The sequence below is a fragment of the Oncorhynchus gorbuscha genome, linkage group LG07 (genome assembly GCF_021184085.1).
Source record: "Oncorhynchus gorbuscha isolate QuinsamMale2020 ecotype Even-year linkage group LG07, OgorEven_v1.0, whole genome shotgun sequence".
NCBI lineage: Eukaryota > Metazoa > Chordata > Actinopteri > Salmoniformes > Salmonidae > Oncorhynchus > Oncorhynchus gorbuscha.
Window position 1 is genome coordinate 65,766,960 of NC_060179.1, and position 144,179 is coordinate 65,911,138.

The 144,179-nt window shown below is 44.6% G+C and overlaps 1 protein-coding gene across 1 annotated transcript; it reads left to right on the forward strand.

Moving 5' to 3' along the window:
* Nucleotides 1–28,765: 28,765 nt before the first annotated feature.
* si:ch211-216b21.2 (heparan sulfate glucosamine 3-O-sulfotransferase 3A1) lies at nucleotides 28,766–90,192 on the forward strand. The gene is made up of 2 exons (XM_046355286.1): nucleotides 28,766–29,836; nucleotides 89,268–90,192. Exons 1-2 carry the CDS (start codon nucleotides 29,190–29,192, stop codon nucleotides 89,887–89,889), a joined length of 1,269 nt encoding a protein of 422 aa, XP_046211242.1. The 5' UTR covers nucleotides 28,766–29,189; the 3' UTR covers nucleotides 89,890–90,192.
* Nucleotides 90,193–144,179: the final 53,987 nt, after the last annotated feature.

Below are 144,179 nucleotides of genomic sequence, written 5' to 3' on the forward strand. Positions count from 1 at the left end.
CACACCCTAGCCCAGCACGGCCCAGCACAGCAGACCCTAGCCTAGCCCAGCACACCCTAGCCTAGCCCAGCACACCCTAGCCTAGCCCAGCCCAGCACACCTTATCCTAGCCCAGCCCATCACACCCTAGCCTAGCACAGGCCGGCACACCCTAGCCTAGCACAGGCCGGCACACCCTAGCCTAGCAGAGCCCAGCACACCCTAGCTTAGCACAGCCTGGCACACCCTAGTCTAGCAGGGCCTAGCACACCCTAGCCTAGCACAGCAAACCCTAGCCTGGCCCTGCTCCTCTCACTAGATGGTGATGGCATCAGCTGGCTCATAACGTAAAGCTGCCGGTAGGCTACGGTAGCAGTTACTACGTGGCTACAACGCTGCTGTAATGTCCCTCGCTGGGAGGGAGATGCCATGTGGCGCTTAGCCTAATAGAGACATCGTAGGGGGCTTTTAGCACAGATGGTTGTCATATGTATGCAAATAAGGACCAGAGTGAATCACACAGCCTTCATCAGCACCACCTGTCTGCCTCACACAGCTCCGGTCTAGACACACACTCACTGTACACGCATGCGTGCGCGCACACACACACACACACACACACACACACACACACACACACACACACACACACACACACACACACACACACACACACACACACACACACACACACACACACACACACACACACACACACACACATGAACGCACACACACACTCCTCTCCAAACCTCTGCTCAGGGACAAAATTGTACCACCCGTTTTCTAATCTAGTGGCTGTATATTAATTAAAGCAACATGAATCATAATTTGTTCTGTTTGAAAAGCAGAACAGAGAAAGAGAGATCGGAGGAGGAGACAGAAGTAGAGAAGGAGACAGGGAGATAGAAGTAGAGAAGGAGACAGGGAGATAGAAGTAGAGAAGGAGACAGGGAGATAGAAGTAGAGAAGGAGACAGGGAGATAGAAGTAGAGAAGGAGACAGGGAGATAGAAGTAGAGAAGGAGACAGGGAGATAGAAGTAGAGAAGGAGACAGGGAGATAGAAGTAGAGAAGGAGACAGGGAGATAGAAGTAGAGAAGGAGACAGGGAGATAGAAGTAGAGAAGGAGACAGGGAGATAGAAGTAGAGAAGGAGACAGGGAGATAGAAGTAGAGAAGGAGACAGGGAGATAGAAGTAGAGAAGGAGACAGGGAGATAGAAGTAGAGAAGGAGACAGGGAGATAGAAGTAGAGAAGGAGACAGGGAGATAGAAAGAGATAGGAGAGGGAGATAGAAGTAGAGAAGGAGACAGGGAGATAGAAGTAGAGAAGGAGACAGGGAGATAGAAGTAGAGAAGGAGACAGGGAGATAGAAGTAGAAGAAGGAGACAGGGAGATAGAAGTAGAGAAGGAGACAGGGAGATAGAAGTAGAGAAGGAGACAGGGAGATAGAAGTAGAGAAGGAGACAGGGAGATAGAAGTAGAGAAGGAGACAGGGAGATAGAAGTAGAGAAGGAGACAGGGAGATAGAAGTAGAGAAGGAGACAGGGAGATAGAAGTAGAGAAGGAGACAGGGAGATAGAAGGAGATAGAAGTAGAGAAGGAGACAGGGAGATAGAAGTAGAGAAGGAGACGGGGAGATAGAAGTAGAGAAGGAGACAGGGAGATAGAAGTAGAGAAGGAGACGGAAGTAGAGAAGGAGAGATAGATAGAAGTAGAGAAGGAGACAGGGAGATAGAAGTAGAGAAGGAGACAGGGAGATAGAAGTAGAGAAGGAGACAGGGAGATAGAAGTAGTTAGAGATGGAGGAGAGGTTGTCAGGTCTCCTTTTTTCTCTTTTGTTTGGGGATGTTTCTACTACTAGGGGGAGGTGTTAAGTGCGTCTGTCCTGGTCAAGGTGCACTATGCCTCTCTGGCACCCCAGGGGGTTGGCATGGTGCCCAGCCCTGGAGTGTGGCCGGGTAGGGGGTAGATAGAGGATCATTTGAATACCCCCCTGGGTACATGCTCGTCTGCTTAGCCATAATAATGTCTGGCAATTATGGAAGTGTTCAGAAAGTCAAACAGCAAACAAGAGAGTATATAAAATACACCTCTCCTACCATTTGATGGCAGCAATATTTATTGGCAACTAAAAATAACTGATGGTTATGATGTGGAATCAAGTATTACTGTCTCGTGTCAGTGTAAAGGATAATGTTGTGGATTAGTAGTGAACATAATCCCACATGAGACCATTGTTTTCATAACACCATATAGCGGCTATTTCGAAAGAATGTCACAGAGGAGTCGCTAGCAGATAGCATAATATTTACAATGCTGTCCCCATCTCTTTACTGTGGCAGGCAACGTGTTTTTCTGTTGTCATTGTAACACATTTTGTTTGTGGAAAGTACTCAGGTCAGCCTTTCTTTCTATTCCCATGCATTCTTCTCATTTCTGCAGCAGAAAATGACGTGTGTCTCTGTGTCGTGCGACAGCCAGTATTCTGCGGTGAGACCTTGAAACAGAAACAATGTCCTACAATACTTGACCAAAGAATAATTACAGACCGCAAACGCTTTTGATGGTGAGTTTAAGATCTCTTCCATTGTTGACCTAATTCCTCGTCGGGGTCTTCCATGACAGTCCAGGCATGAACTGGGATTCCTGGTATGAGATATGTCATCTGTTTGTTAAAACAATTGAAGAATGAATGAATGGAACTATTTCTGGAGTGAAAGACAGAATCCAAGACATTGCATGTTTTCATCTTGCCGTAAAAAGGACATGCATGGGCTGTGTCTTCCTTTTGACAGGTCAAAATAGTTCTACTACTTAAGATAAAGACTGCAAATATACAGTATATATTTAAAACATATTTCCATGATCAGATATCCACTGACTGCAGAGTCATCATGACGTATTGCTTAGTGAGGATTCAGTGCAAATTATACAACGTGGAGAGATATAGTGTTGTTGGCTTCTCTCGGACAACAGTATACTCTCTTTAATGTTATATACATTCTTGCATTCAGCCCCTCAGATTTTTTTTACACAAGTCAAACCCATTATCCCCTATTTAAATCACTGAGAATGCAATCAAGTAAAACTCTCAAATCCAGAGCCGCGCAACTTCACACCTACTTTAATCCCATGTTGAGCTAACCATTGGTCTCGTTCTTCTAAACTGGCGTCTCGTACACAAACTAAGCAAAGGATTAGAGAATAGAAAGAGAGAAGAGGGATTTGTGACGTGTTAATACAGGGCTTAAGGGCTTTAAAGTTGTTTTTTTCTAGTTTTAATTACTCAATTTAGGTGCTATAGAAGTAATATACTGTAGTTACCCTTCTGTTACATTGCTGTCCAATCCCATTCAAATTAGCTTCACTGACAAGTAAATAAACCAACACATGGCATGAGATGAGAGAGAAAATGTGGTCTGCCACTGACCTGGTCTCTGACGCAGATGCTAGCCATACTGTAAAACACAGTCCAGCAGAAGTCCTTTCACTGTCCTACCCACAACAACCCCCACAGGGCCACAGGGCCTTTACTTCCCCTCTTGCCCTAGAACATGTAACAAGTTAAACAAGGACCCACATTCAAATCAATAGAGAAACAGAGGGGTCGTTTGCAGAGAGAGTAGCCTCAAAAAGCTCTCCAACCATACTTCCACTATCTTTGAGTGTAAAAGAGATTGCGTGTGTGTGTGTGTGTGTGTGTGTGTGTGTGTGTGTGTGTGTGTGTGTGTGTGTGTGTGTGTGTGTGTGTGTGTGTGTGTGTGTGTGTGTGTGTGTGTGTGTGTGTGTGTGTGTGTGTGTGTGTGTGTGTGTGTGTGTGTGTGCGTGCGTGCGTGCGTGCATGCGTACTGTGGCCGATGAGGGTTTAGGTAGGCATACATTATGACGAAAATAGCCTGTCTGGTCCTTAACCCCGGAAAGACCACATCAAACCCATCCAGGCCCCAGAGTCTACCTCTGTGGGCTGTACCTCATCCATCCAGTACAGTATTTCTACCACACAGTTTGACTGAATTTGTCTCATACTACCACACAGTTTAACGCTGCTTTCCCCAGAGGAGGCCATTACGTTTCACCAGACAACCCCTCTTACAGACCTGGTTTCAAATACTATTCGAAAATCATTTGATTGATTGAGCTTGTCTGGCTTAATCGATCAATAATATAGCCTGAAAACAGGCAAGACCAAACCCTCAAAGCATTTGAAAGATTTGGAAGAGTATTTGAACCCAGCTCTGGTCTCTTACATGGGGATCTATAGTGCCACCGATGGAGGTATCCTTGTAACCACTACCGACTCATTACCCATAATACCCATAAATAATGACAACACGGGCCACGCCGCCCATCTGAGCAATGAGTTACCATTGCCATTACACCAATCATCTTGCCGCAGGGCCGGCAGCGAGTGTCCCATCACCCAGCAGGTACAGTAGAGAGGCAGAGCAGAGCCACACAGCCAGCTGGAGAAGGCATCAGGGAGACCTAAGGACAAATTCACAGTCACCATATGTATCCAATCAGGGCCCATGCTGCAACCCACTGTCTGGTATATTACTGTTCATTTTAGGGCATGTTTCTATTGGGATCCCTCTCCTCCTTTCTCCTCTCTCTCTCTCTCTCTCTCTCGCTCACACACTTTTTTCTTCTTTCTCCCACTCTCTCCTCTCCTCTGTCTTTTTGTCTCCCTCATCTCCCCCCCTCCCCAATCTGTTTTTACTGTTCCTCTCTAAACCACCGGGACTGTTGAGTGGGGATGATTATAACAGGACATCTGTGTGACAGGGGGCGAAGGGCAGTTATAGGAAGACTGATCTGTGTTAACAGCAGGATGTGTGTGTGTGTGTGTGTGTGTGTGTGTGTGTGTGTGTGTGTGTGTGTGTGTGTGTGTGTGTGTGTGTGTGTGTGTGTGTGTGTGTGTGTGTGTGTGTGTGTGTGTGTGTGTGTGTGTGTGTGTGTGTGTGTGTGTGTGTGTGTGTGTGTGTGTGTGTGTGTGTGTGTGTGTGCGCGCGCACGCAGAACTGATGTGACCAATACAAACCAATGGCTATACATACTGCCAGTGGCATTCTGAACGACCTTCTCACCTTAATTACTCACTAACTGAAAAGGTCATCAAGACTTGCCAAATAATGAAGACAACTCAGGCCAAGAGTGCTGACCTTGCTATGTATGAGAGAGTGTGTTAGAAACAATTGTGAAACTACTGTATGTATCTAACACTGTTCAGGGAGCTTTCCTTATATGCACAGATGAGGCTGCTTGTCTCAAACTCCGCTCTACGGAAACATTGTATTCTGGTGAGGACGTTGCTGAAACAACATGTCACAAACAGAACCAATCTGGTGTTTCACACCCCACTGAAGACAGTAGAATTGTAGAGTCAGCAGTACAGGGGCAGGTTATCAACAATGCCCCTCCATGTTAACTCAGAGGAGTAGGCCTAGGATTCTGAATCAGTCAACGGATGAGATGGAGGAAGGATAAAGCAGCACATTGTTGAGATGTCTGTCTCAGAGTGTGTACGTTGTGTGTTCTGATCTTCTCGTGCCCTCTGACCTGGATAGGTAGTTTTACCATGGAGACGGATGGGTGGAGAAGCTTTTCATAATGGCTGTTTGAAAAACTTTGTCCCTGGAATGGTCTAATTGACCTTAAAGCAAGGCATTCCAATCTAACACGCAACCCCTAGAAAATGAGGGAAAAAATACATCTATTCATATTTTAAGTGATTCGCTCATTTGCTATGTGGGGTGCGGAAATTCTGATGCATTACAGACCTCCTCATTCTATGTTTTGCTAATTGCCATTTCTAATTTCATCCATGTAACTCTCGCTCTTCAAACCAAAACAAAGCAATAACATGGATACAGCACAAATTCACCCATAGGTTTTTAAGGCTGTGTCCTTTATTTGTCAAAGTGCCCTGGCAGTTGTTTGGCATTCAGAGTTGAGTTGAAGGTTGATTAGTCTCATGCCTCAGTCGGTGACGCCTCCAACATTACGACAGAAATTCTTGAAATACAGTGTGTGTGGTGAGAGAGAGAGAGAGAAAGAGAGAGAGAGAGAGAGAGAGAGAGAGAGAGAGAGAGAGAGAGAGAGAGAGAGAGAGAGAGAGAGAGAGAGAGAGAGAGAGAGAGAGAGAGAGAGAGCTGGGAGCCTTCAGTTTAGCAGCCCGGAGGATGAACGACGTAGTCCTGCATAATGGAGCCTTTGTAAGGCCACTGCAACAATTTGGAACATAATTTCTCTGACACGTCTACCGGGGCCAAATTAACTTTGTCATCCAGTCTTTGTAAGGTGCCTGCCACATTAATCACTTAATAAAAGAATCCCAGATACTGTATGTATATAGAACTGTGTGTGTGGGTGTGTGTGCTATAACTTTAACTACCCACTGCAGTTTATTCAACAAAGGGAGAAACAGAAACAGAATTTCACTGTCAGTCTAGTAATAGTTGTTGCATCTCTGCTTAGTTTTCGAGTCAGAAGTCTGTTTCTACTGCCACTTCAAAAGCTATCCAACTTCCTTCAACTCATTTCCGACTTCTGCCTAAACATTACAATAAACATTTTATTTATTTATTTTATTTAACCTTTATTTAACTAGGCAAGTCAGTTAAGAACAAATTCTTATTTACAATGACGGCCTATTGAATGCCTTTGGAAAAGAAAATCTAATTTCCAGTCACTTCATTGTGTCAGCTTTCCTATAGAGATGAGTGGAGTCTTTGCTCTAATTTCAAAGAGGGAAAATTATAGGGAAAATAGGCCTGGAACTCTGCTTAGTGACAGTCCCTGTGTGCATCCCAAATGGCACCTTACTCCCTATATAGTGCACTATATTAGACCAGAGCTCTTTGAGCCCCGGACTAAAGTAGTGCACTATATATGGAATAGGGTGCCATTTGAGAGTCAAGCATTCAGTCATTCATTGTTACGTTACCGTGTGTCATAGATACAGCCTCCAGTTATTGATAAGTCATTAACATACATTTCTCTCTCATCTGACAGGCCCCAGTAACATGTTGTCCCGTTAATGAAAAATGAAAACCATTGCCATCCCTTTTGATTGATTAGCTTATGCAATTACTGTCTGGAACGTACGATGGGTATGAAAAACAATCCACCCGTTGCCGGGCGGTCGCCGCCTCTGCTACTCTGCGTGACATATTCATCTCCCCTCAGATTAATGTGAGGCTGGCCTGGCAGAGTATTCCTCTATTGATTTTACTTATGAATCAAAAGCCTACTTTTTGTTGGCAGGTAGATCTACTGAGGGGGGATCTGTGGTAGGCTATCACAACAGTGTGTGCATGTGCGTGTGCATGTGGCATACCAAGCTGGGAGGAGACGAGACACCCGGGGTGGCGTCTACCCTGGCCCGTAAACAGCCTCGTCAGGCACCTCCCATTCTCTGCCTTATTGGTTTTAAAGGGACCTGTTCAGATATTGGTTTGTGGCCCGGGGGAGTACTAAATTCTGCTCGAGGTGCCCGCTGAAAACAGGACGAAAGGAGAGGAGAGAGAGAGAGAAACTAAATGGAACGCTGCACCCATGATTTACAGCCATGCTTTAATTGGGTTGTAAAATCAAATCCAGAGTGGTTTCAGGAATGCCAAAATGTGATTCCTGGCTTGTTTACAGGAGGAGTCCATCCCACAGTCAAGGACACGGAAAAAGAGATAAAGACCGATAGAGAAGAAAAGAGGTAGAGAGCGAGAGGGACAAATCGAGGGAGGGAAAGCGAGAGAGAGAGAGCGAGACTCATAGGGAGAGAGAGAGAGACGGAGGTAGGGATAGAGGGAGAGAGAAAAAGAGGGCAAGGAGGGGAAGTTGACCTAAGTTTCGCCCATCGTTTATAGGCCTGCTCTGTTTCACTCTGATTAAAACAGCCTGTGATTTATTTCAGCGTGGCTCAGGATCGGGGATCTGCTCGCCTGCCTGGAGGGAGCTGCTGCATGGCTCTGATGTGATTTGGGAGAGGGAGAGCGAGGGAGTGGTGAAAGACAAAGGGTGAAGAGAGAGTGGGTGAGCGACAGGGAGATGGAGAGGATGGGGAGATTGAGAGGACAGATGGAGAGGGAGTGGATGAGGAAGGAGGCTCTGGCCCACACAGAAACCAATACTGTACTTTTGCCACACCATGTAGAACCTAGTGTACTGGAGATTAACCACGCTTGTATGATAAGTGACCTTGCCTGAGACCTGAAAACTAGCTAGGGCCTAAGTTAGAGCCCCCAGCCTAGGCTTAGGATCAGTGGGCTATACCACAGTATTGTGCCATGCAAGACACCGGGGTTCTATGCCCGGTCAGTCACACTAGATCACTAGCATTGTACTAAACTAGAGTAAGGACATACAACTCAAGGCAGAGAATGAATGTTGGGCCTGCTGGAAATAATGGACTAGAGAGAGTTAGGTTTTACAAGCCAAACAAAGAGGATCTTTAACATACACAAACACAAACAGTGCATAAAGGCAGCATATTTTCCTCTCTGGCAATGAAAATAAACGACACACGGTGAGGCAGTGGTTTCCAAGAGTTTTTGAACAATCCTCATTCTTACTGTCTGGACAGACGGAGGGAAGGCGAAGGGATTTGTGGATTTTATCGGCGACGAGGGGCTAATTTCCACATGATTATGAAAACACACAGTGCAAAGTCTCTCAGCACCACAGATATTCTGAGGAGGCGAGAGAGAGAGAGCGAGAGAGAGGGTACTGGAGTTGGCTATAGAAGACACAGACAGACAGACAGACAGACAGACAGACAGACAGACAGACAGACAGACAGACAGACAGACAGACAGACAGACAGACAGACAGACAGACAGACAGACAGACAGACAGACAGACAGACAGACAGACAGACAGACAGACAGACAGACAGACAGACAGACAGACAGACAGACAGACAGACAGACAGACAGACAGACAGCGAGAGAAAGACCCCACAGAGCCCCAGGACAGCAACACAATTAAACCCAACCAAATCATGAGAATACAAAAAGATAATTACTTGACACATTGGAAAGAATTGACAAAAAAACCGAGCAAACAAGAATGCTTTTTGTCCCTAAACAGTGAGTACACAGTGGCAGATAACCTGATCACTGTGACTGACACAAAATTAAGAACATCTTTGACTATGTACAGACTGAGCATAGCCTTGCTATTGAGAAACGCCGCCCGAAGACAGACCTGGCTCTCAAGACAAGACAGGCTATGTGCACACTGCCCACAAAATGAGGTGGAAACTGAGCTACACTTCCTTACCTCCTGACAAATGTATGACCATATTAGAGACACATATTTCCCTCAGATTACATAGATCCACAAAGAATTAGAAAACAATCCCAATTGTGATAAACTCCCATATCTACTGGGTGAAATTCCACAGTGTGCCATCACTGCAGCACGATTTGTGACCTGTTGCCACAAGAAAAGGGCAACCAGTGAAGAACAAACACCATTGTAAATACAAACCATATTTATGTTTATTGATCATTACAACACGGTATAAAGACATAATATGACATTTGAAATGTTTTTATTCTTTTGGAACTTTTGTGAGTGTAACGTTTACTGTTAATTCTTTACTGTTTATTTCACTTTTGTTTATTATCTATTTCACTTGCCTTGACAATTTAAACACATGTTTCCCATGTCAATAAAGCCCCTTAAAATGAAATGGAATTGAATTGACAGAACAGACGACAAACTAAGCCTAAAGAGCTATAACAGTTCTTAGATGCAGCCATTGGTTTCATTCCGGGTCGTTTAAGGGACTTAATAGGCTACAGAGAAAGTTTACAGGCACAGGAAGTTCTGTGCAATCCAAGGAGTAATGTCCATGAAATTACTTCTCGTTCTTTAACACAATTAACATGGTGAAATAGATCAGTATAATTATATTTATCTTAATCCAATCATAAGAATCGTTACTAAATCATTATATAAGTGTGCAGTATATCATTTCCATAACAAATATATTGTTCATAGGCATTGATATTAGAAGCCGTATGAACCATTTTCTATTTGTAATGCTTAGGCTGAACTTCTGAACCCACATTATCCCATTCTCCAGAATCACATTTTATCCAAATGTCATTTTTCTTGTTTATCATTTACTGTACATATGCATTCAAACTATTTTTGTTTCTATTACTATTATTATTATTATTGTGAGACCCTGACCTCACATCATTCTCTATGGCTGTTAAGTCTAATTGGAGGTGAAGGTCTGCAGAAAACTCCATATATAGTGGGATATACATTTGATTTCTCACTCTTGCAATTGGTGGATGTGGCTGGCTGTCTGTCTGTCTGACAGATACAGAGAGAGAGAGAGAGAGAGAGACAGAGACAGAGAGAGACAGAGTGTGAGAGAGAGACACAGAGATAGAGGGACAGAGAGAGAGAGACAGAGACAGAGAGAGACAGAGTGTGAGAGAGAGACACAGAGACAGAGGGACAGAGAGATAGAGACAGAGAGACAGAGGGAGAGAGACAGAGAGAGACAGAGAGACAGAGAGAGATACAGAGGGACAGAGAGAGAGAGAGAGAGACAGAGACAGAGAGAGACAGAGAGAGAGTGTGTGAGTGTGTGAGTGAGTGAGTGAGTGAGTGAGTGAGTGAGTGAGTGAGTGAGTGAGTGAGTGAGTGAGTGAGTGAGTAGGAGATAGAGGAACAGTTAAAGACTTTCATACAGTATTTCTTCATAAGGCTCATCTCAGAAGACAGCTAATCAGGCAGTATGTATAGTTGGCCAGAAGACAGAAGGACCTTAGTCATGTCCCAAATGACACCCCATTCCCTGTATAGTGCACTACTTTTTGGCCCAGGTTACAATTAATGCACTTAATAGGCAATAAGGGTGCCATTTGGCAGTCCTCATCATTGTCAAATCCCACTGCTCCAACCCACACAATGTGACATTTAAAACGTCTCTACGACACAACACAAACAAGCAATCCATGACAATAGAAAACGAACATGCACTGCTACAAATGTAGGCCAGTACAAATGTATTTGCATATCCAATAACATAACACCAGGAACATATAAGCTGACATTGACAGAGGAAGACCGGTTACAGTAATACTTTACATTGGAAACATGGTCTTTTATTTAGCCAGATAAAAACAAGTTCAGAAGGTCTTTGTGCAAGTCTCAACCTATCTTTGCTGTCACAACAAAGCCGAGCTCCATCAGAAAAGGAAGAGACGGAGGAGGACGATGAGAGGAGGAGAGAGACGGAGTGGCACTGTCTCTAATTAGCTATGCAAATCCCTCTGCTGGTGGATTGAGTTTTAGAAACGAAATTGGTGCTTTGGGTCTTCTGTGCCTTTTTTAATCTCCCCGCAAATGTGGCTGGTTATAAATGGGGGTTTGACATTTTTTAACAGTGGGTTGGAGAGGTTTCCTATTACAGCCTTGTCCTTCCAACTGACTGACTGAGCCCCTAGTGAACATTTATCCCCATGCCAACCACCCTCTACCCCTCCCCCACATCCACTACCCCAACACTGGGGCTGGCTGGCTGTCTGTCAGGGAGGGGAGAGTTCATCACTTCTCTGCCCATTACAGCTCAATGTACCCCTGGGTGTCCTAGTACCATAGCAGCCTAGCTGTCAGGGTGGAAACTTAGCCACTCCTCGGGAAGAAGCGCAAGACAAAGCCAAATCATAGTGCAGAGCAGACCACTAACAGCCATCTGTTACATAAATCTGAATGTACTCCAATCAAAAGCGCTGTTATGTACTCAAAGTACTATCCTAGGGCATCTAATTGCAGGGGCCATACGGTTGCCTATTGCCAGAAACCAAAACCACAAACATTGTATCTAAAATCTCAATAGTACTGGTGGTAGTATTGGTGGTGGTGATGGTAGTGGTGATGGTAGTGGTGATGGTAGTGGTGATGGTGGTGGTGATGGTAGTGGTGATGGTAGTGGTGGTGATGGTAGTGGTGGTTGTGATGGTAGTGGTGATGGTGGTAGTGGTGATGGTAGTGGTGATGGTAGTGGTGATGGTAGTGGTGATGGTAGTGGTGGTTGTGATGGTAGTGGTGATGGTAGTGATGGTGGTGATGGTAGTGGTGATGGTAGTGGTGATGGTGGTGATGGTGATGGTAGTGGTGATGGTAGTGGTGGTGGTGGTGGTGTTGGTGGTGGTGGTGATGGTAGTGGTGATGGTGGTGGTGATGGTGGTGGTGATGGTGATGGTAGTGGTGGTGGTGGTGATGGTAGTGGTGATGGTAGTGGTGGTGTGTTTTTAAGGCCCTTCAACCCTATACATGCTTTTATACATGAATTAACACAACCCCATTTGTCCTAAAACGTTCTAATCCCTCAACCCCGTATGTTTCGGCTGTGCTGACAGTCTCCCGAAACAACCCTTGCATTGTAATAAATAAGCCCAAATCCCTCTGTGTCTCAATGAGCACGTTGTTGCCCTCTCATAAACCCAGGGGTGTAATTGAGCCGGTGCGTGTCCTAACGCCGCAGATCAAAGGTTAACAAAGCAGGTACTCATTTAGGATGTCAGGGATTAGCTGGCTCTGAACCCACAAAGCTGGCATGTAATATGCTGCGTATTGATCAAAGATTTTGTTTGCGTCCCAAATTGCACCTTATCCCCTTCATGGTGCACTACTACTGACCAGGGCTTTGGTCAAAAGTAGTGCAATATATAGGGAACAGGAGGCCATTTGTGATGTTCCCTTGACTAATATTGGAGTCCTTACTTTTAACAGATGGGAGGAGTGGACCAGCTTACCTTGGTTCCAGTATGGCATTGAAAGGAGAGGAGAAGAGGGGAAGAGGAGAAGAGGAGAAGAGGAGAAGGAGAGGAGAAGAGGAGAAGAGGAGAGGAGAAGGAGAGAGGAGGAGAATAGGAGAGGAGAAGGAGATAGGAGGAGAAGAGGAGAGGAGAAGGAGAGAGGAGGAGGAGAGGAGAAGAGGAGGAGAAGAGGAGAAGGAGAGGAGAAGAGGAGAAGAGGAGAAGAGGAGAGGAGAAGAGGAGAAGAGGAGAAGGAGAGGAGAAGAGGAGAAGAGGAGAAGAGGAGAGGAGAAGGAGAGAGGAGGAGAAGAGGAGAATGAGAGAGGAGGAGAAGAGGAGAGAGGAGAGGAGAAGGAGAGGAGAAGAGGAGAAGAGGAGAAGAGGAGAGGAGAAGGAGAGAGGAGGAGAAGAGGAGAGGAGAAGGAGAGGAGAAGAGGAGAGGAGAAGGGGAGAGGAGGAGAAGAGGAGAGGAGAAGGAGAGAGGAGGAGAAGAGGAGAGGAGAAGAGGAGAAGAGGAGAAGAGAAGAAGAGGAGAGGAGAAGGAGAGAGGAGGAGAAGAGGAGAGGAGAAGAGGAGAAGAGGAGAAGAGAAGAAGAGGAGAGGAGAAGGAGAGAGGAGGAGAAGAGGAGAGGAGAAGGAGAGAGGAGGAGAAGAGGAGAGGAGAAGGAGAGGAGGAGAGGAGAGGAGAAGGAGAGAGGAGGAGAAGGAGAAGAGGAGAGAGGAGGAGAAGAGGAGAAGGAGAAGAGGAGAGTAGAGAACCCAACAGAAGACCGTAGGCCGATAGGCAGTGATGAGTGGGAGCTGTACGTGACACGAAGCAGCAGTCTTCATGGAAAGCTTTCACGTTTGTTTATGGAGAGCTGACATGTGTAGAGGGCAGCCATATCACTACACTTTGAGCTGGACCGGCTGTGTGCTGTTGTACTATATCCCTGTTTTCAATAGGGCTCGATAAGTGTTGAAAGTGGTTCAGAAAAGCAATAAAAGATTTGGACAGAGATCACAATGGAAACTTCTCCTGAATCACTGTGGTGCCTTTACAGCACACACATAAATACAGTGTATACATTGTCATTAGCTCACATACACATGCATTTACGGAACACAGCCACACTTAAAAGCCTTTTAATGGACATTGAGGGCTTCAGAATGACAGAGTTTACTCCACAATGCACTGGGGTCATTCAGGGTTGCACATCTGACACCACACCCTCCTCCATTAGTCCCTGTTATCCCAGTCCCCTTTAATGAGCTGGGTTTGGTTTGCGTATAACAGCAGTCGGACAGTCACGTGCGTTTAATGTGAAGCTGCCTGGGTCATGTAGCCTGGTTGAACCACACTGAATGTTGTGTTCACCACAGAGTACAGCATTCAGTCTGGTTTAACCAGGTTATGGGTCACAACCAACCAGCAACAGTGATGGAGCAGTGTGTATCCGTGCAACCGTTGCTGTCTACCAATATTGTTGGTAAAATTACCTCTCATTAGACATTTCATATCATGTCTCGTCTTCTGCGGAAATTTCGTCACAGATTTGTTTTGATTTACCTTACATTGCAATACTTATTAAAGACTTACATGTTGAGATTATGTGTACGATATGTTGCCAAGTATGACAGGAAGTGTGTTTTTGTTTTCCTTTTTGGTCTAATGCTACTAGGCCGGTAGTCACAGCTATTCACAGTAACACACAACATCCCTGTAAAAAGATGGTGCTAATTGTCTAAACGGAATCTTCTAAAGATAGGATTGTACTCTCTTCGTGGATCAAAGGCCTCTATGCCATGAGGGTCACCTCCTGAATGTGTTATATTATAGCTGCTGACACACCCAGAGACAGAACAGTACATTCATTACAGGAAAGGTGACAGCTGTGTATGAGGATGTGTGGACTGGGTGCCTGGTTTGGGTGTGGTGTCTGTCTGAAGCGTTAGGCAGGGATTCATCCTGTCTAGTCAAGGCTTATCAGGGGACTGACTGTCACCTACCAATGAGATAAGGCCAACTACACATTTACAAATCAGGAAGAATTTCTGTTACTGTTACAGGCACGAAGGAGGAGCAGCATCATGGGCAATTTCAAGTATACGTCTAACCAATGATTTTCTATTTTTGTATAGACAGGTGAGCTTACAGTACTTTAGTTATGACACTACAGCTGTGTAATGTTTGTATTAGCCAAAGCTGTCTGACACCATGGCGCTGTGAAATGCCATGCTGAAGAACTTTGTTACAAAAACAATGGCTCACGTAACATCTCTCCAGTCGACATTCAGTCAAGTCTGAGTCCAAGCTTATCTCCGTCACTATGAAGTCAGGACATAATACTATACAGCCAATTGAACATGTCTGTGACCCAAATAGCACCCATATTCCCCATACAGTGCACTCCTTTTGATCAGAGACCTATGGGGAATAGGGTGCCATTTGAGACACTACCTATGACACCAACAGGCCAACGGGCTAATCTCTCTAATGTAGAGAATGCAGCAGAGCAGAGAGACAGCAGAGAGACAGTGAGCCACAGGTTCAAGTCAGGGGGATCTTTACTTCTCTTTATTTCTGAATACGCCAGGCTCATGAGCTGATTGTGCTAAGGCTGTCCTAAATCTTATACGTTGTCCCAAATGGCACCCTATTCCCTATATAGTGCACTGCTAATAACCAGAGCCCAATAGGATGCCATTTGGGAATCATACCATGAGTAAAACGGAGACTAGTCTATCAGAAATTATTTCTATTTCCTCTGATACTCAGTCTGTGACGTGGGGACTACATTCTTTCCGAAGGTACAGGGGACCCAGACAAACATACTACTAATAATCATTCAAATCCTGGTTGATTCAATGGCTCTGGAGAGCTCAAATAGAGATGCTGTAACTGACTGTCAGTGTTGTTGGTGAGGTATTGCTGTTCTGTCTGGCTTTGCAAGTTGAATGGTCTGGGTTGGGTTTGTGTGTGTATGGATCGGATGTTTTTCCAGCACCACCAGAGCCATAGGGGTGGCAGGTAGCAGGTAGCCTAGTGGTTAGAGCGTTGAACTTGTGACCGGAAGGTTGCAATATCAAATCCCCGAGCTGACAAGGTAAAGATCTATTGTTCTGCTCCTGAACAAGGAGTTCCTAGGCTGTCATTGAAAATAAGAATTTGTTCTTAACTGGCTTGCCTAGTTAAATAAAAAAAATAAGACTTAATCCTTGTCTGGCTGCCTCCAACCCAGTGACAGTAGCCATTACATTTGATTGACATCATGGAATGGAAACACAGACATGGGTGGATGATTTACAGGGGTCCACAGTGGAATCTAATGATCACTTGAATTGTATTGTAGAGTTATAATAACTGGTGTGTTACTGATTGAGTTAACCAACACGGAATACAGATGATGAACGTCTACAACACCATAAAGTGGCAGCTACTGTAGTGACATAGGGCTCCATTAACTCAACCATTGGGTGGATAACTTCAGTACTTTTAAACATTGCTGGCTCTGGCTCTCTAACCTAAATTTACATCCCAAATGGCACCCTATGTAGTGCACTACTTTTGACCAAAGCCCTATGAGCTTTGGTCAAAAGTAGTGCACTATGTAGGGAATAGGGTGACATTTGGGATGTATTCTAACACTAGTACCCATACAGTAGGCTATGCCCAGCTGGTGCCACCATTAATCACAGCTAACAAACAGGTCCTCTACCAGTCTGTCTGACGCAGGCTCCCCGCCAAGCAGCCTATGTGTGTCCCAAATGGCACCCTATTCCCTGTATAGTACATATGGTCCATTGGGCTCTGGTCAAAAATAGTGCAGTATATAGGGAATATACCTCTGGTTAAAAGTAGTGCAGTATATAGGGAATGGAGTGCCATTTGGGAGACAGTCTATGAAAAGCCTTGTCCAAACAGACTCTGACATCATAAGCTCAAGGATTTCCCAGGTGTTCCGGAGCCAATGACATCACCCTGCCATTCAAGAGCACAATGAGGACTTTGAGAGGTGGCTGGTGGCTGGTGAGAACAGTCAGCAGAACAAGAAAAGAAACATGCAACAAGAAGGCCTCTCTAAATAATATGGAAAGTGGAGATGAGAGCCAGAACAGCTTCGCAGCTGAACCCAGTTAACGCCTGTTTGGAAAATATTTAGGAGGGGGTAGGGGGGGGGGTGAGGGGTAAACAGTCTATGGCTGACAGTTTGGAGGGTATGTGTATGTTTGAGTGTGTGAACACTGGAGGGGGCATAGATATTCAAAGAGAAACACTATCATTGTTCTTAAATCCACCATTCTACACACATGTATTATTCCTAGCCTATTTTTCGAAGCCAAGGTCTTTCTGAAACCTGGGTGTTTGTGAGAGCCCTGGTCTGAGCTAGCTGTCAGCTTTACCTTATTAAAATGTCATTGACTCTTAAACAGCATATTTATACACTGCTAACTGGGGCTGCAATGGCAGGCAGGCAGCAGAGCCTCCACAGCACACAGAGCCACTGTCCCAAATGGCACCCTACTCTCTATTTAGTGTACTACTTTTGACCAGGACCCATAGGGCTCCTAGGGCTCTGGTCAAAAGTAGTGCACTACATAGGGAATAGGGTGCCCTTTGGAATTCAGACGAACTCCTTCTCTTTCTCCCTTTCCATGGCAGGTTGAGGCAGTCACAGACTGCCTGTGTCAGGCAGAGATAAGGTTTATTACACAATGTATGCACAGGCCCTCTTTGATTGATGCTTCTCCATTATTATTATGTCCTGGCTGGGTAATATATTCCTGGGTGTCATTAAAGACCTGGTCTACATTAGTTGTGTCATATTGCGGCGGCCGAGGTGCAAGGACCTATCTGAACATCAAAACGAGGTGGCATTGACAGGGTGCTGGGTTGATGGTGGGTGGCTGTCTGTGACTAACACAGTCACAGACAGAACCAATAGGGTTCAGCTCAGGGAAAGTGACATTTTTTTTCTCATTAAATGATAGCTTTTCGGTCTCTATGTAAAATAGAGATGTGCATCCCAAATGGCACCCTATTCCCTTTATAGTGCACTACTTTTGACTAGAGCCCTATGGGGTCTTGGTCAAAGGTAGTGCACTATATATGTGATACGGTGCCGTTTGGGATGCAATCTCTCTTCCTCCTGGGTTCCTGGGTAGCAATTAACAACTGCAGAAAAAAAGATTTGTGGGCCACATCTGTAGACTGTAAGGAGTATGGTTACTCCTGCACATGAACTGATGTAGCAAGGTGGTTATCTCCAAAGAGAGAAGCCAATTAAGAGAAGGAACTGTCTTGGTACAAAATTAGTACACTACAGTATATACGGAATAGGGTGCCATATGGGACTCAAAAGAAATAATTCCAGTAATTAGCACTCTCCAAGAGAGAGGAACCCTGTATCACGTCAGAGGAGATCTGCATTCCTCATTCTCATTACATGTAGAAGGGAGTTAGAGTTATACCACCTTGGCCAGACTCACATTGTATCACCCTCTTGTCTCGTGGGAGGTAGCACTGATGTGAGGTGGTGGGTTATGATTCCATGTTGTATTCCCATTTGCCTCTACTCCTGGCAGCTCATCAGACAGAGAAGGGATATCTGTTTCAGTGAGGAGCTTTATGGTGAGGTGTGTGTGTGGACTGTATAATGTTTGCCACGTCGGGCAGAGAATGGAAAAAGCAGGGCAGGCACACATGAGTGTGGTGTTGTGTGTGTGTGTGTGTGTGTGTGTGTGTGTGTGTGTGTGTGTGTGTGTGTGTGTGTGTGTGTGTGTGTGTGTGTGTGTGTGTGTGTGTGTGTGTGTGTGTGTGTGTGTGTGTGTGTGTGTGTGCGCGTGCGTGCGTGCGTGCGGAGGTGGAGGGGACGATAGGGTTGGGGCATAGAGGGGTCCTGGGAAACCTCTACACACCTAACTGCTAGTCCAGATGTGGAGGCTGTTTCTACAGTCAGGGGAGAAACATATGTCTAGTGGACTAGGGCCTGAGTAATGCAGTGTGTGTGTCTGTGTGTGTGTGTGTGTGTGTGTGTGTGTGTGTGTGTGTGTGTGTGTGTGTGTGTGTGTGTGTGTGTGTGTGTGTGTGTGTGTGTGTGTGTGTGTGTGTGTGTGTGTGTGTGTGTGTGTGTGTGTGTGTGTGTGTGTGTGTGTGTGTGTGTGTGTGTGTCCATGTCCTGGTGTCCTCACTTCATGCTCTGCAGACACAGGGAATACCATCCGTTAATAGGTTTAGCAGTCACAACCCGACCATCTACGAGGTCCACCTGACTCTCTGCAAGGTCTCCTGAACAGAAGGAAGGTGGGCAGAATTACATGGAGTTTAGAAGGTGGGCAGAATTCCAAGGTTTAGAAGGTGGTTAGAATTCCATGGAGTTTAGAAGGTGGGCAGAATTCCATGGAGTTTAGAAGGTGGGCAGAATTCCATGGAGTTTAGAAGGTGGGCAGAATTCCATGGAGTTTAGAAGGTGGGCAGAATTCCATGGAGTTTAGAAGGTGGTTAGAATTCCATGGAGTTTAGAAGGTGGGCAGAATTCCATGGAGTTTAGAAGGTGGGCAGAATTCCATGGAGTTTAGAAGGTGGGCAGAATTCCATGGAGTTTAGAAGGTGGTTAGAATTCCATGAAGTTTAGAAGGTGGGCAGAATTCCATGGAGTTTAGAAGGTGGGCAGAATTCCATGGAGTTTAGAAGGTGGGCAGAATTCCATGGAGTTTAGAAGGTGGTTAGAATTCCATGAAGTTTAGAAGGTGGGCAGAATTCCATGGAGTTTAGAAGGTGGGCAGAATTCCATGGAGTTTAGAAGGTGGTTAGAATTCCATGGAGTTTAGAAGGTGGGCAGAATTCCATGGAGTTTAGAAGGTGGGCAGAATTCCATGGAGTTTAGAAGGTGGGCAGAAAATTACAATGTTGAGTTTTTAAGTGTCAAGTAAGACTGTCATTATTTACTTTGTATTGTGATTACTTCTCTACGGAAAAAATGATTACAGACACAAAGAGAAGCAGTAGTCTTACCACTCAAATGAAACCATTCAAATGGCCTCGCAGTTGGATTGAAAGCTTGGTTTTATTGGATGAATTTATTAGTGGTTTGGATGACGGCCATTAATACTTTTTTTGCTTTCTTGAACTTCAAGAAACTGTTTCTTTATGATCAATTCAAAGCAAATAAGGTATTAACATTCAATTAAAACAATCAAATACACATCCACAGCATTTATCTTACATTCAGCAAACAAACATAAAGTACCAAAACGAATGAAGTATGATCAGAATGTGAAATTACCTAAAAAAACAATAAGAACACATTATTTGAAATCAATCTGCCAACCACCACATTTCAATGGAGACAGCCCTGTCTAAATGTTTATGCATTTACCAAACAGTTTCCCCTTGTGGCCTATGAGTCCCTAGGAGACCCATCAGCACTGTACTGGGGAATGTACTGTAAATGACAATGCAGTGTCAAGTGGCTTTCATCTCCTGTAATGACACGCAAGTTGAGGCTGGCAGGGTAAATTATGCCTCTTTCTTATCCCAGCCTACTGGAGGTACAGTATCTAGTCTACAGTATAACTCAAACCACTTGTTATATAATCAGGATTACTGGTTGAGACAGTTGCACTTGTCGAAATTACCCCTATTAGTGTCTGAGCAGCAATTACAGAGGAGATGTATATACCTGTAAGATGTACACGTACAGTAGAGTGGATGCTATAAAAATGAATTTACACACTTCCTTCTAGCATACAATGTAAGTATTTGCTTAGGGATTTGTCATTGACAGGTGATAATGTGTTCATTGTTCAAAGCCTGGTTGGAGTGGGACATCTTGGACAGTATCTTGGACAGTATCTTGGACAGTATCTTGGACAGTATCTTGGACAGTATCTTGGACAGTATCTTGGCCACAGAGACAATCAACAAGACTACAGATAGTCTGCCCTTTGCAGCCCCATTCAGCCTCACAGACATATAGCTGGAATAATCTGTCACTGCCCTTTGATTATGCACTGTGGCTAACAAGGTATCTTTCACACTCCGTATGATATTAACAAGTCATTCATTGAAGGCAGAGATTGCATTAGACTTCTGGTGTCTCTAGCAGTACGTAAATAAATGAAGGCTAAGCTTATGTCCAGACCACAGATGATGACGTTAACAAATAGTCTTCATTACATAGTTTCCGAATGACCAGGCCGGATCCTCCGGAGTGTAAATATTGTGAGTGGGATTCAAGAGGCAAGGGGTTTGCGGGCTTCACACTTAACCATGAAAGATGGTGAGGGGAACCTTATCAGCCAGTAAGAGATAGTGAGTTTATTGCCCAATTGACGATGATGAAAAATGACCTCCGGGAACATAATTTCTTTCACATCAGCTTCTAACATATCAACGGCCACATCATTCACTAATGTAATTAAGTAATGGAGTTCTATGTTTTTTTTCAGTTATACAACCATGCCTTTTGAAAATATTTAGAAACACCTCACGTTATTTCATTAGATATGTGTCTATCCGTTTAAGGTCCTTTAAACCAAAACTATTTGACAAATTTGAATTAGACAGGACTTGGAGGCAAATTCCCATGCGATATATGGAATGGATGCAACAAGGGAACTCGACAGCAGTCAGCAGTTGACTTATGCCTGACGACACCAGTTGTAACGCTATCCCACCAGACGTCACCCCAGATACACACACACACACTGCCAATCAACCCTGTTCTCATGACCTCAGTGTGTCCACAGAGACAGAGAGAGCTCAGGTGTTTTCGCAGAGTGGGGTTTCTGTTCCAGCGTTCCAGGTTCTCCCTCAAACTGGAGACCTGCCCTCCTTGAATGAATGACTGACTGAGGAGCTACTACATTTCACAGGCAACTCCAGAGTGTGAGACAGAGATAGGAAAAGGAAAAAGGTCTGGTAGAAAAAATTAGTGAGTATAATGTATTTTCATAGACTTTCTACACAGTTCTGACTAACAGAAGTTGGGGAGACATACAAGAAAGCAACAGTATAGGGAAGTAAACTCTTCCCATACACCTCTGACTGACTTCTGATCCTATACTCTCACTTATGGAGCAATAACTGTTTCTTTCCTTTTTCTTATATTGGAAATGGAGATTTTGATTGATTTGATTCAGAATGGACCACTCACCAGAGGTAAGGCAATATCCTCCATGTCCAGCAACAGATCTCTATCACAGGCAACATGCTGCTCACATAGTTCATTAAGGAGGAGAGAGGGGGAGGATGGGGATGGTGGGTGAGCCTGCAAAAAAAACCAGCACCAGATCCCGGTCTCTCCTCTACCCATATATCATATCTGACACGTTCAAGTCCTTCAGCTTGACAGCGGCCGGCCCTTCTCCCTCAGTCTCCCGTCTTTGCTTTCACAGGGAATTATTCTTACTGTGGCCCAATAATCACACAGACTGAGAAGTGTGTTTGTCTTGGCGCCTGTCTGGACTCTCAGGTGTCCGTCATCAACAGAGAGGTTGGGATTGACTGGTCTATCGCCTCGGTTTAGGCCTACCAGTGAAAGCTACACTTCACCTGAACACCTCAGGCCACCGTTGCAGGTCATAAGAAAACAGTTAAGAGAGAAAAGACCATGTCCAACTAAGGAAAGATCATGTTTATCAAAATGTAATGTTATTGTAATGGGGCTTAATCACAAGATGTCGTCCACGGTGGGTTAGACTTTTGTTCTGGTTGGGAAAGACAGCTGTCTTAACACTAATACAATTTCCATACATATGGTATGATATTTCATAAATGACCTTACATACATCACGATCTTCACCCAGCATGAATAGTGTAGCTGTATGTTATCCACCCGGAACCAGCGATATTCAACACTACTCCTGAGCCACAGTGACGCTATGCAGTCATTTCATTTAGGAAGACAAAACACCTGATTCAACAAATTACTGCCTAAATTGATCCTTTTTGGGCTTCATTCATTACCTGTGAGACAAAACAGCGTGAAAATATGCTAGTTTTCAGTCAGTCCCTAGCCCTTGAAATACCACAGAAATCCTGTCTCCGTTAAAAACATTCTTAATTCACATTCAGTTTGGCAGCAACTAGATTATTACCCCAACATTGCAGCTGAAGAGAATGCATGACCCAGTCTAGCCCGGCTGTCTTCTTTAAATGTATGAGGAGATACTTATCTGCAGGAAATGGCCAATCACACCTCCACATATTGCTTTTTAACGAACCACGAGCGCTGTCCAGCTTCACTATAATGAAGTACTGTAGCATGTGACGCATCATCAGAGAGCGCCATCAAATGTGCGCCATTTAGGCGTCAGGATCCATCTGATAGCACTCACCACCACCACACCTCATCACCTCCAGGGTCGCCATGTTCTGTTCTGGCTCTCTCTACCAGATAAAGTAGTGGGGTCAAAATCAAATCAAATGTTATTTGTAAACAACAGGCGTGGACTAACAGTGAAAAGCTTACTTACGGGTCCTTTTTCAACAATGAGAGAGCTCATGATTAAAACCATATATATAAAGAAATAGTGACAGGAGGAATAAATATGCAGTGAACGTATAACAATGACGAATAAAGAATAACATGGCAATATAAAGGGAGTACCATTACCGGGTTGTTGTGCAGGGGTACGAGGTAACTGAGGTAGCTATGTACATATACTGTAGGGTTAAAGTGACGAGGCAACGGGACAGATGAAACACAGTAGCAGCAGGGGATAGGCATTTGATTAGCTATTTAGCAGTCTTAGAGTGGACATTTTATATTGATGTATGTGTTTAAGTAGGAGTGCAATCTATCTAATGATACAAGAGTCATCTCTGCATCTCTATCTTTAGCCCTGCTGAGTTGGGCCAAGCAGGGCAGCGACCTATTATGCATCCCAAATGGCACCCTATTCCCTATATAGTACACCATTTTGACAAGGGGCCAAACGTAGGTGGGTCACCCTGGTTTGTGCATATACCATTTTGATCACAAATGTTTTGGGGGCAATGCTATTAGGCTAAGTAATAGGTTGTCATTCTAAGTATTGGCTAGTTGTTTAGAATATTGTAATTCAGCTTCAGTGGTATTCTAGGAACTCCCACGTAGAACGTTTGAAGTTCATGTGTTTATGTTTCGCACTTTGCAGAGAGAGACAGTAAAAAGTCAAAGTCACAGTGACGTTTGGACGTGCATTTGGAGATTGGTTTTGACGATTGTTGTCCTGTGTTGATATATAATATACCATATGTGTTGTTAACCTTCTGAGACTCAAACCAAGCCTGACTTTCAACCGTGTCCTGCTTCCTGGAAATATGGAGGCCCTCCGTGCTGCAAAGACTACCTAAGCCGCACCCTCCTCTCTCTCTCTCTCTCTCTCTCTCTCTCTCTCTCTCTCTCTCTCTCTCTCTCTCTCTCTCTCTCTCTCTCTCTCTCTCTCTCTCTCTCTCTCTCTCTCTCTCTCTCTCTCTCTCTCTCTCTCTCTCTCTCTCTCTCTCTCTCTCTCTCTCTCTCTCTCTCTCTCTCTCTCTCTCTCTCTCTCTCTCTCTCTCTCTCTCTCTCTCTCTCTCTGTCTCTGCATCCTGCTGCCTCTTAGAGGAAGGAATGTGACACACAGGCACACACTCCAGACACACTGAGATTTGAATGTTAGATTTGAAAAAGCGTGTTTTTGTAAAAGCAAGAGTGAGTTAGATATTATCCAGATATTGTCCAATCAGAACACTGGGAATAATTAATGAACCTTATTCATCTGACAAAGTTTGCTGGGTACTTTGCTTCATAAAATATTTATTTTCATTCCTCATGGCATTCGTGACACTGTGATACAGGTCATGCAAACACATGGAAATTGCACATTCTAGATCTTTATCAATGTCTCCTTAATATTGATGAACTATGGACCTTTAGTATCCATGGGAAGTAGGTTGTGTTTACACAGACAGCCCAATTCTGATGTGTTTTACCACTATTGGTCTTTTTATCAATCACATCAGATCATACCACATCAGATCTTTCTACATCAGATCTTTCTTAGATTCTTAGAGCTAAACTGATTGGTCAAAAAACCAATTAGTGAAATATCAGAAATTGGCCGCTTGTTTAAAACCTCTTAAGGTTCTCTACAGATCGGTGTCCCACCCACGGGACGGTTGAACTAACGTAGGCTAATGCGATTAGCATGAGGTTGTAAGTAACAAGAAAACTTCTCAGGACATAGACATATCTAATATTGGCAGAAAGCTTAAATTCTTGTTAATCTAACTGTACTGTCCAATTTACAGTAGCTATTACAGTGAAATAATACCATGCTATTGTTTGAGGAGAGTGTATCATTTTGAACTTGAAAAGTTATTAATAAACCAATTAGGCACATTTGGGTAGCCTTGACACAACATTTTGAACAGAAATACAATGGTTCATTGGATCAGTCTAACACTTTGCACACACACTGCTGCCATCTAGTGGCCAAAATCTAAATTGCACCTGGGCTGGAATAATACATTATGGACTTTCTCTTGCATTTCAAAGATGATGGTACAAAAAATACACAAAACAATGGTTGTTTTTTTCTTTGTATTATCTTTTACCAGATCTAATGTGTTATATTCTCATACATTCCTTTCACATTTCCACAAACGACAAAGAGTCTCCTTTCAAATGGTATCAAGAATATGCATACCCTTTCTTTGGGGCCTGAGCTACAGGCAGTTAGATTTAGGTATGTAATTTTAGGTGATTTAAAAAAAAGGGGTGGATCCCATTATATAAACAAACAGCCATAGTGACACGGAACTCCATCATATCCTTGCAATCTAAAGATGAATGTTCCTGATCAAGTAGCCTCTCTATACTCCCTTGCCTAGTGCTGACCGCCCACACACACACACACACACACACACAGCAAACATTAACAAACTTTCAAGATAACTCACTTACAGATTAATAATATTGTTTTTGATGCATTGTTCAAATGTTCACGGATACAAATGTTTGTTTAGACATTAGAGAAATCCACGGCAGAACAACCAACTTCACTTGAGCATTAATCTGATTAAGAGTTGGATTTATTTGTGTTTCTGTGGTTACTTAAACGGAACCCTTCCTCCTCTACAGGCCAGGATGATGATATTAAAAACACCACCTCAATGACTGGCCCACAGCTGTGTATATACAACCAAATACGTTTTCTCCCTGTCTCTACAGAAAAAGCATTGAATTAATCCTACAATATTCAGCTATGCAACGCTTCAAGACCTGCCCACGAGGACACACAGGTAGTATATCACATCATAAATATGTTGTGTATCAGGAATGATGGATTTCATTATTCCCTGAAGCACATTATTTGAATTCAGACCTGGGTTCCAGTACTATTTGAAATCATTTTGAATACTTTAGCTGGGCTTGACAGTGCTTGCGACGCCCCGTGTGGCTTAGTTGGTAGAACAAGGCGCTTGCAATGCCAGAGTTGTGTATTCGATTCCCATGGGGGACCAGTACAAAACAAGTTGTATGCACTCACTACTGTAAATCGCTCTGGATTTCAACTCGTATTTTAACCCACGTCTGCTTCAACCACCACTCAGAGAATCTAAAGTAGTTCCTTACTGGGTGCTGAGGAGGGTATGACATCATTGCACACTGGGTGGCATTTAACTCTGTCTTTTATTTCGCTCTTACTTACTCTCTTAATTGAGCTCTTAAGTGGCTGATGCCATTTCAATTCACATAAAAATGTGACGTTTTTAGGGCTTGCTCTGTTTTTTAAAGAGTTGCTCTGTTTCAGCCAGAGAGAGAAAAAAAGGAGCTGGCGAGGAAAGTTTTTTTATGTTAATCATAACTCACCCCAGGGAACATATTATAAATCAGAATTCAACTTTGTCCATTTGTAAAAGTTTTGAATGGTAGTATATTCATATAACAATGTGTGTACTGTGTTGGCCTCAGACTAAATGATGCTGTGTGTCAATAATATTGTATCACAAGTTCACAACATAACCTCTAATAGTGGGAAACTTCTTCTGACCACGTCCGAATCTCACCCGGGAGTCCCAACATTTTGATGAAATTAGTATTTCTGTTTTACAGCCTTGAATTTCCAAGTCCAGAAAACTGCAGCAATAACAGTTCCTAAACCTCAGAGCATAAAGCTGTCTGACAATGAAGTGCAGTACTGAGACGCACAGGTTGCATCCGAAATGGCACCCTATTCACTATATAGTGCACTACTGTTGACCAAGGCCCATTAAGTGCACCACCTTTGACCATGAGCCCTATGGTCCCTTGTCCAAAAGTAGTGCACTATAGGGTGCCATTTTGGACACACACCTAGTCTCCTTATGTACCCAGACTACTTGACCAATTCAATCATTCGAACAAGGAAATGTTGGAGCAACCAAGGTTTCATTGTTAATACGTAGTACATTTGAGTGGAACATTGTCCAAATCTACAGCGCTAGAAAAAATATTTCAATATAACTTTATAACAACAATCAAGGACAGATTATTCTATGATTTTGGTATTTGTCTTCTCTGTGGACAGTGTTAACTATGCCTCACCGTGCCCTTAGAATTGATTCAGTATGCAATGTAAAGTGTAATTCTGTTCTGAGGGTAATAAACGTCTTTGTGTTTTGCATTACCTTTAAACTGTGCATCCAAGATTCCAACAAGGCTGCGTCGATGTAACCATAGTACAGTCATTTGGATAAATGGCGAAGATGAAAGTGGGATTCCGTTTTTACATGCCTTCTAGACTGTTTGCACATTTTTGCTAAAGCACCAAAGTCTGGGTGTATAATTAAACTCTAAATGCTGTTTTTTGTGTTTGAAGAAAATGTGTATCCCTGCACTCCTTGCACAAACATTTAACATTCTCCAAATGGCTGTTACACAGACACACCCCGGATCACATAGACTAAGACGCTAATACTTCAGAAAAGCTACTAGATTGCTTGTTCTGATGAATCACTACAAAATATGTGTGTCTAACTCTTGACTCCACTCCTGACTAAGGAAGGAACAACTGTATTGGGTAAGACATGCAGCTAAGAGACCCATATCTTTCTACTCTCTTTCTAGTTGCATTCCTCCATCGATGTGAAATATTTGACCCTTGGGAGTCTGCTGGGCAGCACAGAGGGCTGGAGAGAACCCTCCTATCGCCTCTAGTCTTTTAGGGAGGTAGAAAGGCATTGGGTGTGATTTGTTAAATGTGGGATGCCCCCTGTATTGTGTCCCGAACACGGGGACATCTGGCAGTAGCAATACGGCCATGTGATAAAAGCCTCTGTGTTTTCTCTGTCCTCTTTCTCAACCAGTGAGCTGTGCAGCATTGAAGCACTGCCCTGACATTCTCATGCTAATACACAGAAAGGATGACAGCAGATGTGAAACATTTGGTTCTGTTCTTGTCCACTTGTAAAGAAATAATGTGCCCGTTATCATTATTTTACTTTCTGCTGTTCCGCTCTGTGTTATAAAACAGAGAGAAAGAATGTTTACAATGGAGGCCATCTCCTTAGGTGGCCTGAGGCAGAGAGAGGGTTGACTTTACGTGTGACTGTTGGGAAACGGAATATCTAAGGAGAGTGATGGTTCTGAGGTTGACTCAGTGAAAAAGCATTTTAGCTTCAGAATAAGGGTAAACTACACTAATATAATCCTACGAAGAAACATTTGAACAATGAGTTAATCAAACAGGTGAGTGTGTATTTGTGTGTGTGTGTGTGTGTGTGTGTGTGTGTGTGTGTGTGTGTGTGTGTGTGTGTGTGTGTGTGTGTGTGTGTGTGTGTGTGTGTGTGTGTGTGTGTGTGTGTGTGTGTGTGTGTGTGTGTGTGTGTGTGTGTGTGTGTGTGTGTGTGTGACAGCCATCAACGGGCAAGGCAGGTTTGGGACTAAGTTCCCTCCCTACTGCCATTTCATTGGATCCTGACATGCCTCTCACATACCTTTGCAAAACGTCTACACACTCTAATTTGATGAAGACATGCCCATCTTCCCCTCTGAAGTCATACAGAAGTTTGATACAACTACCACGTGTTTAAAATGAAATAAAGGTGCTGAATTTATGCAACATCATTTTAAACAACAAACAGTCTACATGTTGTATTCTCATCGTGGCTAGAGTACTGACAATGCTGTTTTGGCAATACATTATTGGTTTAATGCGGGAGAGCCATCCATTGACATTTAGAACTGCACTGCGTATTCAACTGTTTTCTGACGTTGAAGTAGACTTACAATATTATTTATTATAAGGACTCGAGCGCTGGGACACATGTGAGCGTTATTTTTGAGTGAGCCGCGTGCAAGGTCTAATCCACTGGTGGATGCGGAGCAAGCTCCGGTAGCCTACGAGCTGTCCCCTCTATTTCTTAATGGCAAGACCCGACAATGTCTGCCTAGCATGGCTGTGGCTTCTGAACCGGAGACCCAAGGACCGTTATGGCTTTTAGCCGAGTCTATTCGGACCCCCTGTCCCGAGGCATTTTCAAGAAATTCGTGGTCATGCTGTGTTCTCTCCTCACCTCCCTGTACTTCCTCCACTGCCTCACGGACCGCTGCAGCAGCATGCCCACGCCGGTGAAAGCATCCAGCCAAGTCGTGGGCTTCTTCGCCTCGGAACTACACGACTTGAGGTCGCTGAGGAGGAAAAGACTGTTACAGAAATGGACCACAGGATCCAAGCCGGGCTTGAGCTACGAGAGCGCCGACGACGCTAGACGCGCCTCCGAGTATTCCCGGTTCAACGATGCTGATACCGGACAGGTTTTGTACGAACCGGGACATCAGGTGGACAGTGATAACGAAAATAACCGAGAACTGTCGCATTATACGCAGCCTTCTTTGGGTGATATAGTTTATTCGAAGAGATTAGCACCTCGGTTTATGGTGAAGACGGGGAGTACAGGTAAACTCAGTCCGCTTGGAGACGGGACCAAGAAGCTTCCCCAGGCGATGATCATCGGTGTAAAGAAAGGAGGGACGCGCGCGCTGCTCGAGTTCCTCCGCGTGCATCCAGACATCCGAGCTGTGGGAGCCGAACCGCACTTCTTCGACCGCAACTACGAGAATGGACTGGAGTGGTACAGGTGAATGTTTAAATAAATACATTAAATATAAGTGAAATTATTATTATTGTTATTTTTTATTAGTAGTGGGCTTATTGTTAGTAGTAGTATTATTAGATTATGATAAACCTATGCCTCTACTTTCCCAAATTCATCAGTGCAGAGTGAAATATTGTTTAGTGACAAGTTTTAAAAGTTGTGCTGTTGTGTTGATTTCAAAGTTGTGCACCGCCAGTGCCTCTCACTGGCAACACTTGTTCAACGGACCAAGTTTTATAGCACACTTCTTTTCTATTACTTTGTTGCATTTTTTGTCTTGGAAGGGGCTTTAATTACAGAATATTGTCCTTTTTTCATTACAATATACAGGATACGAACAAAGATATTTACATGTAAATCATGGACAACTTGGTGCCCTATAGGCTACTTTATTCAACTGTTTAACCAGTGTCAAAGTTGTGGGAGAGCTCGCATAACACCTAAATATATCCTATAATTCACTACAGATTAATTGTATATTTAGAGTATTTTTGATATTAAGAAAATACGCATTTAAGATTATTTTTAAAGGTATTTCTTTAGCCTACAATTAACACTGCGTAATTATGACCTATTAATTAGACTAACGAAATGTTTTTCCTACCCAATTATATAGGCTATTGTCTTTTTCAAAGACCAAAGATGGGGATTCATTTGTAACGATAGTTTACGTGATTAAGTAGCCAACCTTGTCAATAACCTTATCAATAAGTTCATATTTTATTTACTCATAATGTATCTTGGCAAATCGGCTTCTCTCTAGGTTTCATGGCAGACCACAATATCACCTTATAAAATGTATCTCCCCCAAATCCTAAAGAAATATATTCGTGTATTAACGTCATTTATGACACTTCCCATTGCATTTAAAATAAAGTGAGTACTTTTTACGTAAAAAATAAACTTAATTGCTATCTTGTAATTATTAATGATCAAATATAAAACATATATACAAAATCGAATTTGTTCTTCATAGGCCTATTCAACATCACCAATAGTTGAGTGGGGAGATACAAATAAGTATTATAGGGAAAAGGCCCAGATTTAGATAACAAGCAAAGTCCCGCCAAGCAAAGCACTTTAAATGCGCCGGGAGTCGGGTCAATGTCTGACCTAAAATAAATATTCTCAACAAACTCTAAATACACATAAATACAGACGTACACTCTCTCCCCCTCAATCCCCTCTCTTCTTTGGGAGTTACCATATTTTAGCCCACTTTTCTCTCTCTTTATGTTCAAGCATATGAATTTGTGATCAGTAGGTTCACGTTGTTGTGTTTGCATATGTTTGTGTGTGTGTGTGGTTGTGCACACGCCCATGTGCGTGTGTGTGGTTGTGCGTGTGTCCTTATCTGTGTGTGGTTGTATGCGTGCCCATGTGTTTGTGTGTGTGTGGTTGTGCGTACGCCATGCGTGTGTGTGTTCTCTCTTCGGGGGTTCATGTCTCTCCCTCTCAGTGGGTCTGTGTGTAATGGGGCATTGCCGACACTGCAGCTCTGTTTTTAAGAAGGATTAGGGTTATAACAAAGGGTTACCTGAGTGTCTCAGGAGGTTTGATTCACCTTTTGATTGAGTTAACACGATGCAGTTCACTCTAAAAGCTTGGAGAAACTTCTCCTCTCACCCGGGCCCCCTCCTTCTAACTCCCTCAAAGCCCCCATCCAGCCTCGGCTCCCTCTCATACCCTAGCTCTCATACCCTAGCTCTCATACCCTAGCTCTCATACCCTCTCCCCACACACAGACACCTCCTTCTTTGTGCCTCTGTGAGCGTTAACACTCTCTCTTTCACACCCTTCTGTTTACCTATTCATCCATTGTGGGAGTGTATATCCATGAGGGTTCCATCTATCCTGAGGAGTTGCCAAGATTCTTCTACGTGGAATTTGGTCCATGAGCTCCAAGGACTAGCCGAACAAACTCAACCTCAGGGCCTGTTACACTTAATGCCTTCCATTAAAATGGGGAATGGACCCTTGAATTAAAATGGCCGGAGCAGAAGAAATCAAGAAGGGTTACAACAACGTGACTGACTAGTCAGTCTGAAGGAGTGCATCTGCTGTGTAGAGGTCCACTCCTGTCAACTCTGTTCCAGGAAGTCTGAGAGAGACTCCCTTTATTAATAGTCTTTGTGTGTGGACACTTTAACGCAGTCATTTAGACCTGAACGTGATTGAAGTGTGTGAAACTGTGTTGTTTTACTCAAGAAGTGTCGAACACACAAACGGAAGTGGAATGCTGTTGCTGAACCGTTAATAACCTCTGTGTGTGTGTATGCTTTTGATAGGAAGTAGCCCTCTCATTTAGACATAGGGCTTGATTCAATCAGCCGACATCCGCCTAGCGGTTGTTATGGAGGTGTCTTATTTGGTTGTTTTGGTGGTGGTAGAGGTGGAACTGTTAACTGAGGTTAGCGGCTCCTGGTATTATACCTAAAGCGGACATTACCATTGGTTACACGGAGTTGCATTAAGAGAAATCCCATGCAGCCTTGTTTACAAGCTAAAACAGTTGAATGTGAGATGTAATCTACACCTCCATTATGATGATAGAAACCCTCATTATTTAGTTGAATGATTTTTCAAGTTGACCGCCATTTCTTTATAGCCTACGCTTTCTCCTTCTGAGCTTCTAATGCGAGTAGGGTGGGTGTGGCTTCATGACAATGATCGCAAGAGCAGCTGCTCACCAATTTGACGGCTCCAACGCAGTTCAACCTCCAGAACTGCTATGCGGCTGTTTGCTGTCGTCAGTAAATGCTTGATCTGATTGAATCTAGGCTTTAGTTTGATTGAAGTATGTGAAGTTTCTTTTTCCCTCTATTCAAGAAGTGTCAAACGCTAATGGAAGCGAAATGGTGTTTCTGAACTGCAGTGCACTTGGAGTTCATTCACTTGATGTCAAAACCCTCTAAATCTGGGCTTCAGCTGTCAAGCTCTGGACATTTTTTTTCATTCTCTTTTTTGGTCTTTTGTACTGCTGCATGGAATGGCAAAAAAATCTGCAGATTATACAACACACATGACAATGTGATGGATTTGTGCAAATGGCTAAGCATTAAGAAAACAAACAAGAGAACGGTCCGGCGCTATTCATTCATGCTACTTGTCATTTTTGTGTATTGTTTCACAATTCTAGAAAACGGTTTTGGTTCTAGAAAGGCGGTCTCGGTGGTAGAGGGAAACAAGGCCATGGTTTCTATAGCTAATCACTGCATCCAATTTCCTGGAATTACGTGATTCTTTTCATTAGTGTGTGTGTGTGTGTGTGTGTGTGTGTGTGTGTGTGTGTGTGTGTGTGTGTGTGTGTGTGTGTGTGTGTGTGTGTGTGTGTGTGTGTGTGTGTGTGTGTGTGTGTGTGTGTGTGTGTGTGTGTGTGTGTGTGTGTGTGTGTGTGTGTGTGTCTGTGAATAGTTAAAGGCAGAGAGAGCAGAGGCATCCGTCTCATGGGACTTAGAGTCTTTGTTTAGAGTAATGGCCGATATGTGGACTGAACATGAATCACTATGGCCTGTCTGTCTGTCCCTGTGGGAGTGTGTGTGTGTGTGTGTGTGTGTGTGTGTGTGTGTGTGTGTGTGTGTGTGTGTGTGTGTGTGTGTGTGTGTGTGTGTGTGTGTGTGTGTGTGTGTGTGTGTGTGTGTGTGTGTGTGTGTGTGTGTGTGTGTGTGTGTGTGTGTGTGTGTACGTATGTACATACGTGTGTGTGTTTCCGGGGTGTTTGTGTGTGTCTATGGGAATGTGTGTGTGGGGGACATAGTGGGGGACATAGTTAAACAGTCCTAATGTGACGTGGCAACAACAACATCCGTCTGTGTTTTCCTGCTTTCCCAGTGGAAACATAGACAGACATATTGTTGCCCCAAAGTCCCTACGGAAAGTTATCACTGTTTTTGTAGAAGTTACCAAGATATATCATCATCATTTGCATAATATTTTTCATATTATTTTCTATGTAATATATCCAACAGTTGCAGTGGCGATTTTAGTATGTAAAAATCTTGGTGGGGCAATCTTAAAAAGACACTGCACAACACTAAACAATATATTAATTGCAGTATAACGGCGATAAGCAGTGCCCACAAATTGTTAGGGCCTACATAAAGCTGTCCCAACAGCAGAGCTTTCTTTCCATCACAATGGAGTGAATCCTTACCACCACTACACCTGGCTATCAGCGGAGCCTTGTCTGGCAGTGAAACAATTAATTCAGCCTCGTTTTGTCATGCAGGTGAAAGAGGACCCAAGAAAACGACAAATCCTGAATCCTTAACAGGAAATGTCCAAACAGGGAATAACAGAAATCCTCTAGTCTGTAGAGGGAATAACAGGAGAAGCGGCCACAGACTGCAGGTCGCTTCGGGTAGGCGCAGGCCGTAGCTGACAGAGACACCTGCTCACACGCAGCATCTGATGAAGGCAAAAACACGACAGGACAGGGCGATACACAATCACAGCACGGTGAATTCTAAACAAGGAACCGACAGGACAGGAACGGAACACAAAGGAAGAAATAGGGACTCTAATCAGGGGAAAGGATCGGGAACAGGTGTGGGAAGACTAAATGATGATTAGGGGAATAGGAACAGCTGGGAGCAGGAACGGAACGATAGAGAGAAGAGAGAGCGAGAGAGTGAGAGAGGGAGGGGGAGAGAGAGGGATAGAAAGAGGGAAAGAACCTAATAAGACCAGCAGAGGGAAACGAATAGAATGGGGAGCACAGGGACAAGACATGATAATAAATGACAAACATGACAGTACCCCCCACTCACCGAGCGCCTCCTGGCGCACTCGAGGAGGAATCCTGGCGGCAACGGAGGAAATCATCGATGAGTGAACGGTCCAGCACGCCCCGAGACGGAACCCAACTCCTCTCCTCAGGACCGTAACCTCCCAATCCACTAAGTATTGGTGACCCCGTCCCCGAGAACGCATGTCCATGATCTTATGTACCTTGTAAATAGGTGCGCTCTCGACAAGGACGGGAGGGGGGAGGGAAGACGAACGGGGTGCGAAGAAAGGGCTTAACACAGGAGACATGGAAGACAGGATGGACGCGACGAAGATGTCGCGGAAGAAGCAGTCGCACAGCGACAGGATTGACGACCTGGGAGACACGGAACGGACCAATGAACCGCGGAGTCAACTTACGAGAAGCTGTCGTAAGAGGAAGGTTGCGAGTGGAAAGCCACACTCTCTGGCCGCAACAATACCTTGGACTCTTAATCCTGCGTTTATTGGCGGCTCTCACCGTCTGTGCCCTGTAACGGCAAAGTGCAGACCTCACCCTCCTCCAGGTGCGCCACAACGTTGGACAAACGCTGAGCGGAGGGAACGCTGGACTCGGCAAGCTGGGATGAGAACAGAGGAGGCTGGTAACCCAGACTACTCTGAAACGGAGATAACCCGGTAGCAGACGAAGGAAGCGAATTGTGAGCGTATTCTGCCCAGGGGAGCTGTTCTGCCCAAGACGCAGGGTTTCTGAAAGAAAGGCTGCGTAGTATGCGACCAATCGTCTGATTGGCCCTCTCTGCTTGACCGTTAGACTGGGGATGAAACCCGGAAGAGAGACTGACGGACGCACCAATCAAACGACAGAACTCCCTCCAAAACTGTGACGTGAATTGCGGGCCTCTGTCTGAAACGGCGTCTAACGGGAGGCCATGAATTCTGAATACATTCTCAATAATGATTTGTGCCGTCTCCTTAGCGGAAGGAAGTTTAGCGAGGGGAATGAAATGTGCCGCCTTAGAGAACCTATCGACAACCGTAAGAATCACAGTCTTCCCGCAGACAAAGGCAGACCGGTAATGAAGTCTAAGGCGATGTGAGACCATGGTCGAGAAGGAATGGGGAGCGGTCTGAGACGACCGGCAGGAGGAGAGTTACCCGACTTAGTCTGCGCGCAGTCCGAACAAGCAGCCACGAAACGGCGCGTGTCACGCTCCTGAGTCGGCCACCAAAAGCGCTGGCGAATAGACGCAAGAGTGCCTCGAACACCGGGATGACCAGCTAACTTGGCAGAGTGAGCCCACTGAAGAACAGCCAGACGAGTGGAAACAGGAACGAAAAGGAGGTTACTAGGACAAGCGCGCGGCGACGCAGTGTGCGTGAGTGCTTGCTTAACCTGTCTTTCAATTCCCCAGACTGTTAACCCGACAACACGCCCATAAGGAAGAATCCCCTCGGGATCAGTAGAAGCCACAGAAGAACTAAACAGACGGGATAAGGCATCAGGCTTGGTGTTCTTGCTACCCGGACGGTAAGAAATCACAAACTCGAAACGAGCGAAAAACAACGCCCAACGAGCTTGACGGGCATTAAGTCGTTTGGCAGAACGGATGTACTCAAGGTTCTTATGGTCTGTCCAAACGACAAAAGGAACGGTCGCCCTCCAACCACTGTCGCCATTCGCCTAGGGCTAAGCGGATGGCGAGCAGTTCACGGTTACCCACATCATAGTTGCGCTCAGATGGCGACAGGCGATGAGAAAAATAAGCGCAAGGATGAACCTTATCGTCAGACTGGAAGCGCTGGGATAGAATGGCTCCCACGCCTACCTCTGAAGGCCAACCTCGACAATGAATTGTCTAGTGACGTCAGGAGTAAGTAACGAGGATAGGAGCGGACGTAAAACGTTCTTTTAGAAGATCAAAAGCTCCCTGGGCGGAACCGGACCACTTAAAACACGTCTTGACAGAAGTAAGAGCTGTGAGAGGGGCAGCAACTTGACCGAAATTACGAATGAAACGCCGATAGAAATTAGCGAAACCTAAAAGCGCTGCAACTCGACACGTGACCTTGGAACGGGCCAATCACTGACAGCTTGGACCTTAGCGGAATCCATCTGAATGCCTTCAGCGGAAATAACGGAACCGAGAAAAGTAACGGAGGAGACATGAAAAAAGAGCTTCTCAGCCTTTACGTAGAGACAATTCTCTAAAAGGCGCTGTAGAACACGTCGAACGTGCTGAACATGAATCTCGAGTGACGGAGAAAAATCAGGATATCGTCAAGATAGACAAAAACAAAGATGTTCAGCATGTCTCTCAGAACATCATTAACTAATGCCTGAAAAACAGCTGGCGCATTGGCGAGACCGAACGGCAGAACCCGGTACTCAAAATGCCCTAACGGAGTGTTAAACGCCGTTTTCCACTCGTCCCCCCTCTCTGATGCGCACGAGATGGTAAGCGTTACGAAGGTCCAACTTAGTAAAGCACCTGGCTCCCTGCAGAATCTCGAAGGCTGATGACATAAGGGGAAGCGGATAACGATTCTTAACCGTTATGTCATTCAGCCTCGATAATCCACGCAGGGGCGCAGAGTACCGTCCTTCTTCTTAACAAAAAGAACCCCGCCCCGGCCGGAGAGGAAGAAGGCACTATGGTACCGGCGTCAAGAGACACAGACAAATAATCCTCGAGAGCCTTACGTTCGGGAGCCGACAGAGAGTATAGTCTACCTCGAGGAGGAGTGGTCCCCGGAAGGAGATCAATACTACAATCATACGACCGGTGAGGAGGAAGGGAGTTGGCTCGGGACCGACTGAAGACCGTGCGCAGATCATGATATTCCTCCGGCACTCCTGTCAAATCGCCAGGTTCCTCCTGAGAAGTAGGGACAGAAGAAACGGGAGGGATGGCAGACATTAAACACTTCACATGACAAGAAACGTTCCAGGATAGGATAGAATTACTAGACCAATTAATAGAAGGATTATGACATACTAGCCAGGGATGACCCAAAACAACAGGTGTAAACGGTGAACGGAAAATCAAAAAAGAAATAGTCTCACTGTGGTTACCAGATACTGTGAGGGTTAAAGGTAGTGTCTCAAATCTGATACTGGGAAGATGACTACCATCTAAGGCAAACATGGGCGTAGGCTTGTCTAACTCTCTGAAAGGAATGTCATGTTTCCGAACCCATGCTTCGTCCATGAAACAACCCTCAGCCCCAGAGTCTATCAAGGCACTACATGTAGCACCCGAACCGGTCCAGCGTAGATGGACCGACAAAGTAGTACAGGATTTTGATGGAGAGACTTGAGTAGTTGCGCTCACCTGTAGCCCTCCGCTTACAGATGAGCTCTGGCTTTTACTGGACATGAATTAACAAAATGTCCAGCAACTCCGCAATAGAGGCACAGGCGGTTGGTGATCCTCCGTTCCCTCTCCTTAGTCGAGATGCGAATCCCTCCCAGCTGCATGGGCTCAGTCTCAAAGCCAGAGGAGGGAGATGGTTGCGATGCGGAGCAGGGAAACACCGTTGATGCGAGCTCTCTTCCACGAGCCCGGTGACGAAGATCTACCCGTCGTTCTATGCGGATGGCGAGAGCAATCAAAGAGTCCACATCTGAAGGAACCTCCCGGGAGAGAATCTCATCCTTAACCACTGCGTGGAGTCCCTCCAGAAAACGAGCGAGCAGCGCCGGCTCGTTCCACTCACTAGAGGCAGCAAGAGTGCGAAACTCAATAGAATAATCCGTTATGGACCGTTCACCTTGGCATAAGGAAGCCAGGGCCCTAGAAGCCTCCCTACCAAAAACTGAACGGTCAAAAACCCGAATCATCTCCTCTTTAAAGTTCTGGAACTTGTTAGAGCAATCAGCCCTTGCCTCCCAGATAGCTGTGCCCCATTCTCGAGCCCGGCCAGTAAGGAGTGAAATGACGTAAGCAACCCGAGCTCTCTCTAGAGTATGTGTTGGGTTGGAGAGAGAACACAATCTCACACTGCGTGAGAAAGGAGCGGCACTCAGTGGGCTGCCCGGAGTAGCAAGGTGGGTTATTAACCCTAGGTTCTGGAGGCTCGGCAGGCCAGGAAGTAACAGGTGGCACGAGACGAGACTCTGGAACTGTCCAGAGAGGTCGGAAACCTGAGCGGCCAGGTTCTCCACGGCATGGCGAGCAGCAGACAATTCCTGCTCGTGTCTGCCGAGCATGGCTCCTTGGATCTCGACGGCAGTGTAACGAGCGTCTGAAGTCGCTGGGTCCATTCCTTGGTCGGTTCCTTCTGTCATGCAGGTGAAAGAGGACCCAAAAGCGACTTAACAGAAACAGAGTTTACAAAAAACCAAGTCTTAACAGGAAATGTCCAAACAGGGAATAACAGAAATCCTCTAGTCTGTAGAGGGGAATAACAGGAGAAGCGGCCACAGACTGCAGGTCACTCGGGTAGGCGCAGGCCGTACTGACAGAGACACCTGCTCACACGCAGCATCTGATGAGGCAAAAACACGACAGGACAGGGCGAGGACACACAATCACAGCACGGTGAATACTAAACAAGGAACCGACAGGACAGGAACGGAACACAAAGGAAGAAATAGGGACTCTAATCAGGGAAAGGATCGGGAACAGGTGTGGAAGACTAAATGATGATTAGGGGAATAGGAACAGCTGGGAGCAGGAACGGAACGATAGAGAGAAGAGAGATTGACATGATCAGTCCAATCAAAGGTACTGTACATATAACATGATTTGACGTCATTTTATCTGTGGTCAATGACCTTGAGCCTTGTAATATAACTCTATGGCAGGACCCAAAGGGCTGAAATTTTGGAAGTATACCCTTACAAAGGAAATAAACTTTGGGATGATGTAGTGTCCCCATGAGTGACAGAACACTGAGCCAATCATGACGCAATGCTCCTATGTTTGGCTGGCTCACCCCACCACCAGAAGAAAGCACTGAGCTAGGCTGAAACACCTGCATTTTGAAGCTGCCTTACTCAAGAAAACAATAAAGAGACCATGTTTGTATGCAACTTTATTGTTTAACTCAATGATATGTAAACTACCGTTCAAAAGTTTGGGGTCACTTAAAAATGTCATCGTTTTTGAAAGAAAAGCAATTTTTTTGTCCATTAAAATAACATCAAATTGATCAGAAATACAGTGTAGACATTGTTAATTTTGTAAATGACTATTGTAGCTGGAAACGGTACATTTTTTATGGAATATCTACATATACGTACAGAGGCCCATTATCAGCAACCATCACTCCTGTGTTTCAATGGCACGTTGTGTTAGCTAATCCAAGTTGATCATTTTAAAAGGCTAATTGATCATTAGGAAACCATTTTGCAATTATGTTAGCACAGCTGAAAACTGTTGTCTCTGCCCCACCTGCCCTGATTAACGGGTCGCCACTGGACAGTTGTAAATAACTTTCACCAAGTTTTTGGAGTGTCGAATTCAGCATACCCAGTGTATCTCTCTTCCCCTAACAAAGTGAAATCTGATCCACACCAAAGTTGTACTAATGCAATGTGTACAACAAACCATTATCTTTTAGTCTTGTAGTATGTTGGGTAAAATGTAGGTTTTATGCATTTACATGTGTGTGTATCTGCCTCTCTGTGTACAATGTAAGTAGTTGTACAGTAGGTTTACATTGTTAGCCATTAAACAGGAAGTAGTTCTAGGTCTACATTGTTAGCCATTAAACAGGAAGTAGTTCTAGGTCTACATTGTTAGCCATTAAACAGGAAACCAGCGGCTCAGTGTTACATTTCACTACCCATCTCTCTACCTTGTACTGAGACAATCATGCTTGACCCGACAAGCTATTGTTGTGGAAATGTGATGTACTCCAAGTGAACAAGGTCACCGACAACACTCTGATGTAATGAAAGGTCCATGTTGATGGTAGTTTAGCGTTATGTCTGGGACCTACTAGGGTTACCCTCTAGCTCAGCCTTCTACCCTCTAACCCAGCCTCCACCTGTCAAGGCCAGGGGATTTTGAGGGGTGAGTGGGGGTTGAGCGGGGTCTGCAGGGGTCCGAGGGGGTGCGCTGTCTGACATCACCAGACTGGCTGGATTAGGCCAGACCAAACCATCTAATGAGTTAATTGCCCTTCATAAAAACACATGTGACCTGTACCAGACTAGCAGTCTGAGGTCCCTGCCTGCCAACACATCATCCATCCTATACATAGTATATTTCCAGAAACCCATGTTATTGTCTTGTTAAGCCAAGTCTTACAAGAAAAATAGATGTTATTATTTTGGATTCAGTTGTTTGCATGAAAAGTATGTTGTACCAAAAACAAGACACAAGGGAGTGAATTATGAATGAAAAAGCTCAGCTCCAAAAAATAGAATTTTGTGTAAAATTAGGACATTTACCTGTTTATTGAACTGGCTGTATTTTACAGGAAATGAAGTAATGGTACTAAAAGTTTTCTGATAATAAAAGCATTCACCCAGTCGGGACCCATAGAGAACGGTTCTTTGGGTATTTTCTGTAGTGCTGCTCTCTGTTCCTCTGGCTAGCCCTGTCTCTGTAGTGGCCTGTGGTGAGAGGCCGTCAGATGTGGATGTAGGGAAAGACACTATCAAAGTATGTTTTTACTGGACTCCAAATGCCAGGCATACATTACAAGATCCAGATGTAAACATTTGGAATTATATTTTGAATCTTGTCCCATATATGAATACCATAAACATTCATTTTTCAAACTCTTTTGTGATTATCATTATTTCCTACATGAGTCTAGTCCTCCAGCCAAATAGCTTCGCTGATGCTGCTCCATGTATGAAAAGTTGCACAAAGAAAATAAATTTACTCAGTCGTCAGAACTGTTGGTGAAAAGTGGTTTAAATTCCCAGCATTTTCCGTGAGCTTCAATTCCAAGTTGTTCATATTTTGGCAGGGTTAGGTGTCAATTAAGTGGGTGGCAGAGTTGAGAGTGCTGCCTTGTTTGTTGCTCTCAGACATGTCACTCGTCATTGGCCCTGTGAAGAGGTCTGGAGGACACGTGGAAAGGAAAGGCTGGCAGCTTATTGGTAGGGAGGAGAAACATCCCAGCAGTTAGCTATATTACTGTGGACGCCTTGAGTAGTGTGAGGAATTTCTGTAGTTTTCCATTATAGCAAAGTCTATACAGGCACACAGAAGCAATGCATTTACAGTAGATGACTTTGCAACTATTCATATGTCATACGTTCATTAGTTAGCCTTTATTGTGGTGTGTGCTGCTGGTTGTCATGTGAAAGCAGAACCCTACCAAACAAAGAGGCGTGTGTGTGTGTGTGTGTGTATGTGTGTGTATGTGTGTATGTGTGTGTGTGTGTGTGTGTGTGTGTGTGTGTGTGTGTGTGTGTGTGTGTGTGTGTGTGTATGTGTGTATGTGTGTATGTGTGTGTGTGTGTGTGTGTGTGTGTGTGTGTGTGTGTGTGTGTGTGTGTGTGTGTGTGTGTGTGTGTGTGTGTGTGTGTGTGTGTGTGTGTGTGTGTGTGTGTGTGTGTGCGTGTGTGTGTGCATCCACGCTGTATGCATCCCCCCAGTGTACCACTGGCAGTCAACATTACTTTGATCAGGTATGACATGTTCTTCCTCTCAGAGTTTTCAACGGAGCGAATGAGTTAAAATGGGCAAAAAAATCCACTGCACACACTGGTTGAATCAACGTTATTTCCACATCTTTTCAATGAAATTACATTGAACCAACGTGGAATAGACGTTGATTGAAATGGCGTCTGTGCCCAGTGGGTCTGTCTCTTTATTTCTCTCGCATACGTACAGTACACTAACTCTCCGGTACCAAGGTGTTTGATGTACATTTAATACACTCGCTTCTCTGAGCCCAATTGATTTATCAGATTTTCCTTGAAGGTGCACTACTGAAAACACGAAGCTGCATTGAAGCACCCAGAACAGTGCTGGACAGGGTGGTAAACCGATCCCCTGAGAGAGCAAGAGAGAGCAAGAGAGAGAGTGAGAGAGAGAGAGAGAGAGAGAGAGAGAGAGAGAGAGAGAGAGAGAGAGAGCTCCTGAGCATGAGACCCTGACTGCCTCAGGGTTGTGAAAGTGATTATCATGGAGTATAATTGTACTTGTAACACAAGGGGCCCCTCACCTTCCACTGGAGGAATGTAACCCACCATCACCACACACATACACAAACACACACGCACACGCACACACACACACACACACACACACACACACACACACACACACACACACACACACACACACACACACACACACACACACACACACACAAGGTTATTATACTTTTGTGTTTTTATTTCTATTAGACCAAGATTTTCTTTTGAAACTATTTTTAGTTTCAGTTAGTTTTCACATCTACTTTACTAGTTTTATTCAGTTTCAGTTTTATAAAAACATTTCTATTTCGTTTTGATATTATTTAGTTTCAGTTTTAGTGTTAGGGACAGAAAGTAGCCTAATGTGTGGGAGGCTAGGAGCCATTTATTAGTTGTATAGTTGTTGTGTTTTTCGAATGTCACTTCTTGTCACTGTGGGTCAGTAATGCATAAGGTGATGGGTCAGGTTATAGGTTAGTCTCGGTTTAAATACGTAGATAGTGGGTCAATTTCTGGGTCAACCTGGAGCGCTGAAGCGCGAGGCTTAACATTTCCACTGTTTCAGTCCCGTAGTTACCACGTTGTAGCAGCGTGAAGCGCACCTGTGCAGATAATCTGTGTGACTGTGTGAGAGCAAAGTCTTGCATCATGCTCATCTCAACGGGTGCGTTCCAGCGGATCAATTTAGTCAAGTCTGTGACCATCGTTGGTCACGGCCTTTCTAAGTGTGTTGCATTCAGGGGATACAAATGGTCAGACTGGCACCTACAGTGCCTTCAGAAAGTATTCACGCCCCTTCTTACAGCCTGCATTTAAAATGCATTCAACTGAGATATTTGGTTACTGGCCTACACACAATACTCAATAATGTCAAAGTAGAATTATGTTTCTGACTTTTTTAATAATTCATGATAAATTAAAAGCTTTAATGTCTTGAGTTAATAAGTATTCAAAACCTTTGTTATGGCAAGCCTAAATAAGTTCAGGAATATACACTTGCTTAATTAACAAGTTACATAATAAGTTACAGTGTTTTAACATGATTTTTGAATGACCACCTCATCTCTGTACCACACACATACAATTATCTGTAAGCTGAGCAGGGAATTTCAAACACAGACTCAACCACAAAGACCAGGGAGGTTTTCCAATGCATCACAAAGAAGGTCACATATTGGTAGATAAAACAGACATCCTCAATACAGACATCGAATATCCCTTTGAGCATCGTCACAATATTTATTACATTTTGGATGGTGTATCAATGCACTTTCACTACAAAAATACTGGTGTCCTTCCTAACTCGTTTGCTGGAGAGGAAGAAAACCATTCAGGGATTTCACCATGAGGCCAATAAAAAATATTCCAAAACATGCATCCTGTTTGCAAAAATGCACTAAAGTAATATTGCAAATAAATGTGGAAAAGCAATTAACATTTTGTCTTGAATACAAAGTGTTATGTTTGGGGCAAATCAATACAACACATTACTGAGTACCACTCTGTATTTCAAGCGTAGTGGTGGCTGCATAGTTAGGTGTATGCTTGTAATCGGACTGCTGTTTTTCAGTATATTTTTTTTATAGAATTGAGCCAAGGTAAAATCCTTGAAGAAAACTTGGTTCAGTCTGCTTTCCAACAGACACTGGGAGATTAATTCTCCTTTCAGTCGGACAATAACCTAAAACACAAGGCCAAATCTACACTGGAATTGCTTACCAAGAAGATAGTGGATGTTCCTGAGTGGCCTAGTTACAGTTTGGACTTACATCTACTTGAAAATATATGGCAAGACCTGAAAATGGTTGTCTAGCAATTGTCAAAAACCAATTTGACAAAAAAAATGAAAATAATAATGGGCAAATGTTCCAAGTGTGGAATACTCTTAGAGGCTTACCCAGAAAGACTCACAGCTGTAATCGCAGCCGCAAATGATCCTGCAAAGTATTGACTCATGGGTTGTGAATACTTATGTAAATTATATAGTTGAGTCTCTCTCTCACTAAATGGTTGTACATTGTGTACACACATAATATTATAATTAGGAATTCAGTTTGTGTGTGTGTTATGAGGTTAGGTACATGAGAGTTAGCCTGAAGTCTTTACCATTCAAACGCACCCAATATCTGCGGTGCTGCTCGGGGCAATGTCATCTCGTTGAGTCTACCTGTAGCCCTTTCCTGCAGTCAAATTACCTCGTGGCTTCATGGGTGGAATGTTATTAATATTGAGGAATGCTTTTCCAACAGTCTTGAAGGAGTTCCCACATATGCTGAGCACTGCTTTTCCTTCACTCTGTGGTCCAACTCATCCCAAGCCATCTCAATTAGGTTGGGGTCGGGTGATTGTGGAGGCCAGGTCATCTGATGCAGCACTCCATCATCCTTCTTGGTCAAATAGCCCTTACACAGCCTGGAGGTGTGTTTTGGGTCCTTGTCCTGTTGAAAAACAAATTATAGTCCCACTAAGCACAAACCAGATGGGATGGTGTATCGCTGCAGAATGCTGTGGTAACCATGCTGGTTAAATGTGCCTTGAATTCTAAATAAATCACTGACAGTGTCACCAGCAAAGCACCCCCACACCATCACACCTCCTCTTCCATGCTTCACGGTGGGAACCACACATGTGAAGATCATCCGTTTACCTACTCTACGTCTCACAAAGAGAGACTTCAAAGTTCTTAAAATTTTCTGGATTGACTGACCTTCATGTCTTAAAATAATGTTGGATTGTCATTTGTCTTTGCTTATTTGAGCTATTCTTGCCATAATATGGACTTGGTCTTTTACCAAGTAGGGATATCTTTTGTATAACACCCCTACCTTGTCACAAAACAACTGATTGGCTCAAACACATTAAGAAGGAAATAAATTCCACAAATTAACTTTTAACAAGGCACACCTGTTAATTGAAATGCATTCCAGGTGACTACCTCATGAAGCTGGTTGAGAGAATGCCAAGAGTGTGAAAATCTGTCTTCAAGGCAAAGGGTGGCTACCTTGAAGAATCTCAAATATAAAATATATTTGGATTTGTTTAACACTTTTTTGGTTACTACATGATTCCATGTGTTATTTCATAGTTTTGTCATTTATGTAATACATTTCCTCTGTCTTCTTTTTTTGAAGTCCATAAGCATGTGTGTGAGGTGTATACTTGTGTTTCAAAGTAGATTTATTTAAGAATCACTCTGTGTGACCCTGATTTAGCCCAGTGCAGTGAAAGGTTACATTTGAAAGTACATCTCAATGTGACCCGCCAGATTCAGAAGCTTGAAGCTCCATCAGAAATAAAACCTTGAAACCTCATTAGATTTCTGCCCCTCAAAAAACTCAAACTTAAACATAATTCATAATTGTTTGTATTCTATTATTTAATTTAGTTTTGGAGTCAAAGATAGTAGTTTTAATATAGTTGTTGTTTAAGAAAGTCGCTCTGGATAAGAGCGTCTGCTAAATGACTTAAATGTAAATGTAAATGTAAGAAAAATGTGTTTATTAATGATTATATTTCAGTTTATTAAATCGTTTTCTGATGAATAGATTTCATTTCACCCTTGACACACACACACACACACACACACACACACACACACACACACACACACACACACACACACACACACACACACACACACACACACACACACACACACACACACACACACACACACACACACACACACACACACACACACACACACACTCGATCCCCACCATCACCCTTACACACGCCAGCAGCTGACCCTAGGAGGTCCCCATACAGGGTAGCGGGGTAGGTTGGGGAGGGGGAGGTGGGGAAGGTTGGGGAGGGCAGTGTAGTTTGGGGAGAGAGGAGGTGCAGTCGGTTGGGCTACGGTACTGGCTGTCAGCAGCTGCCCCCTGGCATGCAGGGAATCTTCCCCCCGATGGGAGGATGGGGTCAGGCAGCAGGTGCAGGGTGATCCTCAGACACTTCCTGAATTCCCCAGACGCTCACACCTGATGTTTTCACCTGACTGACCAAGGCACCCAAAATAACAACCTGTTTGTTGTCTGTTGGCCTGCGTCTGTCCGTCGGTCTGTCATTCATTCCTTTGGAGGTCTAGTTGGTAACTTTGGTACAAGTGGCCGAAGCCTCACCGAACAAAGACCATGGTGAGCTGCAGACCTGATATTTGATATTTTGCTTGAGCCTGCCTGAAGTGCCAGATGGGTAGTTTTGCTGTTTTGGGACTATTCAATTGGTTAATTAAGCTAGGCAAGCTCAATCAAGCACAGATAAAGTATTTAAAATAATATCAAATAGTATTTGAACCCAGGTCTGGTGAGCTGAGCTTTACTGAGAGCCTGTAGAAAGAAAGGTAATTGATCATGGTTAGGGTTAGGTCATCGAGGGCCACCTAGAGGGCTTCACACAGAATGTACCACCCAAAAGAGTTCAGAGTTCACTACAGCAGACAGCAGATGGTATTGTTGGGGATGGAGTTACACTTGAAGCATTCTGCTTGTTGTTTATTTGCTCTGGAGGTTTGCGTCCACACTAGTCAGGCCGCAACCTTTTTGTCCCTTTATTATCTTAAGAACACTTCCGTTAAACAGCTGTTGTTCTTGTTTTATGGGGTATTAGTAACAGTACTAAGCAGTATCCGCTCAAGGATTCAGATTACAAAACCATTTGGTTTAGGCCTACAAATGCACAAGGCCTGCAATTCTCCCCTATGGTTTGAAATATTATAGAGCTGAAGCAATTTACTGAAGCAATTTACTGAAGCAATGTTGATCATGTCTTAAGGCCAAATATGCAAAATATCCCAACATTAGACCTCTCTAGCCTTTGCCTATACGTCTGCTCCATTGTAAGGCAATAGGTGTAACTCCGAAAAAGAACGACAGTGACTTACCGGTTCTCAGCGAATGTTTGTGAAACTCAATGTTGTTTATTCCCCTTGAGCTCCCTCTGTGGAAACTTGTCATGTAATGTTTTCTAACATTCTAGAGCTTTCCTACTGCTCCTTAAGGCACTTCTCTTAGAAGTTAGTGTATCCACTTTATATGAGTCTGAATGAAAAGGACCCATGTCAGTAATTTCACTGACTGACATTTATGCCCCCCCCCCCCAACCCCCTTCTACTTGGTGTTTCAGTTTTTTCTGGCAGCCCAAGGGGGATGGGAGTAAAGTGTTATTCTTCCACAAACAAAGTGAAATCTTAAACCTATCATTTGGTACTGAGAACCGTTGCGTTGCATTCAGGTTTTAGGCTACTGGCACGGTCTCTACGGTCTCTCCACTAAACAAATCACGAAAGTACTGAAAAAATGTATGCAGATGGATCATTTCTTTAGAGCTTTAGCACGAAAGCCACAATATTGTTGCAGATTGAGGTGAGCCAAAACCGTGTTATTTGGGCAGAGAGAAGGCCGGTTAAATGACGCGTGATGCAGAGTACATGCATGTTACAGCCCTCAATGGTGCGGAATGATGGAATAAAGCCTCTGCCTTAGCATGATGGATCTCTCTCTCCCATCACACAGGCAACAGCTTTATCACAGGACAGGGAGCCGTCCGCCGTGTTTTCCACAAAAGAGAAAAAAAGAGGATGGGGAGAGTGGGGGGGGGGGGGGACCCAGATCTTTGGAAAGCCTGGGAACTAATAAAAAGAAGGAAGCCCTCAACTCTTGAGTGTTCTGTTTTCCGTTTTGACCGTAATACATTTCTCTGAAATGACTTTGCCACATATCCAATATGTCCAGCTTTTTGGCACAGTTTTTGGAGTGCCTGTCAAAATTAACAGCAGTTTAGTCGGTTAAATAATGACTCCTCAAAAGGTTACAAGTCCACAGTTCCTTAAACCACCTCTGCAGTGAAGTCTTGTTTCTCTCTTCCTCTCCACTTTACTTATTCATCTGTTTAAACATGAAAACAACACACTCTCTTCTTGGTGCCTCCCTGCTCCACGCCTCTCTCCCCTCAGCCTCCCTGCTCTCTACCTCTCTGCTCTCAGCCTCCCTGCTCTCTACCTCTCTCCCCTCAGCCTCCCTGCTCTCTACCTCTCTCCCCTCAGCCTCCCTGCTCTCTACTTCTCTCCCCTCAGCCTCCCTGCTCTCTACCTATCTCCCCTCAGCCTCCCTGGTCTCTACCTCTCTCCCCTCAGCCTCCCTGCTCTCTACCTCTCTCCCTTCAGCCTCCCTGCTCTCTATCTCTCTCCCCTCAGCCTCCCTGCTCTCTACCTCTCTCCCCTCAGCCTCCCTGCTCTCGACCTCTCTCCCCTCAGGCTCCCTGCTCTCTACCTCTCTGCTCTCAGCCTCCCTGCTCTCTACCTCTCTCCCCTCAGCCTCCCTGCTCTCTACCTCTCTCCCCTCAGCCTCCCTGCTCTCTACCTCTCTCCCCTCAGCCTCCCTGCTCCACACCTCTCTGCTCTCAGCCTCCCTGCTCTCTACCTCTCTCCCCTCAGCCTCCCTGCTCTCTACCTCTCTCCCCTCAGCCTCCCTGGTCTCTACCTCTCTCCCCTCAGCCTCCCTGCTCTCTACCTCTCTCCCCTCAGCCTCCCTGCTCTCTACCTCTCTCCCCTCAGCCTCCCTGCTCTCTACCTCTCTCCCCTCAGCCTCCCTGCTCTCTACCTCTCTCCCCTCAGCCTCCCTGCTCTCTACCTCTCTGCTCTCAGCCTCCCTGCTCTCTACCTCTCTTCCCTCAGCCTCCATGCTCCACACCTCCCTCCCCTCAGCCTTCCTGCTCGATCAGCAGCCTGAATGCTGACATACTTGCCATGTGTGTGTTATCTGCAGCCGTCCATGTTGCGATAGAATGTTTCCAAACCAACCTTCCCTTTTCCCTCCTGCTCCAGAGGGGCACGTGAAGAGCCAAACAGGCTCTCTGGCAGAGTCTAGATCTCCCCTGCTCCTGTCTGCAGACCAGACTCTGCCAGAGCATGGAGAGAAGATGAACACACTCTATACCTCAGACCTCAGACAGACAGACACCCACTACCTAATGTGTGAGCACAATAGAGTTAAACTTTAAAGGAAGACTCTTGTAGAGTAAGTCTTGTCACAGAACCTGTACTGTAGGTATATACACTGAGTGTACAAAACATTAAGAACACCTTCCTAATATTGAGTATATTGATATCCTCCCTTTTGCCCTCAGAACAGCCTCAATTTGTCAGGGCATTCCACAGGGATGCTGGCCCATGTTGATTCCAATGCTTCCCACAGTTGTGTCAAGTTTCCTCTATGTCCTTTGGGTGGTGGACCTTTCTTGATACACACAGGAAATGGTTGAGCGTGAAAAATCAGTTCTTGACACACTCAAACCGGTTCGCCTTGCTGTACTTAGCTGTATCAGTCATCTTGGGGAGACAATAAACCTGTTTTCATTGTGACTGAAATTCAACTCACCCTGGACTACCATCAAATCAGTTGCCAACCTTCTGATCCTGCCTGTTTTACTGATTGATGTCTCATTTGCAACCGTCTAATGTGCAGAAGCCAAGTAAAGAACGGTAGAGAGGACTTTTGTGAAAGAAACAGAACATGCAGGAGATTAGGGTTTGGCAGTGCTGTAGTTGCTTGGCCAGAAACCCTGCAGATTGTCTAATACGGCCTGCATCCCAGGGGTGCCATTTGGGATGCAGTCATGGGCTAATAATGTAGCAAGAGAACGAGGAGAGAAAGACGAAGTGCAGTTTAATCTGTCCTGAAAGACATTTCATAGAACAGAAGCATCATAGAATCATTACATTTGTGGTTTCTAAAAGAGGTACCTGAGTTTCTCTCAAGCAGGAACCCAGCTGTTCAAACATGTGTTTTACACAAGACGTATTGTATTACTGTACGGGACTGAAAGAAAATAGGTCTGCTTGGTATAAGAGACAGTCAGTCGTATTAAGTACCCGATGGTAGGGCTCATCAACTAGATTCAGCCGCGGGCTGATTGTTTCTTGAGCGGATGGTCGGGGGCCGGAACATAGTTTGTAGACTGCAAATGGACAGCAAGAAGCCCACACAGATATAACATTTCAAACCTTGCTTACATTTGTCTACGATCACACGTCTCTCTATTATGCGTGGGAATACTCGGGAATAGATTTCCAGAATTAAAATCATTTGGAGCTGATTTCCTGGTGTTTTTACTGTCTTTTGAGTCCAACAATGACATTTGCTCAGAAATAAAACCAAATGCAGCCTGCGGGCCGCCAGTTGGGGACCCTGCCCTATTGAGTGCTTTGTAATAATGCCCCTGAGAAAGGCAGTTAACTTACTGTTTCCCAGGCGCCGATGACGTGGATGTCGATTAAGTTAGCCCCCCCGCAGCTCTCTAATACTATACTGTAGGGTAAAATGAGATACGCTGCCTTCAGGAAGTAGTCACACCCCTTGACTTTTTCCACATCTTGTTGTGTCACAGCCTGAATTTAAAATGGATTAAATTGAGATTTTTGGTCACTGGCCTACACACAATAACCTATAATATCAAAGTGGAATTATGTTTTTCTATATTTTTACAAAATATTTTTTTTTTTAATGAAAAGCTGAAAAGTCTTGAGTCAATAAGTACTGTATTCAGCCACCTTCTTATGGCAAGCTTAAATAAGTTCAGGAGTAAACATTTACTTAACAACATTTACTTAACAATGATGAACAACCAATTTGACAGAGCTTGAAGAATTTTGAAAAGAATCATGGGAAAATATTGTACAATCCAGGTGTGCAAAGCTCTGAGAACCAGAAAGACACAGCTGTAATCACTGCCAAAGGTGATTCTATCATGCATTTATTCAGGGGTGTGTATGTAAATGAGATACTCTGTATTTCATTTTCAATACATTTGCAAACATTTCTATAAACATGTTTTCACTGTCAATATGGGGTATTATGTGTGTAGCCTCTTATGAACCATTCTGATCTTGTGGGCATACATTCATACATTCTGTTTTCACCACTATAATGCGTGTAGATGGGTGATAGAAAAATACCTATTTCATTCATGTTGAATTCAGGCAGTAACACAACAAAATGTGGACTAAGTCAAGGGGTATCAATACTTTCTGAAGGCTCTGTATGTCAGTGAGAGGTTTGTATATAGGGCTACGTTTACTATTAATATTACTATTAATATCTCATACATTCGTTCACTCACACAACCACAATCACAACAGCTCTGTTTCTGCTTAAGTCTTTGTATTATTTATTTCTCTGCAAGATACAGTACATAAATATGGCCGCTCTTTACTCTTTACTGACTACCACCAGTGTCATACTGCTGCTTGATGAAAGAGATGGAAAGTGTTCGAAAATGAGTGTACCACCCCCGTACCAGTTTATTGATAGATGGAGTGCAGCAGCTCGGCCCGGCCATTTTGCATAAATAAGTAGGGAGGATCGGAGGATAGAGTGTGTGTGTGTGTGTGTGTGTGTGTGTGTGTGTGTGTGTGTGTGTGTGTGTGTGTGTGTGTGTGTGTGTGTGTGTGTGTGTGTGTGTGTGTGTGTGTGTGTGTGTGTGTGTGTGTGTGTGTGTGTGTGTGGTGATTCAGGGTCTATCTGGCTCCGAGGAAGTGATTGATACGCCCACAGTGAAGCATGGGGGAAGCCACCCAGTAATTCAATTAATCTTAACCTGAACACTGTAATTGCTAATGTAACTAGCCCTGACTGTACATTAGGCTGAGGCATGGGGAGATTGCTGCTGTCACAAGAGCATGTAGCTGTACCTGGACGGTGATAGAGAGGAGGAACATCTTCAATGTTCCAAAGTTTCAGAACAAAAGAGGTTCTTTCTCCAGTGGGATTGGGCTATAGCTTCTCTCCATCTCTGCTTTCTCCTAAAGATGAGGATTTGCATGCTAATGAATGAAGCTGAGATCAGACCGCAAGACTTGGATTGGCTGTGATACTGCAGAGAAATGAAGAGAAAAAAACTTTAGGGAAAAAATAATGAATATGGGGATTGTTATCTCTGTACAGATTGTCATTCTATAGTTCAAGTGAGCATGATCATTATGTGAAATTATGTGTAGGCTAGTTTCCAATTGAAACTAGCTGCCAGTTAATAAAGCACTAGTGCTAACATGGCTTAATGGTGTGGTCCATAATATGTTGGTTGTCATGGAGAATACATGCCAACACATGGAGAACACATGCAAACTCATGAAATACATTTTATTTTGTTATTCTTTTGTGTTCGACCTCCATCGTATCCTGACCCCTTGTGTCTCGACATCAAATGCTTCAAACCACCTGAAAATCCTTTGAATATCACTGCTGATATTGATTCTATTATTTTGATTGTAAAACAATGATTCTAAGGTGCTGACCCCTAGAGACAGGAAGAGAGGGCGTTTTTATGAGCTGGTTTTTATGCATCCTCTTGACACTGGACACCTTGAGAATGACATAAATCACGTTTGTAGTAAAATCTCCAAATGTGCCCTCTTGTGTCCCATTCATTCTCTCATCTCACACATTTCCGCCTATCAACTCTAATTCTGATCTGTAGTGGCTCCCTGTCACGGTCGTCGTAAGGAATGGACCAAGGTGCAGCGTGGTAGGCGTACATTTTCCTTTTAATAATATGAACACCGAACAAAACAACAAAAGCACAAACGAAACATGCCGCTATCTGTTGTGCACACAGGCAACTATCTGTAGACAAGATCCCACAAAGCACAATGGGAGAATGGCTACCTAAATATGATCCCCAATCAGAGACAACAACATACAGCTGCCTCTGATTAGGAACCATATCAGGCCACCATAAAAATACAATTCCCCTAGATGACCCACCCTAGTCACTATCACGCCCCAACCAACACAAAGAATAAACAGCTTTCTATGGACAGGGTGTCACACTCTCACCACAATTCCACCCACCACCACCTCCCCAAACACACCACCAACCATTATTACTTCAGCCACTTAGGTGAGCTGCATTATTGTCCATGTTCCAGAGCTTAGACATTGCTGATGCCTGACAGATCTTACAGCGCCTGGATAGTTGTTTAAGTATCAGCTAGCCACATCATATCTTATAGCAATCTGTCAATCGATGACACAGTCGATAACGTGGCAGGCAACCTTTGGTTGTTGCGTCGCCTCGCCTCAGCTGTGGAACGTGACCAATTCACTAGATGCTGTGATCATGTCCACCACTCCCTCCTACACATCTCAGAATTCCCCACCCAGGAAACAAATACAGTGTAGGGTGAAGTTGTCCTAGACACTGATCTTGGGTCAGTTTAAAATTGTCCCTTCTATTGGTTAAGGTTAGGACTGGGGGAGGGAAAACTGATCATTGATCTATACCTTGGGGAAACTTCACATACTACATGCCACCATCACAAAATGGCGTCCTCTCGGTCTCTACTTGGACAAACCTTAAGAAAACAGTGGGGACAGGACATCAATCTGTATACTCACACATTTACATCCATGTAACGGCGTTCATCTGTTGAAAGAAGAGAGTCGGACCGAAATGCAGTGTGTAGGTTATTCATGACTTTAATGAAGGAATCGCGGTACATGAAATAACTGAATCTAAATACAAAACAACAGAACGGAACGTGAAACTAATTACAGCCTATCTGGTGACTACAACACAGAGACAGGTACAAACACCCACGAAATACAAAGCGAACTCAGGCTACCTAAATACGGTTCCCAATCAGAGACAACGAAAAGCACCTGACTCTAATTGAGAATCGCCTCAGGCAGCCAAGCCTAACTAGACACCCCCCTAATCATACACAATCCCAATGCTAATAAAACCCCAACACGAACCCAACACATAAACCCATGTCACACCCTGGCCTGACCAAAATATATAACGAAAACACAAAACATATTGACCAAGGCATGACAATCCATCCATATACCTTTACCTCATAATTATGTTGTGTACTGTAAACTCATTAATTGTGTCATGCCCTCATGGGTCACGGCCTAGTCAAGTCCTCGTAAGTTTTAGGGATACGTGCGAGATCAACACAGTACAGCCCCCCTGTTCATCTCAGATGAGGAAGTAGTGATAGCAGTCCTCCCTTTGTCCCGAGGCCTGAAGAGAGGACAGACTATAGACAAACTATAGTATTTATTGCTGCTGGTTGGGTCATGACGATTTATGACCCCTCTAATCGCTCAGCAAAATGGCTTCCTGCTTCCTGTTTCCTCCCTGTTGTTTACTGGACGGCAACCGGCCGGCGGGTCACCATCAGAAGTGATTTATTTTAATTTGCTTATCTGTTTAATTGATGTCCCCCCCCCCCGGCCTTGATGATGTTAATTTCATTACACAAACAATTTCGAGAAGTTTTATTAACGCAAATGAGAGTTCAGGGCTCCCCACTGCTGTTCCCATGTTGTTAACACACGTTGAGGGCCTTGGTCATTCCTCACGTCGACACACACACCATTCTGCACTGTTCCTTGCATCCCTTTTCAGAAAAAACACATGATTTCACATGTGGAAAATCGCATGATTTCACATGAAATTTCACATTTTTGTTTTTTCACTTCGCATGTGATCACTTTTTCACATGTGTAGTTTCATGATATCACATGTTGCTTTACATTAACTTCACATGAGATCATATGAGCTGAGGCTATTAAACAAGCTAAGCGTCAGTACAGAGACAAAGTGGAATCTCAATTCAATGGCTCAGACACAAGAGGCATGTGGCAGGGTCTACAGTCAATCACAGACTACAAGATGAAATCCAGCCCAGTCACGGACCAGGATGTCTTGCTCCCAGGCAGACTAAATAACTTTTTTGCCCGCTTTGAGGACAATACAGTGCCACTGACACGGCCTGCAACGGAAACATCCGGTCTCTCCTTCACTGCAGCCGAGGTGAGTAAGACATTTAAACGTGTTAACCCTCGCAAGGCTGCAGGCCCAGACGGCATCCCCAGCCGCGCCCTCAGAGCATGCGCAGACCAGCTGGCCGGTGTGTTTACGGACATATTCAATCAATCCCTATACCAGTCTGCTGTTCCCACATGCTTCAAGAGGGCCACCATTGTTCCTGTTCCCAAGAAAGCTAAGGTAACTGAGCTAAACGACTACCGCCCCGTAGCACTCACTTCCGTCATCATGAAGTGCTTTGAGAGACTAGTCAAGGACCATATCACCTCCACCCTACCTGACACCCTAGACCCACTCCAATTTGCTTACCGCCCAAATAGGTCCACAGACGATGCAATCTCAACCACACTGCACACTGCCCTAACCCACCTGGACAAGAGGAATACCTATGTGAGAATGCTGTTCATCGACTACAGCTCGGCATTCAACACCATAGTACCCTCCAAGCTCGTCATCAAGCTCGAGACCCTGGGTCTCGACCCCGCCCTGTGCAACTGGGTACTGGACTTCCTGACGGGCCGCCCCAGGTGGTGCGGGTAGGCAACAACATCTCCTCCCCGCTGATCCTCAACACGGGGCCCCACAAGGGTGCGTTCTGAGCCCTCTCCTGTACTCCCTGTTCACCCACGACTGCGTGGCCACGCACGCCTCCAACTCAATCATCAAGTTTGCGGACGACACAACAGTGGTAGGCTTGATTATCAACAACGACGAGACGGCCTACAGGGAGGAGGTGAGGGCCCTCGGAGTGTGGTGTCAGGAAAATAACCTCACACTCAACGTCAACAAAACTAAGGAGATGATTGTGGACTTCAGGAAACAGCAGAGGGAACACCCCCTATCCACATCGATGGAACAGTAGTGGAGAGGGTAGCTAGTTTTAAGTTCCTCGGCATACACATCACAGACAAACTGAATTGGTCCACTCACACTGACAGCGTCGTGAAGAAGGCGCAGCAGCGCCTATTCAACCTCAGGAGGCTGAAGAAATTCGGCTTGTCACCAAAAGCACTCACAAACTTCTACAGATGCACAATCGAGAGCATCCTGGCGGGCTGTATCACCGCCTGGTACGGCAACTGCTCCGCCCTCAACCGTAAGGCTCTCCAGAGGGTAGTGAGGACTGCACAACACATCACCGGGGGCAAACTACCTGCCCTCCAGGACACCTACACCACCCGTTGTTACAGGAAGGCCATAAAGATCATCAAGGACATCAACCACCCGAACCACTGCCTGTTCACCCCGCTATCATCCAGAAGGCGAGGTCAGTACAGGTGCATCAAAGCTGGGACCGAGAGACTGAAAAACAGCTTCTATCTCAAGGCCATCAGACTGTTAAACAGCCACCACTAACACTGAGTGGCTGCTGCCAACACACTGTCATTGACACTGACCCAACTCCAGCCATTTTAATAATGGGAATTGATGGGAAATGATGTAAATATATCACTAGCCACTTTAAACAATGCTACCTTATATAATGTTACTTACCCTACATTATTCATCTCATATGCATATGTATATACTGTACTCTACATCATCGCCTGCATCCTTATGTAACACATGTATCACTAGCCACTTTAACTATGCCACTTTGTTTACTTTGTCTACACACTCATCTCATATGTATATACTGTACTCGATACCATCTACTGTATGCTGCTCTGTACCATCACTCATTCATATATCCTTATGTACATGTTCCTTATCCCCTTACACTGTGTATAAGACAGTAGTTTTGGAATTGTTAGTTAGATTACTTGTTGGTTATCACTGCATTGTCGGAACTAGAAGCACAAGCATTTCGCTACACTCGCATTAACATCTGCTAACCATGTGTATGTGACAAATAAAATTTGATTTGATTTGATTTGATTTGTTGAAGACATGTTTTTGGAACACTTCACGTGTTGATGTGAAATTCATGTGGTTTTTCAGCAAGGCCTTGTCCTAGGGTCATTAATAACCAACTCCCTATCACAGAGGGAAGAACGTAAGGAGGGAAGGAATCTCATTATTTTTTCTGTCTATTTATCTCTTAGATAAGTATTTCTCTCTGACAGTAAATGGAATGTACCCCTTTCTGTGGAATTATAATGAAGGAGGAGAGACATGGAAAAAGAGTCTTACAAACACTTCCTGTGTCAAACAGCATATATAGTTACTCTGTATGAAAGTCCAATGTGTTGTTTCATATTGGAAACTAAGGGAAATTAGAAGTAAGTAATGAGTTACTGAATAAAAGCCAGGAAATCACTTGGCCGAGGTCAAGTATATTATTCTCACTTCCTTGGTAACTGTAGAATTGCTTACAGTAAAAAAAAAAGTCTAAATCCAATTATTTTGCAATAATAAATTGAATATTTTTAATCAAATTGTTGAGTTTGCATTGTTATCTTTAGTCATGAAGCAGATTTTTTTCATAGCTGGTTATTACATTTATATTACAGTGGTTGGAGAGAGAGATTATTTTTGTATTGCTTATCAGCAGTGAGGGTTTTGGGAAATGTAATTGTGCATTTTTAACCAGTTAGTTTAACTGTCATACCCCATCAGAACCTAAAATATAAGCTTGTTTTACTCCAATGTTTGTAAACTATGTAAATGTAAACAAATACAGTATAGCCTCAAAATATGGTTAAACTATAATTGTGATATCATGGTTGGTCAGTCCTTGATATTGTGTTTGTATCGATTCACACCTTATTGAGTTGTAATTGAGCTTTGATTAACCAATCAATGGTTTATTTAGATTTAGAACATTCACCATTATTCACATTATCTCATTACGTCTTGAGAAGCTCCACCCCAACCATTGATTTGTTTGCCTGTTATTATCACAATATAAGAATTCAACATTTCACTCACAACCAGAACTTTTTGGGGGAGGAACAAATTGGTGTAAAATCCTTAATATGTGGAGCGCAGAGAGAGAGAGAGAGAGAGAGAGAGAGAGAGAGAGAGAGAGAGAGAGAGAGAGAGAGAGAGAGAGAGAGAGAGAGGACTCATCTTAGCCAAATGGTCAGACTAGTGTTTCAGGTGCAGTAGTAGTCCCCAAAGCATGATACCTGCCACTCCTTCACCCCCTACTCACACACACTGCTTCACCCCCTACTCACACACACTCCTTCACCCCCTACTCACACACACTCCTTCACCCCCTACTCACACACACTGCTTCACCCCCTACTCACACACACTCCTTCACCCCCTACTCACACACACTGCTTCACCCCTACTCACACACAATGCTTCACCCCCTACTCACACACACTCCTTCACCCCCTACTCACACACACTCCTTCACCCCCTACTCACACACACTGCTTCACCCCCTACTCACACACACTGCTTCACTCACACACCTTACTCACACACACTGCTTCCCCCCTACTCACACACACTGCTTCACCCCCTACTCACACACACTGCTTCACCCCCTACTCACACACACTGCTTCACCCCCTACTCACACACACTGCTTCACCCCCTACTCACACACACTGCTTCACCCCTACTCACACACACTGCTTCACCCCCCACACACACTGCTTCACCCCTACTCACACACTGCTTCACCCCCTACTCACACACACTGCTTCACCCCCACTCACACACACTGCTTCACCCCCTACTCACACACTGCTTCACCCCCTACTCACACACACTGCTTCACCCCTACTCACACACACTGCTTCACCCCCTACTCACACACACTGCTTCACCCCCTACTCACACACACTGCTTCACCCCCTACTCACACACACTGCTTCACCCCTACTCACACACACTGCTTCACCCCTACTCACACACACTGCTTCACCCCCTACTCACACACACTGCTTCACCCCCTACTCACACACACTGCTTCACCCCCTACTCACACACACTGCTTCACCCCTACTCACACACACTGCTTCACCCCCTACTCACACACACTGCTTCACCCCTTCACTGCTTCACCCCTACTCACACACACTGCTTCACCCCTACTCACACACACTGCTTCACCCCCTACTCACACACACTGCTTCACCCCCTACTCACACACACTGCTTCACCCCTACTCACACACACTGCTTCACCCCCTACTCACACACTGCTTCACCCCTACTCACACACACTGCTTCACCCCTACTCACACACACTGCTTCACCCCCTACTCACACACACTGCTTCACCCCCCTCACACACACTGCTTCACACACACTGCTTCATGCTTCACCCCTACTCACACACACTGCTTCACCCCTACTCACACACACTGCTTCACCCCCTACTCACACACACTGCTTCACCCCCTACTCACACACACTGCTTCACCCCCTACTCACACACACACACTGCTTCACCCCCTACTCACACACACTGCTTCACCCCCTACTCACACACACTGCTTCACCCCCTACTCACACACACTGCTTCACCCCTACTCACACACACTGCTTCACCCCTACTCACACACACTGCTTCACCCCCTACTCACACACACTGCTTCACCCCTACTCACACACACTCACACACACTGCTTCACCCCTACTCACACACACTGCTTCACCCCCTACTCACACTGCTTCCCCTACTCACACACACTGCTTCACCCCTACTCACACACACTGCTTCACCCCCTACTCACACACACTGCTTCACCCCTACTCACACACACTGCTTCACTGCTTCCCCCTACTCACACACACTGCTTCACCCCCTACACACACACACTGCTTCACCCCTACTCACACACACTGCTTCACCCCCTACTCACACACACTGCTTCACCCCTACTCACACACACTGCTTCACCCCTACTCACACACACTGCTTCACCCCCCCCTCACCCCTCACACACACTGCTTCACCCCCTACTCACACACACTGCTTCACTGCTTCACCCCCTACTCACACACACTGCTTCACCCCTACTCACACACACTGCTTCACCCCCTACTCACACACACTGCTTCACCCCCTACTCACACACACTGCTTCACCCCACTGCTTCACCCCCTACTCACACACACTGCTTCACCCCCCTACTCACACACTGCTTCACCCCTACTACTGCTTCACCCCCTACTCACACACACACTCACACACACTGCTTCACCCCCTACTCACACACACTGCTTCACCCCCTACTCACACACACTGCTTCACCCCTACTCACACACACTGCTTCACCCCCTACTCACACACACTGCTTCACCCCCTACTCACACACACTGCTTCACCCCTACTCACACACACTGCTTCACCCCCTACTCACACACACTGCTTCACCCCCTACTCACACACACTGCTTCACCCCCTACTCACACACACTGCTTCACCCCCTACTCACACACACTGCTTCACCCCCTACTCACACACACTGCTTCACCCCTACTCACACACACTGCTTCACCCCCTACTCACACACACTGCTTCACCCCTACTCACACACACTGCTTCACCCCTACTCACACACACTGCTTCACCCCCTCACACACACTCACACACACTGCTTCACCCCCTACTCACACACACTGCTTCACCCCCCACTGCTTCACCCCCCTACTCACACACTGCTTCACCCCTACTCACACACACACCCCTCACACACACTGCTTCACCCCCTACTCACACACACTGCTTCACCCCCTACTCACACACACTGCTTCACTGGCCAGTGGATGTTTCTGACATAACGTTCATTACATCATATTATTTTCCACTTAGCCAGCACCAGTTCCTCACCCTGTTTATGGTGTTCAATTTCTTTTCTCTTTCTGCTATCCAACTGGCTTCTACTTTAACAGAGGTCTGCTGGGCTTAAACCCACCAGGCTTTCCCTAGCCCACAAACCTAGCAGGTCACAAACCTAGCAGGTCACAAACCTAGCAGGTCACAAACCTAGCAGGCCACAAACCTAGCAGGTCACAAACCTAGCAGGTCACAAACCTAGCAGGCCACAAACCTAGTAGGTCACAAACCTAGCAGGCCACAAACCTAGCAGGTCACAAACCTAGCAGGTCACAAACCTAGCAGGTCACAAACCTAGCAGGTCACAAACCTTTTGTGGTACTCCTGCTCATGTTGTAGGGTCCTTGTTCATTTATATCTCTCCCCGGTGATTACCTCAATAGACATTATAGCAGAAGTGACCTTTAAAAGATGCATTGAGTCACTTGCACAAAGGCAGACATACAGTACACACGTGGGCGTGCATACACACAGTAGGGCACATACTGTACAAACACATGCACAGCTAGTTATCAGCACAAACGTAAACACTCATGTACACATGCACACAATCCCAAAGGCTTACCACCGGCCTGGACGTTATTTGTCCAGTTAGAGCCCGTCAGTTGTACAACTGAATGCCTTCGACTGAAATATGTCTTCCGCAGTTAACCCAACCACTCTGAATCAGAGAGGTGCACACCACAGATAAAGCCTACCATGCAAGGTACTACCCAGAAGCACTTGTTCCAATAGTGTATGCATTCTGCATGTTTAGTGTTTACTATTTAAAGGATGGAACACTAATGTGTATCTAAGTGGGACTGAAAGCGGCTTGTCAAACGTTCAATTCATTTGTCATGAATATGAACATTGTTAATAGGAATATGCATCCTGTTTTCCCGAGCTCTACTTGGTGGCCTAATTTTCCTCCAATGATCTTGTACCACCCAGCTCATCCACATACATTTTTTTTCTAATAGCAGTTTTGATGCTGCATATTTATTCATGGCATGGGAGGATACTTTTTGGTATGGAAGACGCATCAGTCATTCAAGGCTGGCAGAGTTTGACTCAATAACACTGAAAATATTCACACATTATGACTCTCCTCAATGTTAATGTATTTTAGGATGATTACATCGATGTGAAAAATGGAAAACTAACACCCTGATTGATAATATGAATCATCAAGACGCTGTCCCCTCCTTCTTGAACGCCTCATTAAGCATCCCCCTGGCAACATATAGGGAGCAGTGTGTGTGTGCGTGTGTGTATGTGTGTGTGTGTGCATGCGCAAGTGTTTTGTTTGTGTGTGTGTGTACGTGCATGTACAATCACCTGCTCACCAGAGATCAGGGTGTGTGTGGGCTGGGTTGGTAATCAGACAGCCTGGGGAGAATTAGGACATTAGTTACTGGACAGATAACACAGGCAGACAGCTGCAGGGGTTAGCTGCTTCTATAACGGCGTACTGAAATAGAGAGCAGGACTGCTGGTATAGGAATGAAGGGAAACATCCCTCATGCAGATAACTGTTCATCTATTGCCTAGTAGGTCATGTTTAGAACCCTGTCAATATGTATTTCATTTGTGATGCGAGGGTTAACCCTTTAGATTCTGGTGCAGGGCATGAGAGCTGTGTACGTTTTTTGGTTAGTTTTTTTGTGGCTATTTTACAGGGGGTTCTTCTTTATGTGGCAGGTCTGCAGAGAAACTCACAATCCTGTCTATCTGTTGTTTGCAGAGAGAAAAACCTCAGCTCTACACGATGCCCATTATGTCCCTAAACCCTGAACACAACAATGAAGCTTTACCCTATAATTCACTTCTATTTCCATATCCATCTCACAGCGGGTTGACAGGCTGAAACATCAGCACATATTGTCAACAGCTTCTCAGACGATTTACACATGCTGTTACTTACACTCCATATTATTTTACACTCTTAGTTTCAAACCCTACTCTCAGTTGAGGTTACCTACAGTCTAGGTTTGGTCTGGGGAGGTGCTGGTGTTGTTCCTGTTACATTGGCTACGCCCCAAGTGGCACCCTATTTCCTATATAGTGCACTAACTTTGACCAGGGCCCATTGTGCATACTTTTGACGAGAGCCCCATGGCCCTACATAGGGAATAGGGTGCCATTTGGGATGCATACATGGTCAGTTTAGCATGCCGACAGGGCGCTGGGGCTTCCAGGTTCTTACCAGGGTCTATTGAGTCTGTCTGTTGGGCTGGAGCCCAGTCAACCACTGCCCGGCCCTGCTTTAGCCATTTGAGTCATTTTACCCACATTCTAGAGTAGACTTGTTCTGCACCTCATCTCACTCCGCTCCTTTCAACACCATCTCCCTCATCTCCTCCCTGTCTTCTGCCTCTATTGACATGACTTACTGTTAGCATTAGATTGTGTGCAACTTGTGCTGATAGCAAGCAAGGTCCCCGCTCTCTTACTCCATAATCACCTGTTCGTTATGCACAGCGCCGGCGCCGTTAGCTCCCACTGCCTCGACAGAAAGAAACGAGGTGCTTTAAGTTCCATTTTCCCCGGGCTATTTACTTAATGGATAATGCAGGGGGCTCAGAATGGAAATCGTGCATCCGACCATGTCGTTAACCCTTCTCGTCTCCCCCACCACTGGCAACCCACCATACAATGCTAGCTACATTTACATCTCAGAATAAATCATTTTAGTAAGTCGTTCTTATTACCCCATCTCTCTCTCTCTCTCTGTCTCTCTCTCCATGTCTCTCTCTCTCTCTCTCTCTCTCTCTCTCTCTCTCTCTCTCTCTCTCTCTCTCTCTCTCTCTCTCTCTCTCTCTCTCTGTATCAGTGGCTTGGTGAAAACCTAGAGAGAGGATACAAGCCTGTCGTGTGTGTAATGAGTTTATGTCGAGAGAAGCGATAAGAAGCCGGTTTTAGACATGCTAATCTGAACCCCTCTCCAGAGCATCTTTTAGAAGGAGTGATGGCAGGATGGAGGGGAGGGTGGAGGGATAGAGGGGGATGGAATATGAGGGAGTGGAGGGTGAGGAGTGGGGGGATGGAGGGTGAGGAGTGGGGGGATAGAGGGTGTGGAGTGGGAGGATAGAGGGAAAGAGATAGATAGAGAGAGAGGGGTGAGGAATGGTAAGGGCTCGCGGTGCCTGCTGTGTTTTGGCACACAGATGAGGAGTGTGATGTGATGCTGCCAGTTCCTCTTTGTATTCTCAGGGCTCAGAGAGTGGGAAGGGGAGCAGGAGTGAGAGGGGGAAGGGGGGCAGAGAGAGGATGAGGGAAACAGCAGGAGGGAGGGGGAAGAAGAGAGAGAGATGGAGAGATGGAGGGGGAAAGGGAAGTAGAAAGGGAGAGCAAGAGAGAGAAAGAACAGACAGAGAACAGAGAGATCATGAAGACAGTGTAATCAGTTTAACACCTCTCACTCCTGTGCAGTGCCTGATGCTTGACTCTCATCCCTAAGCCCCCCCCCCCCATCTCTCAATAAACAATAACTCGAACAGATGGGCCATGGGCTGATGTGCAATATGTTATCTCAACAGTTTTTCCGTTGAGCTAGATACATATTAGCATCTACATCTACAAAGCTCACTTATCAATATCATATTATCTTCAAATCTAGAATCTATTGTTGCATTGTGATTGCTGTGGGATTGAAACATGCATGCTCTGTGACATATGATACACAGAGTAGATTTACACTATTGTGTTATCATTCAGAAAACCTGAAAGAAAAGATAAAGTTTTCTGAGCAAAAAAAAATCTACATTTATTCCTACATGTGACAATATGTGATGACTTGATGACAATCCAATGAGGTGCAGAAGTTCTTTCAGGAAGTGGAGAGACTTGAACTCATAGTGTGAGATACAGTGCCTTGCGAAAATATTCGGCCCCCTTCAACTTTGCGACCATTTGCCACATTTCAGGCTTCAAACATAAAGATATAAAACGGTATGTTTTTGTGAAGAATCAACAACAAGTGGGACACAATCATGAAGTGGAATGACATTTATTGGATATTTCAAACTTTTTTAACAAATCAAAAACTGAAAAATTGGGCGTGCAAAATTATTCAGCCCCTTTACTTTCAGTGCCGCAAACTCTCTCCAGAAGTTCAGTGAGGATCTCTGAATGATCCAATGTTGACCTAAATGACTAATGATGATAAATAAAATCCACCTGTGTGTAATCAAGTCTCCGTATAAATGCACCTGCACTGTGATAGTCTCAGAAAACTTGACAGAAAAATTGATTTACTTGTAGGAACCTTTAAAGAAGCATACTTGATAGGTTTTGAGCATATTTTGTTTTTATTTATATTCAAAAATGTAGTTCTTTTTGATGCCTCAGGCAACGTTGTGCAGTTAGGCTACTTTTCAGGGCAATATTGTGCTCAATGAAAGACATACATGTATGTAAAATGATGGCCTTAGTCAATGTTTTTGCCAACATATCCACTGACATTCACAGGCGATGGACATATGGACATTCTATCAGAGAAAGTAGCCTAACGGAGCAGTTAGGATCATACACTCTGATAGTGAGGACAGTGAGCTTGAGGACAGTGACAGTGAGGAAGAACGGACCCCAGAATCAGGTTTGAGAGACAGTGAAATATCTTCTTATGAAAAGAGTGCTTGTTTCTACTATATTTCACTGAATAATTGTACTGAAAAGATCAGATTTTCCTTGGTGTTTCAATACCCTAATGGAACAGTGTTGCCCTGAGGCCACAAAAAAAAAGATGGTTGTGGGGAGTAAAAAATACATCTTTATATTATTAATACATGATCAGAAAGCATAAATCTTCCCAAAAATAGGATGGAAAAACATTTTTTATGAATAAAAGCTAAATGTGTGCGGGGTAGAGGGTTATTGTTGGACATAAAAGACTGTAAAAACACCAGCACATCAGCTCCAAGTGATTTCAGTTTTGAAAATCTGTTCCAAAGTAGACCTTTATACAAGGTTTGAAATTGTCGGTTTGAAATTATTCTGCTTTTGTCAAATATTATATCTGTTTGGGCTTCTTGAGGTCAATTTGCAGTCAACAAATCATTTGTAATTATGTTCTGGCCCCCTGACCATCCATTCAAAAGAAAATCGGGACTCGGCTGAATCTAGTTTATGATCCCTGACCTGGTATATATTATCTGGTGCACTTATTTTAAAGAAGTGCACTATATAGAGAATAGGGTGCCATTTGGGACGCATTGACCGTTAACTGTAACCTACTACTTTACCAGTAGAGTCTTGGCAGCTCCTTTACTCAACCTCTCCAGGCTGGGATGCTACTTGACTAATTCTGGACTCCTCTCCTAACTTTTGAAGAGAACAATGGTTCCTTTTACAAGACCCAAGCTATTTTAGTGAATCCCAGGCTTTCGCAATCAGATCTCTGGGTGCCAGGACCCCTGGGGCTTTCCTCTTGTCAAGTAGCTAACTACGGGCCTCCCAGGTGGTGCAGTGGTCGAAGGCACTGCATCGCAGATGCTAGCAGTGCCACTAGAGATCCTGGACCAGGCTCTGTTGCAGCCAGCTGCGACCGGGAGACCTACGGTGCGGTGCAAAATTGGCCCAGCATGGTCTGACTTAGGGGAGGGTTTGGCCGGCTGCGGTGTCCTTGTCCCATCGCGCTCTAGCGACTCCTGGGCACATGCACGTTAACATGGTTGCCAGGTGCACAGTGTTTCCTCCAACACATTGGTGCGGCTGGCTTCCGGGTTAAGGCATTGTGTCAAGAAGCAGTGTGGCTTGGTTGGGTCGTGTTTCGGAGGATGCATGGCTCTTGACCTTTATCTCTCCTGAGTCCGTACGGGAGTTACAGCGATGAGACAAAACTGTAACTACCAATTGGATACTACAAAAATTGTGGAGTGTGTTTTTATATAACATAAATAGCTAACTACAGTAGTGGTGTGTGGGTTTGTGTGTGTGTTTACTATTTATAGCTAACACTTATTGTTCAACTACTTGATTATTATGAGCAGATTTGCCTGTAGCCCAAACCACGCTTGTGGCAGAGAAAAGGAGGATTCAAATGATGGATGGAGTCAATGTATTGAGCTTTCTACCATATGTGACTAACAGATAAAGTGCAGTCTGAAGCCCTGTCTAATTTATAACCTGGAGCTACACACACACACACACACACGCACGCACGTACATGCGCACACGCACACACACACACGCACACACACACACACACACACACATAGACACACTTTCACACACAGACTGGTGCTACTCTGTTTAGTATATATCCTGATAGCTTAGTCACTTTTACCCTTACCTGCATGTAAATATTACCTCAATTACCTCAACTACCTCATACCCCTGCACATTGACTAGATACCGGTACTCTTTGTATATCGCCTCGTTATTGTTATTTTATTGTGTTCATTTTTCATTATTTCTTTTCTGCAATGTCTTACTTTTTAACTCTGCATTGTTGGTTATGGGCTCGTAAGTAAGCATTTCACGGTAAAGTCTACACCTGTTGTATTCGGTGCATGTGACAAATACAATTTGATTTGACGCACACACACTGTCTCTCTCTCTCTCACACACACACACACACACACACACACACACACACACACACACACACACACACACACACACACACACACACACACACACACACACACACACACACACACACACACACACACACACACACACACACACACACACACACACACACACACACACACACACACACACACACACACACACACCTGATGTGCATCCCAAAGTTCCCTATATATAGTGCACTACTTTTGAGCAGATCCCTATGGGGAACAGGGTGCCATTTGGGACGCAGGCAAGCTATTCCAGGTTCTACTGTTATGTCCTTGTTAGAATGTCAAACAGATACAAGTGAAAACCGAATACAATAAAGGTTAGAAAGTAGTTTAGTACTGTTGATTGTAGGTAAGCCAGGGTTGGAACGATACGCAGTTTATCATTATGTGTTTACTGTTTATAAGGGGATGGGGAGAGTGCACAGGGTTTGATAGCGACCACAGTAGGCTAACATAATGTTTGGTTAATAGTGTTTTGAATAAATAATTTAATGTAGTGCAGATGTGAATGCCATACACATATAGTATGAATTTACTATCATATAAACTCTTGTAAGGATACTCTTCATACATTTGCAACTACAGTTTCAGTCGGAAGTTTACATACACTTAGGTTGGAGTCATTAAAACTAGTTTTTTCAACCACTCCACAAATTTCATGTTCACAAACTATAGTTTTGGCAAGTCGGTTAGGACATCAACTTTGTGCATGACACAAGTCATTTTTCAAACAATTGTTTACAGATTGTTCACTTATAATTCACTGTATCACAATTCCAGTGTGTCAGAATTTTACATACCATACACTAAGTTGACTGTGCCTTTAAACAGCTTGGAAAATATTCAAAAATTATGTCATGGCGTTAGAAGCTTCTAATTGGCTAATTGACATCATTTCGGTCAATTGGAGGTGTACTTGTGCATGTATATCAAGGCCTGCCTTCAAACTCAGTGTCTCTTTGCTTGACATCATGGGAAAATCAAAAGAAATCAGCAAAGACCCCAGAAAAAAATGTGTAGACCTCCACAAGTCTGGTTCATCCTTGGGAGCAATTTCCAAACGGCTGAAGGTACCACGTTCAGCTGTACAAACAAAAGTACGCAAGTATAAACACCATGGGAGCACGCAGCCGCCATACCGCTCAGGGAGGAGACGCGTTCTGTCTCCTTGAGATGAACGTACTTTGGTGCGAAAAGTGCAAATCAATCCCAGAACAACAGCAAAGGACCTTGTGAAGATGCTTGAGGAAACAGGTACAAAATGATCTATATCCACAGTAAAACGAGCCCCATATCATTATAACCTGGAAGGCCGCTCAGCAAGGAAGACGCCACTGCTCCAAAACCGCCATTAAAAAGCCAGACTACGGTTTGCAACTGCACATGGGGACAAAGATCGTACTTTTTGGAGAAATGTCCCCTGGTCTGATGAAACAAAAATGGAACTGTTTGGTCATAAATACCATTGTTATGTTTGGAGGAAAAAGGGGGAGGCTTGCAAGCCGAAGAACACCTTCCCAACCATGGAGCACGGGGGTGGCAGCATCATGTTTTGTGGTTGCTTTGCTGCAGGACGGACTGGTGCACTTCGCAAAATAGATGGCATCATGAGCGAGGAAAATTCTGTGGACATATTGAAGCAATATCTCAAGACATCAGGAAGTTAAAGCTTGGTCGGAATGGGTCTTCCAAATGGACAATGACCCCAAGCATACTTCCAAAGTTGTGGCAAAATGGCTTAATGCAAATCTGTGTCAGATTTTTTTTTAAAGTTACGGAAAAAGTCAACCATGCAATAATCTGAGTACAGCATTCAGACAACAAAGCAGCCAAAAAGATATCTGCCATATTGTGTAGTCAACATTATTCAGAAATAGCATTATAAATATTCACTTACCTTTGATGATCTTCATCAGAATGCACTCCCAGGAATCCCAGTTCCACAATAAATGTTTGATTTGTTCGATAAAGTTTATCATTTATGTCCAAATAGCTTCTTTTGTTAGGGTGTTTGGTAAACAAATCCAAACACGCGTTCAGGTCCAGCCTAACGCCGGACGAAAAGTTCAAAAAGTTATATTACAGGTCGTAGAAAATTGTCAAACTAAGTATAGAATCAATCTTTAGCATGTTTTTATCATAAATCTTCAATAATGCTCCAACTGGAGAATTCCATTGTCTGTAGAAAAGCAATGGAACGAGAGCTAACTTTCTCGTGACCGCGCCTCACGAGCCTTTGGGACAGACACCTGGCTCAATCCCCTCTCATTCGCCCCCACTTCACAGTTGAAGCCTCAAACAAAGTTCCTAAGACTGTTGACATCTAGTGGAAGCCTTAGAAAGTGCAATATGATCCCATTTACACTGTATTCTGGAATGGCAAAGAGTTGAAAAATTACAAACCTCAGATTTCCCACTCCCTGTTTGGATTTTCTCAGGTTTTTGCCTGCCATATGAGTTCTGTTATACTCACAGATATCATTCAAACAGTTTTAGAAACTTCAGCGTGTTTTCTATCCAATACTACTAATAATATGCATATATTAGCATCTGGGACAGAGTAGCATGCAGTTTACTCTGGGCATCTTATTCATCCAAGCTACTCAATACTGCCCCCCTGTCACCAAGAAGTTAAGGACAACAAAGTCAAGGTATTGGAGTGGACACTACAAAGCCCTGACCTCAATCCTATAGAAACTTTGTGGGCAGAACTGAAAAGCACGTACGAGCAAGGAGGCCTACAAACCTTACTCAGTTACAGCAGTTCTGTCAGGAGGAATGGGCCAAAATTCACCAAACTTATTGTGGGAATCTTGTGGAAGGCTAGCCGAAACGTTTGACCCAAGTTAGCAATTTAAAGGCAACGCTACCAAATACTAATTGAGTGTATGTAAATTTCTGACCCACTTGGAATGTGATGAAAGAAATTAAAACTGAAATAAATAATTCTCTCTACTATTAATCTGACATTTCACATTCTTAAAATTAAGTGGTGATCTTAACTGAAAGGGAATTTTCACTAGAATTAAATGTCAGGAATTGTGAAAAACTAAGTTTAAATGTAATTGCCTAAGGTGTATGTAAACTTCCGACTTCAACTGTATATGAACATGGACAAATCAATGAAGAGTGTTCCCTTTTTGTACCATTGATTGAGGCATTTTATACAGAATTATACTTGTCTGGTAATAATGTCCTAGCCTGGGTACCAGACATGTTTGTTCTGACATTCCACCCTAAGGAGTGGCAAGGAGTGGAATGTCAGCACAAACAGGTCTGGTACCCAGGCTAATAAAATCCTGCTTGAGTTGGTTTACCTGGTCAACACAGCCGTAGCGCTTGAGATGAAGAACATCCCAGAGACTTAACTAGCGTCTAATGCTCTTTGTGTGTGACATCTTCTAGAGTCCACTCACGTTTCCTGGCGCTGCTAACTGCAGTGAAACGATCATCTCGGATTTTACAAGGCCTTATTTAATAGGGCCTCTATACGCTGGAATACCTATTAGATCATAGAGGAAGGGGTTGGGAGAGAGGAACCACAGAGCAGTGGCCAGGGTAGAAACCCCTCTACTGAACCATTCAAAGGAGCAGAATTGGCTGAGATTCAACTTCCAAACAAGCCTTTATATTCTCTTACGCCCCAGTCATGTATTCAGTGAACCCCCTAAAACATAGATGATCAAAGAGGCTGAAAGGCTGAAAACACACTGAAACACACGAAACACATAACACTGAACCACACTGAAACACATCATACTGAACCGCACTGATGCATGTCATTCTGAAAACATAACACTGAACCCCGCCACAGTCAGACATGAAGCTATGAGAGATGATTGGACAGTCTTACCCCCAACAACATTCAACACAGCGTCCAGCAGCAGCAAAGTAAACAGCAGCATACATACAGTGGACACGACTTGTATTTCCTCAATATAAAGATCTACTGTGGATGTAAAAGTGCCAGAGTGCATCACATTGTAAACGAACGAGGAGGAGGATTGGATTGTCTTTTTGCCAGCCCATCATTTTACGGCCGTATTTACAGCTGTATTCTAGAAATGCACTTAGGGAGGTTTTAGAGAAAACAGAGCTTGACTCACAGAGGCGTAATCTCCTATCAGACTTTCAGTTAGCTCTAATATTTATAAATCACCAGCTTTTTGTGGGGCTTCGCTGCTTCTTTTTCTTCCTCTCTCTCTCACAAGTGTCAACATCAGCAACATACGGATGGAGGTTGGGATGGACGATCTGTGCGAGCAAAAAATTGGCTTAAAAAGGATATATTTCACTGATAGCTTATAGTGGCGGTTAGATACATTCACCAAAGACTGGAATGGAATGTTTAGATTGAATATTTGAGTGGGGTGGAAATCACCATGGTAATGGTCCAAAAGACAGAAGCAGTGTCCTTTTGTCATGGGTAATTATAGAGGAGCAGCCTTCTACTAAGCCTTCATTTTGGCTCTGAACAAATTCCCACTTAATTATGCTTCCATGTGTTTGACACAACTTTATTTGAAAATCACGTAAAATTTAAACTCTCCCTCTGTGAAACAGGCTCAATTTGAGGGACTCAATCTCTGTGAGGTTTCCACATAAAATGTCAGCTACTATTCCAGAGGCTCAAGAAAGAATCAGGATCCAAGTGGAGATGCTATCAGGTCCAAAATGAATTGCATCCTTGATAAAGATGACTAAAAAAGACTCAAATAAATCACACAAATACTGAACTATAATGAATGCATGCCACATAATTTTTTAAAGAAAATTATTTAATATTACTACAATTGCTTAGGAAAATGTATTTTGCGCAACAATAAATACATTAAAATAAATAAAAAGATGGGGTCAAAATGATTGGCACCCCTGTTATCAATACTCCAGCACCCTCCCCCTGCGAGGATAACAACACTGAGACGTTTTCTAAAATGTCATTGGGGGAGATATTAGACCATTGCTCCATACAGAATCTTTCCAGATACTGTTCTGAGTATTTGTAATTCCTTGTTAAATATATATATATTCTCTGAGCATATTTATTAGGGTCACAGATTTCCTCCTGGGAAGGAGAGGTGGACCAAAACACAGCGTGGTTATAGTTCATGGTTCTTTAATAAGAAAACTCAAACATGAACGAACTACAAAACGGTAACAGTCCTAACTGGTGCATAAAACACAAAGACCGGAAACAATCACCCACAAAATACCCAAAGAATATGGCTGCCTAAATATGGTTCCCAATCAGCGACAACAATAAACACCTGCCTGATTGAGAACCAATCCAGGCAACCATAGACTTACCTAGACACCTAAACTGAACACAACCCCATAAATCTACAAAAAACCCTAGAGAAGACAAAACACAAAAATCACCCATGTCACACCCTGGCCTAACCAAAATAATAAAGAAAACAAAGATAACTAAGGCCAGGGTGTGACAATTAGTATAAAATATATGATTATTTTTTACCATAACATTTTGCTCATCTTTATCAAGGGTGCCAGTAATTTTAGACCTGACTATGCATAGAGTGACGTCTTATATTTTAATTGAGCGCATGCACAAGAAGCACCTAGAAGCTGACGCTGGGGAAATACAATACCTTGAAAATGAGCTTGGCCATTAAGCCTCCATTTTAGGTGTCTTATCTTTCTCAAGCCGCTGAGACCCTAAAAACTGACTTGGCGGAAAGAAACAGACAGAAGAGTAGTGCTGTTACTGAAGTTGATCCCCATAGCTCTGTACCGCTGCCTCCCTCCACTCAACCATCTTAAACTCCCCACAACTCTGAACAAGTGGGTCAGAGCACTATTAAAAAGTTGTGTGTGTGGGGGTGCGTGCGTGCGTGCGTGTGTGCATGCGTGCGTGTGTCCATCCCATGTCTTAGAACCTGCTAAAAACATACACTACAGACCCAGATATTATACACATCCATTAAATCAATCCCTGTTTGTTCTGCTTGTTTTTCAGGTTGTTGTGGGGTCACAGTTGAAAGGAATGAAACCTGAATTGAACTTGTCAGTCCTCAGTCACACTGAACTCAGTTGAATGCTCTTTCAGTTCATGTACTGTAGCCTAGTTCAGCTTCCCCATGAGAGAGAGGAGAGAGAGAGAGAGGAGAGAATGATCAGTGTGAGACCTCGGTTGACTTGGACAGTGCATTAGGCAAGTTTACTCTCTCTCTACAGTGGATGCTGAACTCCAGTCAAATGGAAACAAATCAAATCAAACTTTATTTGTCACATGCGCCAAATACAAGAAGTGTAGACTTTACCATGAAATGCATACTTACAAGTCCTTAACCAACAGTGCAGTTCAAGAAGAGTTAAGAAAATATTTACCAAATAAAATAAAGTAAAAAAAGAACAAGTAACACAATAAGAATAACAATAACGAGGCTATATACAGGGGGCACTGGTACCGAGTCAGTGTGGGGGGGTACAGGTTAGTTGAGGTAATTTGTACATGTAGGTACGGGTGAAGTGACTATGCATAGATAATAAACAGCGAGTAGCAGCAGTGTACAAAACAAATGTGTCAATGTAAATAGTCCAGTGGCAATTTGAATAGTTTTTCAGCAGTCTTATGGCTCGGGGGTAGAAGCTGTTAGGGAGCCCTTTGGTCCTAGACTTGGCGATTCGGTACTGGTTGCCATGCGGTAGCAGAGAAAACAGTCTATGACTTGGGTGACTGGAGTCTTTGACAATGTTTTGGGCTTTCCTCTGGCACCGCCTATTATATACAGTTGAAGTCAGAAGTTTACATACACCTTAGCCAAATACATTTAAACTCAGTTTTTCACAAATCCTGACAGTTAATCCTAGTAAAAATTCACTGTCTTAGGTCAGTTAGGATCACCACTTTATTTTAATAATGTGAAATGTCAGAATAATTGTAGAGAATGATTTATATCAGATTTTATTTCTTTCATCACATTCCCAGTGGGTCAGAGGTTTACATACACTCAATTAGCATTTGGTAGCATAGCCTTTAAAATTGTTTAACTTTGGTCAAACGTTTCGGGTAGTCTTCCACAAGCTTAGCCAAATAGATTGGGTAAATTTTGGCCCATTCCTCCTTACAAAGCTGCTATAACTGAGTCAGGTTTGTAGGCCTCCTTGATCGCACACACTTTGTTAGTTGTGCCTACACATTTTCTATAGGATTAAGGGCAGGGCTTTGTGATGGCCACTCCAGTAACTTGACTTTGTTGTCCTCAAGCCATTTTGCCACAACTTTGGAAGTATGCTGGGGTCATTGTCATTGTCCATTTGGAAGACCCATTTGCGACCAAGCTTTAACTGATGTCTTGAGATGTTGCTTCAATATATACACATACTTTTCCTCCCTCATGAAGCCATCTATTATGTGAAGTGCACCAGTCCGTCCTGCAGCAAAGCACCCCCAAAACATGATGCTGCCACCCCTGTGCTTCATGGTTGTGAATGTGTTTTTCGGCTTGCAAACCTCCCCCTTTTTCCTCCAAACATAACGATGGTCATTATGGCGAAACAGTTCTATTTTTGTTTCATCAGATCAGAGGACATTTCTCCAAAAAGTACAATCTTTGTCCCCATGTGCAGTTGCAAACCGTAGTCTGGATTTTTTATGGCGGTTTTGGAGCAGTGGCTTCTTCCTTGCTGAGCGGCGTTTCAGGTTATGTCGTGATAGGACTCGTTTTACTGTGGATATAGATACGTTTGAACCTGTTTCCTCCAGCATCTTCAAAAGGTCCTTTGCTGTTGTTCTGGGATTGATTTGCACTTTTTCGCACCAAAGTACGTTCATCTCTAGGAGACAAAACGCTGGTCCCATGGTGTTTATACTTGCGACCTATTGTTTGTACAGATGCACGTTTACCTTCAGGCATTTGGAAATTGCTCCCAAGGACGAACCAGACTTGTGGAGGTCTACCATTTTTTTCTGAGGTCTTGGCTGATTTCTTTTGCTTTTCCCATGATGTCAAGCAAAGAGGCACTGAGTTTGAAGGTAGGCCTTGACATATATAAACAGGTACACCTCCAATTGACTCAAATGATATCAATTTGCCTATCAGAAGCTTCTAAAGCCATGACATCGTTTTCTGGAATTTTCCAAGCTGTTTAAAGACACAGGCAACTTAGTGTATGTAAACTTCTGACCCACTGGAATTGTGATACAGTGAATTATAAGTGAAATAATCTGTCTATAAACAATTGTTGGAAAAATTACGTGTCATGTACGAAGTAGACGTCCTAACCGACTTGCCAAAACTATAGTTTGTTAACAAGAAATTTGTGGAGTGGTTGAAAAATGAGTTTTAATGTCTCCAACCTAAGTGTATGTACCACAGTGATGTACTGGGCCGTACACACTACCCTCTTTTGCGACTTATGGTCAGATGCCGAGCAGTTGCCAAACCAGGCGGTGAAGCAACCGGTCAGGATGCTCTCGATGGTGCAGCTTTAGAACTTTTTGAGGATCTGGGGATCCATGCTAAATATTTTCAGTTTTTCTGATGTGTTGTCGTGCCCTCTTCACAACTGTCTTGGTGTGTTTGGACCATGATAGTTCGTTGGTGATGTGGACACCAAGGAACTTGAAACTCTCGACCCGCTCTACAGGAACTAAACTTGGGGGGACTCTTCTATCCTCTATTCTGTCTGCGTCCTTAATGGCACCCTATTCGCTATGTAGTGCACAACTTTTGACCAGAGACCTATCAAAAGCCCTACCAAGAGCCCTGGTCCAAAAAAAGTGCACTAGAAAGAGAATAAGGTGCAATTTGGGATGTGGACTCTCCTCTCTTCCATTGTTCAATGTCTAACAGTTTTTTAATGGGATGGCTCTAGTGTATAATGTAGGTTCTATTTCTCCCCACCTCAGTCTCTCTCTCATCCTATAACAGTTATAGTGAGGAACAATTCACTAGCAGGTTTCTGAAAAAGATAAGCCTTATTTGCACCCTTACGCAATGAACTGGGGACTTACACTCAGCACCAGGAAAAGTGGTCTGCTTAAAACACTGTTGATGAATTTAGAAGAACATACTGCAAAGCTAACTATAAAATATTTACTGAACCGCATGGTGGTAGTTGATATGGAAGAAGGAAAAGGGGACAAAAAAGCACTCAACTCTCACCAGCACCAAGAGCACCTAGTGGGGAAATGTATTTGCACACGAATTGAGAAAAAAATGACTAAGTGTTGGCTGTTTTTGTTTCAATGCATGGTATTATTCTAACACTCCGCTCAAGGACAGATAGGGCTCTATTTTCTTCTATATCCCTCCACAGTTTATGACTTTTCTAATATTTTGAGTTAGGGTGGGACATTTTGTTTTATTTTTCCTTGCTTCTATTTCAGGTGGTAGCCAGACAAAACCCAACCCATGAAGGTTTAGCTAAACTGGTGCAGAAAATCAGAAATCCATTTGACAATGGTGATTTTCCAATGGTGCTTTTCTCTGCTCTGGTGTGGTCGTAATAGGGGCGGCAGGTAGCCTAGTGGTAAGGGTGTTGGGCCATTAACCAAAAGGTTGCTGGATCGAATCCCAGAGCTGACAATGTAAGATTGTTGTTTTTCCACCGAACAAGGCAGTTAACCCACTTTAGGCCGTCATTGTAAATAAGAATTTGTTCTTAACTGACTAGCCTCGTTAAATATATAAAAATATATTACGTCAGTTTTGCAACCTATGCTTCACTTGGCTTTTTATTAGATTACTGCAGAAGTTTACATCATTGAGGGAATAGACACCAGAAGGTACTTTGAGCCTTGGAGTGTGTGTGTTTATGTTATGCCTCTAAATTTGGTGACAAACTGAGCAAACGGAGCTGTTTCTTTTTTGCTCATTTGGTAGTCAGACAGCCAGCCCAAAGGGATTAACAACAGTTTTTAAAGAAATGATGTTCTTACAACAGAGCTTGTTCAGCTGTAGCTTTGAAGTGAAGGACGTTGCCTTGACTGTGCTCAGACTGTTTCTTCCTACATCTTACAGGTAATTTGACCTATATCATCACAGCAAAATAGGATTTGAACATTTAGTCCATAACGTCACTTGATCGCTGGTTAGTGCAATAGTTTTAATATAACCGTGTGTTAGTGTGGGTTTTCAGTGGATTTATCTAAATCATGAAGCTCATCTGCATTTCCCGTGGTGCAGGAAAAGTCTCAGCAACAAAAGAGTGATCAAATTGAGATCCTACATCTGTACCAATTTGTTTCCCTTTACCAGTTATCTCAGCAGTTATTGCTGTCCAATATGTTGATATTTTATCCCACTAGTCTTGCTGGTATCCCTTCATGACCCCACATAGTTTTTATCAAAACCTTGTTGTCGTTTTCTCAGAGGAAAGACTAACGGAGGTCCTGTCCTCCCTTTTTTCCCAGGAAGAGATGAGTCTCTTATCTAGTAATTGTGTCACTCTCCATAAATGACTTCCGACCTCTTAAAATTCCCATGCATCACCCCAACCCCCCACAATTCCCATGTGAGTGATTCCATAAGAAACCAGGACAACAAAATATTTTTACTAAACTGAATCCATAGAATGGTCCTTTGGAGGAAGGATTTTTGACATATAGTTGACATTTATATCTAAAAGCATAATTGAGAAATAATCAAAGTTGGCATATTTATGACATTTTGATCTTACCCGGGCCTCCTTTAAGACTCCATAATGTATCATCTGTAGGTGCTACAAAGCAAAACATTGGGTCATGTTAAGCTTTAAAGCTTGCTCTGTAATATTAGTAGTTTTTGATTTCAATACCATTGTTTTAAACAATTTATGAATATTGCAAAATATAAACATGTATATGAAAAAAGAAATGGGGGGGGATTTGTCAATTTTTTAAAAGGGATACTACGGTATTTTGGCAGCGCACCTACTGATAAAACATTATGGAGTTTTAAAGGAGTTCTGGGTAAGGCCAAAATGTCATAAATATGCCAACTTGATGAATGGGCAAGACAAAATATTTAAATGCCTCTGAATGGGGTATGGTAGCAGCTGGCAGGCGCACCATTTTGTGTCAAGAACCGCAATGCTGCTGGGTTTTTCACGCTCAATAGTTTCCCTCGTGTATCAAGAATGGTCCACCACCCAAAGGACATCCAGCCAACTTGACACAAATGTGGGAAGCACTGGCCAGCATCGGCCAGCATCCCTGTGGAACGCTTTCAACACATTATTTGGTTTTCCTCAGTCAGTCACTTGAAAAAATACATTTGGTTTCAAATGAGCATCTGGTAGAACTGAGCCACCCACAATCAAGGTGTCACAACTTGAAGCAGATCTGCCTGCAGAATATATCTCTCTAATGCAATCTAATGAGATAATGAATTAGTCTTTAATGACCTACGATTTCCTCAAGTTGTTTACCAAAGGGCAGAGGGGACATCAGTAATAGCTATGTGGCTTGGACAGCTACACTGCATGGCAATGTGCACCCCGGGAGGGAGGGGAAGCTAAGGTTTGTGTCCTATTCCCTATATAGTGCACTACTTTTGACCAGAATCCTGTGGGGCCATATAGTGAATAGGGTGGACTTTGTAACACAGTCAGGGGGATTTTGAGATATAGATCACAGGAGGGTTAGTAGTAGAGGAGGGGAATGGACAGGGGAGATTATAAATACGCTAGGGGAATAAAGAGCAGGTGAACAGACAGATCCCAGGGGCATGGAGCTCTGGAGCTGACAGGGGCAGGAGGAGGGACACTAAGCCCAAACGGAGAGCAGGATTTGCGGTTAGTCTCACACCTGTAATCCCCCGACCCCAACCACCATGATAAATGGCTGGATCTCTCACCACCGGAGCTGTTGGTGACAACCGTTACCCAGTACCATAGTTTACTTTCTACACCAACCACTGCCACGAATTGCAGCTACAGTATATAAAAATAACCATGGGATGGAATGAAACAGGGAGTAATTCTATTATATAGCTCGCTCACCTGTCCTTTTATTTTGTCAGTCGTTAGAGATTACAGTTGGAATCCCCGATGTTTCAGTGGAGTACATAGAGTTAAACAGTTGTTTCTCCATCTCAAACCATAGCCTACTACTTTAACTCCCCTCTCACATCTCCTATGCCAGCCCAGCCCAGTCCCAGTGCCTGGGGCGTTTGCTGGCCCCAGGGCCGGTTGAGGTGCTACATTGTTACCAGAGGGTTTGACAGAGCTGTAAAGTAGCAGGCCCAGCGAACAGGAGCAGGCAGACATACCAGCACACACAGCAGTCAATTCTCTAAATCACTGCCCCCAACCCCTCCCCATGCTCCATCCCCCTCCTGACCTCAGCTTGAGACCAGTGACCTGGAAAATGGCTGCTGAGCAGAGCTGCGGACACAGAGCCAAGCGCTTCCCCTCCTCTTCCCTCCCTGCAGACAGCAGAAATATTCAGCCAATTACCAGATGATTATCTGGTCACAACACCAGCCACAGCGGCCGGGTGGGAAACACTCTGGGAGTGGATGAGTGGATGTACAGCATGCTTGGCTGGCTGTCAGCCTCCCTCCACACTGGAAGGGAATCATTAATCAAAGGCTTCTACATGGGGAGAAGTGGACCTGGATGCCCACACCACTAGCCTTTTGGCCATTATACCTCCATTGACATACATGTACAGATATAGGATCTTAATTTGACCTGTATTGTCGCAGCAAAATAATCCTACAGGTTTTGAGCATTTATGGCTTCCTAGTGGCGCAGCAGTCTAAGGCACTGCATCTCAGTGCAAGAGGTGTCACTACAGTCCCTGGTTTGAATCCAGGCTGAATCTCATCTGGCTGTTGTTGGGAGTCCCATAGGGCTGTGCACAACTGGCCCAGCGTCATCCGGGGTATGCCGTCATTGTAAAAAATAATTTGTTCTTAACTGACTTGCCTAGTTAAATAGAGGTTAAATAAAGTCCATAATATTGGTGGTTAGGCTATTAGCTGGTCAAAATGAGGCTACGTGAAACTGTAATACTGTTAATATAACTGTGTGTTAAAGAAGGTTTTCAATGAATTTATGTAAATCTCAGCAACAAAAGAATAATCAAAGTAAGATCCTACATCTGTAGAAGTAAATGAGGGATCCCCTTCTTCACAGGTCCCCAGACACACATTCATTTGGGCCAAATATTAGTCCCAGTCCAACCCCAGACCCTTTCATTCCCCAGCACCTTTCTGATTCATATGGGATAAAGCAGAGGGATTTGCTCACTTGCTAGTTTTGTTGTTTTGTTACATTGGATTGGGGAAACGAAAGCCGTGATGCATCAGACTCCTTGTGCCAAAGTACTCTTTTTTATAGACAACCTTACAAAGGACTCATTGACTGATATAACAGGGAATGGTCCCCCCAATGAGTGTTGGCAGGCTACATTGCCTAGTTAGTAGAACCATATGAGTGTATTCTCTCAGAGTACAGTTTATACCATGTTCTGTTGCACATACTGTACCTCCTCCATGAAAACAATGTTGGTTATTTGTTTGCACTCTCATAAATTTACCCCTCAACCTTTGTCATTTAACTTTTCGGATTTTGGGGCGACACCATAAATCGTCAAATTTGCTTTCCACTTTCCTCTATATCTATGTTAGTTTTAGCATCAAAATTGAAATAGAAAAAAAGGTTAGGCTTACATAATGTATATCTTTATTCAGTTCTGCTCTGTAGTCACGTTGTTTCACGAGCGGAAACCTGCTGCCTGTATGTCATGCATCAGTGTGTATGAGTAGTCCTATTCTAGCAGCGCGAAGAAGATATCAAAGCAGCGCTGTGGAAGCACAGTAAATCTCAGGCACTTGGAAGGTGCCTCGTTCGTTACATCACCTAAGCTGACAATAAAGTTTCATTAGAAAGAACTGCATGCGGTTCCTGTTGGAATGGAAATAAATACTCTTGTATAGGCCACATAAATCAGAGCCGCTCTCTGCTCTCTTCCCTGGTCTCTCCTTTACCGTGGCCAACATGAGTAAAACATTTAAACGTGTTAACCCTCGCAAGGCTGCCGGCCCAGATGGCATCCCTAGCCGCGTCCTCAGACCCTGGGTCTCGACCGCACCCTGTGCAACTGGTGCCTAGACTTTCTGACAGGCTGCCCCCAAGTGGTGAGGGTAGGAAACAACATCTCCACCCCGCTGATCCTCAACACTGGGGCCCCACAAGGGTGCGTTCTCAGCCCTCTCTTCAAAAGTATTCACCCATCAATCAAAAGTATTTAAAAAGCCCTTCTTACATCTGCTGATGACACAAAGTGCTGTACAGAAACCCAGCCTAAAACCCCAAATAGCAAGCAATGCATGTGTAGAAGCACGGTGGCTACGAAAAACTCCTTGCTTGCTGTTTGGGGTTTTAGGCTGGGTTTCTGTACAGCACTTTGTGATATCAGCTAATGTACGGAGGGCTATATAAATACATTTGATTTGATTTGGTTGTAGAGGGTGCAACATGTCAGCACCTCAGGAGTAAATGTCAGTTGGCTTTTCATAGCCGATCATTCAGAGTATCTCTACCGCTCTTGCTGTCTCTAGAGAGTTGAAAACAGCAGGTCTGGGACAAGGTAGCACGTCCGGTGAACAGGTCAGGCTTCCATAGCCGCAGGCAGAACAGTTGAAACTGGAGCAGCAGCACGACCAGGTGGACTGGGGACAGCAAGGAGTCATCAGGCCAGGTAGTCCTGAGGCATGGTGCTCGGTTTCAGGTCCTCCAAGAGAGAGAGAAAGCGAGAAAGAAAGAGAAAAGAGAGAGAAAAGAGAGCGAGAGAGAGATAATTAGAGTGAGTATACTTAAATTCACACAGGACACCAGATAAGACAGGAGAAATACTCAGAGAAATATAACAGACTGACCCTAGCCCCCCAACACAAACTATTGCATTTTAAATACCGGAGGCTGAGACAGGAGGGGTCGGGAGACACTGTGGCCCCGTCCGACAATACCTCCGGACAGGGCCAAACAGTCAGGATATAACCCCACCCACTTTGCCAAAGTACAGCCCCCACACCACTAGAGGGATATCTTCAACCACCAACTTACCATCCTGAGACAAGGCCGAGTATTACCCATGACGATCTCCCCATCGGCACAAACCCAAGGGGGGGCGCCAATGCAGACAGGAAAATCACATCAGTGATTCAACCCACTCAAGTGACACACCCCTCCTAGGGACGGCATGGAAGAGCACCAGTAAGCCAGTGACTCAGATCCTGTAATAAGGTTTGAGGCAGAGAATCCCAGTGGACAGAGGGGAACTGGCCAGGCAGAGACAGCAAGGGCGGTTTGTTGCTCCAGTGCCTTTCCGTTCACTTTCACACTCCTGGGCCATGACTGCGTGGCTTGATTACCAACCACGACGAGACGGCCTACAGGAAGGAGGTGAGGGCCCTTGGAGTGTGGTATTTGTAAACTAACCTCTCACTCATTGTCAACAAAACAAAAGAGATGATCGTGGACTTCAGGAAACAGCAGAGGGAGCATCCCCCCCCATCCACATCGACAGGACAGTAGTGGAGAAGGTGGAAAGTTTTAAGTTCCTCGGCGTACACATCACGGACAAACTGAAATGGTCCACCCACACAGACAGAGCCTCTTCAACCTCAGGAGGCTGAAGAAATTTGGCTTGTCTCCTAACTTTTACAGATGCACAATCGAGAGCATCCTGTTCGGCTGTTTCACCACCTGGTATGGCAACTGCTCCGCCCACAACCGCAAGGCTCTCCAGTAGGTAGTGCGGTCTGCACAACGCATCACCGGGGGCAAACTACCTGCCCTCCAAGACACCTACAGCACCCAATGTCACAGGAAGGCCAAAAAGATCATCAAGGGCAACAACCACCCGAACCACTGCCTGTTCACCCTGCTATCATCCAGAAGGCGAGGTCAGTTCAGGTGCATCAAAGCTGGGACCGAGAGACTGAAAAAGAGCTTCTATCTCAAGGCCATCAGACTGTTAGACAGCCATCACTAACACAGAGTGGCTGCTGCCAACATACAGACTCAAATCTCTGGCCACTTTAATAAATGTAATAAATTGATTTAATAAAGGTATGTCATTTAAAAAAACGCCATTTTTATAAAGTCTACATATCCTACATTACTCACCTCATATGTATATACTGTATTCTATACCATCTACTGCATCTTGCCTTTGCCGCACGGCCATCGCCCATCCATATATGTATGTACATATTCTTATTCACCCCTTTACAATTGTGTGTATAAGGTAGTCGTTGTGAATTTCGGAACTAGAAGCACAAGCATTTCACGACACTCGCATTAACACTTGCTAACCATGTGTATGTGACCAATACAATTTGATTTGATTTATTGTCCTCCCAGACCTGTGAATTGATCTATCTGGGTTCAACTTCAAACTCTCTCCCCACTCCATCCTCAGTCTGCACTCCTTGGGAATACATTTAGAGATGTCTTTATTTCTTTAGAATTGCAGAGTCTATTTAAAATATAAATCCTCCTTACTCGGAAATATTCATCGAAGCCGAACATCTGGAAAGTTCTGCTTTGTAGAAGAAGAGGAACATGGTTATGGCTAATAGGTGTCTGTTCACATGACTACATTTGTTAGGGGACCTATACTATTCTAACTGTAATCACCACAAAGGTTGCATTCCAAATTCCCATTTATTCCCTTTATATTACACTGTGCACTACTGTTGACCAGGGCTATTTGGGCTCAGGGTGCCATTATGGACAAACGCCTATATCTGATGCTTCAGTTGAGGAGCTGGTGGATAACCTCAATGAACCACAGTCTCATTCCTGTACTCTGCACCTCCGAGGGGAGCAGACCATAAACCAGGGTGATAGCCCTGCCTGTAAAGGAGATGGACTAGAGATAATGTGAATGGAAAGAAAGCTTGTTCCCTGCAGTTTAGCCCCTCCTCCTTTCCCCCTTATCCCCCCCATAGGTGTGCTGCCTCACATTGACACTGAGAGGACTGGGGTCAGGTGTCAGTCAATGTTGGGGGTGCAGTGCGAATGTCAGAACACAGGAGAGCCTTGTAGCCCCCTACCCCCATCAACCACTTCCTTCTCGTGTTGGCTTACTTCTTGCCTTATCAACCCACTTCCTGTCTCTCTGTCTGTCACCATGGTAGCCCTGACCTTGTGACATGAGGCTGCCAGGTTAGAGTCACTCAGGATGCTCAGGCTCTTTTCCCTGGATGCATCTGCACCCCTGTACTTCTGTGCTGGGCCTAGAAAGGCAGAAGAGGCATCATAAACCATTGATTTCCACTTTAAAGATGCACTATGCAGAAATCTCTACACCAGTTCCTGGTTGCTAAAATTCGAATAGTCTTCCTAATTTCAGTTTATGTGACAAGACAAGCAAGTATCATGTGAAGAATCATTGCACCATCTAAACCACTGTGAAATATATTTTCCATAAAAAATATTGTATTTTCAGCTGTTTGAAGCTGGTGTACAAAAACAAAAGTTAAAAACACAAAAACAAAACTTAAGAATGTGAAGCAAAGAAATAGTGCACATAGAACTGATCTACCACTTCTTAGACTTGTTTTCAATGAGAATGACAGATCTATAATACACATTTCTCTGTGAATTTGGTCAGGTCATCCAAAAAGTGACATATTGTAGCTTTAAAATGTCAGAATAGATTTTGAATTTGAACTACAAAAATGTCCATTAATTATAATCCACATAATAATTCACATTTCCTTTTGCTGTAGGATTATTTTCCTGCTTTAGCAAACTGGCTCAAATTAAGTTCCTACATCTGTATAGATCTTGGCAGAAAATGTTAAACACATTTAGGTGGAACCCAGAAGACATTGCCCAAATTGAAGGTGGTAATGTTTTGTGTGAAACCAAATCCTCTGTTTTCAGACTGGATATTTACATATACAGTACCAGTCAAAAGTTTGAACACAACTACTCATTCCAGAGTTTTTCTTTATTTTTACTATTTTCTACACTGTAGAATAATAGTAAAGACATAACAACTATGAAATAACACATATGAAATCATAGAGTTATTAGAGTTCATTAGCGTTACCAGCCTCAGAAATGGGCAATTAACTGCACCACTGTGCCTGTTATCAAAGGTGGCTACTTTGAAGAATCTCAACATATTTTGATTTGTTTAACACTTTTTTGGTTACTACATGATTTCATATGTGTTATTTTATAGTTTATATGTCTTTACTATTATTCTACAATGTAGAAAATAGTAAAAATAAAGAAAAACTCTTGAATGAGTAGGTGTGTCCAAATATTTGACTAGTACTGTATATCTACTTTTCCAGTACAAGTGCAAGAAGAAAATATTGGAGAGAAGCATAATTGCGTAGTAAATTCATCCAGTACACAGTCTGACAGTTGGCGTCTCTCAGAAGCCCTCTCCCTCAGATGCCTCTTGTCTCATTTAGCTGCATGGAGGTTAAACGGGGCATGATTGTTTACCTGTGTATTCGGGAGGCAGAAAGACGGTGGTGCCCATCCCATTAGGAAAAGGACAAGTTTGTTGGCGGTGGACAGCTGTGTATTTTTATTTTGTTCAATATGGTGGTAGCTGAGGCCTATTTGCTGCTATTTGTCGCTTTATAAAGAGCCTGAGATTGAAAAGATGAGTAGCCTAACCCTCATTCTGTCCTCCTCTCCTCTCATTCTCCCTCTCCTCCTCTCCTCCTCTCCTACTCCCCTCCTCCCCATTCTGACCAGCCAGGGGACCTGAGAGAGGCTGAGCCCTCCTCCCTCCCCTCATACAGCTCAGTAGTTCTGTCATGGCCAGTAAACTGCGTCTGCCATGGGAGCAGCGCGGGTAGGCGACTTTGTCAGCACACACACACATACACTGGGCTTTAAGCAGAATTGCACCAGCAGAGAGATAGAGAGAGCTAGGATAAATAATTGAAGTGTGCATTCTGTACTTTGGTGAATTTTAAAGCTGTATTCTGCAGAGGCTGTAAATGTCGGGGAGAAGGAGACGTTAATGATTCATGGGCTGCTTTTATCTGCTTTGGTTCAGGTCACTGTCCTGAAGGAACTCAGGGCATCGGGGAGAGGGGGAGAGGCAGGAAAGGTGGGGTGTCATGACCGAAAAGATTAGCCTGTTTCTCGCCTCAGTGTGTTTGTGTGTGTGTCAGTTCTCAGTGAAAACCGCGCCCGCACAGATGACATTTTTGCCAAAGAAAACGTTAAACCAAATATTATGGCTGAGCTGCCTGCCCAGTTGAACTTTTTTGCTATAAATATTTGAGGTGAAATTTATGGATATTTTTTTATCACAGGGATTTAATTTCCAAAAATGTGTTCCAAATTATGGAATAGGGTGCCATTTGGACACACCCCTATAGTCCAACACATTTAGGAAAATGTGCCTTTCTGACAGCTATACCTTTATTTAAGTAGGCAAGTCAATTAAGAACAAATTCTTATTTTCAATGACAGCCTAGGAACAGTGGGTTAACTGCCTGTTCAGGGGTAGAACAACAGATTTGTACCTTGTCAGCTCAGGGATTTGAACTTGCAATCTTTCAGTTACTAGTCCAACACTCAAACCACTAGGCCACCCTGCCGCACATAAGATTTCTCTTTTCCAAATGAAGTGTCCAATAAATGTGATTTTGAAACAAAAACATAACAATTATCACAATGTTATGCGTTAAAATTCTACCACTTGTAATTTCTCAATATCTAATGAATAACAACATGTGGATATATCCAGACAGCAATGAATCAAATCGTGGTTCTAAAATACTCTATTAGATCGCGTTCCATTCTCTGATTCAGGTTAGCTTTATAAACATATTGTTCCACTGCTGCTTATCACAAAAGAAGCATCGTTTTTTCCTGCTGAGGAAATGTTGTTAACATAAGTTTAATATGTTTTTTTAATTTTTTTACTAGCGATACAGTTACGCTATTGGGATTAACATGGGTAACCGGATCCCGGGACTGTCAAATGAAATGACAGAAACTGGGAAATTAGGCCCTTCAAATGTTTTCCTCCAATGTAACACTAATGCAATTCCACAAAATACATAACATGCACGGCAACAGATTAGCCAAAATGTGATAACGTTATCCTAACAGGTTGTTTGCATAGAAGCATTTAGCCTAGCATATTTACTTCACACAAAGTCACCATTAATTCAAAGCACACGTGTAATTGACACTGAAGGACTGCACACACGACCCAAATGCAAGTAATAAACCCTGCAAGGAAACCTAGAGTATAGACTATAAACGCGTGTGCCTCTTTGAGCAGTCATTGTGACTCTTCAGACAGTCACACATTTGATAGGCCTACGCACAATTCACTACATAGGCATCTCTGTCACAGACATTCAATCTGTTAAGTGTTAACAACTCAGAGAGGCATGAGGGAAAATTCAACTTTCCTTTCCTAGAGCTATTTCTATATCCAGTCCCATTCCCACTGAAATCCAAAATCCTGACTCCTGTCTCGCTTGAAAATTCCTAACTTTATTCTGTAATCCATAGTTTGCAATGCATTATCAAAGCACGTCTCTCGCCTTTGCATGTCAAAATACCAGTATAACGTGTCCGCCGATTCTCTGCGATGTCTCTTAGGCCAATTTGCTGCCCATATGAGAGCTTCGGTACAGAATGTATGGTCAACAAACGGGATGATAGTACAATAGACATGGATATATTTTTTTAAACAGTTGGTATAGTTTAAGATACCTTAAACTATTTCCTCTCTTCATATCCTCGTTTTTCATGAGCTGATCTGCTATCTGTATAGATCATCAACTCGATTTTGCCAAATATAGGAGATATTCTGTCATTCGTTGAAGGAGGTTATCTAGCAAGCTTGGCAACTTTGGTCATTTGACTTTAGTTTGACTGACGTTACAATGTTTGTATGATTTGACAACGCTATACTCGGGGTGCGCTCTGTGTCGAGATAGCCTACTGCTGAATTATTTTTTTGATTTTTTTGATTTAACCTCTATTTAACTAGGCATGCGCTGAATTATTTAAGGAAGATGATAAAGCTTGGATTTTACGAACGGCCTGTTTAGCAATTCACAACAATGACATTTGCGATCAAAGATAGTTACTCTATCATTACAAAATATGTTTTATTTTCTCTGAAGATCTCTGGGATTCCGTAGCCCTTTGGCTGCATTAGGAAACACTTGGAGAGACATCCGTTCCCTCGCTCTACACAACTGTCAATACTCTCAGAGAAGTGGTTGAGTGTAGGTGCTGATGTGATACTGTACATTCCACCCTTGCTTCTCTGGCTAGTAGTAAAGCTTGCCAACATACTATAGCCGCCTGCTAAGGAATAAAGTGTTACATGTGTTTTGTATTTTCTCAGTCTCACATTTGGTGTGTTTTGAGCTGTGTTATCATTGTCAAAGTTTATATGTAGTCATTAATTTGCTTCTTATCCTATCCATTTCTTCTCCACTCCTCTCCTCAGGGAGCTGATGCCCAAGACCCTGGAAGGCCAGATCACCATGGAGAAGACCCCCAGCTACTTTGTGACCAGAGAGGCCCCGGCCCGGATCTCCGCCATGTCCCGGGACACCAAGCTTATTGTGGTGGTGCGGGACCCCGTCACCAGGGCCATCTCTGACTACACGCAGACGCTGTCCAAGAAGCCCGACATTCCCACCTTTGAGAGCCTGACCTTCAAAAACAGGACTACGGGGCTCATCGACACATCCTGGAGCGCCATCCAGATCGGCATCTATGCCAAGCACCTGGACAACTGGCTGCAGTACTTCCCCATGGGTCAGATCCTGTTTGTGAGTGGAGAGCGTCTGATAAGTGACCCGGCCGGAGAGCTGGGCCGGGTGCAGGACTTCCTGGGACTCAAGAGGATCATCACAGACAAACACTTCTACTTCAACCAGACCAAGGGCTTCCCCTGCCTCAAGAAGGCTGAGGGCAGCAGCAAGCCCCACTGCCTGGGCAAAACCAAAGGGCGGACCCACCCCAACATCCACCCAGAGGTGGTGCAGAGGCTACGGGACTTCTACAGACCTTTCAACATGAAGTTCTACCAGATGACTGGACAGATATTTGGTTGGGACGATTGACTGGGCCTCAAGTACTGGATGCTCAGTGGAGAACACTGAGGACTATTGACAATACCAAATTACTGTGCGACATCCACAATACTAAGCCTAGAAGCAATATTTGTCAATGAGAGAGAAGAAAGTAGCCTAATCTGCTCTTACTGGGAAGCCAGATATGCAATATGTTTCACTGTGTTACGTATTCCTGTCATGCAGGTGAAAGAGGACCCAAAAGCGACTTGGCGAAAACAGAGTCTTTAATCCAGTAAAGTGAATACAATCAAAAAAACACAACTTTCACTCGAAATGACGAGGACAAACTGGAGACTCGATCTTGAACAGCAGGTGAACAGCAGGTTGCCTCGGGAAGGCACTTGAACCAGATGGACTCAGACACCTGCTCACCACGCAGCATCTGAGGAAAACACGACACGACAGGGCGATACACAAACACAGCACGGTGAAATCTAGACAAGGAACCGACAGGGCAGAAACGAATAACAAGGAGAGAAATAGGGACTCTAATCAGGGAAAAGGATTGGGAACAGGTGTGGGAAGGCTAAATGATGATTAGGGGAATAGGAACAGCTGGGAGCAGGAACGGAACGATAGAGAGAAGAGAGAGCGAGAGAGAGAGAGAGGGAGGGGGAGAGAGAGGGATAGAAAGAGGGAAAGAACCTAATAAGACCAGCAGAGGGAAACGAATAGAATGGGGAGCACAGGGACAAGACATGATAATAAATGACAAAACATGACAATTCCTCTATCTGAACTGCCTCAAAACCAGTATCAGCAGCCTACAAGATGCTGGTTGAATAAAATGCATAGAGCTGGATTGTCCCTCATAGAACATGTGGTGGTTCCAATACAGAAAGATACTGTAGGTACTGTCTCTACATCTCTACAAGGTTTTACCAGCACTATCAGAGTGAAGTGTTTTCTGTTTGGAACCTTCCAGTGCTGCAAAAGACAAATATGCAGTCGTGTTACTGAAATGTTATTTGAAATGGCACAGAGAGACGTTGGATATACAGTCTTGTCTGAGTGGTTCTATGCCATACTTTAAAGCAAACCTAGCCACTTTGCATTTTTTCTAGAAAATATTGAAAAAAAAACATGTTATTTATTTAAGATGATGTACACATGCAGTGTATAATATACATATTTTGAATAACTTTCATCACTGATAATATTATTTCATACTATGTTGTACTGTATATGCCTCTAGAGAGTTACATTTGTTTTATACTGTACGACATATTTTTTTGCTTTTTCAAGTTATTCATTTTAATTTGTATATTCTTTACATTACATTGATACGGTTACTACACCCTTTCCCGCTGAGCTTGCAATTCCAATCCTGTGAGGGTTTGTTATTCCGAGGGTAGTTTCCCCACATTCATTTAATGGAGTTAATTGAATTACAGTGTAGCGCAAGAGACAGAGCAAAGATAGCACTTACTGGATGTGTCCAATGGCACCCTATTCCCTATATAGTGCACTACCTTTGACCAGGGCCCATAGGGATTTAGGGTGCCATTTGGATGGATAATCAGTCAGCTGTTGTATCATCAACAGCAACTCCTCAACTAATATTATAACGAGACCTCCAGTGGGCCTATCCAAATGATTCCTCAAATGTCCTCTTCGACATGCCTCCTTGTGAACTGCATACAGTTGATGTCAGTCTGCCTTCCTTGCCTCGGAGGCATCCGTGGATGGCGGTCTCTCTCTCTGTGTAAAGAAGAGCTATAGCACAATGGTGAAGTTGTGTTTCTGATTTATATCTGCCTGGTTGTATTGTCAGCTTCCAAAAGATCCTCTCCTCTCTCAAAGCAGATGTGCCTCAAAGGGATACTTAATCATGGTCAGTGTTTTCTATAGGAGTTCAGTGGGAAACATAAACCTTAGGTTTTATGCAATCTGCCATCCGTCTTTATCATACATACATACTGTTATGCTTTTGTCTATTTAATTTGAATTCATGTTGGATTGATTAAGCACACTTTTAATAAAAGATAACAGTTATATAAACATCTGGTGAGTGACATTTGTGAAATCCTGATCCTTTTTATCATCACCATTCTGCCTGTTCTTATGCTTTAAAACAGGTATTCAATGGACTAAAGTACATGCAGATTTATTTATTATGAGGTTGCAGTGTTAGAGTAATGTACTGTAGCTTCAAAGTACAAGAACAACAACTAGCTACCCAAAATGGTGATCCTGCATAGATTCATAGCAAAATACAGTATGCGATTAGCCATTCAGTAATTAACTTGACACAAGTAGGCATGCAGGATTGCCATTTTGTGAAGCCAATTGAGTTCCTGCATTGTGTACATACATACAGAGGGCATAAATGAGGCTTAACAGATTTTAGAAAAACCTGACTTTGTTGACTTGCGTGAGGCGAAACAATAATGAGTGGTGTATGTGGTGAGTTACGAGGTAGTTGAGGTAATTGTAATGACTGGGAACCCCCCTACTATGTTGTGTAGAATATCCACATCCCAGGGAATCATTCGCGAGCTAGTGATGTTAGAAGGCCCGAATTTCTGGCGAATATCAAAACTCACGCCAACTTTACCACGGTTTTGCACCAAGCTTTTCTCTTCAGATGTTTTTATTTGCTCTACCACGCACCTGTCTGGTAAGGTTGAACACCTACTCTCCGACTCAGCCTCCCGAAAGCTCAGCCCAAGTGGGTGTGACACCTACTCCCGTTGCCTGCTGCACTGCTACTTGGATCCCACCCGGCGGGCTGTTCCCTGTCTGCCCTGGCCTGTCTCCCCCTGTCTGGTACAGGTACCCACGCCACACTCCCCCCTCTCTCCATAGCTTACGCTGGCCTCCAGCCACACGCACATACACATACACACACACTTTTGACTGATATCAATTTTATGTTGGGTAATTAACTTGTGTAGGCTAATTAACTTATTATATGAGGTTATTCAGAAACACTTTAACTAACTACTATGGGCCAACTATTTATTTATTTTATCTCAATTTTATAGCCTACTGGACTCATAGAGAGCTACTCTCTCAAGTTATGTTGTTGGGACGAGTGATTTTTTGAACAATGGCTAGCCCCAAGTTTTAAAAATTATTTTCTTGTGTTTTGTACTATTTGCCCTATGACTCCCAACCATAGAATGATGCGTCCTTTATTTAAAGTGGGTGATCAAGCTGATCCTAACTGATGTAAGCCAATTCATGTCTTGCCCTGTTTATCAAGTGTTTTAATCAACTGTGAAATAATAATCAACTGACTGGCTTTCTTGATGTCTATAGCATTCTCTTTGGTATGCAATCTGGTTTCCTAAACCTAAATGTCCTAATGATGTCACCATTGATCTTGATTCTAAGCAATGTTGTGCTGCTATTTTTATTGTTTTGGCCAAAGCTTTTGATATGGTAGACCATTCCATTCTTGTGGGCCGGCTAAGGAGTATTGGTGTCTCTGAGGGGTCTTTGGCCTATTTTGCTAATTACCTCTCTCAAAGAGTACAGTATATAAAGTCAGACAATCTGCTGCCTCAGCCACTGCCTATCACCAAGGGATTTCCCCAAGGCTCGATCATAGGTCCCACACTCTTCTCAATTTACATCAACAACATAGCTCAGATAGCTCTCTCATTCATTTATATGCAGATGATACAGTCTTATACTCAGCTGGCCCCTCCCCGGATTTTGTGTTAAACGCTCTACAACAAAGCTTTCTTAGTGTCCAACAAGCTTTCTCTGCCGTTAACCTTGATCTGAACACCTCCAAAACAAAGGTCATGTTCTGTTCTGCCATTTACATTCTGTTAAAAGTCCCCAAAACACACACATCCCTGGGTCATTCCTCTTTTCAGTTTGCTGCAGCTAGTGACTGGAACGAGCTGCAAAAAACACTCAAACTGGACAGTTTTATCTCCATCTCTACATTCAAAGGATCAATCATGGACACTCATACTGACACTTGTGGCTGCTTCACATGAGGTGTTGTTGTCTCTACCTTTTTGCCCTTTGTGTTGTTGTCTGTGCCCACAAATGTTTGTACCATGTTTGTTCTGCTACCATGTTGTGCTGCTGCCATGTTGTGTTGCTACCGTGTTGTGGTCATGTTGTGTTGCTGCCATGCTGTGTTGTTGTCTTAGGTCTCTCTTTATGTCGTGTTGTGGTGTCTTTCTTGTCGTGATTTTCATTTTCATTTTTAATCCCAGCCCCTGTCCCCACAGGAGGCCTTTTGCCTTTTGGTAGGCAGTCATTGTAAATACGAATTTGTTCTTAACTGACTTGCGTAGTTAAATAAAGGTTAAATCAAAATGTAATAAAAATAATATGAACATTGGAGTGCTGTTGATCTCTCCCTGTCTCTCCCGCCATACAGTACATACAAACACAGTAGCTAATAGCCCCTCTCCCATCTCCCCCATTACACTTTCTCTTGTTGTCTCTGCTTATCTCTACCAAGCCTTCAGGACAGAATGTCAAAAGAGGGTTCAAGGATGCTAAAAGATGCTTTCTATCTAAAAGCCTTATTTTTGGACTGCGGCGTCCCTTGCGGGGTGAGGACTGAGGACCTAGTCCAAAGGGCTTGTAGAGCACAGCCTTAAGGGTGTGGTGACTGCACTCCTCATGTCCCCTGGCTCTGAAACGCTGAGTGTGAACTGGTTGCTAATGTGTATGGGTTAAGAGGGTGCACTGGCAACCACAGATGACGCTCCAGGGAAGGAAGGTTTTGTCTTCTCTCAAGAGAGACACTAGCCACTCTATATCACTTGGTACCCTCACTTATTTGAGTTCCTCTAGAATTTAGACCTTGGGGTTGATTCAGTCATTATGGCAGAAGATCCTTTGAAATATAAAGGTAATTCCCGATTGAGCCGACATATTCAGTGTTTACCGTGAATGCAGTCTCCGTGAACGCGGGAACATTATCTTTAAATTACACTATAGCGCGGATCTTCTGCGATGTGGATTGAAACTAGGCCATTCTCTCTTTCTGTCACGAGAATTATGTTATCAATGTTCATAAACCCAATTGAATTAATTACTCAGCCTGAAACCCAGAATTTGTAAGAAACTGGTTGAAATGAATCAGATGGAGGCCCAGTCAGAAAGTGTATCTACGAGAGCGCGCTAGATTGTTGTACAAAACAATTCATTTTATACTGGCTTCTCACGTACACCTTCACACAAACATACGCCCACACATTCACACAAACATACGCACATACATTCACGCAAACATACGCCCACACATTCACACAAACATACGCACACACATTCCCACAAACATACGCACACACATACTTCCACACAAAACAGAAGGTATCCAACGCACATACTGTCTCACTACCCAGCCGACAGAGATTAGGGAGACCTTGTTCTTGAGGCGTCCCGTTCTCTCGCAAATCTCGAGTCAGGTCAGCACCGAATATTGCTCAGACAGTCTGTGCTCAAGACTCTATAATAGACATATTGTTTGACTAACTGAAAGTACACACATCATTAATTATAACTTTATGATTCTAGTCAATATCTACAATTATATGGTTTCTGAGTGGAGTATTCTAATCATTCCTTTAAAGCTATATATTCCATCAACACATCCACCCTTAATGATTAAATAATACACACTGATACCTCATATACTATATGGAAACAGAAATGGTATCCAAGAACATTTCAAACCAATACATGTATGTACATTCGATATCCATCCATGACTGTTATAGGCTATATCCAATCATAGCACTTCCTGTTAGGATTTTTATTACAATCTTCATAAAAATACGGTCTTAACCCTCAAAAACAGTCTCATCCAAACATGGGCTCCTCGTAGTTAAAAGAAACAGAACCATCTCCTAGGCCTGGAGGCCCATATTTGTCATCACACTCGGTCTGTACCTCACCATCTGTTGCATCATCGACCTCTCCAGAGTCCTGATAAGCAAAACTTTCAAACAGAGGACCAAACAACGTCTGCACAGAACCAAAACACTCATACAGGTGAAAGTTGCCCACAACACAGTGATTATGACATTCTTCCATTTCCCAAAAACACTATCAAATCAATTTGTTAGAGCATCATCCCCCCCAGAGTTCTCTGCCAATTCGTGAGCTAATGTAGTTAAACATCATACTGGCCTTGGTCACTGATCTGTCTGGAGCTGCGATATCGGGGATAAAAGAACAACATTCGGCTCCGAATATCACACACACACCCCACCCTTTTCTGCCAGTAACACATCCAATGCTATTCTATTCTGCTAAACCTTTTATCACGTCTCTAGTATGGTTGATGAAACGCTGTTGGTTATAGTAGATATCATTGATTCAATCTACATTTATATTGCGAGTTGACCACCAGAAGATGCTTGATTCCAAGCCAGCCCATATCTGATTCCTAGCTTTGAATTCATCAGGTACACCCCTTGGAATTCCAATGCTATCAATCTAAACTCTATTGTCAAAAGATCCTGACGGAGCACTCCTTCTCTCTCTTCTACCTGGCTCTAGGTCTTTGTGTTTGATAAGGGTGAAGGGCATGCCTAATGGCACTAGTGCACAACTACCGGTCCAATTGGTAGGCAGGTTAGGCCACATCCTCACACCTCCACAAACCACCAGACATCCGCTCTAGGCCTTTTAATCTTACTAAAGTCCTCGGAATTCAACCACCCAGTCAGGCCCCTCATTGTCTTGTCGGTTGTAACGTTCTCTGTCCTATTGCATGTTCTTACATCCCCTACGTCCCATCCGTGTGTGATGTATCGAACCATACAATAATAATGTCCTCTTGTATCTATGAAAGGGGGAAATCTGGATGTAATGGGAACATGGGGATACAGATAATGCAGATCAATGCAACTGTCACTGTCTGGCTTCCCTGCCTTCGTGAACAGCTTTACCATACAGGCCATTCCCCTGGGTGTATCAATTCCATCAAATGGAAAGGGATGGTTGTCAACTGAGGTTTTGCTGTGGCGCAGGCATAACATTCTTCTTTGCGCTACTGATCTGGCTGAATACTGAATCCATTCTAACCATAGGTTAGAATCCCCATAACCAGTTTCCACCTCAATCACTTCCTTAAGATCTTTCATCTGCACTATCCGCACTGGCTCTTGGCTCTGGATCTGTTTTGTCAGGGGCTCTGCTTGTATTCTGGCTGACTATAGAGCTATCACCTGCCCTAACTTCTTCTACCCGGAATGGGTACTATGGTGTCCACCAAAACCCAATCAAACCCAACATAGATCCTCCTTCTTTACGTTTTTTAACGGTAATTCGTACCTTTATGCAATACTTCTCTCAGTCAAAAACCCTCAATTTATTTACTATACTCCACCTCCTTCCATACTGGGTAAGCGGATTCATATAGCCCTCTCTCTCTCTGTGGGCTATGACCTGCTTCCATGAACTACACGGGGACCCGCACAGATATCTTCCATAATGGCTCATAGTCCTAGACTGCCAAGGAGTCAGAGACCCCATTTGGTCTACATAGACCTCCACATCCTTCCCAATTTCCACTCTTACTTCCTGTTTATCCAGATCAAGTGATCTTTTATGCTTGGTTAATACAAAATCCTCATCTAAACTATGGGTCAAGTTACCACCTTCTGCATTCTCGGGATGGGTCATGGTGTATTTAGGAATATTGCTCCCACAATAAGACAGCTCAGACTAATCAGCACTCCTGTAAAGCTCCACCCTTTCCCGGAGAACATATCCTCAGCTAGAGGCCAGCCCACACTTTCACTTCTATGAACACACACAGGGAGGATAGGGCAGGGTCAGGGAATCTTCGTTAGAGAGGTAACCCCCGAACCCTATTTCCATCGGTTCTTCTCCTAACTCTGTGATCGTTCGACAGTGTCAGTGTGTCTTACCCTTACCAGGTAGCACTTTCAGCTATTCTCACCGCGAAGGCTGTCACCAATACTTGGTATGGCCCCTCTCAACGGGGCTGCTTTCCATCTATTCTCCTCAGGGACTGGATTGAGTGAATCACCTTCTCCTGTAATTCACCTGTACGGCATAAAATCTTGGACATATGGGCTTGGTTAACTTATAGTCTTATCATGTGTTCTGCTAATATATCTTCAAATTCTATGCCTATTTATTGCCAAAAAAAATCATTATTTATTATCCAATAGGCCACAAAGTGTCCTATCCGAGGCACCTCCTAGGCCACAACTATCTAGCCCCTCCTAGGCCACAACTACCTAGCCCCTCCTAGGCCACAACTATCTAGCCCCTCCTAGGCCACAACTATCTAGCCCCTCCTAGGCCACAACTACCTAGCCCCTCCTAGGCCACAATAATCTAGCCCCTCCTAGGCCACAACTATCTAGCCCCTCCTAGGCCACAACTACCTAGCCCCTCCTAGGCCACAACTACCTAGCCCCTCCTAGAATTATATGGTTTCTGAGTGGGGTTTTCTAATCATTCCTTTAAAGCTATAAATTCCATCAACACTCTCTCTCTCTTTCCATCTCTTTCTTTCCCTCTCACTCTCTCTTTCCCTCTTTCTCTCTCTTTTTCCCTCTTTCTCTCTCTCTTTCCCCCTCACTCTCTATTTCTCTCTCTTTTTCCCTCTTTCTCTCTCTCTTTCTCACTTTCTCCTGCTTTCCCTCTCTCACTCTCTCTCTCTCTTTCTCTCTCTGCTACCATTCCTCTTCAATTTTGTCTCCAAATGCATTTGTTTTCATATGCATAAGGAATCTCAGCATCATAGCGTTACTTCTACCTCTTCTCCTGCGCCACTAGATGTTACAGTTGTTAATAACCCCTTAGTAGCTACACCTTCAAGTCACTTCTGATTTAGATGAATATATAATGAAAGCATGTCACTGTCTGACCCTGTGGGAACCATTCAGCAGATGTGAGCAATTGTCTAGACATCAAAGCGTATGACTAAAGTTGGGAAGTTAAACCGTGTTGATCGTCATTGAAGAAGACCTGAAAGTCTAAAAGACATAAAGGCACAGGTTCTTTTTCAAGCGGATGATCGGGGGGCCGGAACATAATTACAAATCATTTTTCGACTGTAAATTGACTGCAAAAAGCTCAAACCGATATAATGTTTGACTAAAACATCATCATTTCAAACCTTGCTTACATTTGCATACTATCACATCTCTCTATTATAACTGGGAATGCCTGGGACAGATTTCCAAAATTAAAATATCTTGGATATGATTTCCTGGTGTTTTTACCATTTGTCATGTCCACCAATGAAAATGTTCCTAATTGGGGGGCCAAATAAAACCATCCTCAGGCCAAATTTGGCCCATGTGCCATCAGTTAGGGAACCCTGATTTAGATCATTAACGTTCTGGATGTTGTTTGTTATTCCTCTCTTACTGGATCAGCGAGCCTCTTCAGAGAAGTTTATCAGGGAAATAAACTGAATTGCTTACATAGTGCACTACTTTTGACCAGATCCATATGTCAATGTAGTGCACTATATAGAGAATAGGGTGCCATTTGGGGCACATATTCATGTTCCTGTCTCTCTCTGAAGGAGCGAGAGGGTAAAGAAGGAGGAAATGAAAGCGTAACATCTTCTGTGGAACAAATAGCACCCTATTACGTAGTGCACTACTCTTGACCAAAGATCTATGGGCCCTGGTCAAAATCAGTGCACTGTGTAGGGAATAGAGTGCCATTTTGGATGAAAACATCTGTACAGACTGACAGCGATAGACCAGGTCAGAGAATATTCAGCTCAACATCAATAGAAGCACAAACAGAGAGAAATAAAGACCACTGTTTGACTGCATGTGGTTTATTGAAAAACAGGCAGAAAGAGAGATGCTGTTGAAAAAGAAAAGCATTTCTGTTTTATTATCCTTCTCTCCTTCTCACTCTGACCTTCTCACTATCCCTCTGTCTTTCTCTTTTTCTCTTTCTCTAACACACACACCCCATACTCCAAGCACACACACCATCTCTCTTCTCCCCACCATCTGTCTGTGTCTGTGCGTGCCAGGACAGCAGCTGGTGTGTTGAAGTACCTGCACAGAGTCACCTGTGCACAATTAACCCTCCCTCTATCCCCAGAGCCCCCAGAACTTGGAGTAAGCCACCCGCCCCTCTCAGCCTCTCTGATCACCCAAATGCTCCACTATCTGCACGCACAGAGTCTGTTTCTCCATACAACAGAGCAGAAACAGTCCAGCCTCCCCAGAAAAATGGGTTCCTGCGTGTGACGCTCCATTGAAATACGTGCCGGGGGCATCAGATATGCCACGCCAGGCCACCACACATAAACTGATGAGACAGGCGGATCAGAGAACAGCCCTTTGAAGGATGGAGGAGAGACTGTCGTGGTGGTCTGAATGGGAGAGGACACACACAGGGATATGTACGCACACGCAGACACGCACACAAAGTGCAACAGTCACCACCACACAGCTTGGTCCTGCCCCACAGAGGATGTGGAGGAGATCAGCCCTCTGTTTTCTCTGGATGTCAGGAAAGAGCCCCTAAATCCCTTTAATAGCCTGAGCAAATATCTGTGTGAGGCATGCTCCAGACCCAGCATTAATAAAAACAGCAAGGGACTGAGGGTCCTACAGTACCTACAGCGTTCTGTTCTGTTTTCTCTGTTCTGTTCTCTTTGGTGTTTCTGTATGTGTCCCATATAGCACCATAGTCCCTTTATAGGTCACTACTTTTTATGGTTCCTGGTCAAAAGTAGTGCACTCTAAAGGGAATATGGTGCATTTGGGACTAAGCCACTGTCTGAAGGACCAGGGCCCAGTTTCCCGATAGCGATAGAACTTAGGCTTCCGAGTGTTTTGACGATGCATTTTTCCACGCACAGAGAATGGTCGCTAACTGTGTCGTTGGAGCATTTTTCGATACTGATAGGATCGAAAGAAAGGGAGCGCTGCTCTCGGATCAGCTTTCTCCATTCAAATCTGACCTTAACATTGTAGTTATTTCGCACGGATCATCTCCTAGAGAGATATAACCACCTACAGCTGCAAATATTGAGGGGACTTATTTTAATGCTTACCCAATAAAAATGCACTAAATCACGAATTTGGCACATCATTGCACACATGTTTGGCTACACATCATGAAATGTATTGAGACAAATTACAGAGAGTAGCCTACAAGTAGCAAAATAGATCTCAAATGATTGAACATGAAATGTATTTCAATAAGATTGAATGAATATGCCTATAGCCTACTGTTTATATTATAATTCCTTCATCCTGGTTTTCATTTGAATCATCTTTTTATATGTCAATAGTTTGTATCAATTGCAAAGACATTGGCAGCTTTGTATTTGTAATAAAAAGCATGAGCTGCTGCACACCCATAGAAAATGATTTTGTGTAGAAAATCAAATCAAATGTTATTTGTCACATACACGTGTTTAGCAGATGTTATTGCGGGTGTAGCAAAATGCTTGTGTTTCTAGCTCCAACAGTGCAGTAATATCTAACAAGTCATATCTAACAATACACACAATCTAAAGTAAAGGAATGGAATTAAGAATATATAAATATTTGGACGAGCAATGTCAAAGCGGCATAGACTAAGATACAGTAGAATAGTATAGAATAGAGTACATACATATGAGCTGAGTAGTACATAGACTAAGATACAGTAGAATAGTATAGAATAGAGTACATACATATGAGCTGAGTAGTACATAGACTAAGATACAGTAGAATAGTATAGAACACAGTATATACATATGAGCTGAGTAGTACATAGACTAAGATGCAGTAGAATAGTATAGAACACAGTATATACATATGAGCTGAGTAGTACATAGACTAAGATGCAGTAGAATAGTATAGAACACAGTATATACATATGAGCTGAGTAGTACATAGACTAAGATACAGTAGAATAGTATAGAACACAGTATATACATATGAGCTGAGTAGTACATAGACTAAGATGCAGTAGAATAGTATAGAACACAGTATATACATATGAGATGAGTAATGCAAAATATGTAAATATTATTAAAGTGACTAGTGTTCCAATTATTAAAGGAGCCAGGGATTTCAAGTCTATGTATACAGGGCAGCAGCTTCTAATGTGCTAGTGATGGTTATTTAACAGTCTGATGGCATTGAGATAGAAGCTGTTTTTCAGTCTCACAGACCCAGCTTTGATGCACCTGCACTGAACTCGCCTTCTGGATGATAGCGGGGTGAACAGGTAGTGGCTTGGGTGGTTGTTGTCCTTGATAATATTTTTGGCCTTCCTGTGACATCGGGTGTTGTAGGTGTTCTGGAGGGCAGGTAGTTTGCCCCGGATGATGCGTTGGGCAGACCACAACACCCTTTGGAGAGCCCAAAGGTTGCGGGCGGTGCAGTTGCCGTACCAGGCGATAATACAGCCTGACAAGCTGCTCTCAACTGTGTATCTGTAAAAGTTTCTAAAGGTGAGGTGCTGACTAAAGGCGAATAAACTGTAAGCTATAAAAAATAAAGAAGAGAGTCCAACACTATATATATAAACTCCCAGTCATTTATTGGGAAACTTTGTATTTGTAGTCAACTTTGTTCTGAAGTTAAAGATGGATAAACGATATGATTCTATGTTCAGCGGACATCTTTTCTGTATGAAGTGACACAGCTGGGCATTTAAAAAGCATCTAACAATGCACTTGGCACTCTGCGAGTGGTCTGAGGTAGGCATTAGATTAAGAATGCAACGTTAATAATGATGGTTTTGTGAAACAGCTCGGTTATTTAACTATGCTCCTACGAAGTTCCAACGACAAACTTAGCCTTAAAATGCTTCTGGGAAACCGGGCTCAGAGCAGCAGACACCACCACAAGCATATTTTCCCTCTTGTGACAGAAGAGAAGAATAAGAATAGTGGCCTGGTGTGAAAGACATAAGAAATGTCTCTCTTTCCTTGCCAAAATAACTGTTGGTTTAGCATTTAAAGATGCATTAGTGGTTCTCATGAAATGACCAATTGTTTGGATGTGTTCAAAAGAACATTTCACAAATGGTTTGCATGCAATGTTGGGGAAAAAGGTTTTTGTTCTTACTTTCATCTGCCACTTCTGTGCCTGTGTAGCCTAAAAACAGACAGCACACCAATAAACGGGGCAATTAACATCTTCTGGGGAGAAGGACAATTTCCAAACATATGCGTTTCAACTTTTGCAGTAATTTTCACGCATCCTCTTCCTAAGCAAGAAAAGCTCTTCTTCAGAAGACGCTTTATCGTTCCTGACACCTGATAAAAGGCGTGTTTATGTTAAACTCACATTTTCTTTCCCTGGGATGAAAACCGAGGCAACAGTAGTCTAAACAAGTAGGCCAGAGAAGCCTGGGGGGCAGAGGGGCCCTACTCTTCCAGCTGAAGGCTCTGTCAGGCCCTGCCTCGCCCTACCACTCTCTCCCCGGAGCCTCTGTGGCCCTGACTGCCATGACATCCCACTAGTCCTGGTGACAGCACAGTAAGGGAGTGCTTTTTCCTTTTCTCATTAAAATTCTTTGACTAGACGGATTTTAAAATGGTTGAATGTCATTTTATTTCATCGCTTAGGTCATTTTCCTATGTGTATTTCTATTAGAGTGAAATGACATAACAATACCATAGCTCAGGACAACCATAGACTGACATTGTATGTTATTTGAATGTACACTGGTCTGATATATTGAAAGTATAACAACAGAAAACGACGAGGTGATAGAGATCGACATAGAGGAGACAACTATAGTTGTATTATTTTTGCTCCAAAAGGAAGTCTTGGTGGTCTGAAACAAATAGCTGTAAATTAATAATCAACACTTTTTCCTATTCAGTGAGCAGTTTCTATTTGCCTTATGAATAAATGAGGAGACCGCTGTTTACCCCCCTTACACCCCTCACCCCCCCCCATCCCCCCATTACAGACTGTGTCCCCCGCGCTCTGAGGTACACAGACACACAGACATTGTTACAGCCAACTGCCCTTAACCTACACACACACCAATTCAACAAACCACTGTGTCTTGAATCCAGCCCTTCTCTCATCCAAACACAAACACTCTCTCACACTGTCCTCACATGTACACATACACCCTGACTTACCCACCCACGCACACAAACAGCAACAGACAAACGCACACCTGCAGTTTATTCACCTGTCAAACCACATTTACACATACAACCAGGTGTTTGCGCAAAAGAGTTTGTGCAAGACAGTTATATTGACTCCATGACGCCACAGTCTATTGCAGCCTTACACACCCACACTCCCACTCTGTACACAGCTAGACTCCAAACACACAGAATGTTCACAGAGGCAAAGGAAGTTATCAATATTTAATGCCATTAGAGAGCCAAAGTGCTGCACAATGCGGCTACATGCAAACAAGCCAGAAGAAAAGTCAGGACCTCTATGAGTAATTATTCATTACCTGAGCTGGCTGTAGAGGCCTTGGGGGCAGGAGGGTCGGGGTAATGTGTTAGTTTAGAAGTGGGGGCAGGAGGGTCGGGGTAATGTGTTAGTTTAGAAGTGGGGGCAGGAGGGTCGGGGTAATGTGTTAGTTTAGAAGTGGGGGCAGGTGGGTAGAGGTAATGTGTTAGTTTAGAAGTGGGGGCAGGTGGGTCGAGGTAATGTGTTAGTTTAGAAGTGGGGGCAGGTGGGTAGAGGTAATGTGTTAGTTTAGAAGTGGGGGCAGGAGGGTCGGGGTAATGTGTTAGTTTAGAAGTGGGGGCAGGAGGGTCGGGGTAATGTGTTAGTTTAGAAGTGGGGGCAGGAGGGTCGGGGGAATGTGTTAGTTTAGAAGTGGGGGCAGGTGGGTAGAGGTAATGTGTTAGTTTAGAAGTGGGGGCAGGTGGGTAGAGGTAATGTGTTAGTTTAGAAGTGGGGGCAGGAGGGTCGGGGTAATGTGTTAGTTTAGAAGTGGGGGCAGGTGGTTAGAGGTAATGTGTTAGTTTAGAAGTGGGGCAGGAGGGTCGGAGTAATGTGTTAGTTTAGAAGTGGGGACAGGTGGTTTGAGGTAATGTGTTAGTTTAGAAGTGGGGGCAGGTGGGTCGAGGTAATGTGTTAGTTTAGAATTGGGGGCAGGTGGGTAGAGGTAATGTGTTAGTTTAGAAGTGGGGGCAGGTGGGTAGAGGTAATGTGATAGTTTAGAAGTGGGGGCAGGTGGGTAGAGGTAATGTGTTAGTTTAGAAGTGGTAATGTGTTAGTTTAGAAGTGGGGGCAGGTGGGTTGAGGTAATGTGTTAGTTTAGAAGTGGGGGCAGGTGGGTTGAGGTAATGTGTTAGTTTAGAATTGGGGGCAGGTGGGTCGGGGTAATGTCTTAGTTTAGAATTGGGGGCAGGTGGGTTGAGGTAATGTCTTAGTTTAGAATTGGGGGCAGGTGGGTCGGGGTAATGTGTTATTTTAGAAGTGGGGACAGGTGGTTTGAGGTAATGTGTTAGTTTAGAAGTGGGGCAGGTGGGTAGAGGTAATGTGTTAGTTTAGAAGTGGGGGCAGGTGGGTCGAGGTAATGTGTTAGTTTAGAATTGGGGGCAGGTGGGTAGAGGTAATGTGTTAGTTTAGAAGTGGGGGCAGGTGGGTAGAGGTAATGTGATAGTTTAGAAGTGGGGACAGGTGGGTAGAGGTAATGTGTTAGTTTAGAAGTGGTAATGTGTTAGTTTAGAAGTGGGGGCAGGTGGGTTGAGGTAATGTGTTAGTTTAGAAGTGGGGGCAGGTGGGTAGAGGTAATGTGTTAGTTTAGAAGTGGGGGCAGGTGGGTCGAGGTAATGTGTTAGTTTAGAATTGGGGGCAGGTGGGTCGGAGTAATGTCTTAGTTTAGAATTGGGGGCAGGTGGGTTGAGGTAATGACTTAGTTTAGAATTGGGGGCAGGTGGGTCGGGGTAATGTGTTAGTTTAGAAGTGGGGCAGGTGGGTAGAGGTAATGTGTTAGTTTAGAAGTGGGGGCAGATGGGTCGAGGTAATGTGTTAGTTTAGAATTGGGGGCAGGTGGGTAGAGGTAATGTGTTAGTTTAGAAGTGGGGGCAGGTGGGTAGAGGTAATGTGATAGTTTAGAAGTGGGGACAGGTGGGTAGAGGTAATGTGTTAGTTTAGAAGTGGTAATGTGTTAGTTTAGAAGTGGGGGCAGGTGGGTTGAGGTAATGTGTTAGTTTAGAAGTGGGGGCAGGTGGGTAGAGGTAATGTGTTAGTTTAGAAGTGGGGGCAGGTGGGTCGAGGTAATGTGTTAGTTTAGAATTGGGGGCAGGTGGGTCGGGGTAATGTCTTAGTTTAGAATTGGGGGCAGGTGGGTTGAGGTAATGACTTAGTTTAGAATTGGGGGCAGGTGGGTCGGGGTAATGTGTTAGTTTAGAAGTGGGGACAGGTATTTTGAGGTAATGTGTTAGTTTAGAAGTGGGGGCAGGTGAGTCGAGGTAATGTGTTAGTTTAGAAGTGGGGGCAGGTGGGTAGAGGTAATGTGTTAGTTTAGAAGTGGGGGCAGGTGGGTAGAGGTAATGTGTTAGTTTAGAAGTGGTAATGTGTTAGTTTAGAAGTGGGGGCAGGTGGGTCGAGGTAATGTGTTAGTTTAGAAGTGGTAATGTGTTAGTTTAGAAGTGGGGGCAGGTGGGTTGAGGTAATGTGTTAATTTAGAAGTGGTGGCAGGTGGGTAGAGGTAATGTGTTAGTTTAGAAGTGGGGGCAGGTGGGTAGAGGTAATGTGTTAGTTTCGAAGTGGGGGCAGGTGGGTAGAGGTAATGTGTTAGTTTAGAAGTGGGGGCAGGCGGGTAGAGGTAATGTGTTAGTTTAGAAGTGGGGGCAGGTGGGTAGAGGTAATGTGTTAGTTTAGAAGTGGGGGCAGGTGGGTAGAGGTAATGTGTTAGTTTAGAAGTGGGGGCAGGCGGGTAGAGGTAATGTGTTAGTTTAGAAGTGGGGGCAGGCGGGTAGAGGTAATGTGTTAGTTTAGAAGTGGGTGCAGGTGGGTAGAGGTAATGTGTTAGTTTAGAAGTGGGGGCAGGCGGGTAGAGATAATGTGTTAGTTTAGAACTGGGGGCAGGTGGGTAGAGGTAATGTGTTAGTTTAGAAGTGGGGGCAGGCGGGTAGAGGTAATGTGTTAGTTTAGAAGTGGGGGCAGGTGGGTAGAGGTAATGTGTTAGTTTAGAAGTGGGGGCAGGTGGGTAGAGGTAATGTGTTAGTTTAGAAGTGGGGGCAGGCGGGTAGAGGTAATGTGTTTGTTTAGAAGTGGGGGCAGGTGGGTAGAGGTAATGTGTTAGTTTAGAAGTGGGGGCAGGCGGGTAGAGGTAATGTGTTAGTTTAGAAGTGGGGGCAGGTGGGTAGAGGTAATGTGTTAGTTTCGAAGTGGGGGCAGATGGGTAGAGGTAATGTGTTAGTTTAGAAGTGGGGGCAGGTGGGTCGGAGTAACCTGGTCTCAGAGCAGTAGTATTATTCTGTACTTAAATCAGAGAACTTCATTTAGTATGAGATGTTACGTTTCGTATGGTATATATTAATTTGTGGATGTCCATCACTCATTTCGTATAATATGTTACGAATTACAATTCATATCATATTTTACGAATTTGCAAAATGTACTATAGATTTTGAATTTTCCAAACATGACATGTTACAAATTCTAGCTAGGTGGCTAGGTGGCTTGGCTAGGGGTTAGGGTTATGGGTTAGGGTTAAGGTTAGGGTTAAGTTTAGGAGTTAGGTTAAAGGGTTAAGGTTCGGGTTATGGGAAGGGTTAACATCCCAAGTCCTTGCAAGGTAGCTATAAAGTAATAAGTAGTTGAAAGTTGCTAATTAGCTAAAATGCTAAAGTTGTCCGTGATGAGATTCAAACGAGCTAGACGTTCGTGATATACGGCCGACCAACCACCCTACTTTTGTTTTTGCCTTAAGTAACCATCTGTCTCATGCAACCATAACAAACATGGCATATCATACTAATTTGTGAGTCTCGGATTTACATTTACTATGTTACGTCTAGTTTGAGACAAGTCTGGACAGAGAAGCATTAATGAGAATATGATGAGGTGTTTACTTCAAGGTGGGCATGACTCGCCACATGTACACCGGACAATGCTGGAGTTGGAACATAAATGGAATTAATCAATTTATTTGATAAACAGAAATACATATAAAAATGGCTCCAGATGGAGGCAACATTACATAAGCTTACTGTACATACATACGGAATGGTGAATGCATAGATCAAAAGACATGGATTGATGGCTGTATGAAAGGAGAAAAGCATGAGAAATCTGAACTGAGACAAATGGGGGGAAAGCAGGTGTGTTTAAAGCTAGCCATGACTACTATCTTTGTGCTTTATGTAGCGGTGGTGTGTGTGTGTGTGTGTGTGTGCATGTTTCTCTCTCACCCTGTCAACGTGGTGGGGTTTAACACTGAGCATGTCAGGCAACCAGATACAGCCACAACGTGCAGCTCTCTGTGTGGTTATCCAACGTCTTGTACACACATGCACGTACACGCACACACACACACAGAGAGAAACACACACAACCGTATGCACACACCCACCCAGTAATGTATGGCACCATGTTTGTTTATCCAACGTCACTTTCAGATCACCCACTACATGTTGTACTGGGCAGGTTCTCCACTCTTTCATTCTTTCATTCCCTCACTCCGCTGTTCTATGGTAAGTTATGACTTATCGTTATGACAAATGAGGGTCCCGAGGGGGTCATTGTGAGAAGCATGCATTAGCTGTGACTGTTCTAAACTCAGGCCTCATACTCATAAATACAACAGGTATGGCAGTTTGTTATTTCTTTCCAAAGGAGTGTGTTTCTTTAGCTCTGAGTATGTGGCCAGTGATGACAAGTTTTTTTCTGAAAATGACTGACATAGTAATCAGTAAAGTTGTATTAAGTTGCTATTCTATACCGTATGAGTATGCGAATCCAATGGATTTATCACATTCTTTCCCGATTACGTTTTTCAAGACACTGCAAGACACTGTACAATGGCTGTTCAGGACATCAGCTTTGTACTCAGGAGGGGCGGGTGCAGGTGAGTCCACGTAAGTGATCCAGGTGGATCATAAGGGTTTCTGGTGTCAGAGAACAGGTGGTGAGTGTAGACCCCCCCCCCCCCCTCCTCCTCCTCCCTCATCCCCCGAGTTCACCCTCCTCCCCCCCCTGCCCCCAGTCACAGAGCCCCCTGCTTCTATGGCTCCACTCCACCCTCGCCTGTCATCATAGTCATCTGATCTGAGCTGCCACATAGAGGAGAGCAGCGGCTTGTCCACATGACAATGGAGCTCTTTTAATTAGCGGGCAATGGATGGAGGCCTTTCTCGCTCTAGTGATGATGAGGGAGAGATGGATGAGCGAGAGATGGATGTCCCTGTCACGGGACTTACAGTATAGACATTCAGCCTGTCAGGTACTATGATAACTGATCATGTGACAGAATGGATCATACAATGACCTGGTAGACAAAGATAGTATTTACCAACTACCTCAGGCTAAATCGGTGATGAAATGTGTAGCGTGTAAGAAATCTAGAACCCGGGCCATATAAGCCATGATTGGGCCAATATGAAGGAATAAGAGTTGTAGTTCCTTTTGGAATTCCCCACAGACAATGACCCTCTGGTTCTCTCTCATCGTCTGTGTTGACTTAGGGCTCTATTCAATCACATCCGCTTTAGCCGACATCCGCCTAGCGGTTGTTTTGGTGGTGGTAGAGGTGGAACTGTGTTAGATCTGTCAAATCCACAAGCGGCTCCTGGTATTATACCTAAAGCGGACATTACCATTGGTTGCACAGAGTTTCAAATCCCATGCAGCCTTGTTTACAAGTTAAAACAGTGGAATGTGAGATGTAATCTACACCTCCATTATGATGATAGAAACCCACATTATTTCATGATTTTTCAAGTTGAGAGTAATTATGTGTATATAGCCAACACTTTCTCCTTCTGAACTTCTAACGCAAGTGGGGCGGGTGTATCTTCTTGACAATGATCGCAAGAGCAGCTGCTCACCGATTTGACTGCTACACAGCAGTTCCACCTCCAACACCGCCAAAACATCCGCTATGCGGGTGTCTGCTATCACCAGTTAATGCTTGATCTGATTGAATATAGTCACTCTATCTGGCCCATGTTACAGGGCCAACTTGTCATAACCAACAACATGCTGAGGTCTCTTTCAACAGCGGAAGTCTGGCTAACCTGGCTGCCTGCTGCATCGCTCTCGCTCCCCCACAGTGAACCACTGTACAGCTCACATACTCCCTATTACCAGGCCCCCTACTACAATGACGGATGATGCTGCAGAGCAGAGGCCAAAACAGACTTGCGCAATGGGCGTCCCTAAACCAGAAGGAAACAAATGGGGCTCTCCCAGAGGTTTTGACTAAGGTTTAGGTCTAGGTCAACCCTGTGTCATTCTCACACAGTAGCTGGCTGGGGATAGGTAAGTAGCTAGCTGGGGATATGTCTGTAGCTGGTGGTGGATATGTCTGCTCCATGGATTCAGGAGCCTTGAGTGTTGTTATGCAGAGCAGAGTATGGGGGCCCTGTGTGGACTACTTTTGGACCTGCACAAACACCTGGCTGAAAGATGAGGGGCCACACTTTGCTTTAGGACTTTACAGTACTTAGTAGGAAACTAGTCCATGTGTAATACACACCAATAATGTTTATGGATATCTACATTTGTTTTACATGTATGGATAAATACAGTCAATCATTAAATAATATTAGCAGAAGATGATTGAAAATTGCGTGGCAAGGTTAAAGAAATTTGGCCTGACTTAGTTCCCTTGCTCTTAAATGTCAACTGAACAACATACATAAAGATAACATGGCATAGGAACATGAGACAGAACATGACAGGGAATTGTTGAAGGGGGTCGACTGTAGGACAGACAGGGAGGGTTATACTTGACACAGATTCCATTCCCTCTATTGGGTCTTCAAGAACCTTCAATCTGGTCTCACGCTCCCTAAACCAGAGTGAGAGGTTCAGTAGGGATAATATAGGACAAATGAAAAGAGCTTCATGGCCTGGGTTTTAAAGTGTGGCCTCTCCAGCGCACCAAGGAAATTGAGTTTGCGACGGTAAAAAAAATCACTTTCCCTCTTAACCCCCTGACCAAGCCTTTTACAGACACACCAACTTCCTCTTTGAAGGCTAAACGGGCAGAAACGAGGGAGGATTGGCTCTTCACCAGAGTTATGGAAACCCTGATCCTATTATGCCTCACCCCTGAAAAATGTGTCTGCGGGATTCAGGAGCTTTTAACCTTTCCCCAGTCCGCTCTTTGATTCATGGAGAAGGGTAGAGGAGCTCCCGTGTGACTGTTGCTTTATGTCAATCTGTAGAGGGCTCTGGAAAGTATCAGCCGTTTCAGTCCGTGTGTGTGTGTGTGTGTGTGTGTGTGTGTGTGTGTGTGTGTGTGTGTGTGTGTGTGTGTGTGTGTGTGTGTGTGTGTGTGTGTGTGTGTGTGTGTGTGTGTGTGTGTGTGTGTGTGTGTGTGTGTGTGTGTGTGTGTGTGTGTGTGTGTGTGTGTGTGTGTGTGTGTGTGCATAGGGAGATAATGATGTGTGTGTGTGTGTGTGTGTGTGTGTGTGTGTGTGTGTGTGTGTGTGTGTGTGTGTGTGTGTGTGTGTGTGTGTGTGTGTGTGTGTGTGTGTGTGTGTGTGTGTGTGTGTGTGTGTGTGTGTGTGTGTGTGTGTACAGAGGGAGATAATGTGTGTGTGTGTGTGTGTGTGTACTCACTCGTTTGACAGCATCACTACAACACTGGAGGGATTCCCTCTACCCAGAAATGTATTTTGGCCGAAATATGTCAACAGTAGGAAATAAGAAGCATGGGATTGTACTGATGCGTATCGGCAGTTTCAAGGAAAAGAATAGCCTCGTCAAAACAAAGGGAGAGAATGAGATGGCATGAAAGAGTAAATCATTTAGCGCGCTGAGGCACGTCAAACTGACATGTCTGTGGAGAGAAATGCAACATGGGAGGCCTGAGGTGTATTAAAGGTTGCATCTGGTTACAAGATTTGCGGCCACTTTCCCTTGCAAATAAGCATGCATGCAAATCACAGTCAATCATCAACGTGTGGTGTGTCGACATGTTGGGAGAGAGACAAAGATAGAGAGAGAGAGAGAGACACACAGAAAGAGAGAAAGAGAAACAGAGAGTGAGAGAGAAAATTGGAAAACACTAAACAAACAACAACACAGAGTTATCTATCCAAAACGGAGATGTATGGGTAAACCACTTCTCCAATCTTTTTGGCCCAATAACAAAGAACAAACAGCAAAATAAATATACATTATCAAATACAAATCTTAGAATAAACTATTAAAGACTACCAGAACCCACTGAATTCTCCAATTACATTGAATGAACTACATGACACAATACAAACCCTCCAACCAAAAACGGTCTGCGGTGTTGATGGTATCCTCAATGAAATGATCAAATATACAGACACATTCCAAAAGGCTCTACTTAAACTCTTTAACATCATCCTTAGTTCTGGCATCTTTCCCAATATTTGGAACCATGGACTGATCACCCCAATCCACAAAAGTGGAGATAAATTTGACTACAATAACTAACGTGGGATATGTGTCAACAGACACCTTGGGAAAATTGTCTGCATTATCATTAACAGCAGACTAGTTAATTTCCTCAGTGAAAACAATGTACTGAGCAAATGTCAAATTGGCTTTTTACCAAATTACCGTACGACAGACCACGTATTCACCCTGCACACCCTAATTGACAAACAAACAAACAAACCAAAACAAAGGCAAAGTCTCCTCATTGTTTGTTGATTTCAAAAAAAAAAAAAAAAAGCCAAAAAAGCGGGAACACTGCCTTTAAATGTACATCACGCTGTAAAGCTGAACTTTCACGATGTGGATTGAATTGTGCCCAAAGACAGAGAGGGAGTATCCACTTGCCTGACTATAAGTGTTTACCACAACACCACAAGGTAAGGTGGGTTGTGGGACGAGACTGAAAAAAAAACAGGTCCCAGTGCAGAAGTTTTAAATGAGATGGAGCAATGTCTCAGAACACACACACTCATACGAGAGAGCGCACGCACACACACACACACACACACACACACACACACACACACACACACACACACACACACACACACACACACACACACACACACACACACACACACACACACACACACACACACACACACACACACGCACACACGCACACACGCACACACACGAGAGCACACACGCACACACACACACACACACACACGAGAGCACACACACACTCATTCTACCAGTGTATGTTTTTTTTATGGAATTACTCAACAGTTCATTTCACTCACAACATCATGGGACTTAGAGGATTTGGAAACGTGTTCATAAACAAACTAAGGCGTCTAGCCATGCAGGCAGTGAAAAATAAGGCACACAAATGGGACGAGGTTAGAAGATGGCTGGTGATTGTTTATCATCAGGGCCCCTTTGTTCTCCCATTTATTTACTTTCCATCTCATCAGACATGTAAACTGCACCAGCTTTGCTTCTTTGAAAAACACTCTAGATCAGTCCTTGGAAACACATGCGTGTGCTGTGAGTGCTAAGCAACAGATGCCCCTGGAAAAACAGAGGGAACATTTGAAAGACAGATGGAAGAGGAGAGTTAATGAAGTGCATGAAGTCTTCAAACAGGCTCTGACTAATTAACATCTGTCCACTTCTTTAAAGTGTTGTCATGTTAGGTAGTCTAGTCTGGGCTTTAAACATGGGCAGCACGGTGGGTGTAGTATAGTCAAATGCAATATGTTTGACATTGACAATGTGCTTCACTCATCCAGGCCAAAATCGTTGTTTTGAGGTACAGTTTAGTGCAGAACATGCAGGTAATGTAGCTCAAAAGTACATGTGAATTGCTGATTGACTTAAATTCATTTCAATGGAAGACTTGTTTCACAATAGTTGGAGTTTTGGAGTTTTGCTGTATCTTACCATATGTTTCAGCCCACACTATTGCATTGATTTTATGTAATGTCAATGAAACATCTTGTGTGGCACTGCATAACTCACCATCCGTCCATCTACCGTGGTGGACATAAACCCCTAGTGAAGAGCTCTGAAAACAGACATCAAAGCAGCCTAAATCCCAAAAGAACCATGTGCTTAGCATGCTCTCTGAAAGGTATCCAGACATTAATGTGAAACCTAAGCACTAGTTGATCAAAGTGCTGTTCTTGAGACGTGGGGGTGAATGAGAGGCTTTGTCAGACTCAATGCTGCTTGAGTATATTCAGGAGTTTTTTTTCTTCCTCAACTTAAGCTAAGAGTGTAGGTTTGGGTTTCGTGTCTCAAAAGACGGGAATCTCTCACCAGGGTGAAGGGATTAACACATCCATCCTCCCGATCAATAATGGAGGGTGGAAACACATTGGTCCTCTATCTGTCAGCCAATCAATAGACTGGCTAGCTAGGCCCTACATAGTTTAAAGACCTCAGTCCTCTATCTGTCAGCCTATCAATAGACTGGCTAGCTAGGCCCTACATAGTTTAAAGACCTCAGTCCTCTATCTGTCAGCCTATCAATAGACTGGCTAGCTAGGCCCTACATAGTTTAAAGACCTCAGTCCTCTATCTGTCAGCCTATCAATAGACTGGCTAGCTAGGCCCTACATAGTTTAAAGACCTCAGTCCTCTATCTGTCAGCCTATCAATAGACTGGCTAGCTAGGCCCTACATAGTTTAAAGACCTCAGTCCTCTATCTGTCAGCCTATCAATAGACTGGCTAGCTAGGCCCTACATAGTTTAAAGACCTCAGTCCTCTATCTGTCAGCCTATCAATAGACTGGCTAGCTAGGCCCTACATAGTTTAAAGACCTCAGTCCTCTATCTGTCAGCCTATCAATAGACTGGCTAGCTAGGCCCTACATAGTTTAAAGACCTCAGTCCTCTATCTGTCAGCCTATCAATAGACTGGCTAGCTAGGCCCTACATAGTTTAAAGACCTCAGTCCTCTATCTGTCAGCCTATCAATAGACTGGCTAGCTGGGCCCTACATAGTTTAAAGACCTCAGTCCTCTATCTGTCAGCCTATCAATAGACAGCTAGACTAGTTTAAAGACCTCAGTCCTCTATCTGTCAGCCTATCAATAGACTGGCTAGCTAGGCCCTACATAGTTTAAAGACCTCAGTCCTCTATCTGTCAGCCTATCAATAGACTGGCTAGCTAGGCCCTACATAGTTTAAAGACCTCAGTCCTCTATCTGTCAGCCTATCAATAGACTGGCTAGCTAGGCCCTACATAGTTTAAAGACCTCAGTCCTCTATCTGTCAGCCTATCAAAAGACTGGCTAGCTAGGCCCTACATAGTTTAAAGACCTCAGTCCTCTATCTGTCAGCCTATCAATAGACTGGCTAGCTAGGCCCTACATAGTTTAAAGACCTCAGTCCTCTATCTGTGGACGGTGGACTAGGAGCTCAGAGTGAATTGAATAGGCAAAAAGTAGGCCTCCTTTTGCACCGCTGCACATTATCCAGATGATGATAAAGATTACTATGGGATTGATGAAGATGAAGAGGATGGAGTCTAAGAAAGTTCCTGACTGTGGCTGAAGCATGTGCGTGGAGCCTGTGTCTCTGAGTCTGCAGAAACCGGACCCTGATCCTTCTTCCTGTAGGTCACGACCTTTCCCTCTGACCCATCAACAGTCTAATTTGTCTACACTGACCCCTGATGCCTAAGCCACTTACAGATTTGATTCCCTTCCTCTACTGATTGTTGTTTCCTCACTATTGATTGGTCCTGTATGGTTCAGTTGGTAGATTATACCAGGGTCGTGGATTCGATTCCGTGGCCACCCATTCATAAAAATGATGCACGCAAGACTGCAAGTTGCTTTGGTTAAAAGCGTCTGCTAAATGGCTTATATTATTAGTGCGTGGAGCTATTCCAACCCAGTACCAGTTCAAAACCTTCCTTAGGTACCCTGGGTCAGTCAAGTATATAGACAAGAAAACCGGTCCTATAGTTGAAGAAAGCTTCATGCTTGGCTATAATATGTTTCTCTTTATAATTCCTGAACATTTTTGATGTGATTTTATGTTGAGGACCTACATGTACAGATGTTGAGGGAAGTGAAGGATAGGGTGATTTGGACATTTCCCAATTCAGCACGTTGTGGACACAACTAAATACATTTCCATGTGGCATATGATATTAGTCCTTATGGCCATTGCTGATTCGTTAAGTCTCTCTGAGGTTGATTGTGATGGGTGATTGTTGTGATTGGTGTTGTCCAGGAATGGCCTGTTGAGTGTCAGAATGATCCTCGGGCCTGGATCTAGTTCACTACACCTCACTCAAAGCTTGAGGCCAGCTGTGGAAACATACGCTCCATTTCCAATGTCTCAAATGTCAGAGTTATTAGTCTCTCTTTGATGACTCTGTGACACGCATTATGGGAATATATTGCTATCTTATGAAACTGATGAGCTGCAGCATGGAGTTGTCTTTCTTCTCTCCCTCTCGCTCTACCTCTCTATTTTCCCCTCCCTTCTCTCTACCTCTCTATTTTTCCCCTCCTCTCTACCTCTCTCTCTCACCTCTAATGGATCGACTGTCAATTCTACCATAAATAAATCAACCATATTGATTTAAATGATTTAAGTATTCCTTCACAACCACCGTAAACAACAAGTCCAGTGATGCACAGAAGTGAGAGGTCAATCAGGCATACATTAGCAGGGTCGGTGACATGTAGCACATGTAGGTTAGGAAAGACGACCTGAGGAAGAAGTGCTGATGTTCAACCACTCATTCACTTTATCCATCCACACACACACACACACACACACACACACACACACACACACACACACACACACACACACACACACACACACACACACACACACACACACACACACACACACACACACACACACACACACACACACACACACACACACACACACACACACACACACACACACACACGCACACGGAAACACACACAAGCGCATGCTGGTACACAGACATGCATGCACGCACACAGGCACACACACAGATGGTGCCACCTTGGCACAGGGCAGTCTCCACAGCTTTGCTGTGTTAACACACTGATGCTCTCTAGGTCTCTGAGGCCTCGTTCCCGTCCTCCTCCATTTTCACAGACTTAGAACAAAGCACCATTTCCAAATTGTCTAAGGGAGCAGAGGTGGGCTCGTGTGAAAGTGTGATAAGACAAAAACACAGCAGGTCTCCTGGGAATTGTTGCTTCTGCAATATGACTACCAGAGCACGGACCCATAGTTGGATAGACACACAGCCAGTTAGGTGGGCAAGCTACAGAGCAGGGGTGGGGCAGAGCCTTGGCACTGAGATACCAACCATTTGTAAGCTGCACACACACACACACACACACACACACACACACACACACACACACACACACACACACACACACACACACACACACACACACACACACACACACACACACACACACACACACACACACACACACACACACACACACACACACACACACACACCAATGTAATGGCAGCACTGCTTAAAGCCAAAACACATAAGGGAACATTTTAATCAAAACATGATGCTGCATTACCTCTGTGATCCAGGACAGGGTTCTGCCCAAGCCTGGAGTGGACGGTGGAGGGTGGAGGGACAAGGGAACATGCAGGAGGTAGGGGGAAGCCAGGTGGAGGTTCGTGGGTTAGGGAAAGGTGAGTAGGGGGTGTGACTGGAAAAACAACCCCAATCCCCTGTGCGTGGAGTTGTGGACTACGTGTTGGACATGGGAAATGAGGAGCATGTGGAGGGCCATCAGAGCTGCGGTGGTGGCAGGCAATCGAGCGTGTGTGTGTGGGGTGGAGGAGTGTGCGTGTTTGTGTGTGACCATGTGTGGTTGTCGGTGTGTGTGTGAGAGTGAGCAGGGCCAAGCAGGGCTGAACACGGAGGATGGATTAAGACAGATCCTATTAGTCCTGCCGGGGATAGAGACCAGGAAACCAGCCTCATGACATGGACACTACACACTGAGGTGCACACGCTGATCGGCTGTGCTGTGTGGGCGGCCTGCTGCTTTCATCATGTGACTTTCATAATGTATTTTCATGGAAGATTATGCTGTTTTCCGGTTGACACGATACACGTTTTGATCGACGAGATGAAATTAGAATCGAAAATACTTGTATTTGTTCCAATTTGTTCCAAGACTTTTATGAACAGAAAGCTGAACAAAACACTAACTCATGGAGAGAGAGACAAAAAATGGAGTGGGTGAGCATGTCGCATGCATCGTGGTGATAGTGGCCATTCGATGGCTCAGTTGGCTGTAGTGTCTATGACGCTGAACTCATTGTGTGTGGCAGGTAGCCTAGCGGTTAGAGCCTCCAACCTCTCCAGAAGTCCAAAGTCTGTTTTGGATGAGTGATCTTTTTTAAAATGAGAAGCAAAGAAGTTGCGAAGTTGCGGACAGTGGAGACTCAAGCAAGCAGCAGACCCCCCCCCCCCCAAAAAAAGAAAATCACATTAACGTTGCAAAATCTATGTGATGTGAAAGAAACCTCTGTGGAGGAGTCGATTCCATTACAGTGTCCTCATCCCAAATGGCACACCTATTCCCTAGATAGGGAGCCCTATTCGCTATATAGGGATCCCATTTGGGATGCAGACAGTGTCTTCCCCTCCCACTGGGTCAGAGGAACCAGGTTATTACCGGGTCTTAATTAATTGACCATCAAACCTGCCTGTGACCATCGACCATTGACCCACCACATCTGCATCATGTTATGCTGTTTGCTGATTCATTCGTTGTCATTCCTGTTTGGAAAGGTCTGTCCAAATAAACCAGGCAGGCTTAGTGGCTGATGACATCACAGAGGCCGGGGAGGAAGTGAAGGGGCTGATGGGACGCCTGGGGCCTCGAATGGAACAGCGGAGCAACAGCCTCTTGCAGGTGATCCAAAAGCATCTCCTCTTAAGCATATCTCTGATGGTTTCATTGAATTCAAAGAGATGTCAATATCCGAGACAATCTGTGCTATCCTGTCCCTTAGGCATTTTGCCTTGGCTCAGACACTTTGATTAGCCTCCATCCTTTCAAATGTAATTAAAAGGAGCATTTGAAAGACAGCTACTGTACAATGTTCTGGAAGTTGGCTTCCAAATTTCTCAGATTTTCCAGAAATCCTGGCTGAAGGATTCTTGATTTCCTGCTTATTCTCTCCTGATTCCAGGAATCTTCCAACTAAGATATCGTGAATATCTGTGAATATTGGGAAAGTTAACAACATTTTGCAACCTTTTCTGTAAGTCAAGATCCCATGGAAAGCCATTTGTTTCCTATCTCCCCCTGCCTCTGATATTTACATTAGAGCTCAACCAGTCAGGTCCCATCAAAGCCTATATGCGGTCAATGGGAACATGGTTTTCTTTGTGTTGGTGAGCGACCACAATGTCTTTCCCACTTTCCCCTCTCTCTCTCCCTCCCTCTCGTCTCTTTCATCGATGGCAGACTGTTCCAAGCCTCTGGCTCATGAATAAATGGAAGTCTTTCAGATAAATGGCCGCGATCCTGGTAAAACAGTTTGTCTCTGCCGGCGGCCCCATGTCAGGGAGAGGCCATCTATTAAAAAGCCAGGGATGGGGCTTCGGTGGGGACAGCAGAGGTGATGGGAGAGAGAAAAGGAGAGAGGGAAAGAGGGGGAGAGGGGGGGGAGGTGGATAGTCTATATTAGCTTGGTCACTGAAGGATATTCCATCTTAACTTGGAGTTGTGTTTCAAAACATGCCAGAGTGAAATCTTTCAATGGAACCCCTAATAAAAGGAAGGGAGAAGGACTAGGGTGAGGAGAGGTAGGAGGGATGTTCTGTGATGTGACATTTAACCACCTGTAGCACATTACAGAGCTGGTAGTCATCTGTGGATGGTGTTTTGGCAGAGGGGTTTACAGAGTGTGTGATCTTCTCCGTCCTGAAATAAAACAGCATATTTTCTGGGGTCTGAGGGTTTTCTGCTCTGTGATTGACAGGTCTGGTCGTCTTGCATCCTGTGTAAACAGACCTTGCCTGTCTATCCCGTGACTGGGCTGTGGCACACCATCATTACATCACACACTGTGAGGGACAGGGTCTGCATCCCAAATTGCACCCCTTTCTCTTTATAGTGCACTATGTACTTTGACCGTGGCTCTGGTCAAAAGTAGTACACTATATAGGTAATAGGATGCCATTTGGGACACAACCAGGGAGTGTTAAATAACGTTCAAAATCACTACACAAATTCCCTGTTCCTGCTCACAGCATCAAAAAACAGCTTGTCAATACATTCACAACTGCCATATATTTACAAGGGGCCCTATGGATGTTGTATCCTGCGAGTGTTGAGTTTTTATTAAGTTGTATAAAGCAATGGTGAAAGGGGATCGGAAGAGCAGGTGCCAAAGGAAACAAATGTGTTGTGGCTGGAACAAATAGATACGTGGATAGTTAGGACAGGGACAGATTGACGTAACATTTTTCTGTAGGCCAAACCATTAGGATGTTACAGATGATATTCTGAGAAGACACATTTTCGGGATGTCTCATGGTCGGACAAACACCGCTCTAGCTTTGTCACCGCAGATGTCTCATGGTAGGACAAACACCGCTCTAGCTCTGTCACCTGTCACCACAGATGTCTCATGGTCGGACAAACACCGCTCTAACTCTGTCACCTGTCACCACAGATGTCTCATGGTCGGACAAACACCACTCTAGCTCTGTCACCTGTCACCGCAGATGTCTCATGGTCGGACAAACAGCTCTAGCTCTGTCACCTGTCAGATGTCTCAGATGGTCGGACAAACACCGCTCTAGCTCTGTCACCTGTCACCGCAGATGTCTCATGTCGGACAAACACTAGCTCTGTCACCTGTCACCGCAGATGTCTCATGGTCGGACAAACACCGCTCTAGCTCTGTCACCTGTCACCGCAGATGTCTCATGGTCGGACAAACATAGCTCTGTCACCTGTCACCGCAGATGTCTCATGGTCGGACAAACACCGCTCTAGCTCTGTCACCTGTCACCGCAGATGTCTCATGGTCGGACAAACACCGCTCTAGCTCTGTCACCTGTCACCGCAGATGTCTCATGGTCGGACAAACACCGCTCTAGCTCTGTCACCTGTCACCGCAGATGTCTCATGGTCGGACAAACACCGCTCTAGCTCTGTCACCTGTCACCGCAGATGTCTCATGGTCGGACAAACACCGCTCTAGCTCTGTCACCTGTCACCGCAGATGTCTCATGGTCGGACAAACACCGCTCTAGCTCTGTCACCTGTCACCGCAGATGTCGGACAAACACCGCTCTAGCTCACCTGTCACCACAGATGTCGGACAAACACCGCTCTAGCTCTGTCACCTGTCACCGCAGATGTCTCATGGTCGGACAAACACCGCTCTAGCTCTGTCACCTGTCACCGCAGATGTCTCATGGTCGGACAAACACCGCTCTAGCTCTGTCACCTGTCACAGATGTCTCATGGTCGGACAAACACCGCTCTAGCTCTGTCACCTGTCACCACAGATGTCTCATGGTCGGACAAACACCGCTCTAGCTCTGTCACCTGTCACCACAGATGTCTCATGGTCGGACAAACACCGCTCTAGCTCTGTCACCTGTCACCGCAGATGTCTCATGGTCGGACAAACACCGCTCTGTCTCACCGCAGATGCTCTGTCACCTGTCACCTGTCAGATGTCTCATGGTCGGACAAACACCGCTCTAGCTCTGTCACCTGTCACCGCAGATGTCTCATGGTCGGACAAACACCGCTCTAGCTCTGTCACCTGTCACAGATGTCTCATGGTCGGACAAACACCGCTCTAGCTCTGTCACCTGTCAGATGTCTCATGGTCGGACAAACAGCTCTGTCACCTTTCATGTCTCATGGTCGGACAAACACCGCTCTAGCTCTGTCACCTGTCAGATCATGGTCGGACAAACACCGCTCTAGCTCTGTCACCTGTCACCGCAGATGTCTCATGGTCGGACAAACACCGCTCTAGCTCTGTCACCTGTCACCACAGATGTCTCATGGTCGGACAAACATCGCTCTAGCTCTGTCACCTGTCACCGCAGATGTCTCATGGTCGGACAAACACCGCTCTAGCTCTGTCACCTGTCACCGCAGATGTCTCATGGTCGGACAAACACCGCTCTAGCTCTGTCACCTGTCACCGCAGATGTCTCATGGTCGGACAAACACCGCTCTAGCTCTGTCACCTGTCACCGCAGATGTCTCATGGTCGGACAAACACCGCTCTAGCTCTGTCACCTTTCACCACAGATGTCTCATGGTCGGACAAACACTGTCACTCTGTCACCTGTCACCACAGATGTCTCATGGTCGGACAAACACCGCTCTAGCTCTGTCACCTGTCACCGCAGATGTCTCATGGTCGGACAAACACCGCTCTAGCTCTGTCACCTGTCACCGCAGATGTCTCATGGTCGGACAAACACCGCTCTAGCTCTGTCACCTGTCACCGCAGATGTCTCATGGTCGGACAAACATGCTCTGTCACCTGTCACCGCAGATGGTCGGACAAACACCGCTCTAGCTCTGTCACCTGTCACCGCAGATGTCTCATGGTCGGACAAACACCGCTCTAGCTCTGTCACCTGTCACCGCAGATGTCTCATGGTCGGACAAACACCGCTCTAGCTCTGTCACCTGTCACCACAGATGTCTCATGGTCGGACAAACACCGCTCTAGCTCTGTCACCTGTCACCACAGATGTCTCATGGTCGGACAAACACCGCTCTAGCTCTGTCACCTGTCACCACAGATGTCTCATGGTCGGACAAACACCGCTCTAGCTCTGTCACCTGTCACCGCAGATGTCTCATGGTCGGACAAACACCGCTCTAGCTCTGTCACCTGTCACCGCAGATGTCTCATGGTCGGACAAACACCGCTCTAGCTCTGTCACCTGTCACCGCAGATGTCTCATGGTCGGACAAACATGTCTCATGGTCGGACAAACACCGCTCTAGCTCTGTCACCTGTCACCGCAGATGTCTCATGGTCGGACAAACACCGCTCTAGCTCTGTCACCTGTCACCGCAGATGTCTCATGGTCGGACAAACACCGCTCTAGCTCTGTCACCTGTCACCGCAGATGTCTCATGGTCGGACAAACACCGCTCTAGCTCTGTCACCTTTCACCACAGATGTCTCATGGTCGGACAAACACCGCTCTAGCTCTGTCACCTGTCACCACAGATGTCTCATGGTCGGACAAACACCGCTCTAGCTCTGTCACCTTTCACCGCAGATGTGACAGTGCAACATCGGCAGATGCGGTGGATTGAGACACATCCAATGCAACAACAAAAAAAGATATCACTAGCTTAAACTGACAGATTTTTATGGGGACTTTTTTATTATGCTAACTCTCTTCCCTTTCTTTACCTCCTCCCCTTACTGTCTTTCTTCTCTCCCTCTCGCTCTCTTCAGTCTCCCCCTCTCTCTCTCGCTCTCTACCTCTCTCCTTGTATCATAAAATGCATCATAAGGAATAAGGTTTTGAAGTCTGTCCTTTATCTAGGAGATATAAGAAGCTCAGGAATTATTTGGTTATTGTTTTATACATATTTAACCCCTTTTTTGGGCGGCACAAAACTACTTCCATACTTCCATTCATGTCTTAAACAGGTACCGGGTTACCTTCAGACGAGTCCTGTGACACTTGTGGGGGCCATAGAACAAAAATGGAGAACCCCCCCCTTTCTGTAGTGGGGTCATATTAGTTTGTGGCCAAAACGGTTCGGACGCTACAGACAGAAGTCAACACATTGGTGGAACTGACTTCAGACGAATCACCTGGGGCTTGTGGGAGTTGTAGAGCAGTTGTGGAGTGGTCATATTAGTTTTTGTGAGAATAACTATTTTCGGGATATCTCATGGTCGGTCTGACAAACACCGCTGTAGCTCGGCCAGCTTCCACCACAGATGCGGTAGGCCTGAGACGCAGCCCATGCGAAAAACAGATATCTCTAGCTTAAACTGACTGATTTTGATGGGGATTTTTTAAAATGTTACATACGCACCGGTACGTCAATGGACTCCAGGGGGTTTTAACAGCCGTGTGTTTGACCTGCACTTGTTTTCCAGCTGACTCTTAATAAAAGTCATCACATTTTTGTGTGTGTATACCCAGTTTCATGTGACACACACACCCACACACATGCGCGCACACACACACACACGCACAACACACACACACACACACACACACACACACACACACACACACACACACACACACACACACACACACACACACACACACACACACACACACACACACACACACACACACACACACACACACACACACACACACACACACACACACACACACACACACACACACACACACACACACACACAGCAGAGAGAGGACTTGCTGGAATCTCTTTCACAGACAGATGGGAGCTTTCTGGACCATTAACCTGAGCACGGTCCAGTATGCTTTGTCAAGAACACTGCAAAACCTATTGATTCTTCAGAAAAGAGAAAAAGCCAAATCCTTATGTTTCGTTTACTTTACAATTCTTTGGAGCGTCTTGCGCGGTAAAGAGATATCCAGTTCTGTTTGAGTGTTTCTCGTAGAGAAATTATCAAGTCTTTAACAGTCCCTACCCTGGCTCTTTTACAGCCCCTACCCTGGCTCTCCTCCTCCCCCTACCCTGCCCCCCCCCCTTCCCTCACTCTCCTCCTCCCTTTTCCCGGGCTCTTTTACAGCCCCTACCTTGGCTCTTTTACAGCCCCTACCCTGGCTCTTTTACAGCCCCTACCCTGGCTATTTTACAGACCCTACCCTGGCTCTTTTATAGCCCCTACCCTGGCTCTTTTATAGCCCCTACCCTGGCTCTTTTACAGCCCCTACCCTGGCTCTCCTCCTCCCCCTACCCTGCCCCCCCCTTCCCTCACTCTCCTCCTCCTCCCCCTACCCTGGCTCTCCTCCTCCCCCTACCCTGGCTCTCCTCCTGCCCCTACCATGGCTATCCTCCTCCCCCTACCATGGCTATCCACCTCCCACTACCATGACTATCCCCCCCCCCCCCCTTCCCCTTCCCGGCTCTCCTCCTCCCACTTCCCTGGCTCTTCTCCTCCTATTCTCCCCTCCCATGGCTCTTCTCCTCTCCTTCACCTCCTGTTGTCCAGACTGTGTCCTCCTCCTCTCCTTCTCCTCCTGTTGTCCAGACTGTGTCCTCCTCTCCTTCTCCTCCTGTTGTCCAGGCTGTGTCCTCCTCCTCCTTCTCCTCCTGTTGTCCAGGCTGTGTCCTCCTCCTCTCCTTCTCCTCCTGCTGTCCAGACTGTGTCCTCCTCCTCTCCTTCTCCTCCTGTTGTCCAGGCTGTGTCCTCCTCCTCTCCTTCTCCTCCTGTTGTCCAGGCTGTGTCCTCCTCCTCTCCTTCTCCTCCTGTTGTCCAGGTTGTGTCCTCCTCCTCTCCTTCTCCTCCTGTTGTCCAGGTTGTGTCCTCCTCCTCTCCTTCTCCTCCTGTTGTCCAGGCTGTGTCCTCCTCCTCTCCTTCTCCTCCTGTTGTACAGGTTGTGTCCTCCTCCTCTCCTTCTCCTCCTGTTGTCCAGGCTGTGTCCTCCTCCTCTCCTTCTCCTCCTGCTGTCCAGGCTGTGTCCTCCTCCTCTCCTTCTCCTCCTGCTGTCCAGGCTGTGTCCTCCTCCTCTCCTTCTCCTCCTGTTGTCCAGGCTGTGTCCTCCTCTCCTTCTCCTCCTGTTGTCCAGGCTGTGTCCTCCTCCTCTCCTTCTCCTCCTGTTGTCCAGGCTGTGTCCTCCTCCTCTCCTTCTCCTCCTGTTGTCCAGGCTGTGTCCTCCTCCTCTCCTTCTCCTCCTGTTGTCCAGGCTGTGTCCTCCTCCTCTCCTTCTCCTCTTGTTGTCCAGGTTGTGTCCTCCTCCTCCTTCTCCTCCTGTTGTCCAGGTTGTGTCCTCCTCCTCTCCTTCTCCTCCTGTTGTCCAGGTTGTGTCCTCCTCCTCTCCTTCTCCTCCTGTTGTCCAGACTGTGTCCTCCTCCTCTCCTTCTCCTCCTGTTGTCCAGGCTGTGTCCTCCTCCTCTCCTTCTCCTCCTGCTGTCCAGGCTGTGTCCTCCTCCTCTCCTTCTCCTCCTGTTGTCCAGGCTGTGTCCTCCTCCTCCATCTCCTCCTGTTGTCCAGACTGTGTCCTCCTCCTCCATCTCCTCCTGTTGTCCAGGCTGTGTCCTCCTCCTCTCCTTCTCCTCCTGTTGTCCAGGCTGTGTCCTCCTCCTCTCCTTCTCCTCCTGTTGTCCAGGCTGTGTCCTCCTACTCTCCTTCTCCTCCTGTTGTCCAGGCTGTGTCCTCCTCCTCTCCTTCTCCTCCTGTTGTCCAGACTGTGTCCTCCTCCTCTCCTTCTCCTCCTGTTGTCCAGGCTGTGTCCTCCTCCTCTCCTTCTCCTCCTGTTGTCCAGGCTGTGTCCTCCTCCTCTCCTTCTCCTCCTGTTGTCCAGGCTGTGTCCTCCTCCTCTCCTTCTCCTCCTGTTGTCCAGGCTGTGTCCTCCTCCTCTCCTTCTCCTCCTGTTGTCCAGGCTGTGTCCTCCTCCTCTCCTTCTCCTCCTGTTGTCCAGGCTGTGTCCTCCTCCTCTCCTTCTCCTGCTGTTGTTGGGATACAGCCTGGGAGCAGAAACCAAAGTTAGAGAAGGAAGGGGGCCTTGAGAAGATGTGATCACTGAATAGCAATGCTGCAGCTATATTGTCCAGGTCTGTCTGTTCACTACACTTTTCTCTATTTATGTATCCTTTATTTATCTAGGTAAGTCCCATTGTGAAAGGCATCTTTCTTCAAGAATTCCATTACAATATGCACCCCAAAGACCTTGACTACTACGGCAACCTTAGAGGGACACACACAAAAAAGAAAAATCACAAATTGTCTACAGTGAAATAATTGCATCATTGCATTCATGGGTGAACATACAGGAGACTGCATGGCTAGGCAATGACAAAATCAACAGTGTGCATAATAATCAGGGTCCCAAAAGCAGCCTGTTTAAGACTCATATCTCTGGTGCTGTAGCTTGTAGATGCTGCTGCTGCTGCCGGGCTTCTGCTGTGAGAGAGATAATAGTCCTGTCTCTCCTCCAGGCTCCCTGGCTGCTTTTGGTAAAGCAGACTGGCTCATCTACAGGAGGGAGGGAGTGAGGGTAGAATGAGAATCTCGCTCTGGGCGCTGAGCGATGTCATGATGTGATGATTCATGTGTTGCACAGTTGGGAGACAGTATTTAATGCCTTGTTTTGTGGTTGGTAGCAGTGGTATGGAGGAGTATGTGTACTGTGTATAATGTTTCCCTCTCTGGTCTGCCTGTGGAAAGTAGACTATAGGTACTCACTCAGTTAGCTCTGTTTGGTTGCTATGGGAGCTAGCCCAGCGATTACGCCTCATTCCTGTCACTTCACGTCCCACCTCTCATCCTGTCAGTTTCTGGTCTGTCCGGGTATTGTGGTTGGGCTTGTGATAATAGGTTCCTTACTGGCTTAAGAGAAATATGAAGCACTGACATTCAGCGTGGGAATGGAACGCTGAGGCATTATGTAACTAGATTTTAGTAACAATGTAAAAAAAAAATGAATGATAATGTAACAATGTTGAGGTGATTAAAGTGTCCATATAGAGGAGCAGGTACCTGAGCAGCACCAAGTTTTATTAGTTGTACGTACAGTATACACATGGTATACAGCAGGGTTCCCCAATAAGCAAACTTAATTCGGCCGGGGAATGATTTTACTTGTCCCCCAAGTTTTCTGAGCAAAAACTATATACACTAAGTGTATGAAACATTAAGAACACCTGCTCTTTCCATGACATATACTGACCAGGTGAATCCAGGTGAAAGCTATGATCCGTTATTGATGTCACATGTTAAATCCAATTCAATCAGTGTAGATGAAGAGGAGGAGAAAGGTTAAATAAGGATTTTTAAGTGTTGAGACAACTGAGACATGGATTGTGTCGGTATTGCCATTCAGAGGGTGAATGGGCAAGACAAAAGATTTATAAGTGCCTTTGAACGGGGTATTGTAGTAGGTGCCAGGCACACCGGTTTGTGTGTCAATAATTGCAATGCCGCTGGGTTTTTTTATGCTCAAGAGTTTCCCGTGTGTATCAAGAATGGTCCACCACCCAAAGGACATCCTTCTGTTCAAAGCAACAACAATAAGAAAATGAAAGATAAGAATATGAATATAAAGTAAATGACAGTAGAGTAGAATAAACATTAGCATAGGTGCTGTGGCTAATAGAAATCCCGCTATGCCCTCAGACGAACATTCAAACAAGTAAAGCGTCAATACTGGATTAAGATTGAATCCTACTACACCGGCTCTGATGCTCGTCGCATGTGGCAGGGCTTGAAAACTATTACGGACTACAAAGGGAAACCCAGACGCGAGCTGCCCAGTGATGAGAGCCTACCAGACGAGCTAAATGCCTTTTATGCTCACTTCGAGGCAAGCAACACTGAAGCATGCACGAGAGCACCAGCTGTTCTGGATGACTGTGTGACAACGCTCTCGGTAGCCGATGTGAACAAGACCTTTAAACAGGTCAACATTCAAAGATCAAGTTATGCACTCATGCAGTGAAATGTATAGAAATTAGCTGATGCAAGAGCAGATCAGGTGTCATCAGTTTGTACCATGCGCAACCTGGAGAAAAGAAAATCTAGACCACCTTTACTCCACACACAGAGAAGCATACGAAGCTCTCCCTCGTCCTCCATTTGGCAACTCTGACCATAATTCTATCCTCCTGATTCCTGCCTACAAACAAAAACTAAAGCAGGAAGTACCAGTGATTCGCTCAATATGGAAGTGGTCAGACGTGGATGCTACGCTACAGGGCTGTTTTGCTAGCACAGACTGGAATATGTTGCTCAATTCACCCAATGGCATTGAGGAGTATACCAACTCAATTATCAGCTTCATCAATAAGTGCATCGACGACGTCGTCCCCACAGTGACCGTACATACATACCCCAACCAAAAGCCATGGATTACAGGCAACATCTGAGCTAAAGGCTAGATCTGCCACTTTCAAGGAGCGGGACACTAATCCGGACACTTATAAGAAATCCCGCTATGCCCTCAGACGAACATTCAAACAAGTAAAGCGTCAATACTGGATTTAGATTGAATCCTACTACACCGGCTCTGACGCTCGTCGCATGTGGCAGGGCTTGAAAACTATCACGGACTACAAAGGGAAACCCAGACGCGAGCTGCCCAGTGATGAGAGCCTACCAGACGAGCTAAATGCCTTTTATGCTCACTTTGAGGCAAGCAACACTGAAGCATGCACGAGAGCACCAGCTGTTCTGGACGACTGTGTGACAACGCTCTCGGTAGCCGATGTGAACAAGACCTTTAAACAGGTCAACATTCAAAGATGAATTACCAGGATATGTACTCAAAGCATGCACAGACTAACTGGCAAGTGTATTCGCTGATATGTCTTCACTGACATTTTCACTGTAATACCTACATGTTTCAAGCAGACCCTGTGCCCAAGGAAGCGAAGGTAACCTGCCAACATGATTACCGCCCCTCCCCGTAGCACTCACGTCAGTAGCCATGAAGTGCTTTGAAAGGCTGGTCATGGCTCATATCAACAGCATCCTCCCGGATACCCTAGACCCACTCCAATTCGTATACGAAGCTCATCACTATGTTAAGGACCTGTGACTAAATACCTCCCTTTGCAACTGGATCCTGGACTTCCTGACGTCCCCCCCCAGATGGTAAGGGTAGGCAACAACACATCTGCCACTCTGATCCACAACATGGGGGCCCCTCAGGGGTGTGTACTTAGTCCCCTCCTGTAGTCCCTGTTCACCCACGACTGCGTGGCCAAACACGACTCCAACACCATTATTACGTTTGCTGATGACACAATAGTGTTAGGTCTGATCACTGACAGTGATGAAACAGCTTATAGGGAGAAGGTCAGAGAACTGGCAGTGTGATGCCAGGACAACAACCTCTCTCTCAATGTGAGCAGGACAAAGGAGCTGATCGTGGACTACAGGAAAGGCAGGACGAACTGCCCCCCATTAACATCAACGGGACTGTAGTGGAGCGTGTCGAGAGTTCCTTGATGTCCACATCACGAACAAACTATCATGGTCCAAACACACCAAGACAGTCATGAAGAGGGCATGACGACATCTTTTCCCCCTCGGGACACTTATTAAAAGATTTAGCATGGATCCTCAGATCCTTAAAAAGTTCTACAGCTGCACCATCGGGAGCATCTTGATCGGTTGCATCACTGCCTGGTATGGCAACTGCTCGGCATCTGACAGTAAGGCGCTACAGAGTGTAGTACCTAAGGCCCAGTACATCACTGGGGTCAAGCTTCCTGCTATCCAGCAGACAAACATTTTTTACTTTAGTTTATTTGCTAAATGTTTTCTTAACACTTCTTGAACTGCACTGTTGGTTAAGGGCTTGTAAGTAAGCATTTCACTGTAAGGTCTATACTTGTTGTATTCGGCGCATGTGACAAATAAAGTTTGATTTGATTTGATCATAGGATATTCTAGACTGTATCCCAGTCAAGAATGGCAACCTGGGCCTCCCGGGTGGCGCAGTGGTTAAGGGAGCTGTACTGCAGCGCCAACTATGCCACCGGAGAACCTGGGTTCGCGTCCAGGCTCTGTCGCAACCGGCCGCGACCGGGAGGTCTGTGGGGCGACGCACAATTGGCCTAGCGTCTTCCAGGTTAGGGAGGGCTTGGCCGGTAGGGATATCCTTGTCTTATCGCGCACCAGCGACTCCTGTGGCGGGCTGGGCGCAGTGCACGCTAACCAAGTTGAGACGCAGCCCATGTTCCACAGGAGGTCGGTAAACCTTAATTGCGGAGGACGGGCTCATGGTAATGGCTGGAGCTGAATTTGTGAAATGGTATCAAATACATCAATCACGTGGTTTCTATGTATTTATGCCATTCCGTTTGCTCCATTCCGGCCATTATTATGAGCCATCCTCTCCTCAGCAGCCTCCACTGCCACGTTCAGTAGAGCTGGTCTAAGTGTATAATGGGTAGGGGTAGACTGGCCCGCCTACATACCTGTGGTGGTGGTGCTGAAGAATCCTGGGTGGTGCAGCTCTTAAGCAGTTTGTGAAGTTTGTGAATGTACATGCGTGTGTGTGTTGATTGCGGAAATAGTCTATTCACAGGACTGAGGAGCTGAGATAAAGCAAATTACTCTTCATTACTCTTCATCTTGCCAGCGACCATATGGTTGAAAAACAACAAGCCACAGAATGATGATAAATGCAGTCAAAGGGGAGGGGACTAGGGAGTTTTTAGGATACAAATAAATAGAATAGAGGTAAGAACAAGCAGTATCCTAGAGGAAAACCTGGTTCAGTCTGCTTTCCAACAGACACTGGGAGACAAATTCACCTTTCAGCAGGACAATAACCTAAAACACAAAGCCATATACACTGGAGTTGCTGTCCAAGACGACATTGAATGTTCCTGAGTGGCCTAGTTACAGTTTTGGCTTGATAATCTATGGCAAGACTTGAAAATGAGTATCTAGCAATGATCAAACATCTACTTGACAGAGCTTGAATTTTTTTTTAAGAATAATGTGCAAATACTGTACAATCCAGGTGTGGACAGCTCTTAGAGACTTACCCAGAAAGACTCACGGCTGTTATCACTGCCAAAGGTGATTCTAACAAGTATTGACTCAGGTGGTTGAATACTTATTAAATCAATATATATTAGTGTTTTATTTTGTGTATACTGTATATATATTTTTTTACGTTTGAATTTTTCTTCCACTTTGACATTACAGTATTTTGTGTAGATCATTGTCAAAAAACGTTTGACCCCCACTTTGTGGAAAAACAAAATGTGGAGAAAGTATAGGGGTGTGAATCCTTTCTGAAGGCACTATACAGTATGTGTGCATGACTGTAAGTTGCTTTGAATAAAGGTCTGTTAAATGGCATATTTTATTATCATTATATACATCTGCATGACTTCAGTGACACAGCCAACACCCTGAGGGTTTTATGATAGGGTTTCCTTAAAGCTGGGTTTAGCCTAGCACTCAGGGTTATCATTAAATCCACCCTCTGCTCTCAAGGCTAATATCAATGTCTCAGGGATGTTGGGATGATAACCATCATTTTCTCTCTCCAAATCCTCTTAGTCCCTGGTGGCCCTGGAATGTCTATAATAGAGGTTCATTCAGCTGTCTCTTCATCCTTTACTGTTGTCACAACGTTTTCATTACGTTGCTGGAGAAGCCCTTAATGACCCCCTTAGAAGACTAAACATGAGGTCAAACAGGGTTTTGTCTGGACAAAGAACTGCTTGACATTTCGCTGTTAGGGCAAATGTCCATGGTAAATCAGTCGGATGCCAACATTGAACAATTTACGGTAAAGCCCAAATCTCATTTGGTCATATTCAGAACTAGGATCGTTTCACAGGTTCAGGGTCATTTGAAAACGACCCCCCACTGTTTCTTCTACAATAAATAAAAGAGATCTCATGGCAGACCTTTCCCAGTCCTTACTCCCTATAATACCTTGGAGCCGTTCCACTTTACTGCGCTGTAAAACAATGGATATATGAGCACTAAAAAAGGAAGGCCATGAACGCCTGATGGCTCTGGAGGCACTCCAGGTACGTTCCCTGCAAGAACCACTGGCTGCTAGGAGAGAGAGTGTTTTCCCACTAGCACACAGAGCGCTGCCCAAACCCTCCACAGAAACGACAGCCAACCGTAGCTATCCAGGAACCAATGGAGAAAGGCAAAGACAAAACAGATGAGTTATGGTGACCAAAGTAAAGAGACGATCAGCAGGCCAAATCAACCACACCACCTTTCTAGATAACGCATCAGACCTGTAGATACAAAAGGAAAACAATATGGGTGTATAGAGTAAATCCTCCAGTATACTACAGTACTGCCCAAATACATTCCACTGTACTACTGCAGCCTGTGGATGCTGTCTCAACCACTCTCACATACAGTAGGGGGTAGTGGGGTAAGTTGAGCCACCCTGGTCTCTAGGAAACCAGACACAAAATGTATCATTTGACAAAATAATTCTGAAGAGGTCATCACTTCTTAGAATCTGTGAAGGAAGAAACCACATGGAAAAAGTGGTAAGCAAGTTAGGTATATATTTGCTACGCTTTTACATGAATTCGGAATATTTCTAGGGATACACACATTTCCTGAAATATATGTAGATATCTTTGTCATATGTCAGATGGTTTTCGGGTCTAGTCTGGGCCCTGGCAGGCTGCTGTAATGTTAGTGTAGCCAGCTCTGTGGTGCTGCTGAGTTCAGCAGGGAGCGTGCAGTACAGTAGACTCAATATGAGTCCCAAATTACACACTATCCCCTACATAGTACACTACCTTTGAACAGAGCCCTGTGGAAGTAATGCACTATGTAGGGACTCAGACTTGGGTGTGATCCTGTGCGTGTGTTTTCTTGTTTTTTTCCCAGATCCCTAATGTGATGATTGATGGCTGTGAAGCCCCAGCACAGGTCCCGGGCAGCCACAGCCCAGGCTTCTGATTAACTTGTTTGCATACACACAATGAATGAGACTGGGTGTGGAGAGAGAGAGAGAGAGAGAGAGAGAGAGAGAGAGAGAGAGAGAGAGAGAGAGAGAGAGAGAGAGAGAGAGAGAGAGAGAGCTAGAGAGAGAGAGAGAGAGAGAGAGGGAGAGAGAGAGCTAGAGAGAGACAGAGAGAGAGCTAGAGAGAGAGAGGGAGAGAGAGAGAGAGAGAGAGAGAGAGAGAGAGAGAGAGAGAGAGAGAGAGAGAGAGAGAGAGAGAGAGAGAGAGAGAGAGAGAGAGAGAGAGAGAGAGAGAGAGAGAGAGAGAGAGAGAGAGAGAGAGAGAGAGAGAGAGAGAGAGAGAGAGAGACAAAGAGAGAGAGAGAGAGACAAAGAGAGCGAGAGGGAGCGAGAGAGAGAGAGAGAGCTAGAGCTAGAGCTAGAGAGAGAGAGAGAGAGAGAGAGAGAGAGAGAGAGAGAGAGAGAGAGAGAGAGAGAGAGAGAGAGAGAGAGAGAGAGAGAGAGAGAGAGAGAGAGTCTGCTCAATAATAACAATACTGTACAGGGGTGGTTGGTTAGTTAATTAGGTAACACCATTCCTCCCTAACACACCCTGCGCTGTTTAGTTCTCATTTCCATCCTCCCTTCCCTCCCTTCCTCCTCTTCTCCCTCCCTCACTCTGACTGCAACATCATTTCCATAACAAATCTGAAACATAAAGTGGAGAGTGAGGAAATGGTTTGCTGTGGTCCAGCGTATGTCAAATCTCCTGTTCCACAGCCAATATTTCATTTTAGTTGGGTGGTGTTTGTATACAGTCCCTGACAAAGGAGGAGAGGTTTTCCTCTCCAGTGTTGCATTGTGGTCCGGGAGGTTTGTGCATGTCTGTATGACATTGAACAGAGCCATAAGTCTGTCAATCACATCTTCAATCAGTGTCATTTAGTTTTGGTTTATTCTCCTCAGTGAGGATAGCTAGTCTCAGTAGCTAAATCATTTAATGTCTCTGATTGCCTTTCATTTGCAAACCAAACTTGAATGTATGAAAATGAGCACCAATTCCTGTGACAGCAGGGCAATTCTCTCAGTGTTGCAGTGCCACACTACAATGACACTGTGGTGAGCTTAGGTAAACAAGTCCTTATGTAACCTAGCTCCCCCTCAACATTATAAACATCAAGGGATCTATTCAATCCACATGCATTCATGGTAAACGCTACATATGTTGGCTCAAACAGAAATTACATTTACATTTCTATCACAGAATCTTTAATGCTCCAGCTTTGCAGATTGAATAGAGCCCCAAACCTTAGTAGGATCTTTAACTTGGCATCAAAAATAATATTATGTATATCATCTCGTATTGTTCTTTAGCACCATACTGCACCACGGACGTGGATCTAAAAGAAGAGAATTATATTTGGATTATATACGGAAAAAAGTTTAACATCACTAGCTATTCCTTTTATTGTGATCCAAATGAATCATGCTTATCTTTATCTGAATGTCCTAAAGCAGTTTTATTATGTAGATCAAATATATTGTTACACTGGAATGAAACTGAAGATGAGCATTGCCTCAGAGCACCTGTTAGAAACATGTTCCCCTAAGTTATATCCTGGTATTCCTCATGGTAGATATATTTCTGCATATCATACCTTTTAACATAACTCTCCTACCCCTTCAACATACACACAATTATCAGGCTTATTATGGGAATTATCAGAGAGTCTCTGGCCTGTTAGTCTATTAGAGGAGGAATGAATACACACACACACACACACAGAGAGGCACCAGATGCCGCAATGGGCTATCCAGGCAGACAAGTCAGATCCAAGATGATTATAGTATGTAAGTTGATAGCAGGGGGAATAGAAACAGTGTGTGTGTGTGTGTGTGTGTGTGTGTGTGTGTGTGTGTGTGTGTGTGTGTGTGTGTGTGTGTGTGTGTGTGTGTGTGTGTGTGTGTGTGTGTGTGTGTGTGTGTGTGTGTGTGTGTGTGTGTGTGTGTGTGTGTGTGTGTGTGTGTTAGTTACTATTCTTGTGTTGACCAGAAGTTTTTTTTTAAATGACCAACTGGGGACATTATGTTGGTCCCCACAAGATCAAATACTATTTCTAGGGGGTTTAGGGTTAAGGTTAGAATTAGTGTTATGGTTAGAATTAGTGGTAGGAGCTAGGGTTAGTTTTAGGGTTAGGGTTAGCAGCTAGGGTTAGGTTTAGGGTTTTGGGTTAAGGTTAGGGTTAGGGCTAAGGTTAGGGTTGGGGTAAGAGTAAGGGACAGGGTTAGGGTTTTGGGTTAAGGTTAGGGTTAGGGCTAAGGTTAGGGTTGGGGTAAGAGTAAGGGACAGGGTTAGGGTTAAGGTTAGGGTTAGGGCTAAGGTTAGGGTTGGGGTAAGGTTAGGGTTGGGGTAAGAGTAAGGGACAGGGTTAGGGTTAAGGTTAGGGTTAGGGCTAAGGTTAGGGTTAGGGCTAAGGTTAGGGTTAGGGCTAAGGTTAGGGTTGGGGTAAGAGTAAGGGACAGGGTTAGGGTTAAGGTTAGGGTTAGGGCTAAGGTTAGGGTTAGGGCTAAGGTTAGGGTTGGGGTAAGAGTAAGGGACAGGGTTAGGGTTAAGGTTAGGGTTAGGGCTAAGGTTAGGGTTAGGGCTAAGGTTAGGGTTAGGGCTAAGGTTAGGGTTAGGGCTAAAGTTAGGGTTGGGGTAAGAGTAAGGGACAGGGTTAGGGTTAAGGTTAGGGTTAGGGCTAAGGTTAGGGTTGGGGTAAGAGTAAGGGACAGGGTTAGGGTTAAGGTTAGGGTTGGGGTAAGAGTAAGGGACAGGGTTAGGGTTAAGGTTAGGGTTAGGGCTAAGGTTAGGGTTGGGGTAAGGTTAGGGTTGGGGTAAGAGTAAGGGACAGGGTTAGGGTTAAGGTTAGGGTTAGGGCTAAGGTTAGGGTTAGGGCTAAGGTTAGGGTTAGGGCTAAGGTTAGGGTTGGGGTAAGAGTAAGGGACAGGGTTAGGGTTAAGGTTAGGGTTAGGGCTAAGGTTAGGGTTAGGGCTAAGGTTAGGGTTGGGGTAAGAGTAAGGGACAGGGTTAGGGTTAAGGTTAGGGTTAGGGCTAAGGTTAGGGTTAGGGCTAAGGTTAGGGTTAGGGCTAAGGTTAGGGTTAGGGCTAAGGTTAGGGTTGGGGTAAGAGTAAGGGACAGGGTTAGGGTTAAGGTTAGGGTTAGGGCTAAGGTTAGGGTTGGGGTAAGAGTAAGGGACAGGGTTAGGGTTAAGGTTAGGGTTGGGGTAAGAGTAAGGGACAGGGTTAGGGTTAAGGTTAGGGTTGGGGTAAGAGTAAGGGACAGGGTTAGGGTTAAGGTTAGGGTTGGGGTAAGAGTAAGGGACAGGGTTAGGGCTAAGGTTAGGGTTGGGGTAAGAGTAAGGGACAGGGTTAGGGCTAAGGTTAGGGTTGGGGTAAGAGTAAGGGACAGGGTTAGGGTTAAGGTTAGGGTTGGGGTAAGAGTAAGGGACAGGGTTAGGGCTAAGGTTAGGGTTGGGGTTGGGGTAAGAGTAAGTGACAGGGTTAGGGTTAAGGTTAGGGTTGGGGTAAGAGTAAGGGACAGGGTTAGGGCTAAGGTTAGGGTTGGGGTAAGAGTAAGAGTAAGGGACAGGGTTAGGGCTAAGGTTAGGGTTGGGGTAAGAGTAAGGGACAGGGTTAGGGCTAAGGTTAGGGTTGGGGTAAGAGTAAGGGACAGGGTTAGGGCTAAGGTTAGGGTTGGGGTAAGAGTAAGGGACAGGGTTAGGGCTAAGGTTAGGGTTGGGGTAAGAGTAAGGGACAGGGTTAGGGCTAAGGTTAGGGTTGGGGTAAGAGTAAGGGAGAGGGTTAGGGCTAAGGTTAGGGTTGGGGTAAGAGTAAGGGAGAGGGTTAGGGCTAAGGTTAGGGTTGGGGTAAGAGTAAGGGACAGGGTTAGGGCTAAGGTTAGGGTTGGGGTAAGAGTAAGGGACAGGGTTAGGGCTAAGGTTAGGGTTGGGGTAAGAGTAAGGGACAGGGTTAGGGCTAAGGTTAGGGTTGGGGTAAGAGTAAGGGACAGGGTTAGGGCTAAGGTTAGGGTTGGGGTAAGAGTAAGGGACAGGGTTAGGGCTAAGGTTAGGGTTGGGGTAAGAGTAAGGGAGAGGGTTAGGGCTAAGGTTAGGGTTGGGGTAAGAGTAAGGGAGAGGGTTAGGGCTAAGGTTAGGGTTGGGGTAAGAGTAAGGGACAGGGTTAGGGCTAAGGTTAGGGTTGGGGTAAGAGTAAGGGACAGGGTTAGGGCTAAGGTTAGGGTTGGGGTAAGAGTAAGGGACAGGGTTAGGGCTAAGGTTAGGGTTGGGGTAAGAGTAAGGGACAGGGTTAGGGCTAAGGTTAGGGTTGGGGTAAGAGTAAGGGACAGGGTTAGGGCTAAGGTTAGGGTTGGGGTAAGAGTAAGGGACAGGGTTAGGGCTAAGGTTAGGGTTGGGGTAAGAGTAAGGGACAGGGTTAGGGCTAAGGTTAGGGTTGGGGTAAGAGTAAGGGAGAGGGTTAGGGCTAAGGTTAGGGTTGGGGTAAGAGTAAGGGAGAGGGTTAGGTGTTATTTTTATTGATTTATTTCCCCTTTATTTAACCAGGTAGGCCAGTTGAGAACAAGTTCTCATTTACAATTGCGACCTGGCCAAGATAAAGCAAAGCAGTTCGACACATACAACAACACAGAGTTACACGTGGAGTAAAACAAACATACAGTCAATAATACAGTATAAACAAGTCTATATACGATGTGAGCAAATGAGGTGAGATAAGGGAGGTAAAGGCAAAAAAAAGGCCATGTTGGCAAAGTAAATACAATCTAGCAAGTAAAACACTGGAATGGTAGATTTGCAGTAGAAGAATGTGCAAAGTAGAAATAAAAAGAATGGGGTGCAAAGGACAATAAATCAAATAAATACAGTAGGGAAAGAGGTAGTCGTTTGGGCTAAATTATAGGTGGGCTATGTACAGGTGCAGTAATCTGTGAGCTGTAATCTAGAGAAATAGGAGTTTGAATGGGACTGAATTGTGTGTCCCAACAAGGTTAGGGGTACAAGACTGTGTGTGTGTGTGTGTGTGTGTGTGTGTGTGTGTGTGTGTGTGTGTGTGTGTGTGTGTGTGTGTGTGTGTGTGTGTGTGTGTGTGTGTGTGTGTGTGTGTGTGTGTGTGTGTGTGTGTGTGTGTGTGTGTGTGTGTGTGTGTGTGTGTGTGTGTGTGTGTGTGTGTGTACCAGAGTAGCAGCAGGTAGTGGGGATGATGGGATGAGGGACTGATGAAGGGCTGTGGTTGGGGGGTAAGAGAAACACCTCCTCTTGAACACAGTGTTGGAGATAACAGTGGAGAGGCTAGTCAAATCTAGAAGAAGGTCAACATGTCCAAGCTGAACTCAAAGACAGCGTGTGTTCTATAAGTAGTGGCGAGTGACTTCAGTGACTTGGAGTGTTTGAGACCTCGAGAGGCTGGTAACGTGTCACACAGAGAGAGAGAGAGAGAGAGAGAGAGAGAGAGAGAGACAGACAGAGGAGAGCAAAAAAAAATGAAAAGACATTGGGTGAGAGGGGATAGAAAGCCAGAGGAAAGGGAAGAAGAGGAGAGAGAGAGAGAGAGAAAAGAGAGAGAAAGAAAGAAAGATAGTGAGGGAAGGAAAGGAGGCAGGAAGTGAGTGCAGCATCGTGTTGCGGAGGAGGCACCTAATTGTCTACTGCAGCATGTAATGACAAGCTTACTCCACATCAATCTTTCATTATTAAGAGCTATTTCTGTTCCTTCGGCACAGAGACTGACTACTGTAGGAGAAGCGAGACAGGCGTACAGTAGACAACAAAGTCTGTTTACTTAGACACAGGACAAACACGGATGAGAAGGATGGAGCACTGCTCTGATTTGTCTGGGGTAGAGACAGGAGGCGCAGGTTGTAAGTTGAGGTTAAGCTGTTGCTGGACGGAAGAGTGTAAGCCAGTCAAAGTCTATCTTCAAAGAAGTAGAATTAACCAAGCATATGAACAGCATATGAACAGCATATGTGAGGTCAATGGTATAGGAGATCATTTCTCTGCCTGTACCTTCATATTCAACAGTCTCATTGATATCATGTACCATGTGTCTAAAGCACTGTACTCTATAAGGAAATCCTCCCACCACTCTAAAGGGAAGACAGTCCACTGAAGCAAATTCACCCTTTTTCTGCCTTTTTGGCATACTGATAAAAAAAAATTAAGATGCAGAATGGCCTTATTAGCAGACTAAATGTATTCAGTTCAGCCAGGCGCAGAATGGGTGCTGTGTAGGTAAGGCTTTGTTGTGCGTCTTGATATATCAGAATTTCCTCTCGCACTTTTCACTGATATTCTTCTCAGCATACTGCTGCAGGGAAGAAAAAGCCCAAACCTTACACTCATATAAACCAATTTCTACATGTGATGTTCACCCTAATTAGGACCATAGGACCATATTAAGTAATTTCATGTAATTTACACTGAATCTTAATGTGCATTTTACTAAAGATTCCTTTGAATGTGATGAGAAAAACATGATCCATATCATTGTGTCTAGTAAAGCAGTGGAGCAGTCTTTTGTGTTTTTTTAAAGTTGCTGATACTCTCTTTAAGTTGCCACCTAGCCACACGGTTGGGTTAATGGCATGGGATAAAATGCTCTTCTTGTGCTTCAAGGAATGTTGTAGCCATCCGAAGTTCTGTTCTATCAAAGCCAAGTTTTGGCTGCTGTAAGATAGTGCCTTTGAGGACACTGCCCCCTATCTATCAGATTCATTATGACATGATCTTTTCACTCAAACAGGATCATGTTGCGTTGTGTACGCAGGGCTCTTTGGTTTGACTTTATGAAGTTAAAGAGTTAGAACTGCACATATGTTTGTCCTTGTGCTCGGTCACATTCTTGGTAGTGTTGTTTGTGTCTCTGTTTTGGTTGATGATTGATGTTGAAGAGTGGATGCCAGGTTTCATGAACAAGCAAAGCTTTCAAGACAAAACTCAAACACCGAGTTTACAGACTAGAGAGAGTCCCTGATAAGCAACAGACCGCTAAACTAATACTGAAAAAAAATGAGAGAGAGGAGAAGAGAAAGAGCAGAAGCGTGGAAGGGAGGGAAGTCAAACTTTTAATTACAAATCACACAGCTTTAGCTTGTGATTATTTAAATGAAATATTCATCAGCTAATACTCTGAATCTCTCTCTCTCTCTCTCTCTCTCTCTCTCTCTCTCTCTCTCTCTCTCTCTCTCTCTCTCTCTCTCTCTCTCTGTGGATGTTTATTAGTCCTACGGAGTCCTGAGTAGATGATAACTTTCACTTCAAAGTCATCTTCTTAAGTTTCATGGCTGTAGGCTTCTCAATGGAAGACATTCAAATCAGTGACTGAAAAGTACTAGGGGAAGGTATAGTGGTGTTACCGGGCTGAAGTGGTGGGGATAACCTGAAAAGATGATTTTGACAAATCGACTGAGGTGACATCACCCATATGTTTCTTAATATCTGAGGCTCTCTTTTTTTGATGATAATGATGGTCTGGACATCAGTGTATATCCTTGTATACCCCTCCTGTCCTGCCGTGATTCCCCCAGAGTCTCCCTAGACCCTCTTCAGAGTTCATGTTATTCTTCTCAAGCACACAGACAACCCTACTGTAAAACCACTGTACAGACCAGTCACTGTTCTGTCTGGTCCCTGGCCTCAATGGCCTACCCTGTCTGAGAGATCCCCATTGTGTGCGGTGCGGGGATCGTTGGGCAGAGACTGCTTTCCCAGCTGTCGTAGGCACGCCAGGCATGAGAGAGCGAGGGAGGAGTGACGGATCAGTATCCTGGAGGATTAGCATGCAGAAGACATCCTGGTGTTGAGCACTAGAAGGATTTAAAAGCACTTTACTGATAATAACGCCACTCTGAAGCAGAGCAGGCAGACAGACAGACAGAACAGAACCGAGGAAGCCTAGCAGGATGGAGGGAAGAAAAAGAGAGCGGGAGAAAAAGGAGACAGAAAAGAAAACAGTCTCATCCTGACAGTCTTTGAACTCGCAGCGGCCACCTGCTCTCCTCTCCTCCAGAAGAACAACTTCTCCTTCCCTTGATTTTTATCGTTTTTCTTTTCCTCCTCACCACTAACATATGCTGCTCTTGTCGAAGGTTGTTTCATCTACAGGCTTCTAAGGGCTCTGTGGATGTTTCTACCCCAAGAGTCACATACTTAAGGGATATGTTTAGATTCTACTTCAGAGGCTAGGATTTAAGTATTTAAAATATGTAAGAGGTGGGAGGGACAGTTTAGTCATGTTGCTAAGAACTAAAGAGAAGTTTAGACATACGGTATTGTAAGAACTACAGAACTACATTTTATTGATTATCATGACACAGAGATGGAAAACGTACTCTGCTTCACGGAAATCTCTCTCTCTCTCTCTCTCTCTCTCTCTCTCTCTCTCTCTCTCTCTCTCTCTCTCTCTCTCTCTCTCTCTCTCTCTCTCTCTCTCTCTCTCTCTCTCTCTCTCTCTCTCTCTCTCTCTCTCTCTCGATATACTGTCTGACTCTGTAAAGCCAGTTGGGTTCTCAGTACATCGCGCCGGCAGCAACAAACATCTCTCCGGGAAGCAGAAGGGTGGAGGTGTATGTTTTATGATTAACGACTTATGGTGTAACTGTGATAACATACAGGAACTCAAGTCCTTCTGTTCACCTGACCTAGAATATCTCATAGTTAAATGCCGACCGTACTATCTCCCGAGAGAATTCTCGTCAATAATAGCCACAGCGGTCTATATTTCCCCCCAAGCGGATACCACGACGGCCCTCAAAGAACTTCACTGGACTTTATGCAAACTGGAAACCACATATACTGAGGCTGCATTTACTGTAGCTGGGGATTTTAACAAAGCAAATTTGAGGAAAAGGCTCCTGAAATTCTATCAACATATTGTTTGTTGTACTCGTGCTGCTAAAACCCTTGACCATTGCTATACTACCTTCCAGAATACATACGAGGCCCTCCATTTGGCAAATCGGACCATGAATCCATCTTGCTCCTCCCCTTCTAGAGCCAGACACTCAAACAAGAAGCACCCGTGGTGAGGACTATTCAACGTTGCTCTGACCAATCGGAATCCACACTTCAAGATTGCTTTGATCATGCAGACTGGGATATGTTCAGAGTAGCTTCAGAAAATAATACGACACATATACCAATACGGTGAATGAGTTTATCAGGAAGCGCATAGGAGATGTTGTACCCCAACCAGAAACCGTGTATAGATGTGAGCATTCGCGCAAAACTGAAAGTGCGAACCACACATTTAACCAGGGCAAGAAGACGGAATATGGAAGAACAGAAACAGTGTAGTTATTCACTCCGCAAAGCAATCAAGGTGGCTTAACGTCGGTATAGGGACAAAGTTAAGTCCCAGTTCAATGGCTCAGACACAAGACGTACAGTGGGGCAAAAAAGTATTTAGTTCTCCCACTTAAAAAGATGAGAGAGGCCTGTAATTTTCATCATAGGTACATACGAGGCCTCGTATGACAGACAAAATGAGAAAATAAATCCAGAAAATCACATTGTAGGATTTTTATGAATTTATTTGCAAATTATGGTGGAAAATAAGTATTTGGTCAATAACAATAGTTTATCTCAATACTTTGTTATATACCCTTTGTTGGCACTGACAGAGGTCAAACGTTTTCTGTAAGTCTTCACAAGGTTTTCACACACTGTTGCTGGTATTTTGGCCCATTCCTCCATGCAGATATCCTCTAGAGCAGTGATGTTTTGGGGTTGTTGCTGGGCAACATGGACTTTCAACTCCCTCCAAAGATTTTCTATGGGGTTGAGATCTGGAGACTGGCTAGGCCACTCCAGGACCTTGAAATGCTTCTTACGAAGCCACTCCTTCGTTGTGTTTGGGATCATTGTCATGCTGAAAGACCCAGCCATGTTTCATCTTCAATGCCCTTGTTGATGGAAGGAGGTTTTCACTCAAAATCTCACGATACATGGCCCCATTCATGCTTTCCTTTACACAGATCAGTTGTCCTGGTCCCTTTGCAGAAAAACAGCCCCAAAGCATGATGTTTCCACCCCCATGCTTCACAGTAGGTATGGTGTTCTTTGGATGCAACTCAGCATTCTTTGTCCTCCAAACACGACCAGTTGAGTTTTTACCAAAAAGTTATACTTTGGTTTCATCTGAGCATATGACATTCTCCCAATCTTCTTCTGGATCATCCAAATGCTGTCTTGCCAACTTCAGACCTGGTTCATTGAACAAGCATGGTGTAACGGCCATTGGTGGTGGAAGAAGGTGAGGACCAATGACCAGCGTGGTAAGTGTCTTTTTAATGTACTGGCTTAAGCAGGGGGACACGTCTGGCACTGCAGGATTTGAGTCCCTGGCGGCGTAGTGTGTTACTGATGGTAGGCTTTGTTACTTTGATCCCAGCTCTCTGCAGGTCATTCACTAGGTCCCCCCGTGTGGTTCTGGGATTTTTGCTCACCGTTCTTGTGATAATTTTGACCCCAAAGGGTGAGATCTTGCATGGAGCCCCAGATCAAGGGAGATTATCAGTGGTCTTGTATGTCTTCCATTTCCTAATAATTGCACCCACAGTTGATTTCTTCAAACCAAGCTGCTTACCTATTGCAGATTCAGTCTTCCCAGCCTGGTGCAGGTCTACAATTTTGTTTCTGGTGTCCTTTGACAGCTCTGTGGTCTTAG

Coding starts and splice junctions, on each gene's coding strand:
- si:ch211-216b21.2 (XM_046355286.1), top strand. CDS start 29,190: ATGGCTTTTAGCCGAGTCTATTCGGACCCCCTGTCCCGAGGCATTTTC. Junction 29,837..89,267: donor AATGGACTGGAGTGGTACAG/GTGAATGTTTAA, acceptor TCCTCTCCTCAG/GGAGCTGATGCCCAAGACCC.